This window comes from Mytilus galloprovincialis, chromosome 1, assembly GCF_965363235.1.
Source record: "Mytilus galloprovincialis chromosome 1, xbMytGall1.hap1.1, whole genome shotgun sequence".
NCBI lineage: Eukaryota > Metazoa > Mollusca > Bivalvia > Mytilida > Mytilidae > Mytilus > Mytilus galloprovincialis.
In genome coordinates, this window is record NC_134838.1 from 34,647,833 (window position 1) to 34,771,332 (window position 123,500).

The 123,500-nt window shown below is 31.3% G+C and overlaps 6 protein-coding genes across 15 annotated transcripts; 2 read left to right on the forward strand and 4 right to left on the reverse strand.

Moving 5' to 3' along the window:
- Nucleotides 1–3,855: 3,855 nt before the first annotated feature.
- LOC143072486 (rho GTPase-activating protein 45-like) lies at nt 3,856–64,619 on the reverse strand. 10 transcript variants are annotated; one of them, XM_076247446.1, is made up of 34 exons: nt 64,373–64,619; nt 59,235–59,424; nt 57,121–57,264; nt 48,326–48,413; nt 47,742–47,808; nt 47,019–47,079; nt 46,454–46,594; nt 45,683–45,747; nt 45,071–45,115; nt 42,215–42,280; nt 41,083–41,163; nt 39,634–39,813; nt 38,987–39,001; nt 38,241–38,318; nt 37,588–37,647; nt 37,146–37,202; nt 36,424–36,563; nt 35,527–35,624; nt 34,780–34,938; nt 34,261–34,325; nt 30,551–30,682; nt 29,959–30,096; nt 27,887–27,943; nt 27,293–27,411; nt 22,451–22,531; nt 20,161–20,242; nt 19,561–19,672; nt 18,924–18,975; nt 17,710–17,776; nt 16,202–16,274; nt 14,335–14,430; nt 12,961–13,011; nt 11,454–11,483; nt 8,841–8,917 (listed from the first exon to the last, which is right to left on the reverse strand). In XM_076247446.1, exons 1-32 carry the CDS (start codon nt 64,454–64,456, stop codon nt 12,968–12,970), a joined length of 2,937 nt encoding a protein of 978 aa, XP_076103561.1. In that variant the 5' UTR covers nt 64,457–64,619; the 3' UTR covers nt 8,841–8,917; nt 11,454–11,483; nt 12,961–12,967. The 10 variants fall into 10 exon arrangements, with proteins under 10 accessions (XP_076103540.1, XP_076103547.1, XP_076103555.1 ...); XM_076247462.1 differs by lacking the exon at nt 12,961–13,011 and having other exon boundaries at nt 8,779–8,917; XM_076247455.1 differs by lacking the exon at nt 11,454–11,483 and having other exon boundaries at nt 8,785–8,917.
- Nucleotides 51,105–55,843, reverse strand: LOC143072530 (zinc finger protein 862-like). Its single transcript, XM_076247508.1, has 7 exons — nt 54,963–55,843; nt 54,022–54,569; nt 53,577–53,738; nt 53,068–53,262; nt 52,436–52,867; nt 52,045–52,197; nt 51,105–51,726 (listed from the first exon to the last, which is right to left on the reverse strand). The coding sequence occupies exons 1-7, from the start codon at nt 55,174–55,176 to the stop codon at nt 51,340–51,342; spliced, it is 2,091 nt and encodes a 696-aa protein (XP_076103623.1). The 5' UTR covers nt 55,177–55,843; the 3' UTR covers nt 51,105–51,339.
- A 2,799-nt stretch (nt 64,620–67,418) lies between the features above and the next one.
- Nucleotides 67,419–76,898, forward strand: LOC143072536 (uncharacterized). Its single transcript, XM_076247524.1, has 12 exons — nt 67,419–67,551; nt 68,400–68,590; nt 69,114–69,269; nt 69,704–69,893; nt 70,304–70,372; nt 70,758–70,889; nt 71,342–71,455; nt 71,984–72,120; nt 74,799–74,864; nt 75,388–75,481; nt 75,906–75,956; nt 76,661–76,898. The coding sequence occupies exons 2-12, from the start codon at nt 68,427–68,429 to the stop codon at nt 76,709–76,711; spliced, it is 1,224 nt and encodes a 407-aa protein (XP_076103639.1). The 5' UTR covers nt 67,419–67,551; nt 68,400–68,426; the 3' UTR covers nt 76,712–76,898.
- Nucleotides 76,899–90,823: 13,925 nt separating this feature from the next.
- On the reverse strand, nt 90,824–93,764 carry LOC143072543 (toll-like receptor 2 type-2). Its single transcript, XM_076247533.1, has one exon. It carries the CDS (start codon nt 93,601–93,603, stop codon nt 90,994–90,996), a length of 2,610 nt encoding a protein of 869 aa, XP_076103648.1. The 5' UTR covers nt 93,604–93,764; the 3' UTR covers nt 90,824–90,993.
- A 3,785-nt stretch (nt 93,765–97,549) lies between these two features.
- On the reverse strand, nt 97,550–106,535 carry LOC143072565 (transforming growth factor-beta-induced protein ig-h3-like). The gene is made up of 8 exons (XM_076247566.1): nt 106,400–106,535; nt 105,901–106,113; nt 104,652–104,788; nt 104,170–104,325; nt 103,770–103,880; nt 98,923–99,069; nt 98,512–98,602; nt 97,550–97,917 (listed from the first exon to the last, which is right to left on the reverse strand). Exons 2-8 carry the CDS (start codon nt 105,953–105,955, stop codon nt 97,664–97,666), a joined length of 951 nt encoding a protein of 316 aa, XP_076103681.1. The 5' UTR covers nt 105,956–106,113; nt 106,400–106,535; the 3' UTR covers nt 97,550–97,663.
- Nucleotides 105,954–116,378, forward strand: LOC143044851 (uncharacterized). Its single transcript, XM_076217046.1, has 10 exons — nt 105,954–105,993; nt 106,904–107,022; nt 107,441–107,509; nt 107,908–108,039; nt 109,791–109,904; nt 110,176–110,312; nt 114,436–114,501; nt 114,707–114,800; nt 115,107–115,157; nt 116,328–116,378. Exons 1-10 carry the CDS (start codon nt 105,954–105,956, stop codon nt 116,376–116,378), a joined length of 873 nt encoding a protein of 290 aa, XP_076073161.1.
- The last annotated feature ends 7,122 nt before the right edge of the window (nt 116,379–123,500 follow it).

A 123,500-nucleotide genomic window follows, 5' to 3' on the forward strand; every position in this document is an offset into this window, starting at 1 on the left:
ATGGTCCATAACCAACCAAAGTCTTAAACATGTTTATATCCTATTTGGATGGTCCATAACCAACCAAAGTCTTTAACATGTTTATATCCTATTTGGATGGTCCATAACCAACCAAAGTCTTAAACATGTTTATATCCTATTTGGATGGTCCATAACCAACCAAAGTCTTAAACATGTTTATATCCTATTTGGATGGTCCATAACCAACCAAAGTCTTTAACATGTACATGTGTATACTTGAACTTAAATAAGGACCATTTCTATCTGGCGCAGCTCACACTCTTAGGGTAAATTTGGCTTATATTTTTATATCTTGATGTTTTGAATGTAAGTCTTGCCAGTTTTATATAGATGTCTAGTTTTGTTTTGAATGTTGTAAAACTGATATCTATGCAAAGATGTTCTATTGCTACCTCACAAGTTACAAATATTTTTCTAGTCCCTACTCTGAACATACTTTATATTTGCTTGTTTATTGCAGAATGATTTTTTGATTTGCAATACACAATGTAATATTTGTAGTTGTCTGTTTATATACATGTATTTCAATAAATGCATGCCAAATTCATACGTACTTTTTCATATTGTACTTGCATGATAGTCTGTGAAGTTTTTATGATTTTTCTAATATGTTTTATTATATGGTACGTAAAGAAATTTTGTAAAGTAACAAGAATGATTCAACAGAAATTTCTTATTCGATGGAAATCCATTCAAGTTTTACAGTCCTCAGTTATACAATTTTAAGTCTAGCTAGTGATATTCCTAGGATTCATATATACTTTGTATAACTATATAAATCATAGTTTTATAAATCTCAAGACTAAATATCATGATACTAGTAGACACTTATTTGTATTATACATAATAAAAAAGAACATATATTCTTTTAATGAGCTATAGCTAATTATGTAAAACATGTAATATCAATGCTTTAAGTTAGATGGCCTCATTGGTATTGTATCATTTGATAAGAAGTCTGATTAATACTCAACTATGCAAGATATAGTTTACAAAAATCCTCAACAAATTTCGAAATTAGGGAAAAATGAATAGGTTTCGAATTTTAAACTGTGTTCTATAAATCATTTGAAAACATGTCTGCTTGAAAACTAATAATTTTAAAATTAAATTATATGTTTATCAAATAAATATAGTAATACTGTATTGAAATCCTACAATTGCTAAAATTTTTTTTTTTTACAAGATGTTTAGTCAGAATGTGGTGTATTCATTTTAAATACATGTATTTTATATTTAAATGTATTGTACGATTTTGATAACTACAGCATATGTTTTGTATTTGATTAAAGTGCCATAAAAATTTACAATGTATTTGACATAATTGTAATGATGCTTTACAGTGACTTGACTGATAGTGTTGCTATCCAACAATTGCAATTCATTCAAAATTTTGACCAAATTGCAATTTGTTTTATTAAACCAAATTGTTCAACTGGTCAGAAATTTGAACAAATTGTTCAGTCAAAATGTGAAAGTGCAAGGTGATAAAATAAATCATACTTACAATCCTATAAGACTTTAACTCCACTGTGTTGATGTTATTTTTAAATTAGTTTATCAATCTGTATAGTTATATATAGCTATTACCATACTAAAGGTGAACTGTTTTATTTGTAATTGCTATAAAAATGTCCAAACTAAGCTTTTATATAGTTTTTCTTTCAAAATGTATTCTATATTCATAAGAATCACACAGTATATGAATAAAAACATCATATTCAGTAAAATAATTTGTAAAATTGCAATATATTTGTAGGAAGGGGAGATAATCTTTTTTGGTTTCAAAAAGTCTTTATTCAAAAGAATAGTATTTTAGGTTATTTCCCAAAGGAAACTTATCAATAGCATATTGTTATTTCACATATAGTTTACTGAATATATGATGTATTATTTTAAATGATATATGATTCTTATAAATATAAAATCCTTTTCGAAAGAAAAACTATATAAAAGCTTAGTTTGGACATTTTTATAGCAATTCAAAATAAAATAGTTGACCTTTAGTATAGTAATGGCTATAATATAACATATATGATATAATATAATTATACCAATTGCAACTCATTCAAAATTTTGACCAAATTGCAATTTGTTTTATTAATCCAAATTGTTCAGCTGGTCAAAAATTTGAACAAATTGTTCAGTCAAAATGTGAAAATGCAAGGTGATAAAATAAAATATACTTACAATCCTATAAGCCTTTAACTCCACTGTATTGATATATTATATCATATATGTTATATTATAGCCATTACCATACTAAAGGTCAACTATTTTATTTTGAATTGCTATAAAAATGTCCAAACTAAGCTTTTATATAGTTTTTCTTTCGAAAAGGATTTTATATTTATAAGAATCATATATCATTTAAAATAATACATCATATATTCAGTAAACTATATGTGAAATAACAATATGCTATTGATAAGTTTCCTTGGGAAAATAACCTAAAATACTATTCTTTTGAATAAAGACTTTTTGAAACCAAAAAAGATTATCTCCCCTTCCTACAAATATATTGCAATTTTACAAATTATTTTACTGAATATGATGTTTTTATTCATATACTGTGTGATTCTTATGAATATAGAATACATTTTGAAAGAAAAACTATATAAAAGCTTAGTTTGGACATTTTTATAGCAATTACAAATAAAACAGTTCACCTTTAGTATGGTAATAGCTATATATAACTATACAGATTGATAAACTAATTTAAAAATAACATCAACACAGTGGAGTTAAAGTCTTATAGGATTGTAAGTATGATTTATTTTATCACCTTGCACTTTCACATTTTGACTGAACAATTTGTTCAAATTTCTGACCAGTTGAACAATTTGGTTTAATAAAACAAATTGCAATTTGGTCAAAATTTTGAATGAATTGCAATTGTTGGATAGCAACACTATCAGTCAAGTCACTGTAACTGATTTTGTACAATAAACTGTACACCTTAAAGTTTTCCATTTTTTCTTTAATTTTCTTTTAAGAGAATTTTTCTTTTTTTTATTCATATTACCGGTTACTTGAAAACAGAAATTTCATATCATTTATGAAATCTCTCATAAATAGTTTTTTTTAAAGAAATATAACCTTCAAAATTAACTAGAACTTTCTGTTGAGCTGGTATAATAGATCCTGTCTCCTGGATTGAGGCTATTATGCTAGTGACTGGAAAACAGGAAATCACAGAAGTTCATAATATCAATTTGATGATTGGAATTTTTACCACCCTAAATGGCTATAAAACCCCTTGCATGGTCGGTCTTATAAATTTGAACTTTTTTCTAGTGTTATATTTGATGTTTGTACATCCTCTATACATTAATAATATTTGCATATGAAGATCCAACAAGGTACCAACTTCCATGTTAACATGATAAAGTTTGTTTGGATATTTATTAAGTAACCTATAATTTAGTGGTATTGTTAGTTGCAATCTTCCATTTTTTTACTTCATTATGTGAGTCAGAAAATTACTTTTTCTTGAATTGTTTCACATTTTGTTATTTAATAGCTTTATTTCTGGAATGAGTTTTACTCATTGTTGAAGGATGTTAGTTTTCATGTAATTTGTTAAATCCTCATTCGTTGGTTTCTTGTCGAAAATGGTCGAATTATCAATCATACCAAATTTCTTTATTTTTATTCTCACCCTGACTCGAGTGTGATGATATCAGGTTCAGGTGAAAATTACCAGTTAAAAAGGTGAATAACCTTCATACAAAAATTTTAGTTAAACAGGGAAAAGATATATAAGTATTTGGTTTGTTTATAATGCCAAGGGAAGAATATAATCAAAGTCTTGACTAGATGACAAAAAAAGTATACGATTATTCATTTATTTGGACTGTAAAATCAAAACAAATTCTGACATACAGTTATCTAAACATTGTTATAGTTGTAAATTGTTTTGAGTATATAAAACTACATATATTATGACATTCTGAGAAATAACATACACATCACATTAAACATAGAAGGGATACAATGGTCAACCTACTAGTTTTCTGATTTACAACCTATTAATTCCCAGACAACCTTTAAAGCAAAGCAGTAATACAACCTGGGGAACTATGTTTCAGCGATAAATAAATATTTTAGGATTTTCTACTTAAACCCAGTAAATTATGACTAATACTGTGGTTTCATTAACATTTTCGTAAGTACCAATTTCCCTGGATTAAGGACAACTTACATGCTCGTGGATATTTAATTTTCAGGTTTGCCAAAATCTGCATACGAGCGTATATGAAACTTGTCTTTATTTAAGATTTAATTTCATGCTTCTTATATACCCACAAAATCCACGTAAATTGGTATCTAATGAATTATAATGAATCGAAAGTATTGTTTTTAATAAGTTTTACCAAAAATCCATATATAATTGTTTTAAATCTATCATCCATTACAAAATCAAATATGGCCAATAAGTAATTCTATAAATATTCTATGATATAATTTATGGCACATTATCTAATACTACTTGATGACAAAAGAAATCTTTAATTTAGTCATTACACAGTTTAGAAGATGATTGTCTTTTAGCGAAATCAAAATTTTGTACTATTAATTTATATTAGCAAAATAGAAACCATTATATGTGCAATTTATTTTATAGGAAAAGTAATTATGAACATACTTAATGATGTTTGAATGACTGATTCATATAAGAAGATATTATTGACAGAGTTCTAAAATTACAAAACCCCATGGCACTTGTTATTCAATGTTTTATCTCACTGAAAAATATTTTGAAATATGATGCAAGCAAAGCAATCAAAATAGCTTTTTTGGGAAAAGAATTCTTAACTTTTTAATAGCATATAATTAATTAGTTCTATAAATGTTATACTACTAGAGGATATTTACAACCCTTTCTGAAACCAGAAACACATTAACTTGAAGTATGAAAAAATCATTGTTACATGTAATATGTTGGGGGTGATATCTGATGATCACAAATTTTCTGAAAACTGATAAACTGATCATTATCTGTGTATTTTGAACAAATATATCAACACTTGACAAATTTTAAGAACAAAACAAATTTACAAAACATGACAAGAATGAGTAAATATGTCATTAGAAACTGAGGAATTCTTTAAATGTATCAGATCTTATAACAAAACATAGTAAAAAGTCACTGTAAATAGACAACAGATCTACAAGAACAGAGAAATACATATAACCTGAGGAAGAGTGACTAGATATATAAATAAAATCTACGTAATGTCACTTAAAGCTATCACAATCATATATTATACAGAATTCTAGTCATAAATCTTGTACAGTATATTCATTAATTGCATATTAGGCATCAGAACTTAAACAAAGGACAGTTATATTATTATGATTAGATTGATTACTTAACGCAAGTTTACCAATGTAATTCAGGTATTTACAAGCTTACCCCCTGACCTGAATACCAAAAAAATCATCATCATAGATCATATTTAAACAAAAAGAGAAAGTACAATTTGGGGCCAGATTATATAAAATTTTAAAACATTACCTCAAAAAACCTAAATGTATGAAATCATGTGCAATATCTCAGATATAAAATAAAGATAAACATACACATCATGTGGCAGATCTCTACAGAAAAATATTTCAATAAAAAATGGAAAAACAGAACCTAAATAATTCCAGTGTTCTCCCCAGAAATTTTGGATAGCATCACATTTGGCGTAAAAAAACAAACTGTATTTTTTGATTGTCCTTTGTTGCGTCGCAGCGATGCTATAGTTCCTTTATGTTATATATGTTTATACTGTTCAATTCATAACTGAGAAAACAATTAAACTATAACCATGAAAACAGTTGTTTGATTTATGTTTTCTTTATTCTGAATAATTCATAATAATTTAATTTTGGATGTAACATGTCTTCTGATTGGCTGACATCGTTTTGTTTATCAGCCCATAGACATAATTTTGTCATGTGACCATAACGTTTTTTTCACGATTTACTCTGGTTTGAAATGGAATTTAGAATTAAATTATAAGAAATAACTGTAATACTTTGTCAGTCTATTCGAAATAACATAAAAAATGTGGTGCACACTGTTAATAACCCGCTACATGCATTATTCAGTGTGCACCACATTTTTTATGTTATTTCTTCATAGACAGAAAAAATATTACAGACATTCCTCAAATATTTTTTTTCCTCTTGGGCCAAATAAAAATAGATGTGAGGTTCCAGTTACCCTACCCACCCAACTAAATGAATGGTTTATTATAATGCAACCTGTATATATAAAATACTAAATACATGTATCTAGAAAAAAAATGCTGAAGAATGTGTGTTTAAAAAAAATGCAAACATGAGTTTGTAACATTTATGAAATATTTCAAAAGCTTTTTTTTCATGCCTTTTTCAAGTAATATTGGAATTCTTTAAAAGATAAAAGCTCTGAATACACTTCTCAAATTTTGTAATTAGACAAGTGTTCCTTAAAATGCCTTTATTTATGTGATTTAACATGAGGAGATGGAGTGAACTTGACGTGTGATTTTGAATTTTAAAGTCTAAATGAAATCTTCTTGCACTCATAAAAAAAGGTTTAATTTAAATTTCAAAACATTGTCGAGGGAAATTAAAAAGACACTGCCTCATACTGCAAAATTATGATCGATTTGAGGCTAAATATATCAATACTGATTTTTGTTACTATATTATAATACATGTCAAACCTTTTAATTTGACCTTATCTACTAATTTACTAAAACCTACTATATACATTTATGATACATCCTTATAATAAATATTTCATAATAACTATGTACACTTTCTGTATAAATGTACACTTTCTGTATATAACAACAATGATATTATTGCTGGAAATTAACATATATATTGCACAAATGTCAAGGGCAGGGAAAAACAAACAAACATAAATACGCACCAACAAGTTTTTCTTAAATGCATAATATGACCAAAACACTTTTGTGTCAAATCATGAAACTTAGGTTAAAATAAAATGGACTTGTCAAATGGTTTTATCATATGGTTTGTTCAAAAGAAACCAAAACATTCATTGTCTTCACAACACATTAAATGAAAATTGCCACATAATTTGGTCCTTTAAATCATAATAAACTAACTAAAACAAAATCCATAGAAAAAAAGAGATTATTGCATTTTTTAAATAAGGCTTACCAGTAAGCAACCAACCTTACAGCTAAGGTTTACAAGGTCCTTTATATGAAAAGAAAGTAAAGAATTGCCTTACAAACAAAACAAAATAAAAATCCTTAAACAAAGAAAGGTCTTCTTTCTGTCTTAGACTTCTTACTTGCCTTCTGTCCACTTTTATCAGATGACTCACGAGTACTAGCAGATTTAGATAAAGTAGTTGTATCTGTAGTTTTACGTGGATACGATTCAGTCGATATTTTCCTAACAGGTGCTTGTTTTCCTTTTGCCTGTTGTTTCGTAGGTGGTTCTGAAGCTACAATACTCTGTGAAGCAGCTCTCCGCCTTCCACATGTTGCACAAGAAATATGCCCGGTCCTATTGCTATGTGCTGCACTTGTCCCCATCACACACTGACTATGAGAAAGTTTACGTTCAGGTTTTGTGTCAGATTTAGTAGATGTAACAGGCTGTTTGGGACTAGACGAGACAGAAGGAGAGCTTAATGATCGATGAGCACCACTACTTACTGCCCTCGCAGCTATTGCAGCTTTGCCCATTACTATACCTAATGGGCCTTTCTTTTTACGTTCTTTCACTACAGGCTTTGATTGCTCTGCTTTGTTTTGAGCAGACTTAGTTCTGACAGTAGGTACAGCTGACTGTATGGACATATCAATATGAATATCATCCTCATCTTTAGTAGAAATATCGGATGATAATGACTGTGTATCTAAATCTAAAGAAAAGGTCACATTTTTTTTCATTTCTGTTTTTTTCACATTCATGGTATCAAACATACCTGATCTTACTGTCATATCCAAATCTAGTGTATTCTTTTCGTCTATTTCCATATCAGCGCTTGCAGTTTCATCTGTTTTATCTGATGTATTCGTATGAACAGAGAGAAGAGGAGAAATACTCCCTTCTTTACTATCTAGTGAGGAAGAAGATCTTGTCCATAAACCAGACAAAGAACCTCCCTGTCCTGAGAATCTTCGTGACATCTTTGGAGATAAACTACCCATATGGCCGTCTGCATCTCTCGACTTATTCCCAATGTCAGTCAGGGAAGTTCTAAATAAAGGTGGTGATCGTTTCGAGGATGTATTTCTACGAAGGACAGGAGGCGATATATTCCCAGCCTCTTTCTGAGCTTGCATTAAAGCATGTCGTTGAAGCAGTGGTGATGAAGGACAAGTGATTGTCAATGTGTTCAAGGGAGGTAAGTCTGAAGGTTTTGGCTTTGTGGGAGCATTATTATTTGAGTCTTCATCGTCAGTTTTTTCAACATCAACCTGTGGTAAAATAACCTGCTTTTCCATGGGTAATGTATCTGTATCTGTTTGCCCAGTTAATGAGGGTTGAGATTTGAACTGTTCTTTAGAGAATGTAGCTTTAGTTGCTTTTATCAATGCCTGGATAGTCGGAGTTTCAGAGTTGGATATCATTGGTGAATCATGAGAGGCCATTGGCAATGGATGGCTTTCTGACAAGGCATGAGTAGGATTGGATTGCGTTGTTGTTTGGGCAAGTGTGGCTGCAAAGTTGTGTTGTGGTGGGTACTCTCTGATAGGACTACTTTCTATAACTGTAATTGTTGGAAGATTTATTTTCTTCTTTTCCAATGTTAATGGTTGTATGGTGGCAGGCTGTATCTTGAGTTGTTGAGGTGGGGAACGTTTAACGATTTCAGGCGGTCTAACAAAATGATGTCCATGATTGCTATTCAATACCATACTACTTTCTCCTGAAAATAAGCAAAAAAATACATTTAATTTTCTTATAGAAATCTCTTCTTAATAAAAATGTCTACAATATTTTTTAGTTCTTATGCAACAAAGAAGAAAGGAAGCACAACTTAAAAATTTGAAAGTTAAAATGCAAAACAAGAATAAAGGAAAAATGCAAGTAAGGAAGTTTTGCTTATACTGTAAGATTAACTCGCTTAAGATGATTGTTACATAAGCATGTAACAACATATATACCATACTAATTCATTGGAATCAAAAGCTCAGTACAAACAAAATTAACAGGTTAAATTGGAATATAAAATTTAGTAAAGAAAATAAGTATGCCAGGGTGAAAATTGTTGGGTATGATGAACTGAATAAAGAATAATATCAAGTCATGCAACCATCAAGTTACAACATTAAAAAAACCTGTAAATGGACAAGCTTTGAATAATGTTATAAAATTAAATGTGTAGCTTTAATTATAAAGGTTGCAATGTCAAATGTCACCTATTCAAACAATCAATCTTTGAGCAATCAATCTTTATAGAAACAAATGCTTAAATTATAATCTACAATTAAGTATACTGTATAGAGTTTAAAAAAAATCCTCTAGTATTTTGTTTACTTGTTTGTGTAATTGAGTAGACACATCATCCTACCAAAGTCACATTCAAAATTACAATAAACAAAAAAAATTCAATAAATAATGGTAAAACAAAATTTAATTGCATGTAGAGGTTCATATATATACAACAATTATCTGAAATAGTATTAAAACAGCTGTTGGAAACATTCACTAAACAGAATATTATTACTCATCATCTCCTATAACATCCAGGATATCATTATACATATCAACCGAGGTTAGTAGCTGAGGACCTTGTGAGTGGTTGAGGGTAAATACAGACTTTAAATATATATTATATTATATAATATATATGTATATATCCAACTACCACTTATTTCATCTGAGATCACTCGATATATATTCAAGTGCAGTCAAACCCATTCTAGTGAATAAAGCATGGTTTATGAACAAATTTAAAAGTTGAAATATATGTATTAGGTGACTCAAATATAAGTATTTTTCCAATCAATATTAGACATGTAATGAGTTCTAAATAACTTGCCTTTTTATTAAGGATAATGAAAGACTTCAGTATTTTACTTCTTATTTGCAATATAAGTAGTCATTCAAGCATCCGGGTGTGGGATTTTCTTGCTGTGTTGAAGACCCATTGGTGGTCTTCAGCTGTTTTCTGCTTTTTGTTGATCAGGTTGTTGTCTCTTTGACACATTCCCAATTTTCATTGTTGAAAAAAAAGTTTTGAGATACTTATGAAAACAAACAATTTTCTTCTTTGAGAGACTTAAGTTTGATGCATACTGTCACTTTTAATGAAATAGGTTCGTTCTATATTGGCAAATCAAAATTAATGGCTAATTTACCTTTTAGAACATTTTCTCAAATAAAAACATGTGTATTGTATTGTTTAATCAAATAACATGTTATTATTATAATTAGATCTATATAGACCATGTTATAGGTTATTCCGACTTTGAATGTTTTATGAATGTTTAACCAACAACTGACCAGATAACAACAATTAACACACCATGCATTAGTTTACCTGTCCCATCACCTGGGCAGCTTACCTGTAATTATAACTTACTGTCAGTTATATAACCAGAATATGACAGTCACTCAATCTTTAACAATACTACAGGAACATGTACTAATAGTTTAAAGTGTGGATTCAAGAGTATAACAGATCTATACTTTGTTAATTCACTGTGCTTAAAACATGCAACTAAACTAAATCAGTGTTACTTCTTTCAAACACTGAACTTTGTGTAATAAAAATACCTGGTTGTATGTTAAAGGTTCAGTGACTGCATTTAAAATAAATTTCCATATTTTTATACCTAACCCAAACTATATAACCATTAGAAATACAAATCAGATGATATCTAAAACCCAAAACACTGGAATGTCTAGTTTACAAACAATATAAGCTGGCATTTACTAAAATGTGGTAGCATTAATATATTCATCAATTCAGACTTTGAATACATTTGTATTTGTAAAAAAATTACTAGTACTTCAATTTGGTGATCCATGACTGCCAAAAAGATGTTCTCAACCCAGAAAACTACTTTTAAAGTTAGTTGGCAGATTTTTTTATTATCTGAGGCTAAATTGTTTAATAAATTTAAAGTTATAAATCCTCCCTCCCTAAAAAATTCCAAACCAGAGAGTATATAAGGGTTACACATATCATCAGCTTTCATTTATTTCACTGTACTCCAATACAAAAGCTGTGCTACAAACAAATAGTTCCTTTCCAGGCCAGATTTGAAATCCTCCCACGCCAAAATCAAAAATGTGCAAAAATACTATTGTGTAGTTGATTTTTTTTTTTTTTTTTTTAACTTGTATAATTTGCAAAAGATTTTAATAATAAATTTAGTAAACATATAAGGAACCGAGCTTACATGAAAAGGAACTATAGTGAGGGTGTATATGGAGGAGGGTAGGTTGAAACTTACACTATAAGTACCCATAATACTCTAGTTGAACTGTAAAGAAGACAAGATGCCATATCAGTACTATAATGCTTAGACTAATAAAGAGCAAATCACAAATTATCTACTAGTAAATGAATAATGCTAAACTCAAAAAAGTTCAAGGCAACAAGAAACCACAACTGTTAGTAACCTAAAGTACATGTTAACACAATACTGGTTATTAATTCATAACAATTAATTCAAAACCCAAAATGTCAATTATCATTGTGCAGACATAACACAAACAAAAAGAAAGAAAACATACAACACACAAATAAATATTACTGTAACCAGATATATGCTACATACAAAAACAAGTTTTAATTATAAAGTTGATTTTTTTCTGCTGTACTAAAGCTTGATGTACATTTTTTTAACGAATTTAAAACATACAACATAATGTCTATGTCTCACGAGACTGTGTGTGTGTAACATGTACATGCAATTCAATGAAAAAATATTCACAAACATATTTCTTGCCCTTTAAATCTTTCTCTTCTACAAATTTCCAAAATGAGATAAGAACTTCATGAATTTCAAACATATACTTCGCGTAACTATATTGTATTCAAGGAAAAAGAAAAGTTTTTCACAATGTAATATAACAAGTGAAATACAATCATGCATATTTATAAATATAGCGACAGAATAGAGAGAGAATTTTTACTTATTGGCAAATACTGACCCAAAGGTTAAAATATAGTTTTATCCAGTTAATATATAGGTTACCCAAAGTCAATATATAGGTTTACCGAAAGTTAATATATTAAGGTTTACCGGGTACCCAAAGTTTAATTTATAGGTTTAACTAAAGTTATAAATGTTTTCCCAAAGTTTAATATATAAGCTTATCCAAAGCTAATATCTAGGTTTACCCAAAGTTTAATATATAAGCTTATCCAAAGTTAACATCTAGGTTTATCCTAAGTAAAGGTTTACCCAAAGTCAATATACTGTAAATCCAGAAATCATTCTGAGGTATTTACCAATGCAATTAATGTGATTGGGTGATGATCAAAATAATTACTTGCATTCTGATATCTGATAAACAAATCTGATCACTATCATTAAAACTCCCATTTTTGGCCATTCTTAAAAAATAGCAATAATAAATGCACACAATAATTTTTGAATTTACAGTATAGGTTAATGGGAATCATGTTATAAAGTAAATAATCTGCTAACTTCAACTGAAAATTAATTCTTATCAAATTCTAGTATATCTTTTGACTCTTAAATTGTCAATCTAAACAAATACAGTTGGAAGATAGCAGATTTATACAACTATGTAGTGAATACATTTGAGTGGCCATAGAAAAATGCAGAATAAGTGCAGTGACCAAGTGGCTTCTTTATCACGATGTTATACTCAATGATTTTGGTAATTCAACTGATTTTGTTCTCTACTGAAACTGAATATGCAAAGCGTTGAGAAACTGAACATTAATGATAAAGTAGCCACTAAAATTAGTTGTACTTATTTCTCTACCTGTTAATCACACGTCAGCCATAACGGTGTATATTATATCCGGATCTGATCCTGTTGAAAGTTAGTCATAATTAATTCATTTGCTGTCTGATTTTTATTCATACAATGTAATTTTCTATTTTCAAAGAAATCAGATGTTCAACATAGTGTATTTTTTGTTCAGATAAAAGAAATGACCTAATTTTAAAGTCATAAGAAACCTCAAATTAAAAAAAAAAGATTTTTCACCACTCACTCGTTTCATATGACTTTAAACAGTCATTTATCATGTTAATATGATTGAAATAAGAAGCAAATGAAAAAATATCAAACTGATAAATTATCTTAAAACAATAGCAGCCATGGCAAATTGTCACACAAGTGCATTACATCTAAATCTGATTAACATACAATAACAAAACTACATCGTACTTATAACACAATATTTGTACAAAAGTCATAACATATCACATTAATGTTTCAAGAGACTGTGTGTGCCATTATATGAGCCTCATTATATTCAAAACTAACACAATGTTATCTTTTTTTTTCATTGCATGACAATTATGGATAAAGTAGACACTTTATGCTGTTTATGAAAGCCTCTCATATGAACCTGTGGGATTTCAAAACGTTTTGTGGCCAGGTAAACATATCTTTAATAATTCCTATTCACTGTTTAGTATAGAAGTATCAAAAGCAGGTCTCGCTATGATATCCAAGGATAAGTGACTTTTGGGGACATAATAGATTAATTGGTACTGTTTTATTCTGTCAAAGGACAGGTTTATAAATGAGATTTAACCAATAGGAAACAATGTTGCAAAATAGTCCAGGCCAGTAACCCCACACCTCCAACCTTTTTATGATAACAAATACAAATGACGAGGCAGAAAATATATTTTCAGAATAAACTTATTAAAAAAATATAAATCTATTTTTAGTAACTAAAATTCTTTTTTTTTAAAGGATAAAGAAAATGAACTCCATGCGACATGTAACAGTTCTTGTTTATACCCAGTTAAAAGTTTTATCAAATACATAAAACAGAGTACAATGGATTACCGGGTAAGTCATTTTCATAGGTACCAAATTTCCTGGTCAGAGGAGCTATTGTATATTCGTTGAGACTTGATTTATGAATTTGAGTGCTGCTTGTAGCATAAAGCTTTTAGCAAACTTGTACGTCTGTAACATTTATTAAATTTTCAGTTAACCAACACTCAAAAAAATTGATACTCTACAAATATTAATGAATCCACAGTATGCAACAACAAAAGAAGTGTTGAAATATTTAAATACTCATGCATAAAAGTATCTATTACTTTAAGAAATTGTTAAACAGTGTTACATATTATAATGGAGTTTATCATAACACACAAGATGGCTGCATACCTTTAAATGCATTGGAATGTAAGGCATGCTGTGAGTCATCAGGTAACATTGTATCAGGCAGTTCCCCATCAGAATCTATTTCTCCATTTTCTTCCCCTGTGTCAGTAGTAAAATGCATTCATAACTATATAGCATGACCAGATTTTAGAAATTTACATTATGAATATTCATAAATCCTGCATATGCAGTTTTAAAAATTTACATTATGAATATTTATAAAAAAAGACATGTAAATTATTTGCAAATGTTCTCATGACAAAAAGAGTAAAATTGATTATGAATGTTATTTGAAAAATCTGATCATACCCAGATAGTTTAGACAAGTATTAAAATACTCATGCAAAAAAGAATCTATTACTTTAAGAAATTATTAAAACAGTTTTCAATATTATTTCATTCAAGATGAAAGTAACTGTTACATTGGTATATAAAATTGAAATGTTGTAATACATTATGTTGAAATACCACATACAAAGAGAATCAAGGTGACAGAAAAAGTTTATATATTCTGTATAAATAATGTCTAAGGCACACACATTTACAAACAAAAAAGATGAAAAATGCTACACACAGAATGAAAAGTTCTGTTTATTAAACTTGGTTGATGAAAACAGTGAACTTAAAATATCTGGCGTAATTGTGTACTTTATTTTTTGTTTGTTTTCATTACACTTATAATCAGATGGATACTCTTTCAGAAAAAAAGTCAACTTTTGTCAAACTTAAAAACATCCGATGTGTAGCATCTTCTTTTTAACAGTAACATGCAAATCCAGGATACTACATATGTGAATATTAATTAGGAGTCCAAACACCAAAAATAATTATTTATGCATCAAAAACACTCAGATACAATGTGCACAGTAAACAATATACACAATTACACACAATGAATATTTAGATCATGCATGCATATGTAGGTGCTCTTATAAAGGATTTCTCAAATAAAACCTGATAAGTGTTATGTTTAGGTGATACGTTTAAATAAATCAATATAAGGGGATTGCTTATAACAATTTTATGCAAAGCCAGAAAGTATCCTCCGACTTTCATCTGCTATGACCAGATGTATAGACTATGAAAGAGATACCCTTGTTTAATCCATTTCAAATTTTCAAACTTAGATGTTATCAGAATTTTATAAATTGTAATATTATATTATGATTATTTACATATTTTAAAACATATTTTACTTTATACGGTAAACGATTGTTTATAAACACATCCTATATTCTTGTCTTCCTATACAAATCTCTTATTTGCGTGTATGTACAGTGGATTCACTTTTATTCATTAGATATTATTGATTGTTGATTCTTTGGGAACAGGGGAGCCATGAATTCAAATCTTCCATTAACTACGAATTTTCTATAAGTATGTATGCATACATTGAAAAAATACATAACCAAATATCCATAAAAATGCAAGTTTTCCTCAATATACAAAACATTGGTACCCATAAAAATAACTGAATCCCCAGTATTACAGAATAACAGAATTTCAAAACAAAATCTTCTGTTATACTCTGGGACCAAAATATTGTATTAGTCCGAGGTTGTACAGAAGGCTTTTAAAATGTTCAGTTTTAAAGGAAACAGTGTTTTCAATACATAGATTCATTAAAAGTTAATGTTATTGCCAGTCTGGAATGCACTATTTTAAAATCATCTGGTACCCTATTTCTACTCAAATGCCTAACTACTTAATAATTAAAAATGCGCAAATTAAAAGTGCATTAAATCTCTTATAAAATACCTTCTATATAAAAAGTCAAAAGTGTCACTTGTGCTACAAGACTGTTAGTTGTGGCAGAGAAAAAGGCTAGCCTATTACAAGACAAGATTTATTACACAACACATGATATTACCATCTGATAAAGGCACAATTTCTTTTTTATTACAATGAGCGCTCCCTGGTAATACAAAATCTGCGTCGGATGTCTGAAATCATATATACTTATCGGTAAAAAACTTTTGTTTGCAATTACCAACTACTAAAATAAAATTAAGCACATATTAGTACTTATTAGTACAAACAGGTATGGTAAAACCTTTCAGAAATATGTATTAGTAATTCACATAGATCAAACCAGTAGGTTAAAAGTTTCGTCTTTAAGGTTAAACTGTATTTTTCATAATTCCAAATAATAAAATAAAATGTATAAAACATGTTATTTTAGTTTACACTATAAAAGTAAAATAAAATACAAATCTTAATTGAATACAAAACTCTTATTAGTCAAAATACAACGTTATAAACAAAATTTACAGATTTCACTAACATTCATTTTGTTAAACAAAATTATGGTCAATTTAAGACATTTTTGTAAAAGGCATGCTCAAATATAAATAAAATATCTTGTAAATGAAAAGGATGACGATTTTAGTTAATAATAACAACAAAACTCATTCAATAAGCTTGAACCAAAAACTTGCAAACAGTAAATGCAACATAATTTTTTTATTGATTCAGAGACAATACCATTACCAATACATGGATATATCACATTTAATGTGATATCTCGATTTTCAGAAACACCCAGTGTCAGTTGCCTTTTTAAAATTTTTTGTATAGGTTATGAACACATTTATATTGTAGAAAAGTCACAAGATAGTAAACAAATGATAGTTAGTTATAAGCAAGGAAATTACTAAAAAAAATTCAGAGTGAAAAAATGTCAGGAAATAACAGAATGATGAAAGTCAACAAAAGCAGTGTATTTTGTTATTCCCTTTCATTGTAAATATCTGAAGCAATGATCATGATAACTTCCTTCAAACATCTGGAACATTTTGATCGTAATGTATTCAATGATTGATTTAAATATAGATCAACTGTATCAAAAAGAAACTAAATGCCATCTTTACTAGCTATTTGTGATTGATTGTTGCCTGTTTAATGTCATAATCATATGTGTGTGCATCATCATAATAGAGACTTTAGCATTGGTAGCCCTTAAAAATGCTTCCTAATATCATATTCCTTACAATAACATGTCCAACATGAACACTTTGCTTAAGATTTTTAAATTGATTCATTTTAAAATTGGCATACTTTTTCGAATCGAAATTTACTTAAAAATTAAAGTAATAAAAGCTTTCAAAATAAAAAATAAAACAGAATAAGGCAAGTTTAAACTTATTGCAGGAATATAAAAGCAAATCTTTCCATTTTGAAAATTATAAATCTTGGACTACATTTGATTTTGTTAGATTTATCCCAATATCTTACAGCTTAAGATAAAAGCAAATAAAGTTTTCTTATACAATCAAATTTGAAGTCCTTAACTTCTTGTGTGTCTCTATGATCCAAACAATGATTTAGTAAAGATAGCATTTGGTTTCATCTTCATTTGACCTTGAACTTTATACTGACCTTCGATTGCACAGAATTATCATTGTCTCCCTGCACTAACTGATCTACTGTTTTCTCTGCAGATAAGCTGAAAAGAAAATATTAATTTTAAAAGAAAACTCTAAATAGCAATCATAAATATATTGTTTTTTCAAAAATATGTAACAAGGGGTGAATGACAATTTTAAAGTTCTCCGAACTTCAATTCAAATACTTTTTCAGATATTTGGTTATAACAAATATAGTCTTTAATTGATTGATTGGTGTTTACTGCCACTTAAAACTACTGTGCTATTTTGAGGCCATCATTTTTTATTGTTGGAAGAAGCTGGAGTGCCTAGAGTTAACCATAGCCCTTCGATAGGAAAATTGAAAATTCCTAATCAAATAAGATTGGAGTCAAGTGCACCTGCCCTGTGTAGAATTCGAACTCACAATCTCACTGTTGAATGGCTAATCAAACCTAAATGTCCATGTTTTGTTATGATTTGATTTGATTTTTGTGTTTTAACGCCACTTTTAAGCATTTTGGCTATTTCGTGGCGACAGATTTTATTGGTGGAGGAAGCCTGGCCCCAGAACACAGTTATTTCATAGTGCTTTTCTTTTAGACAATAAATTTAAATTAAAAAAATTGCACCTACTCTTTCTCAAAATGATTTTTACAGTGAAGTGTACTACTAGTGGGACAAATAATATCAAAATTATAGAAACTTCTACTAGCTCTAACTCAAAATGTTGACACTTCTGTGTTATGGGGGTGTAAAAATCAGTTTGACAGCTTCAGATGTAAAATTTAACCTTTTTTTAAACTCAAATCACTACTTAACAAAGATTCAGCACCCAAATTTTTTTAACATGTAATTTCATCCCCCTACTTAATATTTCATGCATTAAATATCAAGAAAGAATTGGGAAAGTGTATCAAATAAAAAATGAAAGTTATACACTGTTCACACTAGGGACTATATTCATAGACAACGAAAACCAAAGAACGATAACTGTGTCCTTGGAACAGAGTACCTGGAGAAAACCAGTGACCTTCAATAGGAAAACTAACAAATTCTATTAAATTAAGATTGGAGTAAAGTGAACCTACACAAGTGGGGTAGAAATCACAACATCAGTATTGAATGGCTAGTGATTACAGAAGTAACTATTTAGACCACTCGGCCACCAAGTCCCCTAATTTTGTTATGGAGTTCCCCCATATAAGGTTCAATGTATGTACTTACATGTTAGGACTGGATGCTGCTTTGGATGATTTGGATGGTGCTTTTACATCATCTATATATACACAATATTCATTTTATTATTTTATTTGAATGAAAAACTACAATGTGTTTTTATAGAATGGTGATAGAAATTCACAAATCTTTACACTTTGCTAAAAAATTTGTTAAAATACTACTACCATCTAAAACTACTTATTCATCATACATGTATCACATACTTGTTAAATCAATGTTATACTTGGTTTAAAATAGTTGTAAGCTATTTATACTTCAAATATCAGACTAGCCCAACTTATGGCTTTTATTGTTTTCTGATAAATGTAAAATTGATAAAAGCATTCAACTACAGTATATATGGTTTTGAGTTTTTAATTATGTTGTTGGAAACGTTTGTATTGTTTAATCTCTTCGTTCACCTCTATTTCATGTCTAATTTAATTCCATTTCCATATTTTTGTAGTATGCAATTAACTACATAAAATATGTTTTCATCTTTCGCTTGTCTTCTTTTTCATTTAAACAATTGAGTTTGTACAGTTTGATTATTCCAATTTCAAAATATTTTTTTGTAATAACTTTGCATCATGTACTTCATCATACAGAATGAATTCCAATCTACTTATCAAATCTACTCTACCTTTAGTAATGACTATTTTAGTGTCAGGTTTTGGTTTTGATTTTTCTGTAATTGGTTCTATTGGTGTTTCACCTGGTATCAACTCATACTCAGTTTCTGGTCCAAATATTAACTGTAACATAAGAGTTGTATCCTTTAAATTCCTCATGTCATTTATCTACTACTTATAATGAGCAATATCTATTGTTCCTTGAAATGCTGTTACTGTATCTTCTTTTACGTCATAATTTTTTCTCAAAAATAGATATTATATTTAAGTTAAATTCTAATTCTTGACTTAAAGACTCTTCTTAAACTTTCTAGATTTTAATCATAATTTACCAATGCTATAGTTCATTTGAATCACTGATCCCAGCAGCCTTGTGATATAAAGCAAGCATCTTTACTTTATCAAAGCAACATCTATTATTCATATTCTAAGTAAAAATTTAAGTAGCTTAATTTTCTAAGAAACCATCTTTCCTTTCAACCTTTAGCAAAAACAGGCAGTAACTTCTTTTTAAAAGCCAACATGACTATGTCCAGTAAACAAGCCCCTTAGAAATCTAACAGTTATGTAAAATAGCAGAGCTCTTTCTTAAATAACTATTTCTGTCTTACTTGTGCATTTGTTATAAGTAATTCTACAGTTCTGGTTTGATGTGGAGTATCTACCAAAGAGGCTAATGATGCTGTACCCTCCCTGAAATTAAAAAAAAATACTTCTGTAAACACATGGTACTTGTTTGTTTCTATCTTTACATATGTGTGACTACAAAGGATGTAAAATATACAGCATGTTAATTACTACAATCAACAAGTTATACTGCACATTGGTTGTGGTGATATAGGTTTAATGCAATATTTACACATTAGGAATACAACATGTATTTTGTTCTACTATAAACCTGTAAAATAAATGTTGTTTATATACAATTGAATGTAGTTATCAAAATAAATGATACAGCTTATCATCTCCTTCAAATTAATGGTATAAAAAAATTGGATCATTTAAAAGTATAATAATTTTCCGTACATAAAATAGAAGATCAAACCTTAAATTCAAAGCCATGTTGGGTGCACTTATTGTTGAGATCGTTGAATCATGGACAAAAACACAACTAATTCTATGAGCCCCTCCATGTTAAAATTTTTTGGATATTTGGATATAAACGGGAAACATCCATTGACCTTTATTATTTATATAACATGTTAAATATTTACAGTATTATAGAGGTCTAAGAAACAAAGTAATTCTATGAGCCCCTTCCATGTTAAAATTGTAATAATGTCCTCTTTAATCAAAGCAGTATATACATGAAACTTGTTTGAATAAACATAAATGTGATACTGTTATATAAATAATATATCAATGGATGTTTCCTGTTTATATCCAAATGAAATGTTGCATAAATTTCCATTATCATTTTGATTTATTAAATAACTGAAACTTGTCAATAAAAGACAGGATGACTTTAAACTTTTGAATAAAGGTATCAAAAATAAATCAAAGCTCTGATTTTGTTAAAAAATAAATCAAAGCTCTGATTTTGTTAACTATTAAAATATGGCTACATTTAAAGTTTATTATTCACCGTAGTGTGCCCTTATAAAAAGTAATGTTTGAATAAAAACATCTACATACAAAATGGATACATTAATGTAGTGTACAACTATATTTTCAATAACCATTTATTAAAAACTCAAACTAGTATCCCAACAATTAATCTTCCATACTGGATAAATAAATTCAATCTTTTATCATAAACTTGCAATACTGCAAGACTATCATTGTGCTAGTGCAGCTCATATTTTATGATTTTTTTAAATTGCAGGACTATTTGGTAGGCAACTCATTTGAAATTACACCAAATCCCTATACAGTATTATAAATAAATGGACAATCAAGTGGTACAAAATGTGTATGAAACCACAAAATGTGTGTATATGTGTCAAATCACTCTCTACTTACACAAATAATAACCTGTTTGATAAATATATACATCTGAACTAAATTCCAAATCTTTCATTCTATACATTCCTTAATTACTTAATTTTCTTTGGTATGAATTTTCATCATTCAAGAAAAACTAGCTTTTTCAACGATATTTCATAATTTCAGCATTTGCTTCTTTTAAAGTATTGCTTCTTTTAAAGTAGCTAAAATTTTCATTTGGTCAATTATTTAAACTAGTGATTCCCCCTACTTGAAAAATTGTTATCCAAAGAATGTTAAGAAATCCACATTATACGTAAATACAATATCAATACAATGTTATGTCTGCGTAATCCCGCAACTACAAGTAATACTCATTGATATAATTCATGAAAATTTCTGCTATATGCTTTAATAACACATTACTCAAGTAAATGGGAAAGGGGGAAGTTAGAACAGCATTACATATTATATAAGTTTTGTACATAAATGTCCAGCTAATATAGTTGTACTTGTGAATCATTGGTGTATGTATCTGAATTAATCATAAGACACAACAAGTAAACCTACCTTACACAAGTGTCAGCTTGTAAATGATATAATAATTACATACAGATATCTACAAGTACTTATTGTAAAAGTCAGGTGTAATAAAAAATTTGAAACTGTAATTACCGTACCCATTTGGAGGACTGAGAATGTTCTGTGCATTTCAATGTGCATTAAATTTTGTTAAAATTTCTTGAAAAATATTACACATTACAAAAAAATTATATATATAATTGAAAAAAACTATGTTTCATATACTTCTGACAGTTAATACACCATGTGGTCCAACCATTTTTATAACATTTTTCATGTTTCAATTTATAATATCAATACACATGTAATTTGTTCTTCATGTGTTGTGTTACTAAAAAAATTCAGGTTGTTGATTCTATGTGTATGTGTATTTACTTCTTACATCATACTTACAATGGTCTGAGCAAGGTTGGTCCAAACACTATACCTAAGTTACTAGAAGTCATCTGGTTAACACTATTAAAAGAGGCAACTCTGAAAAATACATAGCGATAATATAACCTTTTTTGCTGTGTCAGTATGGAAACACCAACAAAAGTTTTAAAACCTGTCACATTATTTTTATGTCTCTCCCACGTCAGGAGCCTGTGGTTCAGTGGTTGTTTGTTTTTGTCTGTTATAATTAATTATTTCATAAATTATTTCCTCATAAATTAAGCTATTAGTTTTCTCATTTGTGTTGTTTCAAATTGTTTTAATCAGGCCATTTTATAACCAACATAAAGTATGAGTTTTTCTTATATGGTGATGCTGTATGCCTATGATGGCCTACACTTAATTATATTCACTTCATTTGAACTCTTCTGAATAGTCATACCTGCCAACTTTTCAAAATGCCCATGGGGGTTTTGCGTGCAAGATGGCTGTCATAGTCCTAAAAAACCTGCAAGGGGGCCTTCAAATACATTTTAATGTTGTTTTTTGGCTTCTTCATACTTTTATAAGTCTAGAGTCATTGTAAAATTAATTGTTTTGTTTTAAATTGTGGACAAAATTGCTCTTTCAAAATTTCAATTTGGGAACCTCCATGGGGGAAATCCCCCGCAAATAGTGACAGTTGGCAGGTATGAATAGTTGTCTCATTGGCAATTATACCACATCTCCTTATTTTTTGTACAATTAAGCACTATATAATTGTAAAATTGTATGAAATGCAGCAGGATTTTAAACATGTTTCTTCCATTTATAAAAGAAAAAATATTTCAAGATGTAGATTTAGAGTTTATATCGCTATTTTTCATTTTCTCAATATACCATATAGAGGGTTACTTTGGCTGGTGTAAAATTTCCAATTTTTACTGAATAAAGTGTACGAAATATTTTGGTGGTTATTACTTTGGCGGATTCAAAACTTTTATCAATACCTTTGCATGTACAATACCATTTGGCGGAATTTATTTTGGCGATTTTGTTTTATCTGGGAAAATAATCGAAACCAGGTGCTCCGCAGGGCGCAGCTTTATACGACCGCAGAGGTCGAACCCTGAACAACTGGGGCAAGTATGGACAAAACATTCAGCTCTGAATTTGGATTGTGATCAAATTTTTGACATTACATGGTTTTTTTTTACACAAAACAAATGTCAAGATTTTACAAATCAATTAAAGATTTCTTCTTCAAACTTTTTAAATCTAAAATTAAATAGTTGACACAGCATAGGTTTCTGACACAGAAGGAAAGTGGTCTAATGAATTTAAAAGTTTTTTTTTGCCTTTGAGCAATTCACTATGCTGTTGAATATTAATCCTCTCAAAAAAATGTTTGAAGAAATTTTCTTTTTATTTATGAAATCTGAAATGAGAAAAATTTAAACCCACCCCCCCCCCCCCTTTTTTTTCACATCCCCGTTTCCCTTTTTCCAAAACTGATATCAATTCAAATTTCTAATGGAGTTTGCAACAATAACTACTCTTTTAAATACATCATAAAATATTAAAATGTAAAATAAAGTGCTTGTTATCACTGAATGGTAAAGATTGGTTGGTAGTAAAAGTGAATATACATTGTTTATTGTATAAAACAATAAAAAAAACTTCATCAGCAACATTTTATATTGGCAAATTTCCAATGAAGTTATTTACATAAAGTTATTGGCAAATAAAAATAGAAAATGACATCATAGTCATGTCTGGCAAATGTCTAACATACATTATCTAAAAACATTTTAGATAAGATAAGGAAAAAAAGCTTCATCAGCAACATTTTATATTGGCAAATTTCCAATGAAGTTATTTACATAAAGTTATTGGCAAATAAAAATAGAAAATGACATCATAGCCATGTCTGGCAAATTTCCAACATATATTATCAACTACTATTCTATACAAAGAAAGATAACTCCAATTGAAAATTAATTGCTATTGCACAATATTGTGCAATTAGATATTTCTTGCTATTGTGCAATACTGTGCAATTGAAAATTTCTTGCTATTGCACAATACTTGATATGGAATCCTGATTTGGACCAACTTGAAAACTGGGCCCATAATCAAAAATCAAAGTACATATTTAGATATTTTAAGCATATCAAATAAGTCCAAGAATTTAATTTTTGTTAAAATCAAACTTAGTTTAATTTTGGACCCTTTGGACCTTAATGTAGACCAATTTGAAAACTGGACCAAAAATTAAGAATCTACATACACAGTTAGATTTGGCATATCAAAGAACCCATTTATTCAATTTTTGATGAAATCAAACAAAGTTTAATTTTGGACCCCCATTTGGACCAACTTGAAAACTAGGCCAATAATTAAAAATCTAAGTACATTTTTAAATTCAGCATATCAAAGAACCCCAAGGATTCAATTTTTGTTAAAATCAAACTAAGTTTAATTTTGGACCCTTTGGACCTTAATGTAGACCAATTTGAAAACGGGACCAAAAATTAAGAATCTACATACATAGTTAGATTCGGCATATCAAAGAACCCCAATTATTCAATTTTTGATGAAATCACACAAAGTTCAATTTTGGACCCTTTGGGCCCCTTATTCCTAAACTGTTAGGACCAAAACTCCCAAAATCAAACCCAACCTTCCTTTTATGGTCATAAACCTTGTGTTTAAATTTCATAGATTTCTATTTACTTATACTAAAGTTATGGTGCAAAAAACAAAAATAATGCTTATTTGGGCCCCTTTTTGGCCCCTAATTCATAAACTGTTGTGACCTTAACTCCAAAAATCAATCCCAACCTTCCTTTTGTGGTCATAAACCTTGTGTTAAAATTTAATTGATTTCTATTTTCTTATACTAAAGTTATTGTGCAAAAACCAAAAATAATGCTTATTTGGGCCCTTTTTTGGCCCTTTATTCCTAAACTGTTGGAACCAAAACTCCCAAAATCAATCCCAACCTTCCTTTTGTGGTCATAAACCCTGTGTCAAAATTTCATAGATTTCTATTCACTTAAACTAAAGTTATAGTGCGAAAACCAAGAAAATGCTTATTTGGGCCCTTTTTGGCCCCTAATTCCTAAAATGTTGGGACCAAAACTCCCAAAATCAATCCCAACCTTCCTTTTGTGGTCATAAACCTTGTGTTAAAATTTCATTGATTTCTATTCACTTTTACTAAAGTTAGAGTGCGAAAACTAAAAGTATTCGGACGACGACGACGACGACGCCGACGCCAACGTGATAGCAATATACGACGAAAAATTTTTCAAATTTTGCGGTCGTATAAAAACTTCATCAGCAACATTTTATATTGGCAAATTTCCAATGAAGTTATTTACATAAAGTTATTGGCAAATAAAAATAGAAAATGACATCATAGTCATGTCTGGCAAATGTCCAACATACATTATCTAAAAACATTTTAGATAAGATAAGGAAAAAAAGCTTCATCAGCAACATTTTATATTGGCAAATTTCCAATGAAGTTATTTACATAAAGTTATTGGCAAATAAAAATAGAAAATGACATCATAGTCATGTCTGGCAAATTTCCAACATATATTATCAACTACTATTCTATACAAAGAAAGATAACTCCAATTGAAAATTAATTGCTATTGCACAATATTGTGCAATTAGATATTTCTTGCTATTGTGCAATACTGTGCAATTGAAAATTTCTTGCTATTGCACAATACTTGATATGGAATCCTGATTTGGACCAACTTGAAAACTGGGCCCATAATCAAAAATCAAAGTACATATTTAGATAAAGCATATCAAATAAGCCCAAGAATTTAATTTTTGTTAAAATCAAACTTAGTTTAATTTTGGACCCTTTGGACCTTAATGTAGACCAATTTGAAAACTGGACCAAAAATTAAGAATCTACATACACAGTTAGATTTGGCATATCAAAGAACCCATTTATTCAATTTTTGATGAAATCAAACAAAGTTTAATTTGAACCCCCATTTGGACCAACTTGAAAACTAGGCCAATAATTAAAAATCTAAGTACATTTTTAAATTCAGCATATCAAAGAACCCCAAGGATTCAATTTTTGTTAAAATCAACTAAGTTTAATTTTGGACCCTTTGGACCTTAATGTAGACCAATTTGAAAACGGGACCAAAAATTAAGAATCTACATACATAGTTAGATTCGGCATATCAAAGAACCCCAATTATTCAATTTTTGATGAAATCACACAAAGTTCAATTTTGGACCCTTTGGGCCCCTTATTCCTAAACTGTTAGGACCAAAACTCCCAAAATCAAACCCAACCTTCCTTTTGTGGTCATAAACCTTGTGTTAAAATTTCATTGATTTCTATTTACTTATACTAAAGTTATTGTGCGAAAACCAAGAATAATGCTTATTTGGGCCCTTTTTTGGCCCTTAATTCCTAAACTGTTGGAACCAAAACTCCCAAAATCAATCCCAACCTTCCTTTTGTGGTCATAAACCTTGTGTCAAAATTTCATAGATTTCTATTCACTTAAACTAAAGTTATAGTGCGAAAACCAAGAAAATGCTTATTTGGGCCCTTTTTGGCCCCTTATTCCTAAAATGTTGGGACCAAAACTCCCAAAATCAATCCCAACCTTCCTTTTGTGGTCGTAAACCTTGTGTTAAAATTTCATTGATTTCTATTCCCCTTTTCTAAAGTTAGAGTGCGAAAACTAAAAGTATTCAGACGACGACGACGACGACGCCAACGTGATAGCAATATACGACCAAAAAATTAAAATTTTTGCGGTCGTATAAAAATTACACCCCGCGAAAATAACCCGCTATACCGTATAGCCTTACATTATAATTATCTATTACCTTTGTAAATGATACATAAGTACTCCACACGTTTTGAAATTGGAATAAGGAAGTTTTGATATCAAAACACCAAGTTTATCTATTGTTTCATCTAATGTCAATACACCTGTGCTACTTTCCTGAAATGAAATATTTGTTTTTAAATTTCATCAATATTGTTGAAATTTAAATTAAATTTTATTAATAAAAAATAAACATTGTTAATTTGTCATTTATTTAAAATGATAGGTCTTTTATAGTTTGTGTTTAACTTATTCTCAACTTTTTTTTAAGGACTGAACAAATTGTAATGACACACGACTATTAATTGTTGAAGACTGTGTTGCCCACTAAAAGTTTTTGGTTATTTGTGTCATTAAGTGAATCTCTGGATAGGGTTGTCTTATTGATGTATACCCATCTAGTTTATTCATATTGGGAGAAAAACAAATGTGTCAAGTATGGAATGATATTTCTTTAAAAGAAACATTAATATAGAAAATCAAACTTTAAAAGATTAGGTTGCTGTTAATCTAAATATATGTTAAAAGAGTATATAAAAGTTGAGAAGTAAAATAGTTTTTTAAAGAGATTCATACGATAAATGTCACTTACTTTTGCTAAATGGATAAATTCTGAATACATTTTAAATGTCAATAATGGTTCTGGAAGCTGAAATATAAAACATAACAATAATAGTTGAAACCTTTATCAACAATGAAAACTGTAACAAACTTCTATCAGGTTCATGTATATTCTTCAAACCTGAATTGGTTGATTAATTGTTCACTCATGTTCTGAAGCATAAACACTTTAATCTTATTTTGTGCTGTTGCACAATTGTTTTAGGTTAAGGGAGGGTTGATTGTTCACAAATATGTCAAACCCAGCCAGTTTCAATATGTGCCTGTCCAAATTTAGGAGCCTGTAACCCAGTGGTTGTCATTGGTAGCTTTCTGTGATATTTTTTAATTAGTCTATTCTTGTTTCATAAATCAGGCTGTTGGTTGGTTTTTTTTTATATAGATACAGGGCTTTCCATTGAAATTGAAGTAGAAGGCTGAATTAAAATTATAGGCGGCTGTAACATGCGTTCGGCGAAGCCGGACGCCCACCAAGCTGTAAGCTTGGTGCCTTACGGCAGGGGGTCTGGTATAAATAGAGCAAAATCCTGCATTCTCGCAATCTCCTGGCACCTAATTTCATCTTTCAAATGATCATTTTTTATGTATGAAATTAAAGAAAGAAAAAAAAAATCTCAAAGAAATTTCATTTTTTTTTTTTTTATGTTATTTTTTTTAATTTTCATTACCTTATGCTTAAAATTCATTTAAGGAATGACTAATATTTTTTCTGTCTATGAAGAAATAACATAAAAAATGTGGTGCACACTGAATAACGCGCGTAGCGGGTTATGTAACAGTGTGCACCACATTTTTTATGTTATTTCGAATAGACAGAAAAAATATTACAGTCATTTCTTATAATTTAATTCTAAATTCCATTTTAAACCGTAGAAAACCATGAAAAAACGTTGATGACGTCACGATCACATGACTAAATTATGTCTATGGGCTCATAACAAAATAATGTCAGCCAATCAGAAGACGCGTTACATCCAAAATTAAATTATTTACTTTTAAAGGAGATTTATTCATATAATAATCCGGTTTGTTAAAAAAATCTTGATCGATTTATTTTGCATAACTACGTGCATTTGTAAACAAATGACCCCCCTTTTCTCTCTAAAGACTGTAATACGCGTATTTAAACCATACAATTATTTCTCAAGCATTGACAGAAAATTGATATATCCCCTGATTTTCTCTTTTTTTTTGTAAACTATTCAATAAGTCGGATACATAAATCATTTGGAAATGTTATTTATTTGAGGTCGAGTCGACAATATTCTACTTTCGTTTTTGACCTTGATTCTCTGAACACCACGTGGGCTTTGAAAAATGAACTTCAAAAGAGACTGTTTTCCAGATTCTGAACAATATGATCTACTACACTTTCTTTAATTTGACTGATATTATTCCATAACATAAGATTGTCATCCTAATCTGATTGTCTTCACGTTTTAAAAGCCAAAAAAAGCCAACGAGTTAATGACCATCGGAACGTCTCTATTGTTATCCTTCAATGGCCACCGGAATGTCTCTCTTGTTATCTTTGAAAAGAAACGATGCATTCTGACTTTAAATAGACAACCAATCAGTGACCCGAATTCATGTGAACTATATTTAGCCCAAGGTATAATAAACACTGACTTTTCATCCTTGTTTATCGTGACCGCGACTTTGCGACAATACGTCTCTCGGCTGCCTGTAAACATTTGAAAAAGATATTTTTTTCTTTTTGAATTTATATTTTTGTCAGTGAAGTAGCCGGCACTTGAAGCCACCGTAAACGGCGGATTTCCGCCGGCTACCGGCTTCAATGGAAAGCCCTGTAGATATATGTCATATCAGGGACTTTTATAGCCAACTAAACAGTGCAAACTTTGCTCATTGTTGAAGACAGTACATTGACCTAAAATGGCTTAAATTCACTTCATTTGCACTCTGTTGGTTAGTTATCTCATTGACAATCATACCATATAAACCTTTTTTTATAAATATCAAGGATGAAAACATCTGAATAAGATATTACAAGAAATAGTATAACAATATAAAGTTACTTACCTGCCTTAGATAAAGCTTTAATACATTAGATATAACATTAGGGTGTTCCTCCGATAATTCTATTGAGTCAGGATCCTTCTCAAATCTCTGACAAAGACCCTCTACTTTACTTTTCACACCTGACACTCTGTATATACCCTGAAAGTAAAAAAAATCTAGTCAGTATTTAAAGGAGGACAGATAAAAACATACTTCTACCAATGTCTTACTTGATTTGGATGCAACTGCAAGTTGAAATTTAATTATTGAAAGGTTTGCAAGTTTGCTAGTGACCACAAATATTCAATTCAGTCTACAATCTTACCAAATAGGAAATAGTAAATTGGAGCAATACACATAATATGTAAATATCTTAGTGAAAAAAGAAAAAAGTAAAAGTTAGGGAATACAATGTACTAAAACATATGTGTTTTTATATCACTGATTTAGCTTTTATAATTATTTCAACATACAATATTAACATTGAAATTAATCTTAAAACTGCTATGAATTTTCTATTAATGAAAGAAACCATAGGTTCATGATGATATCTTTAAAAATTCTATTTTATTTAAAACTTATTCTGAATACCCTAGAAGACTTTCATATTTACCCTCAGAGTAATTCCCCTTTGTTCTACTTCCTTTAAACATCTTTTAACAATAGGAGGAACAGCTGATTTCCATTGCTCCACCTGCTCTTGGAAGTCTACACCAAAAGTTGTATTCCTTCGTTTACCACCTCCCTAAAACATTTCAATACAAATATTGCAGTTTAATCCACCTTTGAAATGATATATAGTAAGAAAGTTAACAAGATACTGAGTCTATAAAATACTGAATTCTTCTGTGAAATACAATGTAGCATTCACATTTACGTTTTATATATATATATAATAGTATAAATGTAACATTATCATGAATTAGCATTCAAATTCAGTCTCGGGGTTATTGTAATTGTAATCATTAACCCTTTCATGCCGAATGTATCCTTTTGGCACACCCGTGCGCATGCCGAATGTATCCTTTTGGCACCCCCGTGTAGATGCCGAATGTATCCTTAAGGATACATAGATTTCTATTTTTAGACGGTCACAGTGCAAACAGTAAAAATAACGTTTAAACATGTTTCTTGGCCCCGTTGCTCCATGGATGTTATGATAAACACCAAATGCATTCGATATTTTTGTATCGGGCGTAAAAACACTGTTAAAATATGTTTTTTCAAAGATTGTTGAGAAAAAAAAACCTCGTGAAAAACAAAATGGCGGAATCATAAACAATCGTGGTCAGGAGTTTAATTTTCGAGTTGAAACATTGAGAAAACTTAACCTGCGGTCATAAAATTCGTTTAACTTGAACAAAAGTAGTGATTGTACGTATATTTTGGAGTTGTGAGAAGGATATTTGTAAAACAACCTGAAATCGAGACTTTGATTGTCGCCATCAGGTGCACGACTGTAAATAATTATTTCTCGTTGCCGTTTGACAGTCAACCTTTCATTACCGATTGAGTCAGAGTCTTTTATCATCGTTTTAGACACTCTCAGGAGTCTGTAGTGCTACGGGTTTTATTTCTTTTCATTGAAAGCCTGTACTGCAGTATGTAGGTCGACAAAACGAAAGTCCACTTTCATTTGCCTTCATTTAAAATAGAACCGGATATTGACAAAATTGACAGCTGAGTCTATAAATAGTGCGGTTCATAAAAACACGTGTTGTTACATCTCATAGATTTATTATTTTACATAAAAGTGGTTTCGAAAGATGAGACAATATTCTGCAATCTTATTCGTATTTTAATCAAGTGTAAATTATTTTCCATGATGTATCTCGTCTTGTGACAGAGGTTTTTAATAGTCTTGTTCAGCATACAAAAATTTTAAAAGTTGTTTTGAAAAACAAATAATGTTGACAGAGAGTAAAAAAATCCTGAAAGATGCCAAGATGATTATTTTTATGTAACAAATTGTTTTCTCTCATTTAAAAAAAAAAACATTGTCAAAGAACGGAAGTGAAAACAATTATATTTGTTTTAGAAGGGAAGGGAAAATTATTTTTTTCAGAATTGGAAAGGGGAAAAATGTTTTTGCTGAAGGGAAGTGATTTTTTCCCCCAAAGTGAAATAACATAAGGTGTTGTCTGCTGCTTCTGATTAATCTTGAGATGGCATCATTTATTATTGTAAAATAATACTGTTCCTGTATGTTTCTGAAAACAATATCGGGGTTAAATTTTTTGTTTTGGAAATTATGAGGAAGAATTCCCCCCTCATGTTGCACACTAACACAAAAGATGAATGACCAGTGCGGCAGTGCCTAAAGTTTATTACAATTTGTAATGCCAATATAAGCAACCATTTTTAACACTTAAGGAAACATCTTTTTTGTGTTCAAAAAGGAACTTCAAATGGTATATAAATTGCTTCTTCTCTCAGATGCCAAGTCATATACATGTAGTAGTAAGGAGTAAGAGAAAAAAACTGATCAAATTGAAAATGGGATAATGGGATCACATTAGGGTCTTGTAGCTGTCACCTTGTAAGTCAGCTTCTTAAATTAACACTGTTTATGGGACTAGTACACATAAGCATGCAGGTATCTTCATACCACATTAATATATAGGCTTATATGTAAGTAACACTTGCTGCTGGATGTTAAAGATTAATTAATAGACTGGTAACAATGGTTATAGTAACTCAAGTAATTTTTATTCACTTTTTGACAAACCATTCCATTAAATAACCCAACAATATAAACAGAAAATAAAAAAAAATAGGTGCCATTGTCCTCACTCAATTTTAAAATCAAAATTTATGATATGAATCCTCCTATTCAATGAGTATGCAGCATTATAAACTAAAACAAATTTCATAGCTTCCAAATGTTATTACAAACTATATCATGCAGCTCCCTGGTGTAGCTTTCCATCAATGAATTTTAAAACTGCATTTTGCAGTAAAACATGTACATGATGTATTTTAATCCCTTTTTGGCAATAGTTTTCAATGACTTGCATCTGTGTGTACATATCATGAGTTTAAATAAAACAGTACCCAGTAGTTTTCTGCATATATTATCTTCTTTACCTCTACTGCATGTGATTAATAAATTTAACTATGATGAAAATAAATTTATAAAATATTAATTGCCAGCTTTTGGTATTTATTTGTGCTGCTTTAACAAAAATCAATTGATGTATTTGTCAATTTTATGTTATCTTATACATCCTAAATTTTGACTACATAGTTCAAATTTTTCAAAAAAAAAAAAAATCACTAGGCTCTTTATCTTGAGATACAGCTGAATATTTGCTTATTTGTAGTACATTTATTAATGCTTAAATATTTTTTTATATCATACAACCCCCATGACCCAAATCAAATTTATTGGAAATTTCATGGATTTAGAACTTTAAAAAAAATCACTTTTTGGGTTCATTTACTTTTATTTATTGGAAAGCTTTATCTCATTCACATGTGGAAGAATTAAGGCATTACTGAAGTTGTCATAAAGTAATGAAGTCCCATCGATTATTATTGCAGTTAACAATTATTTTTAATTAGTTCAGTAATCGCACATCAACGCTGGGGGTATTATACAACTCGTCTCGAAGAGTTATTGTCCGTTATCGAGCCCGAGTTATCTTTCTTCTTTCGAAACCGTAAACAAATGGCAGCCAAAATCTACGTGAACGACAGTCTCGATTTACAAGTATTATTGCCAAGAAAACGAAAACGGAAACGGGTTTTGAAAGAAAATAATTCAGTAGCTCATAGAAATAGAATTTTGAAACACACGTGTGCTTAAGAAATGTTGCCGAATGGAAGTGAAAGTGATATACGGTAGGCAATGACAAAAATTATCTTCCGACTCGATCAATCTACGTTTTCGACACGCGTTTTTAAGGTAAACTGCTTCTCACTCTATGAAAAGGTTACGGACGCTCAACCTATGATATTTATCTACATTTTATCAAAATTTGACCGCACAACTCGCTACGGATCCCGAGTTTTCAATGACCAAAACTACGAGGTCGTTTTTGCTGAAGCACATGTGAAATTAATCCCGGTCAGGCAAACGGCTCGTGCAATTAAATTTCGGCCAGGGAATCCCGCGAAAAAAATAAATTCAGTAGTGAAAGTGTTAATCAGCTGTAATCAAGTACAATTTTTTCAAGTAATCAGCCAAAAATTGGAATAAATGTAATTTAATCTAATTAATTATTTTTTTGGATACCTCATAATCTTGATTACATTTCAATTCAAATTCATAGATTTAACTGTACAAACTTTGAACTGTTAGAGTGACTTTAAATTCTTTACCTTATTCGTACCCTGTATGGATACATCTACACCTTTCAGTATACATGGTGGTATCTGTAGGAAACCTGAATATGTAAAACAAGATTCAACCATTTTATACAAGATATCTTTTGAAAGCATTTAAATCATACCATAGACAATATAGAGAGAATACATGCATGTGATAATGCTGGGGAAGCCTGGGACCTATATATATTTCAGACGTATTTCTATATAAATACAGAAACAACAAAGTACAACCGATTTTAATATACTGTGGATTCATTATTATTCGTTGGATACAATTTTCGTGGGTTTAGTGGGTACAAGTGAACCATGTTATTAAATGTTCAACGACATGAAATACCCACGGACATGCAATTTTTCATTAATCTACAAAAATTTGTACACAAAAAAATAAATGAATCCACAGTATTATATTGGTATTTAAGTTTGTCCTAAAATTTTTGTATTCACAATCAAAAGTTGCAATATTTCAACAACAAAAAACAAAAGAGCACATGAATTTGACAGGCTAACCTCCTCCGTGTTCTGCTTCAGTGAGTTCATCTAATGATTTAGCTGTTTTGAGTGTACGCCTGCCGGTTTGGTGTGGACTATTACTTGGTGAGGATTTACTGCTACCACTATCTGTATCACTACCAACAGGCCACGCCTTCACCGCTACCCTGTATTTATCTACAAATAGTCAAAAAGTTGTATATTACAGCAAAAACTCGCATAATATTCTAATAGGTTTTTAAATTGAAAAGACATTACTATAAGTTTTATGAAGTTTATTTCAGAAAAAAAATAATTTTATAAGTTCAATAGAATACAACACTGTCAAAATGACAGCAAATCAGGTTTTTAGATCATTCATGTAATTGATAAAGCAATGAACTCCAGAACTGAAAAAGTTAATTCATCATTTTCTTAATTTGCTTAATTTTGTCATCAGTAACATCATACAATTTGAACAATCAATCAAAGTCCATACCTTTCTGAGCAGGAAATTCAAAAGTGTCAATCTCAAACTTGACCTCAATTTTGTCATTAGTAACAAATAATCAAAATAGTAACTGATACTGTGGATTCATTATTATTCGTTGGATACCTATATTTGTGGATTGCATGGTTACCTGGAAGCAATGAATTTCAATGTACAACAAATTACAAATTTTCAATAAGAATGAATGTTGACTTTGACAGAACCACGAAATCAAATATCCACGAAAATTGATACCAACGAAAATAAATGATGTGTACTAAATGATTTATAAATACCTTTTCTGTCCACTGAAAATGAGGGGGATTCATCTTGTGAATGATGATCAGAAGATCCTGACCCTGTAGACTGAGTACTGGTTTTCCTCCCAGCATCTCTGGAAAGCATAGAAATAAAACACTTCATAATGTGAAATTTTTTATAATTGTTTGATAGCATGTTATGCTTTAGTTTTTATCATGCATGTGCAGTATCTAATTGTTTTGTTTGTGTGTTTTGTCCTTATGTTATACATGTGTATTGATTTGTCTTCAGAGCTTGTGTTATTTATAACTTATGCACAATAAAACCTTTGACTTTGAAAAAAATAAATAAAAACACATGAATTTAAAAGAACCTGACAATATAATTTAACTTGACTTCTCGTTAATATTAGAGGTAGAAATATAGATTCCTCCACTGCAACAAGTGTGTTATGATATTTCTCCACTCAAAACAGTTAAATTTTATTATTTAAAGCGTGAGGCTGCTGAGCTTTTAAAATAATTAAAATTTAATGTTGAGAGTGGAGAAATATCGTAATACACAAGTTATAGTGTCGGAATCTGTTTCTCTAATGGTTTTTTTCCTTCTTTGGCAAAGATTTTCAGAAAGTTGTCTTTATATGCAACGTCATCATACATGGTCGCCTTTTTTCATGAGGTCACAATAGGAAAATTCAGAAGAAACCAAGATATTTTGATGACATAATCAAATTTCTGACAAATCATTTGCAGAGAACAAATATTTCACTAGTGAGGAGAAATATTTTTCTCACACCACTCAAAAAATGTGAAAATAGCACAAAAGTTAGAAAAGAGTACTTTAAGCGCACCATAGCAATTTTTATTAGTTCTTCACTTTTTTACAATTTTAACAATGAATAAAAGCAAAACGTGACATTTGTCAAGGCTTACCTAGCACCGTTGATATAAGGTTCAAATGTAAATGGTTCAGCTACCATACTATTTTTATCAGTTACAGGCAATCGCTTAACAAATTCTCCATATTGGAAGCCCACTTCATACTGTTTACTGGTCTCTGATATTGTGTGGTACTATAAATAAATACTATTTCTGTTAAGTGTCAATAAAATCAACAAATAACTTTGATATCACAATTTCTGTACTGAGATGTTAGGTACATTGTAAGCATGCAATATAGGGATATTTATGCTGTTTCTTTTTTTTTTTATATATACATTTAATTTAAACTAGGTGATATAGTTAAATTGGGAATATTTAATACAATTACTTGTAAAGAGGTTGGATGGAGGGTACCTTTTAATAATAAAATAAAAGTAGTGGTAAGGAGCTATCAGAAATAAATGGGAAATGTGTCTATGGGACACAGATGATGCACCTGCTTATAAAGGGACATAACTCAAAAACAGTAAAAAATGATGTTCCCTAAATCCTTACAAGATCTAAGTTTCTAGTAATAATCATTGTGTATGATTTACATAACATTTAGTTGAGGCAAATTAAGGTTACAGAATTCTGCAATTTTTCACTTGGTAAAGAGGCATAACTCTAGAAATGGTTGGCATCCAAATTCAACTTGATCTGTGTTTTGTGGCAATCCACCAAAATTGGAACCTCATAAAAAGAAATGAATGAAAGGTACAACAAAAACTTACCTGTACAGGTATAGGAGCTGTTACAGTTTGCAGTAAATGGAAGTATTCTATCGTAACCTAAAATGAAGAATTCATACTATAAAACTTTATAAAGATATCTAATAATTCTGTGTGCATTTCAACAGGTCAAGATTAGTTTAATAAATTTTGATAAACCATGTTGATTAAATTTCCCTTCTTTAATTTCTCACATAATCATTAAGAACAGTATACTAAGCATTTTCAATCATACCGTTAGATAAACAGATACCATGTCATCCCAATGACTAAATATTCACCCACTTTGGATAGTACAATTGCAGAATCTATATTTACCTTGCCAATTAGTTATAAGAGACAATAAAATTTGAACCCTGAAATATCGTAAGTATATTTATGAAGTCATGTGACAACTAAACTACTGACCAGTGAAAGCAAAACATAAATATATGATTATACTTACTGATTTTATGACTTGATCACACAGAAATATTTGCTCCCTTATCTTTGCTAATAAATCAGTCTGTAAAAGTAATGCAAGGCTAGTTAATTCTTTAAGAATATTAGATGAAATCAGCATATTTCAAAAATTAAAACTGCACTATATAATCAGTATAAAAAGGTCTATTACTATGTGTTTATTCTACATTGGATAGAGGTATAAGGGAGATCTCACAAAATATGTTTAACATCACCATATTGTAGTGCCTGTTCCAAGCAAGAAGCCTCTAGCTTTAGTTAGTCTTGTTTCTTTTTTTAAATATTAGTTCATTTTTATGTGTCCGAGTTATGTATGACGTCCATTTTCAATAAACACATACACATTTTTTTTTAGGGTCATCTGAAGCCCACTTTGGGTACAAGATTTTCTTGTTGCTTTGAAGATCAATTGCCCTTAGGCTGTTTTCTACTCTTTGTTTTAGTTGTTTCCTCTTTGACACATTCCCTATCTCCTTTCTCAATTTTTTATGATAAGAGTAAATGTCTGGCCTCTTTAATCTTATTAAATTTCGTTTAAACTGTGATGCATAGTACAAATAGTTTAATCTTTTATAGTAAACACACTATATGTTTTTTTCTGCATTATTCACAGACAATTAAATTGATGCCATTTACCTTGGTATTCTCTAAATCTGTCTTTCTTGTGTTAGCCTCTACAACACATGCTTTATATGTCGTCTCTGCTTCGGCTGCCTAAAAATTAAAAAGGTATTCATAACTTAGGTGAAAATAAGTTGAGAAACAAATGACATACACTTGCTGTCCACTAGCTACCTCATAGCCATTTATGCTTGTCTGCCATTTATATATAAATTAAACTGAAGAAACTAACAATTTGGCAAAAGATAGTGTCCATCTCAATGGAAACTGACATACCTTAATTTACTTGGTTCACAGGTTTTAATAACAAAGGTATCATATAACAGTGAAGACAACTATCTGTAGAAATTAAGTAAACAATAACAATGATATGGAACAAATCTTACTATAAGAACTGTATTCTTTACCAGGCAATTCACAAAAAGAAATGCGAGTAAAATATGGACACAATTCCATAAAAACAAAGTTAACAAAACTTGTATCAAAACAGAAGGAAAGAACAGTCTGAAAATAAGTTGTAAAAATGTTAAAATAATTATGTACAGTCTTATTAAACCTCCATCAAAGAAATAATTAATCAAATCTACCACCTTAATCTAATTTGAGCATCTACTCCAAAGATTAATCGCAACCACCATTATGGCAATGTTAATTTCGTAATTTATGTTAATAATTTTATAAATTAATATATATATATTAGCTTTAATGGTACACTCATATTAATTTGTTGTTAATAAGGAATCAATGGATCAAGAATATACCTTATGAAAAACTTTCTGAAAATAGCAAAGTTATTACAGTTGACAAAGCATCAGGTATGACATTGTCTTTACAGGTAACACAATTATATACAAATGTATGATATATATTCTTTTACAAAAAAAAACATGCTTGATATGCTACAAATTAAAATGTTACAACAATATATTTAAAAACAAATTATAAAAATGTCGATGAGTAACAGTTTACAAAGAAATATACAGAAGCCAGGAATTTGCATCATGCATTAAAAAGCTGTGTAAAAAACAATCAAAATTTAACAAACAATAATACACATAATTCTTAAACTAATATCACTGTAACAAATGATTGGGAACATGCTGTGGCACTAAGAATTTCTATTTAAGCATTTAAGGCAAAAGTTTAACATTTGTACAAGAATATTAATAATTTAATGATAAATCAAAATGAAAACCTATCAATTTTATACAGCTGTGTCATCCCAAATGAAATTTGTTAAGAATTGAAAGTTGCAACATTTGGTCAAAATACTGAAATTCATTCAACAGACATTAAAAATAAAAAAATAAAATATGTCAGTTTCTCAACAAATACAATACATTGTGTACATATAAAAGCAAACAATAAAATAGCCAAACATTTTAATGAATCATCAAGTTTTCCTTACTCTGTGCATGGCATCATCTTCTAACTTTCTGCGTTTGTCCATCTTGGTCAAAGCACTAGAGCTACTCTGACTCAACATATCACTCTCCAGCTTACTGGCTTGTTCCTTCGCCTTCTCATATTCTTGTTGTCGTTGGAAATACATGGCCTGTGCTTTTCTGAGACTTTGTACAGCTTCATGCTACAAAACAGTATGTAGTAAATCTTTTTTTCTTACTGTTAATTAATTTTTCATAGGATATATTTTTTTTAATTTCATGGGTAAAGTTAAACGAACTTAAAAAATTTACATTTTTTATCAGCAAAAACACAAAATCAAATATTAAACTAGATTTGTAATTGCTAGCAATAACGGATGGTACCCTTCTCCCCATTGCCAGGATAATGGCAGCCATTGTTAACATTTCAAAGTAGAAAGTCGCATCAAGACATGCCAGTTATCATTACAGTAAATTTTAAGTTAGTTTAGAGTATTTTAAAATTTTTGGCATTTTGACTATTTCCATGGTAACAGCGGCCATTTGAAATCTCTTATAAGAACTAGTTCCATTGTGATTATCAAAAAAAAAAGTTTCTTCTCATACCAACAGCCTTTTTTATGCAAATATTTTCCGGTATTTTCCTCGGACTTTCACTGCGCCGGCTTTTACTTCCATGTACAAATATATTTATACAACAAGTTCATTGTTATACCTTTCATCAATAAATAATCTTGACAAACTTAAAGTTAGGATCTATCGATGTCAGTCAATATTGATTCACATTTGAAAGGCGAAATGATATTAATCATAAATGCTGTTTCATGTCATCCATTTTGAACAAGGTCTGGGAATCCCTGTGGTTCTCGCTTTAAAAGTCTTCTGTTTGCAGTTTTGATAGAATGTTTCTATTTCCATCTATTATATCTTCTGTTCTTGTCCAAATCCTTTTAATCAGCCGCCGCTGTTAAATCGTTATCATTGAAATACTTCTGAACGTGTTGGCCATTTCTCCAAATAATATCTGCCATTTTGTCACTTTTTTCATCAAAAATTTTCACTTTCGGTTTTATCACTTATACCTGATTTAAAGTCTAGAGACACTCGAAAGAACGCAGATTTTTAACCAATCAGAATCCATACAAGTCAAAACTGCAGCAATCTCATGAATATTGACTCTGCCCATTCCATGGTAACTGTGTAAACAAACAAGTAACGGAAAACGACTATAGTCACGCGTAGCAGTCTAAGGGTTAAACTGGTAATATAAATTTGCTTTCTCCAAATGAATTGATGCAGTTTTCTTTTATTAAGAGTATACAATGATGTTTTCAATTAATTCTTTCCAAACATCATTCATTTGAAAAACAGCATAGCACAAATGTCATTTAAATATGATGCACATGACCATTTTCTGCTTTATAATACAAAACAAGAGTATAATTTTGCTGAAATGAATAATAAATTCATACCATTTTCTTGACTTCTTTCATCCAAGAATCTTTCACAGATTTTCTCATTTTGTCATGTTCCAACCTTCTGGCTGTCAATGGCTGTAATAAAAAATATATATTAATAAGTATTCTGCCTGATTTTCAGAGGATTGAGGCTCTTCTTGAGTTTCGATAATAGAAAGGTTATCAATCATTAACATTTAAAGAGAAGACAACCTTTATTACTTACATAATATTTTCTTTCAATTCTAATTATGAGCAATAGATACATGACTTTTTCTTAAATCCCAAAATTATCTCCCCCTTTAATCATATCTTTGGAAATACATGTACAAGATTGCAACAGAGTAGACAATATTTAAGAAATAATTGACACAAGCTATACTTTATTGTAGTTTTAACATGGGTAGGCATTATATTCGTGATTATTCTTTCCTGAATGAAAGCAAGCGCTAAAATACCATGAATATAATGCCTTCTCATGTTTAAACTACAATTAAGTATAACTTGCATCAATTATATCAATTCTGATTAGGACAACAAAGCTAATTTCTATGTCCGATGTGTATAAGTGTAGAGCATTTGTGAATGTTTTCCATGGTACTCCCATTTTTTCTTGTGTCAAAGCTAACAACTAGTAACATGTTTTTTAAGAGGACAGGGTTTTGAACATTGAGGTATCTAGGTCAAATATGTCAATTACTAATTGTAACACATGGTAATAATAATACATGTATAAGTAACAACATGTGCATCATTTAAGTGTTTGAAAGTGTTTTAAGTTACTGAAATATATTATATGCATGCCAACTTGATAAAATTCATTTTTCTGCAGTAGTCAATATATGCATGTGCAAACAAATTTTATTGGATTTCGAGCATGGGTTTATTTGCAAAGGGAAAGAAGCACGTCATATTAGAACCCTGATTAAATTTTCCACATCATTTACAATGCAAAAGTATTTACTCCTATAATAACTTTAAAACTTCTGTGCAAGGAGAAATATACAGAAACATGCACTGAGCAAGCCTCCATATGAAAGCTAAAAAAATAAAGCCAATGTATAGTCATCATTTCATTTACTCTTTTTCTGTACTGAAGTGCAAAGCTCACAAGATATTTGCATAAAATATAATTGTTGAAACTCACCTCAACAAATTTGGAAGTCTGTAACAAAATTTGTGTGGCCTGGCATGTACTAGCATACTCTATGTCCTAAAAAAATTAGCAATAGCGTCTGTAAATAGTTTATTTTCATATTACTGACTTTTGACCCCGGAACTACTATTTTTTTCGACAGGTTTCCTTCTCTGTAATAGAACATCCTGGTACTTGGTCATGCAAGTGCAACATAAATAAGTAAATTTAAGATTTTAATTGGTACAATTTTGAGGAAAAGTTAACTGTTTATATGCTTTCTTTTAAAGACTAAATCATTGGAAAATAGTCCATTTCCCCAATATTGTGATCATATACTTGATTTTACTTTTTTTGGTTGCATGTAATTGACCAAGTACCAGGATGTCCTACCACAGAGTAGGAAAGCTGTAGAATAATTGTAGAACTAGGAGTAAAAAGTTGGTAATATGAAAATGGTCTTTATGTATTTGAAAAATAATCTTGCTGCTTTCAAGTAAAATTGAAAACAGTAATAATTTAATAAACTTCCATATTCCCAAATGAACATGGCAATATTTTTACATATTTTTTATGAAATTGTATGATCAGCTTTGAATAATAGAAACTGCAGAATTCCTTATCATATAATATGTGTTTGTGAAAGTATTTTCTATCAGCCTCTTATTGTTGGGTTTTTTAACTAAGGCTCTAAAGAGCCTGTGTCACTCACCTTGGTCTATGTGCATGTTAAACAAAGGACACAGATGGATTCATGACAAAATTGTGTTTTGATGATGGTGATGTGTTTGTAGATCTTACTTTACTGAATATTCTTGCTACTTACAATTTGTCTATCTATATAGACTTGGCCCTTTAGATACAAAGGAAAATGTTTTGTAAAAATTTACAAAAATTTACCAAATTAATGAAAAATGTTAAAAATTGACTATAAAGGGCAATAACTCCTTAAGGGGTCAACTGACCATTGTGGTCACTTGACTTATTATTGGATCTTACTTTGCTGAACATTATTGCTGTTTACACTTTATCTCTATCTATAATAGTATTCAAGATAATAACCAAAAACAGCAAACTTTCTTTAAAAATTACCCATTGGTGAGCAGCAACCCAACAACCAGGTGTCCAATTTATCTAAAAATTTCAGGGCAAATAGATATCGACTTGATAAACAATTTAATCCCTTGTCAGATTTGCTCTAAATGCTTTAGATTCAGAGTTATAAGCCAAAATCTACATTTTACCCCTATGTTCTATTTTTAGCCATGGCGGCCATCTTGGTTGGTTGGCTGGGTCATCAGACACATTTTTTAAACTAGATACCCTAATAATGATTGTGGCCAAGTTTGGTTTGATTTGACGCAGTAGTTTCAGAGGAGAAGATTGGTAAAAATGACTACAAAGGGCAAGAACTCTTTATCTACCACTGACGGATATATACACGGTAATTAACACCGTTTAGTTCGTAGTGACTGATAAATCCACTTGCCAGATCACCTGTGTATTCGCAGTGACTGATCTATCCGCTGTAAACAATGCATGCGCAGTCGTGTTGACGGATATTCCCGTAAAATATACCACTGTTAAAACTCTTTAGATTGGACAATACCTAGGGGGAATCCCAAAATGAACCAATCAAATTCGGTTTTACAAATGAATAAACTTTCAACTCGTATATTCCTTTCCATTGAAAGGTAATATGTTTACATTAAAATACATTGTTTTTAACACGTGTTTTTGTTTGCGAAATGCGATTGAAACAATGGCCGTTAAATGGGCTTCATTCTTCCAATCGGAGGAAGATGAAGAGTTTGAGGGTTTTAAGCAGTCTAGTATAGACGAAAGTTAAGTTAGAAGGCTACTTCTAAATCGGCAGTGATATCAGTTAATCGGAAATAGTAAGCGAGGAACCGGAGTTAGATAACGACATTTGGACAAATAATTTTGTTTTTCAACATATTTATTGACTTAATTAGTGTACATAATTGGATCAAAATCAGAAATATAAAAATTCAAACAATTGTGAATTAAATGCATTTTTTATTTTTAATTTCTAAACAGTAATTGCTTAATAATTTCATATTTAATTGCACCGCCGTAAGAATTATCACACTGCAAAATATCTCTGGTAGTTAACCTACAAATCAGCTGCAGTAGCTAACTAATAAGCTGTATGTAGTAGTGAACTGTATGATCGCCTGTGGTAGATAAGAAGTTAAGGGGTCAACTGACCATTTTGGTCATGTTGACTTTTTTGTAGATCTTACTTTGCTGACCATTTTGGTCATGTTGACTTTTTTGTAGATCTTACTTTGCTGAACATTATTGCTGTTTACAGTTTATCTCTATCTATAATAATATTCAAGATAATAACCAAAAATGGCAAAATTTCCTTAAATTACCAATTCAGGGCAGCAACCCAACAACGGGTTGTCTGATTCATCTGAAAATTTCAGGGTAGATAGATCTTGACCTTATGAACAATTTTACCCATGTCAGATTTGCACTTAATGCTTTTGTTTTAGAGATATAAGCCAAATCTACGTTTTACCCCTATGTTCTATTTTTAGCCATGGCAGCCATCTTGACAAATTTTTAAAACTAGATACCCCAATGATGATTGTGGCCAAGTTTGGTTAAATTTGGACCAGTAGTTTCAAAGGAGAAGATTTATATAAAAGTTAACGACAACAGACGCAGGACAACGACGGATGCCAAGTGATGAGAAAAGCTCACTTGGCCCTTTGGGCCAGGTGAGCTAAAAATGGTATATCAGAAATATATTATTGAAAGTTTTATGTAGAATGATAATATAGGACAGGCAGAAATAAAGGTTTATGGTAATAAACTTTAATAAATTAAAGTTACCTGTGATAATATTGTACAATACACAGATTGTAAAGGTAAAAATCCCTGAAAGATAAAAATTGTGTGTGATAAAACTGTATAATACACAGATGGTAAAGGTAAAAATCCCTGAAAAAATTGAAACATGTTAAAAGTTGCTTTAAAACGGATATTTTGTTTGAAATTGAAAAAAATGTGTGTGAAGAAAGATTAAATCATCTCATTGATTTATCACTATCTGAACAATTCTAAATGTCTCATACATCTAGTGTTCTGGTTAAATGCATTCCAACAAATCAAATAACTTATTACATGGCTTATTTCAGGTTATGTTTTTTTAATTTTTGGATTCAGTTGTATGAAATAAGAAAATTATTGTGTGAAAAAAGCAATTATTATACAGTTTAAAAAAGAGTATTGGAATCTTCTACTTGTAAGCTTCCTCTGTTGGCCTCATTATGCTGCATTCCACTTGACACTAGACATGCTTTAACTATATATCTTTTTATTTTCAAAACAAACTCTATCAAGAAACTAATTCCTATCAATATTATGTTAAATTTGTTCCAGGAGAAATTACAATTTTTTTCACATTTAATTATGAATATATAAATCATGCATTAAAATGTTTACCTCTTCTGTTAAAACAGGTCGCATTGTCTGTGCAAGTCTTGCCAAGTTTTTAGAATACTCTGTTTCTATACAAAAGACAAACACATAAATCAAATAAATACCAAAACTATGAAAAAATATTTTTTTAGAGAAACAAAGTCAATCAATCAGTAAGTACAACAATATTAATTTTTGGGAGTGACTCTATTTTTTTCATGTCAAATTTAGAACTTGTCTATATTAGATGTTATATATGAATATGTCATCAAAACATGTAATTAGATATTTATTAGTTAAAATCAATTTTCATTAAAAAAAAGAGTGAACCAAAAATAATTTAGGCAGACACTTCATGTATTTTCCAAACTTTTAACAAGTCCTCAAGTTCACAAAACAAATCCTGCGAAAATTGTAGGGAAAGGTTGACGAAAATAAACTGCTTCGCTGAGTGCAGCTGGATACGCCCACAGAGGTTCGACCCTGAGTAGTTGTGGCAAAAATGAACACAATTTTAAAGCTTGATACAGGTCTGAATTTGGATTGTAGTTAAATATTTGACATATTACAGGTTTCATAATAAATGTAGGCAAAGAACTTGAAATTGGTTAAATGAATTGAATTTATATTCAATTAAAGATTTCTTGCTGGTGTGCAATACACTGTGCTGTTGTAAAGGGGCATATAAAAATGAAGAAAAAAAACCAACTTTATAAATTTCATAGACATAACAGAAAAGCAAAGTTATTACTTCAAAGAGAAGATATAATCACTTTTGTGACAATGATATATTACCTAAATGAGCCTTGCGTTCAATATAAGAGGTGATATCTTTCATGTACTTGGACCAAGCCTTGGCTCTCTGTAATGCAACGTCCACTCCTGCTTCTAACTGAGACAGCACTCTGTCAATTTCTTCTGTTGATAATTGTTTTACTGGAAATGTACAATAATAAATCTTAGGCAACTTCAAGGAATTCATTAAACATGTTTCCTACAATGAGCGAAGACTTTTTGTACAAATTTTTTTAATCTGACATTTATTCCCTCAGTTTAATTACATTTGGCTATGAAGTTTCAGAGAATTTTTTTTTAAATATGGCCTATAAGAGTAAAATGATGTTCCCTGAAAGCCAGTGAATCCAAAACAAATGACATATTTTTGTAAAAGATCTTCCATACAGTATTCCTGTAGAGTCTGGATAAAAATTTGCTAAAAGGTTTCAAAGTAAAGACAAAAATGTTAAAAGTTACAGACCACTGCAGATGATGCCAGAGAAAAAGTGATTTAATTTGTCATTTGCTTTTTAGGTATAATATTTCATAATTAAAATATTGGCAACATATTTGTTTTAAATACCTTCGTTTTGATGATCTGCTCCTTTTTCTTCATCCTTGGTAGAAAGTAAATCTTCACATGACTAGAAAAGTAAAGGAAACAAGATATGAATAAATTTGTCAGTTATAACATCTCTTAAACAAACTCAGCTCAGATTGATGACAGGGAATGCAATATTTCATCCATTATGCCATGTAAAATAAATCATTCTGCGGTATAGATAGCAAGTTTTTTTGTGTTCTTTTTTTTAAAATAATTTTTTTATCGACTTTGAATATCAGTGTTTCTTTATTCAAAAATGTTTTCAAAATATTTAGAGTATATACCGATTACTATTTGTTTAATGTCTAGTGGCAAATAATTAAGGTATACACATGATGAGAACAAATTACACAAATGAAGTACCAAGTGGTAGACTGTGCAAAAAAGAATGTACCAGATTTAGTGTCCACTTTCTGATTGTACATGGCTGCATATTCACACATAGGTCTTAACACTTGACAGAAGAAGTAAAGGAGGTCATATTAGTATAATCCAGTTAACTGTTGGGGTCAATTCCTCTCTCAATTATCGACCCAATATACATAATTTGTTTTATGTACAAAAATGTATTATAATTGTAAAGACTGTTAGCTTGTTAAGGCAATACTTACCTCTTTTAAAGTAATTTAGGTTTTTTGTTGTTACAACTGTATCTTTTTATATTCTACATAATAAATATTTGTGAAGACAGAGTTATCTTACCTTTGTGCCTTTGCTTTCTTTTTCCAAAAATGCACTGCCCATATCACCCATAAGATAGTCAGATACCCTAAAATTAAAAGTTAAGAAGTATGAATATCAATCATACTCCCCTATACAAACTAATATTTTCCATCATTCAACTAAAATATTTCAATTCTCCTTTGAATATGACCCAAATACAAGTATGTCATCAGTAAATTAGACAAAATTTAATGTTTATTATGTGTTTAATCCATATTTTGCAAAGAAATATGCATCTCCTTAGAAAACTACTGTTCAAAACAGATATTGCAATTAAAATTTAAACAGCAAATAATTGAACATGTATAAAATTCCTTTAACAAGTTTTCCCACAATGGCAGTTAGGAGTTCAATCACATATTTTTATAACAATCCAATCCATGGAAATTTCTGAGGTGGCTTAAATTTACATCCAATAATCCATCCAAATAAAAGCTGGTTTTTTTTCCTCTGGTTTCTTCTAACCAGTATGTATACCAACTTACAAAAGTAGTGACAAAATCAAAATTACTTTGACCGTAGAATGAGTCTGTCAAAGTTTACAGATGAGCATAATTACATACCCACTACTGAATGCCAGTGCTAGCTGATCAATAGCTTCAAACAAACTAGGATCTTTGACATCAGGATTAGAACTGCCTTGGTTATATGCTGAAACAAAAATATGTGGTTTAATATAATGCACTTAAAAGTTATAACTTGTACAATTGTGAGCAATCTGCAATTTCAAAAGTAGTTACATGTATCTCATGTTTAAAAAGATATGGTTGAGACCTCGTTTAACAATGTGAAACCCCAGATTCAGATATAGTATTAAAATACATGTACCAATAGCAGTATGTATGAATGTTTCTTAATAATTTACCTACACTGTAAAATTCTTGTTTACTCCTACATGTATGTGACATCTAGATGTTCATTTTATTGTTACATTGTTATCATGGTTACTGAATACTATATATGTAGGCAAGGTTGGGCGGTAAATACCACCCCCAGTATTTACCAGTGGTATTTACCGGTATTTACCGCCATGGACAATACTCCCCAAGTGGTCAATACTGGCAAATACTGGTCAAATGAAATTTTCATGGTTGTTTCTACTATTAATGGAAGTGAAATCTTGATAAAAAGTCAAATATAATGTGCCAGCTTATAAAATTAATGAATTTGATAAGTTTTATTCATTTATAACACTTATTCTTACTGATTTAAAATTTAGTTTTTATGGATTATGATATTGCATACTTAAGATATATATATATATATTTATATTTTTATTCAAAATGTATGATTTTACACATGTGTTACAGGTAATTAAAATTAAAGGTAAATAAGACTACAGGTAAATGAAGTTACATGGGTCTTTTTACCTATCACCTGGCATTGCTAGGTGTGAACATTTAATTACTAAAACAACAGCCTCCAATAAAAGTTGACAGTACATGGGTTGAAAGTAATAAAGTTGATATATGAAGACTCCCTTAAACCAGGGCTCACGCTACCAGGCGACTTGGGCGAAGAAGTCGCCTTCCCGACCGTCACTTCGCTTTCCCCGACCCCCAAAAGCGAAAACAAGTCGCCCTGTCCATGACGATACTCGCTTTCAGTCGCTTCCGTCATCGGACATTTTCAATTTTTACCAAGTTGATGAAACATCAGTTTTTTATTGATAATTAAAGAAATTCAGACATAAACGATTCATTATCTTTAGAAAAGAGGTTGAAGCATTGTCTTCGCAGTGTGTAGCAGGTTATTTGATAAAAATACAACTTTTTATCACTTCGTGCATTTCTGCAAGTTCCGGTGCTTGTTACTCGAAAACGTACATCAACCAAAATTTCGGCGGCAAAATAAGTTTATTACTTCATTTAAACGTTATAGAAGTTGCCTCCAGTAAATTTTAAATCCATTTATTGCATTAAAAACGTCATGTTCCTTTCCAAATAACTTGTCAAATATCGTTTATTTTTGTAAATTTTCTTGCATTCGTCCGCCATTGACCGATTTCTAAACTACGGATCTGAACCGGAGCAGCTATGACCGAAATCCGTACTTTTACAATAATTACTAGGACGCACAGATGGAACAGCTGACAGAAGAATATTGATCCCAAAGGGAAAAATTACGCATTCCACATGCATAAAGAGACTTTTGGTTACATCTACATGATCTAATTGATTGGTGTATATAATTCACTATATTTTTTATGGATTGTTTCAAACTATTGATTAAAGTTGCTTAACTCTGAGACTATCATACTAATATCAATATATTATGGCCCAGCTTAATAACTTTTATATTTTTTTTATTAGAAACACTGAATTTCATACACAAGATAATTTTAAATTAAATTGTAATTGATATAAAATAATTTCTTTACATTTTTAAATTATTTTTTTTTTTAGTGCTAGATATTTAGTTGGTAGTTTTTCACAAGAACTTTAGTAAAACTTAAACAACTTTTAATTTCTGTTGTAACTTTAATTGTAATTTTTTTACTTAGATATGAATTGAACAATATAAAATGAACATTATTTACATATTGCCCTTTATACTATTGTAAAATCCAAACATTGCAGCGCACCGCGCGAATGAGCACTTCTCTTTCAAATCTCACCACTTCTCCCTATCAGTTTCAAAAAGAGAAGTCACTTCTCCCTATAATTCTGAAGTAGTGTGAGCCCTGCCTTAAACAATAAATTATTTCCTGTCTATAGCTATTTAACTGTGAGATAAAAACCTTCTTCATGCTGGAAATGGAAATTTTGAAGCAGGGACAAAAAGTTTTTATCTTTTACTATAATATTATGTACACATTAATCAATGTAGATCCCTGTTTGAATTTACAATAGAAGTAGAAATGAAAGCATTAAAAATGATTTGAACACTTTCTATATAAATTAATTATTAATTGTAATTATAATTGACCAAGTAGATAGTGGTTTTTATAGTAATGACCACTCAAAATTTCAATCGACCAGTATTTTCCGGTATTTCCCGGTAAATACCGGTATTTACCACTGGCATGGTCAATACCAGTATTGACCGATTTTTTGCCAACCTTGTATATAATGTAGGACTCACAGTGTTCTCCCCAGGATTTTTGGATAGCGCTGTGGTAAGCGCGTGATTTTCGACAATTCTCAGTAACTTTGTCGCGGCGCGCGGTTGGTTTGTAATTGATATGTTGTGGTTTTTTTTATCATGCTATTGATGTTTTTTCTTGTAATGATGTTCTCATGGCAGTTACCCCTTTGTTTGTCAATGTTGTTGTTTTGATATATATGAAGAGTCTTTTTTTTTTATGTCTCTGTTGTAAAATTCTTATAATCAAACACAAAATACAAAAATAAATTTTATTCATTGTCATGATTAAACTGTAGCATACATCACATAACAAAACATAATATTTAAACAATAACAAAGATCATTCAATAATTTAAAGGCTATTTAAGCATAAACTCCAACAGCTACTATTTTGTTCTTTACTTAAGCACTAAATTAAACACATTGATAAAATAAATTAGCTGAACTAAATGTCTATATATATCTATAAAAGTCATTAAAGCACACAAAGTTAATCAGTAGTTAGCTTTCTTTTTCTGATCTGACCAAAAGCAGACACACATGATGGAAAGTTAAAGTCACTTGATGATGGGCCTTCAATAGAAATACACATTAGTTGGTTCAGTACTCTTTGGCTGAGGCGGTTCCTGAGAACAGACTTAATCCTAGCCATGGTGGAGAAGGACCTCTCACAATCAGCTGTTGATACTGGCAAGACTAGAGCAATCATGCAGTACTTGGCAAGAGCAGGATACATGTCACCCATCTGTATAACTTTAAGCATGGCATCTCTCAGTGAATGATCTTTCATGTTGACTGCAATAAGTTGTCTAAGAGAGTGGAATTCTGTCTTTACCATCTCAAAGGTTCCAACTGAAGTGAAGTGATCTGACAGGGTCTAAAATTATAAAATAAAAATGAATTATATTAAACAGTCTAACAATTAATAACAACTCAGAATTGGCAGTATCTTCTTGACTTGAACTATTGTGGATAAGTGTCTCATTGTCAATCATACCACATCTCCTTATTTTTGTACCGACTCAAATTCAAAACCAGCAGTGAAACAAGAAATATATACCAACATCAATGTAATGTTTTTCTTTGTATTTATTTGCTCCAGTAACACTAACAGTTATTTTTTTGTGTGTTTTAGTTCTTAAAAATAAAGTATTTCAATTTCAAAGGATACTGATTATTGAGTAACATTATTTACCTTCAGCTTTTGATGTTGTAGCCACTCATGGAGTGAGGGGTCTTCTTTATCAATAAGTTCTGGATCAAACACTGACAAGGCATCAAGAATGTTGGTGTCTGGAAACCTCTGGTGAAGATTCTCAACAACATTGTTGATGTACTGGTGGTAAATCTGGAATAGAAATTTCAAATTAAAAATATGACAAAATTTGTTACAAACAAGTCAAACTGTACATATCATTTGGTTGAAAGTTGTCTCATTGGTAATCATATCACATCTATCTTTTTTGGTTTATCTGATGAGTGTCTATTATTTCACTTTAAAAAAATGCTGAATTGGTTTATGAAACAATGTGCAATATACCAGCTAAAACTTTGGTGTAGTTCTAATGATTTATTTAAATATTTACCCTTTCTTTGAATGATGTGATGTCAGTCTCTGACCCTTTTACACCGTACTCTTCAAGTTGCTCGAATCTGGTTGGTAGGTTGGTCATGTGGTCAGCAGGGTACTCAAGTAGACGTAGAAGTGTCATCTGTGTTGAGGAAACCAAGGGATCCACTAAGGTGAAGTCAACTGATGTCTTCTGGAAGAGCTTGGATAATCTGTTTAGATGAGGTAGAACATCACCAAGCATGGCAAGGGTACAAACAAAGGAAGGACTCTTGACGAAAGTAGCTAGACCTGCTGCAGTGGCGTCATGACGTTCTGATGCTTCACGCTCAAGGCTGGCTATAAGCGAGGGTAGGCACTGGCTAACAGCACGGACTGCAGTTTCATGTGACAACCAGCGAGTATCACCAACCTCTTTCAGTTTGATGGCAGGGTCACCAAGAATGTGCTGCAAAAAAGAAATATATATAAGATTTCAATTTTCAAATAAAGTCAATATACACATACAAAATATAATTTTAGTATTTTATAATTATGATAGTTTTCTCATTGGCAATTACATCACATTTTCTTATAGTTGATATTTTCATTAAGTAAAACAGATTAATGTCACCTGAAAATTGCTTAAATTACTAAATGTTAATATACCTCTAACTGCTTTAAACCACTCATTCGTACTGCTGAGTTCTGGTAATAGTAGAAGAGCTGCTTCAGTATAGACTTGAATTTCTGGAGATAGGGTATGTTGTTTGAAGCTTGAGCTGCTGCCAAGGCTAACCTGTGTGCAATGCAGTGTATGTTGATCAGTTCACTATTTAGGTCTGCTTTCAACTGTGTAGCAACCTGAAAAAGTCATAATATATTAACCAATGCAATATATAATATATAAATATAATAGAAGTAATAATAACATTAACCGGAACCAATTTTTCTGCACAACAGCATAAAAGCCTTTTATTTTAATTTTTCATTTCATTTCGAGTTCTCTCAACAGTTGTATCATTGGCATTCATACCACATCTTATGAAATTTTTTCTCTCAACAGTTGTATCATTGGCATTCATACCACATCTTATGAAATTTTTTACTACTATAGCTTAATCTAGTCATTGGCAATCATACCACATGCTTATAAATACAAATTCAATAAATCTTACCCCTGTCTTCTTGCCAACCATTACTGCAGCACCATCTGAACCCAGACCAATAAACGAGTGTGCAGGCAACTGGTTTTCTGTCATGAACTGCTTGAGTGCTGCGACTAAGGTGTCTGCTTTACCATCCGGAACGTCGATGAGTGTCAGAAATGATGTCTTCAACTGTAAAAGAAAGAAAATAATATAATATGGGAGTTAGTTTTTAAATATATCAACAATAATATGCTGTTCCAGTATATTGTTTAACATTGTTTTACATTGTCTTATTAGGGCTTATTACAGCTGACTATGCGGTATGGGCTTTGCTCATTGTTGAAGGCCGTACGGTGACTTATAGTTGTTAATGTCTGTGCCATTTTGGTCTTTTGTGGATAGTTGTCTCATTGGCAATCATACCACATCTTCTTTTTTATATGTACAGTTTGTAAAAAAAGGGAAATATTACCTCTAAGTCCTGGTTGAAGTATCTGGCCATAACTGTCAACTGTTTTAGCACGGACACATCTGTTGTCTCGTCAACTAGTAATGAGTAGTAGGTGCTCTGCTGAATGGCGTCTATAACGGGTGTAGAAATCTGTAGACTAATGCTGTGTAACATCTCCTGCATAATACGCTGGCTGGTGTAGTTGACACTTTCACCTTTCTGCAGTAAGTTGAGATAGTCACATCCAAGGTTCTTGGCTAAGTCTAGAAGTGAAGCGAAATGAGTTGTGTGTGGAATCTCTTCTTTGGCTAACCAGTACATTATCTTGAAGGCACCAATCAGGGCTGTCTTTTCTAAGGAGGTGTGATGTTCTACAGCTGACTGAATACTCTGGCCTTTGCCTGCAAGAATGGAGTTGGCCTCAAGGTCGGTAGCTTCTATGTGCATCTTTGTCTTGGCATGTCGTAGTAAGCTATCTCTAACTAAGTAGGTACACGGAACAGACACCCATACACCAGACCCATTCTTTGACTTCATGTTGAACTTTGTGCAGAAACTGCAAAGCATACCTATAACATAAGAAAAATGATTAAGTTCATTCAACCTAAATTTATAAACATTTATTTCATAACAGTTTACTATGATATCTTTTCAATATTTACAAGTAAAATTATGAATATCATGGCACAATACAAATTTCTATTTTATTTTATTTATTTCTGTAGAATTCTTGTCAAAATATAATAAATTATTAAATAGAAAAGAAAATATAAAAAAGATTATTTTACTTAATTTTAACATAAACAAAATAGATTTAAAATTTAAGAATCAATCCCACATTTAAAAAAGTTAAATTTTAACCCATGGTATTCTAATAGTTTTTATTTTATTATGCAAAATATTTATTTTTTTCTTTTGACCAATTTTCAAAATCAACTGAAAATCACATGAAATTTATTTACCATTCTCATTATCTGTGAATAAAACCCAAGGAAAAGTCTTTTTCCATGATGGGTCTACACCAGACTGCCTGTGTGAAGATTTCTTAGCACTAACTGGTGATGTTGCAGAACATGTAGGACCAACAATCAAGTCATTGTCAGCTTCTGTGTTGGGTTTTGTAACCCACTGTAGCAGTGTACTGTTAACCTTACGACGTTTAACAGGAGTTGACATTTTTTAGCATAATGATTTCCCATTTTTCTGATTAACGTTTTATAATATTCGTATGGCTTCACCCAAGCTGGACATCGAGAAAGTGAATTTCTCAAGTCTAGTATCAGCTTGGGGTTTGTTTTTCTAATCATATCCTCTTAATTGTTTTCAAAGGGTAAACTTCATTACTGTAGAATTGCTGATTAAACAGTTATTAGTTCGATTGGGTGATAATTAATACTTCAAAGACTAGCTCATTGAAGCCAATTTGATCGTTGTTAAAATCAGTGTTTGTTCAAAGTTCGTTAAACAAGTTTGTGAATGTCGTTGGGAAATGCGGTCAATTTATTTCATCTCATTTCATTCATATATGCCTCTATATATTCTTTAAATTCAAAAAATAGATGTCAATGTTGAAATCTTTGTTTATTTTGATCGTTCAAAGACGCCATTTTTTATTAGACTGGTCCCGCGGAGTTACTTTAATACAACGGAAATGATTCTTTCAAAAATCGTAAACCAGTCAATCACGTGATCCGAAAAGAAAAATAAGCGGGAAATTTGAAAAAATACGAAAAAAAATATAGCGACGCGGTTGAACGGGATAGCGACGCGGTCAGTGCAATAGGACAGCGGGAAATTGAAATAGCGCTGAAAATCGCGGCGCTAAAACGGCCTGGGGAGAACACTGACTCAAATCTATGGCGGGTTCCAAATCTATGGCAGATTCCTAATCTATTGCAGATTCCTAATCTATGGCAAATATGACGTTACAAACATTAAACAAATCAAATCTATGGCGGGTGCCAAATCTATGGCGGGTTCCAAATCTATGGCAGATTCCTAATCTATGGCAAATATGACGTTACAAACATTAAACAAATCAAATCTATGGCAGATGATTGTTTTCTCCAAATCTATGGCAGATCTTTTTCTTAATGTCACAATTAAGTAACGCCACATTACATTGTCGTCGCCGCTTACGATGACGGAACCCATGGATTTGAATGAAGGTATTTCCCCCGACAACAATTTGCAGGTGGTTTAAAGGAAGATATGACCTATAAAATGTGCTGTACCAGTTGAAGCCAGCGATGATTAAGGACACTGCTATTTTCAGTACCGGATATTTTAAAAAAGGAGTTATAATAAATATTTACGGCTGGGAAAGATTAAAAAGTGAAATATCAAATAACCAGATACCAATTTGATTTAAATTGCAATCAAAAAAAAAAAAAAAAGCATTGCCAATTTGATTTAAATCGTCATCAGAGAAAAGTATAAATGATGAAATAACATTATCTAAAAATTCAATCTATTCATTTTTTTTATATTAAAACCTGCCTTCTTGTTTGTTAAGGGACTTACTAGTTGGTTTAATGAATGGTTTATTAGGTACCATGAACAGATTTAAAAAAAAATATTTTTACGGAGCGGAGTGCATCATTTCAATCTTTTAGTGTCTGTATTAAGTTATATGAATTCATTATTTACGAAAGGTTTTAGTTGCCATAACGATTTGGTTACTTACCGTCATGTAATGTTTATTTCACAAATGTTTATAGACATGCTAGCTCCTATTGTCGTGTACATTTCCACTTGTTTAAACAAGTCGTTGGTCGTATAGGTACTGCATTGTTTTCCATTTGCACAAAATTTACAATAGATTTGGAAACGACAAAATTCCGCCATAGATTGGGAAATTACAAAACTCGCCATAGATTAGGATTGTAAAAATTCTGCCATAGATTTGGGTAGCATGACGTCACATTTGATTAGGAATCTGCCATAGATTTGGAACCCACCATAGATTTGAGTCCAACATATATATGCATGTGCCAACCCAAAATCTCTTTTTTTCTAAATTCATCATTCAGGTACCAGAAGTAAACACTTATAATTGAAAATCTTGAAAATAAACAAAATATTTTCATGATGATTTTTTTTACAATACTTTGTACGTACATTTGACTTTGGTTATCAGACTTCCCGATGCTGCAAACAGTTCTGTAGATTGTAAAGCTGGGTATCGATGTAGTAAATTCTTTAAGATGGATAGAACTTCTCCAAGTCTCTCATGAATAGTTACTCTTACTTCTTCTGTAGAATCTGGAATTGAAATATTTTCAAACTTTATACAATGCATATAATTATGTCCATGTGACACAAAAATATACCTGTCAGATTCCTATTGTACTATATGCACATTGTATGGCCAAATGGCAGTCAATTATTTCTGTTCCTATTTTACTGCGATGTGCATTGGTGAAAAACACATACATGTACATCCATTCTACAACAAACTTTGTTTAAATTTCAAAATGTATTTCTTTTAATCAGATCAATCTTTGCTGATTCAGATTTTCATGAATCTAATTTACATATCTTAGTTGTAAAGTGCATACAGTGTGATCATATATTTCTTTCAACTTTTTATCCTTATTTTATTCTGTAGCACTCTAGATAAAATGTCACCATAAACTATTATACCACCTGCAAAAGTTAATTAAATTTCTCACATAAAACAACCATTAATGGCCTTGGTTATTTCTAAATCAAGTTAAGATCTGGGTCCATTACATTAAAATTTACAACATAAATCACCCAAGTATGAAATTACCATTATCAAGATAATCAGTATAAATAAGGATTTAATTTCAAGAAATGATGCATACTAAAGAGTTTAATTCATTTTTAATTTTTAATAAATAGTTCATTTTAACACCAGCTAAGACAATGGCTACTCAAAATAAGAAATTTGACAAATTATTCTTTTTTATCGCTATTTCGTGCATTTTTCCTTTAATCATTTTTTGTGATAACTTTTCATATCATGCTACTCGCTTGAGATGGAAAATTATCGCTAGAAACTAAGGAGGCACATGGCGTTGGTAGCGAAATTGACATGAAATTGACAACGTCGTCATAGGTAAAATACATGTAGCAATAAACACTTAAACAGATTATCATTGGTCATCTCAACTTGATTGTGTTTTTCTCCCTTTCGCCTTCCCGGCTCAAGCAAAAAAATCGATCTCGTTGAAATGATCAACGATAATCTATAAATATAATATCTATTTTTTTTATACAAAAGATGTTCCTTTAATAATATTAATTCTAATATGACGTACTTCTTTTGTTTTGTGAATTAACAAACCCATGCTCTAAATCCAATAAAATTTGTTTGCACATGCGTATACTTCTTCATAATAATGAATTTTATCAAATTATCATGCACTTAATATATTTCCTTAACTAAAACAATTTCAAACTCTTAAATGATGCACATGATGTTACTAATCCATTTATTATGACTGTAATGTGTTGCATTCAGAAATTGACATATTTGACCTAAATGTAGATATGACAAACGTTCATGCTGCTTTTCAAACTCCTCCCTCTAAAAAATCACAGCGCCAACTGTTTGCTTCTTTACAAACAAAAAAGGGAGACTCATGGAAGAGCCTATACAAAAGCTTTTACACTTATACTTATCGGACATAGAAATTACCTAAATTGTCCTATTCAGAATAGAAATTATTGATGCAAGCTTTACTTTATTGTAGTTTTAACATGGGTAGGCATTATATTTGTATATTGTGAGGGCTTAAATAACACGAATATAATGCCTACCCATGTTAAAACTACAATAAAGTATAGCTTGCATCAATTATTTCTTAAATAAAGAAGAAATTGGCATCAAGGTTTAGTCATGTAGGTATTTTAAATAGACTGTATGTCATTTGTATGTACTATTATGGTAAATAACTAATTATATATAAATATAAATAATCAACAAATTAAATTTTAACTATATGTAAAACAAATAGGTATGTCTCAATTATAATGTACATGTATGGTTTACCCATTTTTTTCATTTGATTCCCTTTAGGTCAAAGCAAATATTTTAAAGTTTAAAGTTACTGCTTTTCTCTAAGTACATGTATATGCAATTTCTATATGAGTAAGAGAAAAGTTGAATCAGAATGGACAAGAAAAGATCTGTTCTAACAATGAAGTTAAAAACACATGATATATATACATTGTACTACCAGGAAATATTTATATTGTATAAGTACCATGATCTTCAAAGACTGTTTTAAGACGATTGAGCCCATCAGAGAAACATTTAACATCCTGTGTGAGTGTAATGATATCACTCTGATCAACGATGAGTTTTTCTGGTTCACTGGTAGGTATACTGGTTAAAGAGGAACTTTTTGTCATTTTGTTTGTGGCGTCTACCTGATCACCTTCATCTGTAGAATTCTGAAATGTACCATGTATGTGTTAATAGTCTGAAGGTCAAACATACATAGTCTGAAGGTCAAACATACATAGTCTGAAGGTCAAACATACATAGTCTGAAGGTCAAGCATACATAGTCTGAAGGTCAAACATACATAGTCTGAAGGTCAAGCATACATAGTCTGAAGGTCAAACATACATAGTCTGAAGGTCAAACATACATAGTCTGAAGGTCAAGCATACATAGTCTGAAGGTCAAACATACATAGTCTGAAGGTCAAACATACATAGTCTGAAGGTCAAACATACATAGTCTGAAGGTCAAACATACATAGTCTGAAGGTCAAGCTCATAATATTTAGCATTTTCACATTCCTTGTATTATTAGTATGTAATCATGGTTTTAAAAGCATGATACAAAGGATTATATGATTTTAATTTTATGTTTTTATTTATCACATTTGTTTGAAAGGCGGTAATTTTCCCTCTTTTTCTTAATGCACATAAAATTGTTTTTAATTCGATACCATTCATTAGAAAACATAATTTTGCTCTATTTCTCACTGACATCAACTGAAAGTTGCATAAATTATCTTTAATTTCCAAGCCATGTTTTCATTATCTTAGATATAGAATTATTATTATAGATATTTTTACTTATAAATTTGCTGTATTTTACACCTAGTCATAACACTATTACCCTTTCTTTTAATATAATGACAAATTCTCTCTGAGCAAATTAAATAGACATACATTTTGTACCTCATGCCCATAAACATCAAAATTTTTCACTCCTTCAACGTTAAATTTTATTGCTATTTAAAATATTTAGGTTTGAAACCTTCAAAACCATATATATACAAAATTAAACCAGATGCTCTACAGGGCACAGCTTTATACCACCGCAGATGTCGAACCCTGAACATTTGGGGAAAGTAAAGACACAACATTCAAGCTGGATACAGCTCTTAATTTGGATTGTGATTAAATAGTTGACACAGCATAGGTTTCTGACACAGAATGAATGTGGTCTAATGAACTTAAATCTTTTTTTTTTTTTTTGCTTTTGAGCAATTTACTATGCTGTTGAATATTAATCCTCTCAAAGAAAAAATATTTGAAGAAATTTTCTTTTTAAATTCTGAAATCTGAAATGAGAAAAAAAAATTGACCCCCCACCCCAATTTTTTTTCACTTCCCCCTTTCTCTTATTCCAAAAATGATCTCAATTCAAATTTCTAATGGAGTTAGCAACAATAACTACTCATTTAAATACATCATAAAATATTAAAATATAAAATGTCATACAGTCATGGTTAAAATTAATATTAATTAATAGTAATTTCTAAAAAAATAAATGGGGAATGTGTCCAAAAGGACACAGATGATGCATATAACCTTATAAAGGGACATAACTCAAGAACTGTAAAGTGAAGCTGCCAAAAATTGAACTTAAACTGAGTTTAGAGGTTATAAGCATTATATACACATTTCATTAAATTTAGTTGAGACAAACTTATGTCTAAGAGAACAGAAACTAAAAAATTCTTCAATTTTTCCACTTGTAAAGGGGCATAACCCTAGAATGGTAATCAAAGTGCTTGTAATCACTGAATGGTAAAGATTTCTTTAATTTATCAGTTGGTAGTAAAGTGAATCTTGCATTGTATATTGTATATTTATATTTATCAAAGTTCTACATATATTGATGCTAGTTTGTTACGTTTGGTAAGGAACATGTGTATATGCAGTGGTCTCGTTAGCCCAAAATAGAAGGGCGCCGCGCCCTGGGTGCCCTAAGCCACGCCCTGTGTGCCCTCAGCTGCGCCCTTCTGCCCTGACGCCGTTTTCTGAAAAACCCTCGTGACGTTTTGGTAAAATTGCCTTTTGTTTCATCGATTTCTTATCAGAAGTTAAATTACATATATGACACCTGGTGATTGCCCCCAGGTAACGAGGTTAATCATGTCTTTACAATCAATTATGGTGGATAAGACTTCAAAGGTGTTAATTACTAGGTAATTTAATTAAGACAATGTACCTTTTTGTCATAAATATGATGAATGTGTCATTTTCTTTTTGATCTCTAAGTCACAATGGAAGAGTGTATGAATGAAGACTTTCATGAATTTAGAATTGAATTGAAGTAATCAACTTTGCATTCACAGAAACATCGTCCATCTCAACTTGTGAGCCCATCTCAACTTGTGAGCGACAAGCAGACGTAAACATGTTGGAAATTAATTTTGGAGTTACTTCCCCTGAAAAAGCTTATTACAAAATTGTGCTCCTAAAATATTATCTAGCACTAAAAATAGGAAAAAATAACCAGGGGCGTAGCTACCCGGAGGCACGACAGCACGTGCATCCACGTCATTTTCACATAAAAAAAAAAGCAGAAGAGAGAGAGATTAGTTGGTCAATCGGAATCGGAGACTGTTGGTGTCTTTGAGGTATAAGTTACAAGTGTTGATGAAGCTGTTCATTCAGAAAAAGATCGTAGCTCCGAAGTTGCATGCACATTGATTCGGCATGCATAAAAAGAAATGGCAAAATAAAAATTTATAAATTGAATGTTAAAGGAAACACCTATGTTGTCACTTTTTTTAATTGATGAAATATCATTAAATAACGACATTTGGTTTCAAAATAATTTTTTTTGGAGATTATGACAAAATCGGAAGGTTACATGTATCTTTTACAAGATTTTTACTTTTGAATTTGTAATACTCAGTCTTAGATATGTAGTTTTGGAGCACATTTTACAGTGTACAGTTCATCAGTTTGGAATGAGATGTACCAATCGGCATTAGAATTATCAGATCCCTTCGATATCGTTGAAAATATGCCGAGGCGATGTGGTTGACAGACTACCGGAGCCAATCACCCTGCAACCATGCCAAAACAGTATTGGAAAGTCTCATTATTTTTTGCGTTCATAGACCATATGATAAGGCAACTGGAGAGTGGAGTCGCGTCAAGTTATCAGAAAATCGCTTAAATTCTTTGTGCTGTATCTGCTTCATCGTGTTGTAGGAAATATCACAAACGAACAAATCTCAATATTGTCTGAAACATACGAAACTGACCTAGCATGTAATTTTGACGAATTCAATTGGGAGGTCGCTCGATACCGAACACGTACGCTGGTTTATAACATCTCGCGAGTGCTACCATGCCATGATGGCCCTGAGAACTATCATGCAGTCACGGTACTACGTATGTAATTGAAAACAAATGTACGATCAACAATGAACAACGAAAGTTACATAGCATTACTGCATATTCATCGGGATTTCAGTGTGAATGTTGACAAAGTAATAGAGAAGTTTGTTTCTGCCCAGACCCGAAGAGCAGATTTTGGACAATTTTGAGTAAATTCTGTATCACAAATATGTGTTGTTTATGTATTACTATTTTCAGAAGATTTATTAATAGTTTTACATTCATAAATTTTTATCTACATATAGCTCCTCTTTTAACCGTCCTATGACCGAAAACCGAAAAAAAAAATAATTTCTGCATAGGGTCCCAAAATTTTTCTTGGTAGTTGCTTCCACATCGTTTCTTTCTAGCTACGCCTCTGATAACCAATTGAATACAAAATTATATAAGAATGTTACCTTAAGGATACTAACTGTCTTTGAACATACAAAAAAAATATATTGCAATTTATTTTTGATAATCATACTTTTGGCAATCCATGTTTTATACATTCTCAATTAAGAAATATATATAAGTTAATTGTTTGCATGGTGTCAAGCTATAAACTTACAAAAATGGAAGTGTGTAGATAAACTCTCATCACAAATCAACATGATGAAGCTACACTAAATAATATATTCCTAAACACAAACAATAAAAAAAGTTCTGAGGGCCAAGCTCTAGATGAAAATTTTGAAATACAACTACTCTGTCATGTACATGTATGGTAAACTATAAGATGCTTAGTTTATGTTCTTTCTTTTTGGAAGGAGAGGGGGTGGGGGAGATAGTAAGTTTATTTTGCCTCTTTTGGTTAATAGTATGAATGTGTATTGCCATGTTATATGAACATGTAGTATGAATGACTTTTCTTATGCAAATTTTATAGAATAAATAATCATAACAACAACTTATGCATCTTTATTGACAATATATACAGTAAAAAAATATGTGAACTCGTGATACACGCAGGGACGTAGACAAAAGAAATGAGCAGTCCCTTCTCCTACCATAAAAAAGTGCCCTGCCCTCAAATGGCACCCTGCCCCTTTTGAATTCTAGCTGGAGCACTGATATGCTATTTATAGAAAGGTCTGTTTGATTGGATATATAGAGTATGTTTTTTAGTATGTTTCTCTTAGTAGAATAAACGAAAACATTATTGAAAATGTATGAACATGATGAAGGCATTTGACATGATCCTGGTTAATAGTGTACACATTGAGGCACATTTATTTTAAGTAGGAGGGCGAAGGGTGCAGACTGAAAAGGGATGCAACCTACATAATTTTTTGGCTAGGGAGCACACTTGCATAGACAAATTTATCAGAATATATGGTTGCTTCAGTAAAAAGTTTACAATGCTGTAAAGGAAGTATTAAGTATTCACCTCATCTTTATGAACAGTTTCTTCATTCATTCATGTACATTTGCACTACACCTATATTGGCAATAAATACATGTATATGCCATACATCATTGTACTTTGTACATAGATATGTGTGTAACATGTGATTGATCATTTTATTTAACCATGTATTTAATCCAAATACATGCATCATCAGTGATTTATATTGTTGTCTTGCTTGGTTCCAGCCTCCCAAGATGTCGTAATTCTTTAAATACTTTTGCATAGTTTTTCTTCTCGAAAGATTTTAATTGAAACTATTAAGATGTATAATGTTATAGTACAGAGGAAGATGATTAATTTTTTTAGATTATGCAATTGAAAATAAAAGTAAAATCATTGTTGTTTCGTCTTTACCTGATCTCGATTATCTGTATCATTTGACTTCTTCTTTGATTTTGATCCGATGTGTATTCCTAATATTCGTCCCTTTGTCGACATTACACGCCCACTTTAAAAGTGCATAGTATGCATACGTGTGAAATGAGTTAAGTCCTTTTATTTATACCATGATTTGCATTAAAATGTGTATAATCAAACTATTAGAAACTTTTTGACATAATTTATGAAGTTTGCAAACTTTTCCAAAATGACAGACCGGATATTGACATTGTCACGTGACATTATGTACATTCTTTATAGTCTATTTCATTATCTGTCAATCACGCCCAGGTGTCTTCAACGACGTCCGATTTCAATATCGCGGACGTCGCAGGCGTCACTAGTCCTCATTATGGCATAATGCAACACTGATCCAATAAAAAAACTTTTGAAATTGATTTTTTTTTTCATTGCTAAAATTCATTATTTAAACTTGAAAAAATCAGAAGTCATCCATGTACTTAAAAACGATGTTTTAGCATGATAAATAAAGGCAACAGTAGTATACCGCTGTTCAAAACTCATAAATCTATGGACAAAAAACAAAATCGGGGTAACAAACTAAAACTGAGGGAACCGCATTAAATATTAGAGGAGAACAACGACACGACATTAAAATGTAACACACACAGCAACGGACTAAGCATTAGACAACATCCGATGATAAAAATCATGTTTGAACCCTTTGATTGATTTCAAGCTATTATGACACTAATTACTTTACCCTCTTTAGTTCATGTTCTTTTTATTTAATACAGTTTATTAAGACTGCGATTTATTTTGTTTTTTTTTTCAATGGACAACGCTAGTAATTTATCTAAATGTTCCTATGTATCCGAATAGAGTATGGAACTTGACGGGGAATGTGTCAAAGAAACAAAGACTCTACCAGAGAGCAGAAAACCCCACAAGGCCACCAAAGTATCTGCAACGCAGTATTATAATCCCGCACCGGGACGAGAGGCCGGGATTCAGTTGCAGTTCCAAAAGGGGTGTTCGGGGTTGGAACCCCTTTTTTGACGATCAATACTTTTGAATGGGGACATATGATTAGAACCCCTTTTTAAACATGATTGGATCCACCCCACGGGCTTAGCTTGTCCCTAAACAATAATGTGTACTAGTCAATCAGTGAAATGGATGACACACTGACGATCACTGACTTAACCCGAAACATACGGTTGAAATGAGCAAAAAGAACACATATCGCGCTAATTGCAAATAAAGCTATCATTTTTAACTTTCACTCTTCAATTTTTTTTTCAGTCATAACTGGCATCACCAGCGTTTTATCCTCTGCCGGTATATACGCAAACAAAAAAAAAATAAGTTAATTAATCGACGGCAATAAGTCAATTCTAAAAATCGGTGGTCTTGTGTGTAATCGGAATTAAAATAACATTACTCTCCTCTGACTATTGAGGAGTGTACCGTAAGTCTGACAGAATAGTTTGAATTAACATTAAATCTATTTAGAAAATTGAAATACTAAAGAGGAGTCTGAACGTGCCGCATTAAGGCATTTTTTTTTTAAAGAAATAGCTTATATTGAAATGCATTAACTCTTTACGGGTTTTAAAAGCATGACTAGTTTATCATGCACTTATATAGATATTTGACTTAGTCTACTAGTATATGAATAAAGTATCGTACTTCATATTATGAAAGGAATATAACAAAGCAGTCAAAAATTGTGCCGATAAATAATAAGTAGGTAACGGAGATTGTGAAATATCATCGGATAGTCAGGCATATAAGAACAAAATATGTTTACAAATGGTTATTTTTTTTTCGTATGTGCATTGAAAGTCTGTCAAATGTCTAGCGTTACTGGCACCCTAGCCAAAATCCACCTAAGTCACAACAGTACGTATATTCTGTCGAGCAACTAGTGTGCCATGATGTCATACAGCTATAGGCTATCAAATGTCTAAATACTTATTATATCATATTGGTTTGATCATCCGAGATATATAAAAACAGGTAAATGTGTGATGGCTAATACAATCTCATAGGTCACCGTAGGGCCTTCAACACAATCCATATCGTATAGTCAGTCACTTTATAAAGACCCCGGCATGACAAAATTCTAAAAACCCAGATGTAAAAATCACAATGTAAAGATTTAGGTTTAGAGAAGATGTCGGACCATCAGTGTTCATGGTTATATGATTTGATTTATTAAAAGAAAAGATATTATATAAGTTTCGACAAAACTATATATGAGATGATTTTTTATTTCATATTGTCATGATTTTCCATTTTTAGATGGGGACTTTTCATTGTCACCATCTTATGGTGTTTATTAATCTCAACTTGTCCAATCGCTTGTTCAGTATGTAACATATTATTTGATGTTAACAAAAGAAATCTCTATATTACTGAAAAAAAATATTACACCAGGGTTTTCGAATTCACAAACTTGTCAAAATATTTACTAAATTTTATTCTTGTTGAAATAACTTCTAAAACCAGTCATAGTCAGCTTCGTCTGATGGTTCACGGTTCATGTATGCATAGGAAAGCAGTTAACTGTTAGATGCAGAACTGTAGTGCTACGATTCAGCAGCTAGTTAACTGTATGTTGTAAAAACATTATAAAGTTTAAGATCTAATTACATATTGACTTAATAAAACATCATACAATCTAACAAAAACAATCACATAGCTTCAAAATGAAAATAAAATGTTTAAATTAGATTTCCTTTTAATATTACAATCCAATTCTTTGAATTTCATATCAATAAACAAATTGTTTAAATTAAGATTGATTGTTGTTTGTTTTACGCCGCATAAAGCACAAAAAGGCTCAATGATATCGCAGCGAATTTAAAATAAGAATAAATATCGATAATAGGTTAATTAAAATGGAATCACTTTAGAGTCTTCACTAGTTTTTCGAATAAGTTGCTCTTTTAATTTTGTGACATTCGTTTATGTTGAAAACAGATTTTAAACGAAATTTGATAGATTACCTGTAGAAAATTTGCTATGGGGCGAAAACAAAACCCGTCCTCTAGGGCCGAGAGTGTACGATTAAATTTGGTTATCGCACTTGCAATTTGACTTCCGCTTAGAAACTATGTAAACTTTCGCTTTGTTGAAAAGTTATATGTCTTATTAAAGCAGGAAGGAGTCCTGTCTGAGTTAAACAGGTATTAGGTTTAATGTTCAAAAACATAATATCGTAGCGCCTGTCATCCTGCGATTTTCATAAAATCAAAATCCATGTAGCTTAGGTTTTGGTCTCTTCTGAAGTTCTGGTTCTCACTGAACAGCTGAATCTTAGCTGCTGAAACAAATTATTCCCAAGTATGAAGGCCTCACTCTATCATATAAACTGTTTTGTAAAAATCTCTAATATGTGAAGTTGTTACCTCTCAAATGAACAAAATGAGAGTATTATTCCTCCTTAGTTTCCTTGAGAAATTTTGATATTCAAGCATCCAACTTGTTACAGCAATTTTACAATTAAAGTAGGAATTGACTTTCAAATATTTCTTTTTGGCTTGTTGATAAATGTCTCTGGTTTTGGAAGGGTTGATTGCCTGCAAACATGTTTATTAACCAAGGTACATTTAAGCAGATGGTTGTGTGTTTGCAAACATGTTCTGTATGTGCTTGTACCAAGTCTGTGGTTTCTTTGGTTACAGTCTATCATATTGGTTTTTCATTTGTTTTTAAATAAGGCTGAAGGTTTTACATTTTGTCATGCATTCATGTCATGGCTAAAAAAAGCTGATTCTACGGTATGCTTGGGTTTTGCTCTATATTGAAGACTGTATATATTCCATAGCCATGTATATATTCCATAGCCAATTATAGATATGTCAGATCTCTAACTCCTAGCAAACCATTGGAATTTTCATACATTTAAAAAAAACCATATACTTACAATTTCTTGCTTTCATATTTTGTTTCTTTAAAAAAAAGTCTAACATCAAAATGGGAAGCTTAAACATGTTAAAGTAAAATCTATTTGTATTTCTTTTCTCTTTTCTAGAATTAAGTAATATGACATAGCCAAAAAATGGCAAGAGGATTAAGCCCAGAATTTGTAGAGAATAGAATCCACACATTGACTCATGTTCCAGTGGAATGGAGTGTGGACTTACGAGATAAGTACTATGAACTGGACTTGAAGATGAGTCAGATGAAAATGCTAGTCTTTAATTTCAAATGGGGAGATGAAAGGTAATGAGAAGATTTATTGCTATTTTCATTGTTCATTGATTTTTAAAGTTCAGTATGGTAAATGACAGTCAGCGATTTTAAAATGTATTGGATTTTTTTATGATTAATTGGATGGTTGCTAAATGTCCAGTGGCAAATATTTCAGGCTTACTCAGAATAAGAGATGTATGTCATTCCAGTGTTTTTAATAATTTTGTATAATAACTTTTGATTTGAATGATAACCCCATTGTCATTGACATCCCGTTTCAAGAAGATAATCATAGATTGTTTAACCAAAACAACATAAAATTTCAGCAGCATCATTTAATGAACCCCACACTAAACAACAGGGATTATTTGAAATTGCCCTCATATACAAATGATGTACAGGTATTATTTTTGTTTTTAAAGATTATCAAAATAGGTTTAATTTTCAAAAGAATATGCTCTGATAATTAATTAAGTGGTTTTATCAGCCAAATGTATAATGACAAAGTAATATGCTGGTTTATAATATACATACAATGTAAATCTCCATGCAGTGGACCATTGCCAAGACTAGCAAACATCACAGATACACCATCAAGAATTCTCAAGTTAGATCTATCTTTAAATGAACTTATTGCTCTAGAGCATGAAGGATTGTTGCCGTTTAAACAAGTTAGAGAATTGAATGCATCCCTCAACAGAATTAACAAGTAAGTTCGGTGTACTTTCTTTCATGTTGTCTATTTGTTTGTCTTGTACAAACGGAATAAAAATACAGAAAAATTTTTGTTAATTTGGTTGAAATATAAATAAATTTCTAATTGATTCATGGTATGAGTTATATGGAAACCAAAAATGGTAGATGATTGAAATTCATATTTATTATTTATAAATAATGAAGTAGTATTACCAGGTATCTTTATATGAAAACAAAAAAAACACTTAGAGAATTTTGAGTTTTAAATTCATGGTTAGATTTATATTTAAGATTAAATGTTGACCTTGAGATGTCTTTTGAGTTTTGATGTAGTATATAAATAGGCTGCTAATTCATTGACTTGGCTATACACAACATCACAATAATTCAAGCAATACAATTATCTCCCTTTTCTGTGTATATAATGTGCTATGTATTTATTTTCAGATTTATTGGCATAGAAGTGCTTAAGAATTTATATTCTTTGGATTTATCTCATAACTCAATAAACAAGATAGAGAATTTAGTTGGACTTTCCTCATTAGTTATTTTGAATTTGAGTATGAATGATTTGGAAGATATTTCATATATGCCAAGCATGGTCAGTCTGAAAGTACTGAATCTCAATAATAACCATGTAAGTTTCACACTTCTTTATTCATACACTCAAGTTATATAATAAATTCTATAGAAGTTACTGCTTTTGTTGCATAAGGATAAGTAAACTATTGATGGTAAATATAAGATTAATCATCGAAAGTACAAAAAGACCCAGAGAGATGGTTTCAAATTCTTTTTCATCATTTCATTATTTCTGAATTTTATTTTTTTAAATTGAATCTTTATATCAACATAATAACATTCAATGGTATAAATATTACTCCACCAGATGCAGGTTTTGACAATTATTGTCTCTTTAGTGATGGTAGATGCCAATTATTTTTAAAACCTAAAACCAAATGCAAATGTTGAAGATTTGATAAAACCAAATTGTTTTCCAATAGATAAAGTTTATGAATTTAAATGACATACTTTCTTACATTTCAGTTGAAATCCTTAGATGGTGTCCAGGCATTACCTAAACTAACAGAATTATCCGTACAGAGAAATAATATCGTAAGTGTTATAAACTGTCATTGAGTGTGAGGTATTTTGTGATATGTTTTGATCTAATAATCCAAGGTCAATAATGCTTTTGACCTATCCTACATCAGTTCGTCATGGTGATAAGTGAGTCACATGCCAAATAAGAAGAAGCTCTTGATGCTTCTTTGGTTTATTTGTCAGTGTATAATAATATAGATAAACAAATTCAAAAGCTGAAAATAAGTCTTTTATACAGTCAGATGTATCTCTAAACCTTTTTCAACGCTCAACAAAACAGAATGATTATACTATTGAGAAAACTTAGAATAAAACAATTGATATGTAACTTTTTTTTTATATGATTGAATAATTTGCTTTATTACATAACTTAATTGGAGATATTTATATTTTTCAGACAAACATACTTCCTTTAACCAGTTGTTTTCACTTACAAATACTAAATGCAGCATCAAACAAAGTGAACTCTCTCCATACAACAGTTGGTGTACTGACAGAACTCAAAAGATTAGAGGTCATAGCTTTTCATGTAGGTATACAGTGGTGGATCCAGAACTTTTCCTAAGGGGGGCCCTCTGACTGACCTAAGGGGGGGGGCCTCTCCAGTCATGCTTCAGTGATTCCCTATATAAGCAACCAAATTTTTCCCACGAAAGGAGGGGCCTGGGCCTTAGGGAACTTAGTTAAGAAACTGTATCCAGGGATTTGATTATTCATCATTCATGGCTACTGTTGCTAGAATAAAACATTAGGACAATTGCATGATGGGCTGATAGTTAAGAATGTCACTTAAAAAGAGTATGCAATACTATAGGAGTACAGAAGTTTAGGCTTGTAATAGCCCACCTACAGAACCCTCAGTTTTTTCCAGTATACATGAAATTGTTTCTAAAGTACATACGTATCCTTTCTTTTCCAATCATCAAAATCAATCAGTGTTGTTTATATTATTCAACGAATTTTATTTTCTGTTTTAAACAGGGAAATCCAATTGAAAGAGAGAAAAACTACCAAACAGATATTTTACGCAGTTCTAATGTAATGACATTAGATAATATATCAGTCAGACCTTTACCTAAAGAAAATTTACCAAGTGTATGTATAATATAAAGATATGTTTCAAACATTTGTGTTTCAATATTGAGGGAAAATATTGTACATGCTGCATATGGTAGGCATAACTAATTCATATAATTTTTATTGTTACATTGACCAGACCTATACATAATTACCGGTACAGGAAATTTATACATTGATATATTACTGTAATATTGCAGTAATATTCAAATTTCTATTTTCCTTTGAAAAATTGGATGTTCCATCTTGAATTTCCTGGTACAATATTATCTTGAATAAGAATTTTAATGTGAAGGTAACATATATATGTGTATCATAACTAATATGCTATACTGCAAACCAACTTATTTTACAAAACCTTTTTTTTTGCCTCAAGCTTTTTCATGCTGCCTCTGTGGCCATTTATTTTTTAGTACTTTTTACCTTTCTTGATAGACTTACATAAGGGAAGATCAAAGTTTTACAAATTTGTGTTGATTTAGAGTGCATTATTTTACATTTTCTAAAAAAAAGTTGGTTAACATGAATTGTGATTGTTGTTTACAGTATGATGCTGGTAGTGGCAGACATATACAGAACATAGAAACATTAAAAGATGCTGCAAAACAGGCTTTCCAAGAAAGAATGAAAGAATCAAAAGGGAGGATGGAAGAAAATGTTAATTTTCTACAGAGACGAATAATGTAGGTTACAGATCTCTAATGATGCATTATGGGTAGTTAAGATATAAATACAACTATTAGAAATGTTATGCTCTTTGTTTGACTGTGGAATTTTGTTTTAAGCAGTTTAAAATAAGAAATTATTGTAACTACATTTGAGATTAGATTTTATGGTGTAAATGTTTTAAACACTTAAAAAGAAAATTATTAAAATTATAGGTTTCATTAGGATATCAAGCGATATCTAATTCTCACAAGTTGTTAAACCTATTTGGTTTATGGTGAACACTCTTTTTGTGTTAATTTGATTTTCTGTGAATAGTTGATCTAGTCTTTTGCAAATACCATGAGTGACGTCATATGTCCTTTTCCGTTGTCAAACTTAAACATCAGACACTTTAGAAAATTTTGTAGTGTGTCACACTTCAGAATGAAATAGCATTTGAAAAAAAGAAAATTTCCAGGAGAAAATTGTTAATGTTTTTTATATTATGGAAGACATATTGATGCTGGATAAGCCAATCAAATCAGTTTTTACATCACATTCCATGCAGTGTGATATGAAATATATATGCAAGACATAGATAACAGGCCACAACCTTAAGAGAATCAACATTATTTTGAAAAGAGTGATGATATTTAGTTTGAATGATTATAATTTCATTTGTACTTTGTACTCCAGGGCAGTATGGCTATCATTGGAGTCTGTTTGTTGCTGGTTTATTGTCTCCTAGAAAAATACCCAACAAATCTTTTTTAGCTCACCTGGCCCGAAGGGCCAAGTGAGCTTTTCCCATCACTTTGCGTCCGTCGTCCGTCGTCCGTCGTCGTCCTGCGTCCGTCGTCGTCCTGCGTCCGTCGTCGTTAACTTTTACAAAAATCTTCTCCTCTGAAACTACTTGGCCAAATTTAACCAAACTTGGCCACAATCATCATTGGGGTATCTAGTTTAAAAAATGTGTCCGGTGACCCGGCCAACCAACCAAGATGGCCGCCATGGCTAAAAATAGAACATAGGGGTAAAATGCAGTTTTTGGCTTATAACTCAAAAACCAAAGCATTTAGAGCAAATCTGACAGAGGATAATATTGTTCATCAGGTTAAGATCTATCTGCCCTGAAATTTTCAGATGAATCGTACATTCCGTTGTTGGGTTGCTGCCCCTGAAATGGTAATTTTAAGGAAATTTTGCTGTTTTTGGTTATTATCTTGAATATTATTATAGATAGAGATAAACTGTAAACAGCAATAATGTTCAGCAAAGTAAGATCTACAAATAAGTCAACATGACCAAAATGGTCAGTTGACCACTTTAGGAGTTATTGCCCTTTATAGTCAAGTTTTAACCATTTTTCGTAAATCTTAGTAATCTTTTAGAAAAATCTTCTCCTCTGAAACTACTGAGCCAAATTTAACCAAACTTGGCCATAATCATCATTGGGGTATCTAGTTTAAAAAATGTGTCCAGTGCCCCGCCAAACCAACCAAGATGGCCGCCATGGCTAAAAATAGAACATAGGGATAAAATGCAGTTTTTGGCTTATAACTCAAAAACCAAAGCATTTAGAGCAAATCTGACACGAGTAAAATTGTTCATCAGGTCAAGATCTATTTGCCCTGAAATTTTAGATTAATCGGACATTCTGTTGTTGGGTTGCTGCCCCTGAAATGGTAATTTTAAGGAAATTTTGCTGTTTTTGGTTATTATCTTGAATATTATTATAGATAGAGATAAACTGTAAACAGCAATATTGTTCAGCAAAGTAAGATCTACAAATAAGTCAAACATGACCAAAATGGTCAGTTGACCACTTTTGGAGTTATTGCCCTTTATAGTCAAGTTTTAACCATTTTTCGTAAATCTTGGTAATCTTTTAGAAAAATCTTCTCCTCTGAAACTACTGGGCCAATTTAACCAAACTTGGCCATAATCATCATTGGGGTATCTAGTTAAAAAAATTTGTCCGGTTACTCGGCCAACAAACCAAGATGGCCTCCATGGCTAAAAATAGAACATGGGGGTAAAATGCAGTTTTTGGCTTATAACTCAAAAACCAAAGCATTAAGAGCAAATCTGACAGGATGTAAAATTGTTGATCAGGTCAGGATCTATCTGCCCTGGAATTTTCAGATGAATTGGATAATCGGTTGTTAGGTTGCTGCCCCTGAATTGGTAATTTTGAGGAAATTTTGCTGTTTTTTTGTTATTATCTTGAATATTATTATAGATAGAGATAAACTGTAAACAGCAATAATGTACAGCAAAGTAAGAACTAAAAATAAGTCAGTATGACCAAAATAGTCAATTGACCCCCTAAGGAGTTATTGCCCTTCATAGTCAATTTTTAACAATTTTCTTAAAATTTGAAGATTTTCAATAACAATTACCACAGAAAGTACTGTTAGAGATAGAGATAATTGTAAGCAGCAAGAATGTTTAGTAAAGTAAGATCTACAAACACATCACCATCACCAAAACACAATTTTGTCATGAATCCATCTGTGTCCATTGTTTAATATTCACATATACCAAGGTGAGCGACACAGGCTCTTTAGAGCCTCTAGTTTATATTTTTGTCTAATTCAGCACTACCCTAAAGAAGTAAAATACCAGCTTAAGAGCAGTTCAAACATTTCTTTTATTGACTGTAGTCCTTTCAAAATTTGAAACCATTAAAAAAGAACATTTTCTATTTCAGAGATTTACAGAATGAGTATGTTGATTATGAAAATAAACTGAAAACAGATTTAGATGCTTGTGTAAGGTAAGATGACAATTATTTTGTAATAGGCTCTGATATAGAAATAGATTCAGCTTCAAATTCTTTATTAAGATAACTACTAGCACACGAGTGTTCTCCATTAAAAATAAAATGATAAAACAAAACACGGTTTTACATGAGGTATAATGCTATTTTAAGAATTGTTTCTTATTTCTTATGCATCTACGATTTTGTATTATGACTAAACAAATTCAATAATATTTTGTGGATTTAAAATTTTGGAAACTGAAAAATAATTGTGATGTGAATCTTTCAAATCTAAACAATAAGATTAGGGCAAAATTGTTCCTTATATCTTTATACTTTTGACAAACAAGATATCAAAATCAAAAAAATGTTTATCTGTTTCTTCTTCAGTAAATTGACTTAAGTGTAGGAAAAGTTAAGTTATTTTGTCCTGATCTGTTAAAAAACAAGATTATATTTATTGTCATACTAGATTTAGTTGAGCCATTTGTTAACTTAGTTATTTACCTTTTAAAATTTTTGATTAATTGAATTTCAGATATTTGGATTCTCTGACAGCATCAGAAGTAGGTGGAGTGGACCATGATCAACTTAGAGGAGCAATAGGAACACCTAATTCTAAACCTTGGCATGTTAGTATATTTTTAGTTCATCTGGACCAAAGGTGTATTTTGTACTGACATCACTTGGGGTCTGTCATTGTCATCAATATCATAAAAAAACAAACTTTTCCACTGAACACATCTGGCCCATCTAAATCAAACTTGACCACAATCATTCTTACTCTTTAAAACAAGTTAAAACAATATATGGGTAAAATGCAGGAATTCAGCTTTTATCTTAAACACCTGTTGAAGATAGAAAAATGTGACAGGTCAAAATTGCTTAAAAGATCTGCATACCATTTGATATTTAAAATTAGAATTTCATACGCACATTTTGTAATAAAGGAATTATTACCCTCTGCTAAGAAAACATATGGTAAATGATCATTAAAAAATAACAAAACTTAAAATCTATTCAACATATATATAAACATTAATCTTCCTATTTCAGAGGAGAAAGGAAGGAAAGCCAGATTATGGAGGAATCAAAGACACAGATGAGGTAATAAAGTCTAAATATTTCAGATTTCAGTTGTCTATAGCAGATAGAATATGTTGACAGCAGGAATTAAAAATAATTCAGCTTATCCATCAGTATTAATTGGTCATTCAATCTAGTCATCTTTTTGATAGCATGAATTCCAATCTACTCATAAACTACTTAAAAAGATTTCAAGGGGACAAAATAGGCAGGTTCTTCTTTAAAATAAGGAAAACTTTACCTCTGAACTAAGTAAATTGATCCAAGTGAAACTTGCGTCTTTTCTCTGCAATCAAATTTAGTTGTGATCTTATAGTTGATGTCTGTTTTTCAGGTGTAAAGGTTAATTTTAACTAGGAGAAAGCATTTAATCCTATCTCCTTTCAAACTACTGAAAAAACTTGAACAAAGCTAATATAAATTCTCACAGTTTATTATGTTGTTAAAAACCATATGTTTTGTTTTTGAATTCATGATTTGTGATATGATATTATTTGTTAATTATGTGCATTTAGGGTCCACAATAGGAGTGAGATTACAGTTAAAAAATATGCATTCTTAAATACAGACCCACATGAACCTATGGCTTATTATGCAAATGGCACTCACTATTTCTGACACAGACTTTTATTTCTTTGCGCATTGAAACTACACTTACAAATTACATCAGAAAGAAATTTAAATCAGCATGGAATTGTAATCTTTTTTTATTTTTATAATTTCAGTTACTTAAAGCTACACAGAAGGAACTTTTAAGGCAGACTCCTGGCGTGTAAAGAATGTGATCTTGTATGCTGCATGTATAGACTGTGATACATTCCTGTTATACATATTTGCTGATAAATTTCTGCAATACTTGTACCCTGTATCTATTGAACTGTGTTCATTATATTTTTCTAAAGGAGATTAACGTTGTTCTGATTCTATTTGCATGAATGTTTTAAAGGACATGAGAAAAACGTATATTTTATCGGCTTATACTTGTCATTAGTTGTTACTATGGATTACATGTTTTCCAATAAGACATGTGTTACACTTACAGTCAAGTCACAGTAATTAATCAAATTATTTATGTCGTGTAAATTTCCTTTAAAAAAATCTCCAAATTTTTACTGATTAACATTTGCCCGTCCTTCTTTCTGCACTCCTGTCAGTCTGTTCTGTGAACTTTTTGTTGCATTTTTCTCAGGATCTGCAAATTCAAGCTTCCTAAAATTTTGTAGCAAGTTTTATTTTTATGCCGCACCTACGATAGTAGAGGGGCATTATGTTTTCTGGTCTGTGCCTCCTTCCGTCCGTCCGTGCCTCCGTTCGCTTCAGGTTAAAGTTTTTGGTCAAGGTAGATTTTGATGAAGTTGAAGTCCAATCAACTTGAAACTTAGTACACATGTTCCCCACGATATGATCTTTATAATTTTAATGCCAAATTATAGTTTTGACCCCAATTTCATGGTCCACTTAACATAGAAAATGATAGTGCGAAGTTCAGGTTAAAGTTTTTGGTCAAGGTAGTTTTTGATGAAGTTAAAGTTACATGAACTTGAAACTTAGTACACATGTTCCCTATGATATGATCTTTCTAATTTTAATTCCAAATTAAAGTTTTGACCCCAATTTCACGGTCCACTAAACATAGAAAATGACAGTGCGAGTGGGGCATCCATGTACTATAGACACATTCTTGTTCAGTTGTATTTTCAAATTGATCCCTTATCAGCTTCCTGTTGAGCAAACTCTCACCTATGCATATTCTTTCACGTGTACAGGCCATATATTACATGTTCATCAAATTTTTCTCAGGAACTACAAATTTTCTGAAATTTGGAATCTAGCTTCATGTGAGCATCCTGTACTATGTGATGCTTTTCTCATCAGTTGCTTGATACCGAACACTTGTATCAGGGCAGACATGGGGTCAATTACATTTGAAAGTAATTAATTACATTCAACTACAATTACAAAATCTTCAATTAAATTACACATTACATTTGACTTTTTTTACCAATGTAATTAATTACATTCCAATTACTTGGCAAATGTAATTAATTACTTCAATTACATTTGAAAGGAAATTTTCGAAGATAAATGCTTTCTGCTAGGCACTTGATACTTAGTGTCAGCTTTTTCCATCAAGTTTTTAAATTCTTCACTTTCGACAATAGAGAGTGGTAAAAGATCCCCAGCTATGAACATTATAAGAGCATTTGTCATTTCTAACTGTTTTGGATCAGACGGTGAATATTTTACACTTTTTTTTATGCATTGTGTCAATGTTGGTTGAATTTCTTTATTCTCAGAATGCATAATGTACAAATCTCTGTGTTTTCTCTGAAAATTACAAAAGGCCTTATTTAATATCTTGAAAATATTAAATTGTTTTAATTTACCTATTGAAATTTTACATTTATTTAAATTTATTTGATTGTAAATGATACAAAAAAAGAGCACTATTTTTTATTTTTTGAAATGATTTTCATTTTTATCCCAGCTTATTCAAATTATTTATCTTAAATAAGTGATTTAGAAATCTGACTTCTTAAAACAAAAATAAACTTTAGTTTTAATCACAACTAATTAATTTAATAAACAAAATATTTTCCAAATTTAAATGTAAGCTATTAGAGGATATAAGATAAATGAAATCTGATTAGAAATGAAAAAGAAGCATTATGAATTTATTAATTTTTAAAATTCTTATATAGTATTACCTTCATATGTGTAACAAAGTTGGATGTAACTTTATAACTTCCACTAATGAGGGTGCCACAATGCATACACTTTCCTTTGAAAGTATTTCCATTTTGGAAGTCATCAGGAACAGTAAAATGTTCCAGTACACTCTTGGAGCTCATTTTTAAATCTGATAAAATGTTTTCTTTCAACATTCATATATATAGTGAACAAATTTTGCAAGTGAGATTTTGTCATATGCATTATAGGATTACTATTAGATTTTAGCGAGAGAAATTTATGTATTACTGAAAAATTATTACACCAGGGTTTTCGATATCACAAACTGGTCAAAACATTTACTAAATTTTATCACCGGTATAAGGAAATAATTCGTAAATATAACTCAACATGCAGACATCTTATACGTTCAGGTATTTCACATCCAAAATTTTATGGAAATATTCTTTATAAAGCACAAAAATGTCAGTATTCTCCTCAGAAACTAACAAAACCTTTAAATAGACTTATTAAAAGGGGATATAGTTACGATACTGTTGTCAGGTCATTAAAGATTGCATATTTTGGCTTTAACATTGATTCACTGATAGGGTCTTTGCATCGGAACTAAACACATTTATTTCTAAAAAAAAACAGTTGTTGGCATGACACGGGTTATGTTCTTCTCATATATTTTATGATAGTATGATACTAAACCCCTAACGGGAGGGATTGTACCTGATATTCATATGATGAAGACATAATCTTTCAATCAGTTTAATTGAGGTCTGGAGCTGGCATGTCAGTTAACTGCTAGTAGTCTGTTGTTATTTATGTATTATTGTCATTTTATTTATTTTCTTTTGTTACATCTTTTGACATCAGACTCGGACTTCTCTTGAACTGAATTTTAATGTGCGTATTGTTATTCTTTTACTTTTCTACATTGGCTAGAGGTATAGGGGGAGGGTTGAGATCTCATAAACATGTTTAACCCCGCCGCAATTTTGCGCCTGTCCCAAGTCAGGAGCCTCTGGCCTTTGTCAGTCTTGTATGATTTTAAATTTTAGTTTCTTGTGTATAATTCGGAGTTTAGTATGACGTCCATTATCACTGTACTATTATGCATATTTTAGGGGCCAGCTGAAGGACACCTACGGGTGCGGGAATTCTCGCTACATTGAAGACCCATTGGTTGCCTTCGGCTGTTGTTTGCTCTATGGTCGGGTGGTTGTCGCTTTGACATATTCACCATTTCCTTTCTCAATTTTATTATCCCTTCAAGAATTTAAACATGTACCTATAGGCCCTAGGGGTATATTTATCTCTCTCTAATTAGCCTTATATCTGTTTAACATAACTGTTATAAAAACAGTCATTATATAGTTTGTAATAAAACAAATAGCCAGAGGTTATATTTATTGGTTATTTAAGTCCTTGAATAAAGTTAATTATGTTAAATCAATGTCTTAAAATATCTATCTAAATCTACTAATTAAGGTCAAGACAGTGACTTCCTAGTGGTTTCTTTTAAAATTATGGCATGTGTCTACATTTTTTTTATCATTCAATACAAAATGAAGAATCTACCATGGTTGTGTTAAGGTGTCAGACCACCAATTAAAAATCCCTATCTGTTCAACCAAATTTTGCAATTTTCACAGCTTTCTAAATATTTTACCTTAAGTTTAACTTCAAGGAAACCAGGTATATCCTGAATTGTACATGTATCACCTTCCTACATGCCAATTTTCAACCAATGTTTAAAGTCTTGTAACAAATTTCTGATTTTGAAAAGACAGGTACTACCAAAATAACTCCCGGTTTTCTGGAAATCTTAAATTAGTGTACTATGTAGCGCATTAATCCTGAATTTTTAATGCAAACTCATAGACAAGTGAATTTTGGCTCAAAATGGTCTAAATATATTTCCCTTTCACCAAAAGTTTCATTTCTGCAAATTTGTTGGTTAGTTTAAGTAAACAATGACATCAAAAGCACTATTTTGTGTCAAAGTAGGACTACTTTTACATACGTTCTAAATTGGAGGGAGTAATTGGTGGTCTGACACCTAAAGAGCCAAAAAAGTTGCTCAGAAATCTTTGCTTTGCTTTATTCTTAATCCTTAGTCAATTTGAAGTCAGAAACATCCTATCTGAGCATAATGTGACTTATATTACAAATTTCACAGCTCAATTTAAACTGACTGTAATGTATGACTTTGATAGAAAATACTTGAAAATTTTGGACTACAGGAACATAAACTTTCAATATCAAGATCAGTTTTGTTGATTTTTTTCTTGTTTGTTCTACTTCTTAAAAGACTTTCCACAATTTTTACAATGGGTTAAGTAAAAAATTCAAGGTATTGAAGAGTCAAGGAATATTGACCCCCCTTTTTTACACCTGGTGTAAGTAATGGAACTATTAAATGATCAAAAGTGCAGTCATGGTCATTTAAATGTTTTTATTTTCTATCAGTTAATACAACTTAAGGCATAAAACTTTCATTTGAGATAATAAATGGGATTTTTGTGAGTTTTTGCAATGTTTACATCAGGCTATGTTATCTGCCAAATACATGCTATGACGCAATGATATAAGGGATAAAAATCAAATAATTTCATTAAATCTTGATGACAAGAACTTTTTTTGGTGGTAAAATAACCATGTTTTAATGTTAATACCACAGAAACATCTTGCTGTGCATTTATAACAATTTGGGACATTTTTTTATGTGAAAGCATATTGTCAGGGTGGGAAAAGCTAAAAATAGCACAAATTCGGGTCTAAGGCTCTAAATTTGCAATATGTGACTTTTTGCCCCCAAAAAGATTGAAATGTGACAACTATCACTTTATATGATCAGTTAAGTAAAAAAAATCAATTGTTTTCTAAATTTGGGGTTTCACCGCATTTCCCTTAAAGGTGTCAGACCACCAATTAAAAATCCCTATCTGTTCAACCAAATTTTGCAATTTTCACAGCTTTCTAAATATTTTACCTTAAGTTTAACTTCAAGGAAACCAGGTATATCCTGAATTGTACATGTATCACCTTCCTACATGCCAATTTTCAACCAATGTTTAAAGTCTTGTAACAAATTTCTGATTTTGAAAAGACAGGTACTACCAAAATAACTCCCGGTTTTCTGGAAATCTTAAATTAGTGTACTATGTAGCGCATTAATCCTGAATTTTTAATGCAAACTCATAGACAAGTGAATTTTGGCTCAAAATGGTCTAAATATATTTCCCTTTCACCAAAAGTTTCATTTCTGCAAATTTGTTGGTTAGTTTAAGTAAACAATGACATCAAAAGCACTATTTTGTGTCAAAGTAGGACTACTTTTACATACGTTCTAAATTGGAGGGAGTAATTGGTGGTCTGACACCTTAATACAGAAAGTATACTGTGAAGGCTTTTCTTTGTCAGCTTACAACATTTGTTAAGATTATTGCTTTTAATAATTTTTTGAGAAAACACAAGATTTAATCTTTTGATCCAAAATTTCAAATGTAATTGACTTGTAATTGAAAAGTAATTGTCAATTACAGGCAATTTTGGCTATGTAATTAATTACATTCAATTACATGTAATTGAAAAAATGCTCAATTACACATTACATTCAATTACATGATAAATTGTAATTAATTACAGTCAATTACAATTACATATTTCAATTACCCCATGTCTGTATCAGGGGTATTATCAGTGACTTATAATGAGCATATTTTGGGAATCAACACAGCATAAAAAGGAAGTAAGATCGGTTGGATTAAAGACATATATAAAATCTACGAAGAAGCTTATCACCATAAAATCCTCAAAATATCTTAGAATGAAAAGACAAGATGATTTGTTTATAAAGTACTTCTTAAATTCTATTAATTTCCCCTGGTAGTGAAAAGTTAAGTTTTCCAAAGACCAAAAAAAGGTACCAATTAGAAAAATATCATTCAAAATTTGAAATTATTTCGCTTTTATTTTTTATAACATCAGTCAGATGGTTGACTGTTTTAGCAACAATGTATTTATAATGTAAAAAAATACTTGACAACCTAAACCATTATCTGTACTTCTCTGAATGTAATGCTTCATTTAAACTTGTGAACTTAACAAAAAATGGAAAGAATTCATGAAATCTATGTAACAAATGATCAAATTATTTGGAAGAATGACAATCTCAGTTTTACCATACTTTCCAATATTTTGCTGTTTTCTGTTTTATTATAATGTTGTTATTACAGTATATCTAGATATATTTTTTTAATTTTTGTAGTTGTTAAAAGGAAGTCTTCCATTTACTCTCAAGATCAGTAGGTGTAATGTTAACAGATTAATACTACTAAATAGTAGATGACTATGTTTTATAAGAGGCCCAATTTTAATGGAGTAAAATTTGCATAAAAATTGTTATATTACTGGTTATAAGTTTGTTTTCTTTATTATTTATGTACTGCCTTCATACACTTTGGCAAAGCTTTGTTATATAATTAAAACTAAGGACAGATCTGTGTAAGAAGCGACTTTTATTGGTTGAATTAGATAATTTTTAATTATTATAATATTTATTTTTTATTGAACAGTCAGATATCCTGTCTGTTTTCTGGCTTTGTATTCTTATGTAGATGTTTATAGATATTTTGAAATTAGATATTTTGAAACAAAAGAATAGCAGGAAGAAGTCTGTTTGAAAAAACGTTTATTTGTAATATCTTATATGAATATAAATGTAATATTAAAACCATATCACTTATAATTAAAATTTACCTCATCTTTTACTTAGCTTCAGTTTGATATATATTTTTTCTGGCTGTGTTGGAGACACATTGGTGGTCCTTGGCTATATTCTGCTCTTTGATCGGTGTTGTTTCTATGACACATTCCCCATTTCCATTGTCAATTTTACAGTACGATATTTTGATTTTTTTTCTGAAAAATTCTGTATACTAATTATTATATTACCTGACCTAACCCAAAAGACCATTATGAGTAGTGACAACAATTTAGCGCTATGTCTGTTGTATGATAAGAATGACACTTAATAATATAGTTGCTTTTCTGAATTAACCTTCATCAGGAATTCTAAAATCCTAAAATTGTATAAATATTCTTATGTCTGAAAAGGACAAAAAAAGAAAAGCCAAATCCCTCATGATGTAACATCTACATTAAGTTTAGGGACTGTTTGCAGTAACTTTGCACCAAAGTTAAACAGAATTATCTGTACGATGGAGTTTCTTGTCTCAACTGTCTATTCCTTCATCCTCAAATATATCAAGGGAGACTCACAATAGTAATTAGCTGTTCAAAGTATGGATTTCTCTTGAAAAATCTGGCTAATTTTCACCTTTTCTGTTTATTTACTCTAATAATGTGTCCAAGTAAAAATGTAACACACTATTTTATTATCAACGAAAATTGACAAAATATTTGCAAGTGTAGAATATTTGTGTTCAGATTGATCACATATCTCAGTTGAATTTGTTTCCATCATAGAAGTAGTTTGTAACCCCTGCAAGCGCAAAAATTTGTCAAGAACAAGATATTTATGAATACAGGAAATCGTCACATCGAGATGTGTAGAATGGTGAACAAAAGAACAGATATCATACTGCTCTAGTTTCGGTAAATTTTGATTGATACAATGTTTAAGCTTCGATTTTTATTAGGGATTTAGGCAGAGTAAGAAAAATTTGAATCCCATCTAAACACCTACATCAAGAAAGAGATTTTAGAAAATCACAAATTTATTCTTTTCTCCTTTGGTATTAATTATAAAAGAGAGTGGTAGAATACCTTCTGTATACTGGATACACAAAATTCCTTACACGGAACGATTGAAATACCAATTCAACTTGCAATAATATCGTTGATTTTCTGTAACTCAAAAACCAATATTTAATGAGTTCTCACTGTTAACTTGACATCTATGATATCAAAGCTAGGAGTTCTGTGTTTGGATCTTTTTCTTGATATTGACATTGATGGACGACTTCAAGCTAGAATTCTACGACACATGACTTTTTGTGTCATTTTCGGCTATCCAATTGTCAACTTTCATTTTACATCAGTTTAATAACCATTGTCTCTTCATATGGGATTTCTACAGGTCAATTGATTCGAGCATCACTGATGAGTTTTTTTGTCTCGCCTTGATGGAGTCATAGGTATTCTGTTTCCGGCGTCGGCAACGGCGGTGACGGCGTCAACGGCGTCAACAATGTATAAGTTTGTGATTAGGTCTAGTTAATGGTGAACCACAAGTGGTAGGTTAATCATATTTGGTATGCAGTTGTATAAGCATTGGCACATCTCAATTTGGCCCTGCCCCTCAGTCATGGTCTATTGACTTCGAAAATTTTGCTTATTTCACATGCATTAGTTTGTGATTAGGTCAGTTTATGGGGAACCACAAGTGGTAGGTCAATCATATTTGGTATGCAGTTGTATAAGCATTGCATGGTATATCTCATTTCCATGGAGATAATTTGGCTCAGCCCCCTTTGTCATGGTCTATTGACTTTGACATTTTTTCATGTATTAGATTGTGATTAGGTCAGTTCAAAAGAAACCATTAGTGGTAGGCCAATGTTAATTGGTATTCAGTTGTATAAGCATTGACACATCTCATTTCCATGGGGAATATTTGGCCTCGCCCCTTAGTCACAGTCTAATCGGACTTTGAAACTTATCTTAGTTTACATGTATTAGTTTATGATTAGAGCAGTTTAAGATGAACTGCTAATGTTTAGTCAATGATATTTGGTATGCAAATTTATTGGCATTTGCAAGTATTGTTTCCATGGAGATTATATAGCCCCACTCCCTCTTCATGGTTCATTGACTTTAAAACTTTTACATAGTTTACAAGTTAATGTTTGTATTTAGGTTGGGGAACGACTTATAATAAGTCAAAGGTATTTGGTATGCAGTTGTATTATCATTCGCACATCTTATTTACATGGAAATTGTTTAGCCATTTAACTCAGTCATGGTTCATTGACTGAATATTTGCATAACTTGTGTAAGATGTTAACGTATTGCTATTTTGATTTCAACATTTGCATAATCAAAATTACAAAAAAAGGCGAGACATATCTCTGTGATAACAGTTTATGTAGACGAAACGCGTGTATGTCGCAATACTAAATTTAATCCTGGTATCTTTGAGGATTTTATAAACAACCAGTGGATCCAGGCTATGAGGTTAATTATCACTTTCCCAGTTGTCAGCACTTCTGTGTTGACATGAATGATCATTGATATGTTCATTATCATTAATTAACTATTTACAAAACTTTGAATATTTGAAAAAACTAAGGCTTTTCTACTACAGCAATATATTACCTTAGCTGTATTTGGCAAAACTTTTAGAAATTTTTGGTCCTATGCTCTTCAACTTCGTACTTTATTTGGCCTTTTTTATTTTTTGTTTCATTCGAACGTCACTGGTGAGTCTTTTGTAGTCTGGCGTAAATACTAAATTTCAATCCTAGCATAAGTTTATTTTATATGTAATGCGAGTGCATGTACACATTAGACGTAATTTATAAGCAGGGGTGTTTTAAGGCAAGAAAACAGACTGCTCTAGCACTATTACGAAGATATCGACTGAAATGGACACCTCAATAGTTAGACTGATACCATTGGTTGACTGATAATTTGTTCTTGAGCCACACAGAATTTCAATCAATTTAAGTCCATGCTCGTGAGTTGGAGTGGTAAAGCATGTTCTGTGTTTGCTGTAGATAATGAACATTCTTTTATTTATACAAGTATATACTTAAAATCATATCTATAAACATTTCATTTGCTCGCTTGTAAATTGCCTTATTTTATTCTACTTCTGGAGTATTGCTTATTTTCAGTGATATTTTGTTTCGTTTAGTTAAATGCCTTCTTGACTTAATGTTATTCTATCGGCATGTATGCTTTGTACCTCCTGTTTATGTAATAACTGAGTTTGTTTAAACTGTTGTATGTCTTGTGTCGTTCTTTTGTGTATGTACGTACTGTATTAACTATGCATGTCTATAATTAATTATGTATCATGTATTACTAGATCATTTATACTTCACTGTATATATGCCAGTGCCTATTGTGACATTTTGTGTGGATGGGAATTTTCATGGTAAGTGATACTTGCCGTCGATGTAAATTGTCTCGGTCCGTTTTGAACTAAACTTTTTAGTTACCTACCGACGAATTCGAAGCGACTTTAAGTTTGAACTCGGTCTGTCTGTAGATGTCTGTCCATCCGTCAGTCTAGTAAATCAGTTATCCACACTTTTTTCTTCTTGCTTGAAGATATTGATTTGATATTTGGTATATATTTTCACCATGAGAAGCTACAGATCAAGTTATAAATTTGTTCCGTTCTGATGACTTCGTCCAGATTTATGGTCCTTGGTCATCCAAATAATTAGTTTTCCACCCTTTTTTATCATGCTTTTTACAAATTGTGACTTGGATGGAAAGTTGTTATGTTTGCACTCATACCAAATATTCTTATATCTATTGATTTGATAATTGGCAAGCAGTTTTATGTTAACTAATTACAGAACAAGTACGAATTTTGTTCCGGTTTAATGTATTTGTGCACAGTTATGGTCCTCGGAATTGGAAAATTCGCGCAAACGAAAAGAGTTTTCCAAACCGTTTCATCATGCTTGAAGATATTAACTTGATATTTGTTATATATTTAGTTTTCACCATTACATATTATGGATCGCGTATAGCATTTTGGTGGTTGACCGTTATGGAATAACTGTTTCACAGAGTGCATGTCGTTACTACAATACTCTTCCCTTTTCACGAATGTGACATGTAATAACATGTAATAACATAAGCAACACGACGGGTGCCACCTATGGATCAGTATTTGCTTACCCTTCCGGAGCACATGAGATCACCCCCAGTTTTTGGTGGGGTTCGTGTTGCTTAGTCTTTAGTTTTCTATGTACAACTTGAGTCTTCTGTACTATTATTTGTCTGTCTGTCTTTTTTATTTTTAGCCATGGCGTTGTCAATTTATTTTCAACCAATGAGTTTGACTATCCCTCTGGTATCTTTCGTCCCTGTTTTGTTCCAGTATAACGAATTTTTAAAGGGCAGTGGACTATGTTTCGCCATGCACTACTCTCAGGATGCTTCTTTTATCATGATTTGAACATATTAAACATCGGTAAACTAATGTTACGTCCTTATTCCTTCAAAAAGTTATTTGTTGTTTAAAGACTGAACCATTTTTATGTGTACTAACTTATATAGTTTACAATAACATGTAAACTTTAACAAAATGAAAACACCAGAGAGAGAAATATTAGAAAAAAACAGATGTTTTCAGAAATTCTTGTTTGGTTCGAATTGATGGGTTTGCCATAAATTAAACAGAAATACTCCAATTTCTCAGCATAATACCCTACTATTCTATATGATATGAATAAAAACAATCATGGTTATTTTCTACTAATTATTATTTTTTTTTTTAAATTAGTTCATTATTTCATCTGTTGTTATAGTAAACGATCTTTTTTTGGTTACAAAAGATGTAATGCCAAATTTTCATGAACATGCGAAAACATGGTTGAGGCTTTATATGTCACAAGATTCAAAACAAACGGAATGTCTATCTTTACCTTCTGTGCATTTTACTTTCTTTAAATAAAAGCAACAGTAGTATACAGCTGTTCAAAATTCATAAATCGATAGAGAAAAAACAAATCCGGGTTACAATCTAAAACTGAGGGAAACGTATCAAGTATAAGAGAACTACGACACAACAGAGACACAACACCGAAATGTAACATACACAGAAACGAACAATGATGTAACAATGACCATTTTCCTGACTTGGTACAGGGCATTTTATGAAAAAAATGGTGGGTTGAACCTGGTTTTGTGGCATGTCAAACCTCCCGCTTTAATGGCAGTGTTGATTATAACATTAAAATGACAACATTACACGACAGGGTTACAATAAATAAACAGATAATTAGGAGAAAATATAGGACAGAGAAACAAACGAATAATAGCCATCAAAAGGTAACAGGTTAAAACATATTTTTATACGCCAGACGCGCGCTACGTCCACACAAAACTATGTTCAGATGTAAAAAGTTTGAAAACCATAACAACTACAAAGTTCAAGATTGCCGAGGACCAAAAGTTCCAAAAAGTTGTGAGGCCAGGGTTATCCGCCTGGGACAAAAACATCATTATTATCAAGAATAATACATAGTTTTGCAAACAGTAAATTTTATAAAATGACTATATATATTTAACACAGGTGTAACATTGAATTTTCTCTTCAATATTTGTTTGTTTGTTCATTTGTAACTATCTAAACACATCTACAATTGTTATAACTACAATCGTTTAACGATTTGCATGTACGACGGATGCCACATGTAGAGCAGGATCTGCTTACCCTTCTGGTTTTTGGTGGGGTGTGTTGCTCAGTCTTAAGTTTTTTATGTTGTGTTGTGTGTACTGTAAGCCCAAGAGGGTATAACCAGCCAAGTAGCTCAGTACTTTGCTACTGGCATGAAAATACGGGAATTGTTTTATTCCAATTGGTTGTTGATGAAACTAAAGGGATCGATAGAAAATAAGGAATTGAGGGCTTTATTCCCCTCACGCTTAGCTCTGATTCCTTGTCTGGGTTTAGCGGTAATTTAGGATCCTTTTGACGTATCTGACAGTTTTACAAATAGTGTGACCACGAGCATCACAGAAAAGACATTAATTGTTGAAATGCGCATTTAGAGTAATAGTAGTGTAATTGGTTAACTTGTCTGTGATTGACCTCTGAATGATTTTGATTTCATTCTCTTCTTTGTTGATGTCCTGTCTATGTATGTCAACATCTGCTCTTACGTTTATTTTGTTATTTGATGTTATATCTAATTACTTTTTTTCTTTACAATTTGATATTAATTATTATTGTAATTTTCATTGTTGTTAATAAATGTTATATCAGCCTTACAAATCTAATTTTGAATTCTATCCTAATTCTATCCTATTTTGGGGAAATCTTTTTAGAAATTCAAATGAGACGTCACTTTGTTTGTTGATAGCTTTGGCTAACTCGGCTGTGCAATTTTATGTGCTGGTTTATGTTGTTTTATGTAATGTATCCGTTTTTATTCTGTAGTCAGTCATCATATCGGTTTATCATGTATATCTATTATATAGTCATTTTATAAAATTTACTGTTTGCAAAAGTATGAATTATTTTTAATAATAAGGATGTTCGTATCCCAGGCAGAAAACCCTAGCCGTATTGGTCACAACTTTTTTGAACTTTTGGTCCTCAGTGCTTTTCAACTTTGTATTTGTTTTGGCTTTCGAACTTTTTGAATCTGAGCGTCACTGGTTTGTGTGGACGAAATGCACGTCTGGCGTATTTTTTTTTATGTAATGTTGTCATTTTAATGTTATATTTATCATTGCCATAAAAGTGGGAGGTTTGGTATGCCACAAAACCAGATTCAACCCACCATTTTTTTTCTTAAAATGTCCTGTACCAAGTCAGGAAAATTGCCATTGTTATATTATAGTTCGTTTCTCTGTGTGTTGTGTCGTAGTTCTCCTCTTATGTTTGATGCGTTTACTTCAGTTTTAGTGAACAAAGTCTGTGAACTTTGGAGCCATTATTTAATTATACAGGAAATAATGGATGCGTTTTTCTATTGACTGCAATTAACTTATGTAATTGAACCATATTTATGTTTGCAGCGGCCACAAGACAATCATATTTGATGGTTTTGATCGTACCCGTATGCATCTCTTGGTTTAAATACTTTCAAATTGTTTCATATGTTATATCCGTTTAATTTGAATTTCTGAAGATCATATTGAAAACATGATTTGAGAATTTTCACAACTTTTTTGATACACAATAAACACTTGTTCTCTGTCTATTCAACATATTATTGTAGCTTCGTGTATTTTAATGTAAGTCTTGGGGTTTAAACGTATTGCTTTGTTAATATATGCATAAATGCGCAATGCTGTTAAAATGTAGAAACTTTATTCGTTTGTTGTGCATAGGACTAAAGTGTCTTTTACAATCTTGTTTCTATGACTTTCCTGAAATATATAAATGGATGGTTAGATTTTCATTGTGAGATATCGTGTCATGTGCGAAAAAGATTATTCCTTCTGCAGATTTTGCTTAGAGACTTTGGACAAGAAAATAAACACAAAGAGTGGTCAAAGCACGTGATTTAATGTACAAATGATAAGCTTTCTCTGAGTCAGGCTTTTACGCGAAGGAAAAGACAAAACGTAATGAAAAGCATATCCGTTTCTGTCAAAATATAATGCACACTGAGTGTATTACAAAACTATCATTTGGAACAACGGTGTAACAAAAAACTCACAGCACCTTTTGGAAAAGGGCAATTCTCAGCCTGTCCCATCCAACGCTATCGTCATTGTCCCACCATTCTATGAATATAACATCATCCCAAATCTGTCGAAGTTCTGAAGGAAAGTCTTGCACTGTAATATTGTGCTTTTTTATTATAATAATGTGCTGCAGATTTCCGGCATATTTTTCGTATTTTGCTCTTTGTATTTCAAACTTCCCCCATATACGGTCTTGAAATGAATCATCTATAACAAAAATTACATTCCTGCTATTACTTATGGATTCTGCAATAGCATCAGAACAAATTTCGCCACCAAGAATGTCCCGGTCGTCTAAGCATGTGATCATCTTCCACGAATTTTCAAGTTTATGTATTAAAGTATTTATTGTCCAGTGTAAGCTTTGGTCCCCATATGATATGTATATGTCATATTTAGATTTTAACTTCATTCTCTCCTCGATAACTAATCTAAACCTTCTATAAATCCAATAAGCAAGTTGCCATCTGAAATTTACCACAAGAGCAACGGGTATTGTTAACACAACAAAAGAAACAAGTAGAGCGATTCCTATCCGAAGCCAGTGCCCACTGTTGCAGTCTATAAAGAGATCATGATATTTCTGCATCACTTCTGAAATAGTCATAACTGTTCCATCTTTTAACGTGCACAGGTAATCTCCTTTTGGTTCATCCAAACTTACATTAGTTTTAGTGATCCATTTGACAAACTCAAGAGTATCACACATGCATCTCAAACGGTTTCCTTTAAGAAAAAGTTTAAATGTATTCCTACTCTTTAGGTTTTGTTGTTCAAGCCATTTGCGCACGGTTTCATTAATAGATTGAATGAAATTGTTACGAATATCAAGCAACTGTAATTTCGGTAGAGATAAAACAGCCTTTGGTATGTCATAAAGCAAATTATATGATATGCTGAGGTTTTGTATTTCACTGTTGTTCACAAAGACATTTTCCGGTAGAAACCAAATATTATTATTTGAAATGTCCAATACCTCAACTGACGGGATAAAGTTTAAGGCGTTTGGATTTTTTTGAAACAAGCGACCTAGTTTAGCATTTTCCATTTTAACATTTGTTGTATTTACCAGTGTTGGAATCGATTTTGGTAATAAAAAAGATGATGATTTTGTGCCAGAAAAGTTAATAAACCGCAGCTTATTTGGCCCATCAAATTCTATCATTGGAAACCAATCAGCATTAAAGTAGCTAATGTCAAGATACTGTAAATTTGGAGCCTTCAGAATTAAAAATGTCCCTTGAAAATCTTCTTTTCTTAGGAAATGTGACAGTCTTAATGTGTGCAAGTTTTCGGGTAATGTTAAACGAAATTGTGCACCCTGCATGTTGTCAATATATTCTTGAGTTGCAGTGTTATATCTTCGATCGATATATTTGGTTGATGTATGCTCACTTTTTTCTAATGCGTTTTTGTCGCCATTGTACAATGAAACTTGGTCACAGAAGTTGAACCCACTGTTTATGTCTATAAAAGGTTGATCATTGTGAATATACTGGATTTCTCCATCATAGGACAAAGGATTATACGAATAATCAAATAAAGTTAAATTTACCAATCTGTAAGTGAGTGGTAGGACTTCTTGGTATTTATTCAACATTGGAAATCTGTTTCCAGACAACACAACTTTTTTGAGACATTCTGGTCTATTAAAGTATAATAGAGATTTAGGTTTAAAGTCTACAATTCCACACTCAGCTAAAATCAGATTGGACACACATATCTTTTGTAAGTATCTCATCATTTCAGAAGTTATTACAACAGCCTTCGGAGAAGCAAATAGTTTTGGCTGACGATAACCAGAATTCACACGTATGAACTCAATTGTTTCCATTTCCTTATTTTCAAAGGGATGTAGAATCTTTAATGCATCTGAAAGCGACATCGTAGATTTGTGAATACGTAGTGTCTTGAGCTTTTTCAATGGCATAAAAACTCCTGCCTCTGCGCTTATGATATGGTGGCAGTTTCTAAAATGGATTTCTTTAATATTTCTAGACAAATATGTAAACGTTATATTTTCCAAAAAATTTACAAAGCAATGGTCGAATACTAGTTTTTCTAGATTAATCAAATTTGGCATGCCTGCTTTTTGGAAATCAGAATTACGAACAAGATCCATAGCAAGAAATTGCAAGTTAATAAGTCTACCTAAAAGCGGATAATACTTATTTAAACTTCCGAAAGTTTGGCTAATGTCAAGGTTATGTAATGATTTCAAATTATTAAATACGTCACCGATACGTTCTGAAATATCTAACTGGTTATTGCTTAAATCGAGTGTTGTAAGTCTTGTTAATCCATTGAATGAACTGCATTGTATCGTTGTGAGCTGGTTTCCATGTAAACTTATATACTGAAGTAATTGGTAACGTGCGAAAGCATTAGGTTCTATTTCGATAATGTTGTTTTTGCGCAAGTTCAGTCTTTCAATTGTTCTTGGCAATCCTTTCGGAACATGTGTTATATTCTTCCCTTCACAGTTTGCCGAGCATTTGTTTATTTCACACTTCGATTTACATACACTAATCTCCCAAAGCAATAACAGGTAAAACAAAAGTAAAACAAACATAGACATGGTTCAAATATTAGGTACTTCCAGGTGCAACTTGATGTGATAATAAAATACAAATGTTGTTCCTCATTCACTGGAATTTCCATCTCAGGTTTTTGTGAATATATTATTAAATGCGATGTTTATATGAATATGAATTTGATGTTTGTATTGAAAAATACCTACTTCCTGTTCAGGCACTGAGAAATTAGAAAACTAAAAAATACCCTATTTAAAAAAAATTAAATAAGGAAATAATTATATTTGATGTGAATACACTACGTTTATCTTCGAATCAATACACACGTCGTTTTGACATTGTATTCTATATCGAGCTTTCTAAAAGTAATTATTGAAGATTAGTTTTTTTTAATTTTGTGTAGAAAAAAAATCATCTTAATAAATGTGTACGAGTTTTCTTTATAATTCGTAACTTATTTGTATTCAAAGAGTAGTTGTTCTATTGATTGATTTCATTTAAAAGTACATCGTCATACTACAAGTCATGTAAGCTTAAAATAAGTATAACCGAACTTCAAAGGAAATTCAAACAGGAGGAGTCCATATCATTGACAAAAGCAAATATTATTTACCAACGGTACGACTAAAAACCATCTGTCTTATTCCTGTAATCAGAGTACTTATTACAGTCCATTGTACGAGACAATCTTAACCTAAAACATCATTTCATGTGGAGATATCCAATTCAAAATTATATCGTTAAAACGTCTAGGTTTCAAAAGCACAATAGTTTTTTTTCACTCAAAGGTCAGGGAAAAAGTATGTCTTTGAATGTTGCAACAATTGAATCACAGATTTGTTTTTCATATATCTCAGTACGCCACATTTAAGCAGCAAACTTTGAGTTAATTAACAGATCATAATAGTTATCAAAGGTACCAGGATTATAGTTTAATACGGATGATTTTTGTATTACGACTATCATTTCACTTTCTGTTCAGAAGTATATTATACCAAAATTTTACCATTTTCATCTAAGTCTCCGTTAAGAAATATGGTTTAGTGTTCTGTCTGTCAAGATTAAATCTCCCAGCTTGGAGGGAACATATGTTTATTAAAGATGATTCATTTTATTAACAAATTCAATTTACTTAAACGCATTTTTTTTTGTCATTTCTGTGTCCCTCTTTAGCTGTATGGAATTACATAAAACAACATAAGTGTTTCGAATCCAACAGGCAGAGAAAGATATGGAAATTGCTAAAAATATGCATTTCTATAAAATTCATGAATTTTTTAACGGAACTGAAGCTGTATTTCAAATGTTATTCTATCAAGTTTCTGTTTTCCAAAGAAAGAAATGATTTTTACACCAAAAAAATATTCTCTGTGATTATGGGCGCAAGCAAAAATATTTCAAAATTAAAATATCGATTTTATTTAAATGGAGCAATAATTTTATCAAAGGTACCAGAATTATAATTTAGTACGCCAGACGCGCGTGTCGTCTACATAAGACTCATCAGTGACGCTCATATCAAAATATTTATAAAGCCAAACAAGTTCAAAGTACTTAATTCAAAGAGTGTTAAGGGAAAAGTCGAACAAATTCGAAGAAGAATTATGAATCAAATAAGAGTGGCATAAGAGAACATTTTGATAACGATTTAATCTGTCACTCTGTGCACGCAATATAATAATACCAACAATAGAGGAGAAGAAGCAAATTCTTATTAAGAAATCCTTTATTTTGGAGTTTACCAGCATCTAATAACGGCATAATACCAGACTCCGTTGGATATATGCAGAAGAGAGAGGACAGATACCAAAGAGACATTCAAACTTACTAGTCGAAAATAAACTGATTACGACATTGCTAAAAAGAAGGAAAAAAAAAACGTACAGACAAACAATAGTAACTAAACACAACATAGAAAACTAAAGACTGAGCAACACGACTTCACTAAAACGAGAGGTAATTTCAGTGCCCCGGACGATAAGCAGATACTGCTTCCCATGTGGCAGTTAACCGTCAGTTTATATGTCGCTTCGACATTTGAATTATTTGAAGTGTTTGTACCCAATTCATAACTTTTCGTAATCAAAACACAAAAAACAAATGCAGCAAAAAAGTGTTACAATAATTTAATCCGGTTAACTGTTACCACCATTTTTTCTTACAAAGTCAGGAATATAGCAGCTGTTAGCAAATTGTTCGTTTGATGTATGTTGGCATTTGTTTTTGTAGCCATGTTCAAGAATATTGGACATTTCCAAGCGAGATAACCCAAGTTGTTTAATTTTTATAAAAACTGATAGTTTTAAATTTCTCACCGAGATATAATTTTATTATGACACATGATAATGCTATGGAAAAATTAATAGTGACGAAAAGTGGATTTTTTATGATTTTTTTTAAAGAATCAACCCATAGTCAAAGGTACAATAACCACAACACATAGGGGGGAAAGAAAAAAATATGAATGTTATTTTCAAAAGGCAATTGAAAACGGTAAACGCTGCCTTAAATTTTTTTTTGAAGAATCATATTTTGAAATCCTATTGTTTAAAGTTCACTTGCTATGGAATTTTTTTATCACATTTAAGGTAAAAAAGATTTATCAAAAATTATAACAGGGTATAAATGTTTCCCGTTAACATCAATGATAACTATTTATAAGATTTATCAATGACATAGCACCTGTACTGATTAATGTAAAATGAGTTCAGTGTTTCTAATAATAAAATGTTATCCTCTTATAGTTGATGTGTTTCCCGCGGATTGGTTTGTGATCCAGATTTGTTTTCGCTTTATCAATTTACACGTATGACTATTGAACAGCTGTATACTACTGTTTCCTTTATTGTACCAAAATTTCAATTTCATTACAGTGTTTACGATTTTTGCAACAAGAAATAAAACTTACTTACAGCTTGAGACTGTAACTGCAGCAGTCATCTATTCATCGAATGTGACCTACCGAATTAGACTCATCACCTGATTTGTGCTTACATGAGCAACATTGCGGTTGTGATTGCTGTTAGTGGAGAAGGATCTGTACATCTTCCGCAGCACATGGAATCACATGCGGTTTTCGGTGGTGTTCGTGATGCTCAGTCATTAGTTTTTTATGATGCGTTTTGTGTACTTTTTGTCTGTATGTCGTTTTGCCGTGGCATTGTCAAATCGCTTTCTATTTTCAGTTTGAAAATCTTTGGTATCTCTTACGGGCACCAAAAGTGCAAGCTTATTTACTTACATTAGACAACAATTCCCTAGGTATAACCGAGTTTGTAAAATATGTATGGACGCATTCATCTCCTGTTCTGAAATTACCAGTATTGTTATCTGCTATATTCAGCATAGTCTCTGATAACAGATGTCATTTCTTTACATAAAACCTTACCAAAGATACCAGGAATAATGACATTGTTATCAAGTGCGCAGCCATTACTGTATTACTTGGTGCCATAACCGTAACACTAAGGGTGTGTTTGGATATACGCCTGAGGCGGCCTATGGTTACCCATAGGTACCTATGGTTTGATATTTTGTGTATAAAATATCAAACCATAGGTGGCTATGGGTAACCATAAGCCACCTCAGGCGTATATCCAAACACCCCCTAAGATAAAAGATAACGCAAGTAACAACTATAGCAATCCTCTGTTTACATTTCGTTTCCACTTTTTTCTTTTCCTTCTTGAAGGATCGTGAAAATAACATAAAAGATAAGGCTGAGTGTGTAGTCGTGTGTATTCAATTTCTGTTTACCATGTTTAATGATATAGGGGGTGTTTGGATATACGCCTGAGGCGGCCTATGGTTACCCATAGGTACCTATGGTTTGATATTTTATACACAAAATACACAAAATATCAAACCATAGGTACCTATGGGTAACCAGAGGCCACCTCAGGCGTAAATCCAAACACACCCATAGTGAAATTCTAGGAACCTCAAAGTTACAAAAACAAAAACATCGCTTTGAGAACACATTTAATGAAAATATGAAATATTTTTTTTCTTTTTAAATTAATCATCAAACATAATAATAAACATAATTTTAAAACTCTGAACTTTCTCACATAAAACAAACTAATAGTATTTATCGTACTGCAATCAGATCCCAAACCAATCCCAGAAATCATCATCACCCATGAACTTTCTTTTCTGTTTGAGGATTACTTCGTCTAACACGTGTATCACGCCATTGGTTGAGCTCATGTCACATTCAGTAATTTTTGATCCTCCGTTTTCAGTTTTGTTTCCCATATCATCAACTGTAAATCGTTCTTCAGACATTGATTTTAGTTGCCTCGCTCCATATCCTACGGTTGCAGCAACTATGCTTAAACCTGAGCAACAAATCTGATCTGAAATTAAAACAAAGATCTTTTATTTTTATGTTCCTCCTTAATTTGGTTAAATAATATGGTCATTTAAATAGTTATTTTGCGACAAAATTCTGGTTTGTAATGGTTATAAAAGTTTTAAAATACTTAAATATAGAAAAACAGAAACTTCCAAAATATATTGTACACTGAGCACATCAGATCACACGAGCACAGAAACAAACTTGTTTGAGCTTAATCCCATTTTTTCATGCTCACAAAATTTCCCTGATTCTAAATAAAGAAAACAAATTGCACAAAAATAAAGACACAAAAAGGCTCTTGAATAAAGAGCCTCTTAAGCAATTCCATTTCAATTAGATCAACTTTTATTCTTAGCTGTAAGACCAGATATGTATGAGCTGCTGTAATAGCTTCAAAGTTAACATTACGATTGCAATTATATAGCAATACAAACATGAATTATAAAATTATGTTTGATGAGTTTTCCCTATAAAAAAAACCCTTCATGCTACAGGTTAATTATCTTTTCAAATAATTTTTTCTTCAAATATTAGTTCGAAAATGATTTTTTTATCATTTGTACTGAATAGTTCAAGAGGCAAACTACTGTACCTTTAAAAATGTGATTGTATAGTACATGTCTTAACTTTTCTTTATCGTTCACAATGTTCTGTAATTCTTCATCATCAATTCGTTTGAAAGCCTAAAATAAAAAAAATCTTGATACTTAGAAAACAACAATAATCTTCATTCCTTACTTTAAACACATTGCGATGTCCAATATCTGCGGATAATTAACTAGAATCAACCATCACGAGCTGGTAAATCTTTATGTGACGAGATAGTGCCTCAATTTTTTTTTACAATGGCATTAGTTATGCATTTACACTCGGGTGTTTGCATATCAAATATTAGTTTTGCTGTTAATTTTCTTATGAACTTTTGCTGCAAAAAACTGATATTTCAAAATTGTCCTTTTTAAAGGTGCAATTCATTTCTAGAAACGACAGAACTTGTACTTACATCGTCTGTAGGTGCAAATAGAGTAAATGGACCATCTCCCTCCAACATATCACCAATGTCTGCTATTTTAATCAGTTGTACCAATTCCGTAAATCTGTTGTCCAGAGCAAGAACATCCAGTAATGATCCAGCTGGAGGCATGATAACCTTTTGAAAATGATGACCATTAAAATCAAAGTGATGGAAATCATTCATGGAAAGATTAGAAGAGTAGTTTGAATAATTTTATATTAAGGTATGGTGGGGGAAAATGAACATTTATAAAGCACTATTGCTGAAAATTGCATTAACAGCAGGTATTTAGAAGGAAAAGTATGAGAGAAAAATGAGCTCAATTAAATAATATGGGTCTCTTAATTTGCGCAATTTTATTTAAACTGCAGTATATATCTTATCCGAATAATGTTGCCTGTTCTGAACATGTTGCAAAAAAATCAAAAAATTGTAAATCAAAAATTCTTCTACTAAGTAAATAATACCAACTATCCTTGTAAAACATAACATCTAGACCAACAGCTAAGAACGTTAAAGTGTCAACAAAAATAATCTAAAAATGTTGTTTTGAGGCATTTTGTAAGTTGAAACATAGGTAATATAACACTGAAGATTAATTGATCAATTTTTAAAGTATTTTTCAACACAAGGCATTGAAAATGTACTTTTTCAACGTAAACAAATTAAAAAACTTATTTTATTGAAATGTGGATTCTTTCTTGGTTGCAAAAATATATCTTCACTTCTAATAAAAATTCAAATGACTAAAATAGCATTTTAATTGATTGGGAATAAACTAATAAACAATTGTTTGTTATAATTGAAAGTTTTAAAATTTTAAAACGGTTTCAAGCAAAACCCGACAAAAAGAAAGGTGAAATAATCTAAATTGTTGATAAATTACAGATGATTATTGGAAATTTATTAAGTAAATTATAGGCCTTACTTGAATACCTTTTATATATTCATCATTATATTCATATTTCATATTTTTTTAAAGATCTTGTTAATCCATTAATCATTTATCTTTCAGACATAATTTACAGAATCACTTTATGTAATGTAGATCAAAAGAAATAGGCAATAAATAAATCTATCATCCTTATATATATCAAACATCTAATATATACATTTGTATTCAATTATGAGGTCAAATATTTGTATATTGAATTGTATATTTAAGGATCTATATAATTATGTAAGATAGAGGTTGAAAGGTAATTTGGTCAATTTGATTGACAGTTTATGAGGTGGGGCATTGTAATTAAAGGTCAACCTTGTCTCTGATTGTTTGTTGATAATGACAGTTATCAATCATACTGTATCATATTGTATCAATACTCAATTACCTAATCAAAATGTTTAAAAAAAAAAAAAAAGCCTTCACATCAACGACTGCTCCAAAAATATACCCATTTTTTTCAGTTTATATGTGTATTATGTGCACATACATGACAACTATAGGGAACTATATTTCAGTGTGAATACATTTAGTAATAGTAGCTAACCTGCCGTGTTAGGGAGGCCAGTGCCTAAATAAATATTTAGAATAAGTACTAATCTTTCCAAAAACATGTGTAAAATAAAAAAATTCGTTATAAGTAGCGTATGTTCGTTTTATATGATGAGTCTTATGTAGACGAAACGCGCGTCTGGCGTATTAAATTATAATCCTGGTACCTTTGATAACTATTTACACCACTGGGTCGATGCCACTGCTGGTGGACGTTCCATCCACAAGGATTTCAACAGCCCAGTAGTCAGCACTTCAGTGTTGACATGAATATCAATTATATGGTCATTTTTATAAATTTCCTGTTACAAAACTTTGATTTTTTCGAAAACTAAGGATTTTTCTATCCCAGAAATAGATCACCGTAGCCGTATTTGGCACAACTTTTTGGAATTTTGGGTCGTCAATGCACTTCAACTTTGTACTTGTTTGGCTTTAAAACTATGAGCGTCACTGATGAGTGTTATGTAGGCGAAACGCGCGTCTGGCGTATAAAATTATAATCCTGGTACCTTTGATAACTATTATATGGTCCCCTAGACATAGATTGCGTCAGGCGAATTTGGCACAAACTTTCGGCATTTCAGCTTGTCAAAGCTGGTCAACTTCGTAAACGTTCGACCTATAGACTGTTTTGATTCGAGTGCAACCGATAAGTCGTGTTCAGACGAAACGCTGTTATGTATTCAAGTAAAAGCCTTGTATCTTTGAAAGTGTAACCATAGAATACACTGTCGACGCACCGAACTCGCGCACTTTAGAGTTCATGCAATTTCCTCAGTATAAAATAAGATGGGATATGATTGCTAAAGAAACAACTCCCCAACAGAAACAAATAGATGTAAAAGTTAGCAACTATAGGTCATTGTATTACCTTCAACAATGAGCAAAATCCATACCGCATAACAAGTAATTAATCCGGTTTGTTTTTTTTAGCTTGGTTTGTATTGTAAATGTATTTACCAGATTTGAACATCGACAATCTACCAATTACCTTAATTTACCACTGATTTGATGACTTAATATTTTTGTTTTCGATTTAATGATTTTCTGAATAACCACTGGGTCGATGCCACTGCTGGTGGAGATTTATTTCCCCGAGGGTATCACAAGCCCAGTAGTCAGCACTTTTTGTGCTGACATGTATTGTCATTGATATGGTTATATTTATAAATTTACTGTTTACAAATTTTTGAATTTTGTGAAATACTAAGGCTTTTCTACCTCAGGCATAGATCACCTTAGGTGTTTTTGGCAAAACTTTTAGGAATTTTGGTTCTCAATGCTCTTCAACTTCGTATTTCATTTGGCCTTTTTAACTTTTTTGGATTGGAGCGTCACTGACGAGTCCTTTGTAGACGAAACGTGGTCTGGCGTACAATGTATATACTAAATTTAGTCCTGGTATCCATGATGAGTTTATTTATGCAATACAAAAACTAGAGGCTCTAAAGAGCCTGTGTCGCTCACCTTGGTCTATGTGCATATTAAACAAAGGACACAGATGGATTCATGAAAAAATTGTGTTTTGCTGATAGTGATGTGCTTGTAGATCTTACTTTACTGAACATTCTTGGTACTTAGAATTTTCTCTATCTATAATAAACTTGGACCTTTAGATACAGTGAAAAATATTTTGTAAAAATTTACAAAAATTTACCAAATTAGTGAAAATTGTTAAAAATTGAATAAAATGGGCAACAACTCCTTAAGGGGTCAACTGACGATTTTGGTCATGTTGACTTATTTCTAGATCTTATTTAGCTGAACATTATTGCTGTTTACAAGTTATCTCTATCTATAACAATATTCAAGATAATAACCAAAAACAGCAAAATTTCCTTAAAATTACTAATTCAGGGGCAGCAACCCAACAACAGGTTATCCGATTTATCTGAAAATTTCAAGGCAGATAGATCTTGACCTGTTACACAATTTTACCCCTTGTCAGATTTGCTCTAAATGCTTTGGTTTTTGAGTTATAAGCCCAAAACTGCATTTTACCCCTATGTTCTATTTTTAGCCATGGCGGCCATCTTGGATGGTTGGCCGGGTCACCGGACACATTTTTTAAACAAGATACCCCAATGATGATTTTGGCCAAGTAGTTTCAGAAGAGAAGATGTAAAAGATTACTAAGATTTACGAAAAATGGTTAAAAATTGACTATTAAGGGCAATAACTCCTAAAGGGGTCAACTGACCATTTTAGTCATGTTGACTTATTTGTAAATCTTTTTTTGCTGAACATTATTGCTGTTTACAGTTTATCTCTATCTATAATAATATTCAAGATAATAACCAAAAACAGCAAAATTTCATTAAAATTACTTATTCTGGGGCAGCAACCCAAAACCGGGTTGTCCAATTCATCTGAAAATTTCAGGGCAGGTAGATCTTGACCTGATAAACAAATTTACCTCGTCAGATTTACTCTAAATGCTTTGGTTTTTGAGTTATAAGCCAAAAACTGCATTTTACCCAAGGTTCTATTTTTAGCCATGGCGGCCATCTTGATTAGATGGCTGGGTCACTGGACACATTTTTCAAGTTACATGCCCCAAAGATGGTTGTGGCCAAGTTTGGATTGATTTGGCCAAGTAGTTTCAGAGGAGATGATTTTTGTAAAAGATTACTAAGATTTACGAAAAATGGTTAAAAATTGACTATAAAGGGCAATAACTCCTAAAGGGGTCAACTGACCATTTCGGTCATGTTGACTTATTTGTAAATATTACTTTGCTGAACATTATTGCTATTTACAGTTTATCTCTATCTATAATAATATTCAAGATAATAACCAAAAACAGCAAAATTTCCTTAAAATTACTAATTCAGGGGCAGCAACCCAACAACAGGTTATCCGATTTATCTGAAAATTTCAGGGCTGATAGATCTTGACCTGTTACACAAGTATACCCCTTGTCAGATTTGCTCTAAATGCTTTGGTTTTTGAGTTATAAGCCAAAAACTGCATTTTACCCCTATGTTCTATTTTTAGCCATGGCGGCCATCTTGGATGGTTGGCCGGGTCACCGGACACATTTTTTAAACTAGATACCCCAATGATGATTTTGGCCAAGTTTGGTGTAATTTGGCCCAGTAGTTTCAGAGGAGAAGATTTTTGTAAAAGTTAACGACGCCGGAGGACGACGGACGACAGACGACGGACGACGGACGACGGACGCCAAGTGATGGGAAAAGCTCACTTGGCCCTTTGGGCCAGGTGAGCTAAAAATGTGTCTGTGTCTGTTAATTGTACATTATGCTTCACATGATGATGTCACCAATCTTTCGACTTAAGTTTGTGTAAAGTTAAGTACCATAAAATGTTACCATACCTTATCAACAATATGAATTATTCCATTACATGCTCTGATGTTTGATTTCTCAATGGTAGCACATTGTGCAGTCTGTACCCATTTCCAATCAAATCTCGCAAAAGGAAATGGCTGAAAATGTAAATACTTTTAATTACACTAAATTCGAATTTCCCTGGTAGATTGGAAAGAGGAAAGCATAAAAAACAAAATTGATAATAAAACATTAGCAGTTCCCTTATTTAGAGCTTTCAGAAAACATAATCATAATATTTGTGTGTGGAAAAAGTAGCATTTGTAATAATTCATGTTTACATCTTTTCTTTTTTTCATTGATTTTTTCAATCATTAGAATTTCGAAAAGACATTATCAATAAATACAGTGACGATATACAACTTTTCGTTGTTTGATTATACTAACCATTGTATATTCGTTGAATCTGATTTGCTTTCCGTTGTTTAGTGTATCTAGTTGTTGGTCATTGTACAATCTACAAGTATGTTCTTCAGATGGAACCACGTGGTATGATAACAATTGCATTAGTTCTGTGGGATCTGTTGGAATCTTCTCTAAATTCTATAGACATATTAAAACAGACTTCATTTTGTTTGATGGTGATTTTTTATTAGTACCTGAACATTTAAACGTTAAATATTCAATTTATTCCACAATTATGACGTGTCAAATTTTGAAAATACTATATGAATGTTACATATTCCAACTGTACACTGTAAAATAATTAGAACTCACTACATGAACACATTTCATTATCCTTCACAATACAAGGGACATGTGAATTTCTATTTATGATGCATCTATTTGCAGAATGTTGCTGAAAACTTAATGTGCTTTTTTAAACTACAGTATAGCCTACTCCAAAATATATGTTTGACACTACTTACACCAATGGCTGCATCGCTTGGAGCAAACAGGGTTAGATTTTGTGTCGTCTGCAAAGTTTTCGCCAATCCTGTGTCCTCAATCAACTTAACAATAGCTGATGCTCCAGATCTTCGTGTAATTTCTAACACATCCAATGCTGAATATAAACATACATGAATAAAAGTACGAATCATTGATTTATAAGAACTCTTCAAATGCAGCCTTTTTCGTGATTGAAAAATCCCAAATTATTGCAAACTCAGATGGTTGGGTGACTCAGGTAGAGGTAGTATATGAGTACACGTACGCCCCTTAATTTCGACTAAAAAGCCTTTATGTATATATCGTGATTAATAAATCGAAAATAACAGCTGATTGTTACTTCCATTTTCTGAGCAGGCTGACAATTTATTTTCAGGTTGTTTTTTTTTAATTGTAAATTTATCAAATATTCATAACATTCAGATAGGTATCTTATCAAAGATGAGGCGATAGTAGTTTACCGATGTTGAAATCTCACGATTCATAAGGGAAGAAACAAATCAATGTAGGAATTAATGAAACAAATATATACAAGGCGAAGCTTGATACGACCGACGAGGTCGAAACATGAACAGTTGGGGCAAGTATGGACATAGAATAGGTTTCTGACATAATATGTATGTGATCTAAGAACTTATAAAATTTAAATTGGACATTTAACGTTTAGCCCTTATTTTCTATACAGTTTCAGCATAACCCCAAAAATTAACTTAACCATCCTTCAGCAGTATGTAGCTTTTGGTACAATTTCATCTAGATCCATACACTTATACATAAGGTATTGTCTTGAAACAAGAAACTTTGTCCCTATTTCCTTAACATTTAGGACAATAGCACAAACCAAAACAATTTCAACCTTCCTTTTTTGTATAAAACCTTGTGGTAAGATTTCATAAAAATCCATACACCTTTACAAAAGTTCTTGTCTGAAAACCAAATGTCTCCCGAGACGACAACTACGGGACGCCAACAACGTCATACCATTATACGACCGCAAACATTTTGATTTAAATAGTCTAATAGAGCAGTATTGTCATTTCCCCCATCATGGGTCCTTAATTGGAATACTGAATTTTCTTCATATGTATTTCTCTTTCTCTGACTTTTAGAAAAAAAATAATGCAGTTTGACAAAAAACCTTACTATTAAAATTACTCTTAAATCATGAATATTTCCAAATCACGGAATAAATGTTACTCTCCATAAACTTAAAGACATTCTAGTTACCTTCATCAGGGACCAAAATATCATCTATCACATATAATACATCATTTGTAGCCATGACATCGATTTCAACAGATTACGCGCCATTGACGAATAGTTTGTCGTCTGCAGCTCTTGTCAGATTAAGCATGTGGCCTAACAAGTTCCTAGACTTTGATCTGCCTTGTATTGCTTGAGAACAAATCACATTAGGAAGAACGTGATTTTTTAACAACTCTGGAAAGAAAGAAAAAATCGTTTTCGTAGGTCAAATACTATCCCACAAGAAACGGCTTTATTACAAAATTTCCAACGCCAATTATATTTCCACAAACACTTCGTTTTAAAAGTATCATGCAGAAAAAAATATGTGCAGGAAAAAAAAGTTGACCAGAACACAAATATCATTGCACCAATGGTAATTCTTTTTACGTTTAATCCATATCTTTCCAAGTAACTAATGTTAAAATTGATTATGACACTTATTGCGAAATGTAGTGTATTTCTAAAAAACAATACTTACTTATCAGACACTCGGTATCACCATCCAAAATTCTTGAAAGGAGAATTGGGTCCAATTTCCTAAATGCACTATCGCTTGGTGCAAATAACGTCAACTGGCCTTTATCACGGAACATCTTTCCAAGTCCACTCTTGCCTATTGCTGTAATCAAATGTTTAAGTATATTTTCATGTTATAAAACCTCAATTTGATTACTTGTAAGGTTTTAAAATATGTTATGCAAATTTACTAATTACAAATCATAGACAAACAATTATCTGCTATTCACTTTGTTCGAAGTTCGTGCGATTTCATATGTGTGGCATTAGATAAGGACCTACTTCGGTATATATAACTGTAACTGAAAGGTTAACTTCGTTTGATGTGTATGAGCCTTTGATTTTGCCATCCATTTGATAAGGGAATTTCCTTTTTTGAATTTTCTTCGGAGTGCTGTTATTTGTCATTTTACTTTTCCAAAGGAAATAATAACGAACAAATTTAACCAAAATTTACACTGGATAGAGAATTTAGTTGGACTTTCCTCATTAGTTATTTTGAATTTGAGTATGAATGAATTGGAAGATATTTCATATATGCCAAGCATGGTCAGTCTGAAAGTACTGAAACTCAATAATAACCATGTAAGTTTCACACTTCTTTATTCATACACTCAAGTTATATAATAAATTCTATAGAAGTTACTGCTTTTATTGCATAAGGATAAGTAAGCTATTGATGGTAAATATAAGATTAATCATCAAAAGTACAAAAAGACCCAGAGAGATAGTTTCAAATTCTTTTTCATCATTTCATTATTTCTGAATTTTATTTTTTTAAATTGTGAATTTTTATATCAACATAATAACATTCAATGGTATAAAAATTACTCCACCAGATGCACGTTTTGACAATTATTGTCTCTTTAGTGATGATAGAGGCCAATTATTTTTAAAACCTAAAACTAAATGCAAATGTTGAAGATTTGATAAAACCAAATTGTTTTCCAATAGATAAAATTAAAGTTTATGAATTTAAATGACATACTTTCTTACATTTCAGTTGAAATCCTTAGATGGTGTCCAGGCATTACCTAAACTAACAGAATTTTCTGTACAGAGAAATAATATCGTAAGTGCTATAAACTGTCATTGAATCAAATAATCATGTGTGAGGTATTTTGTGATATGTTTTGATCTAATAATCCAAGGTCAATAAGGCTTTTGACCTATCCTACATCAGTTCGTCACTGTGATAAGTGAGTCACATGCCAAATAAGAAGAAGCTCTTGATGCTTCTTTGGTTTATTTGTCAGTGTATAGTAATATAGATAAACAAATTCAAAAGCTGAAAATAAGTCTTTTATACAGTCATTTGTATCTCTAAACCTTTTTCAACGCTCAACAAAACAGAATGATTATACTATCGAGAAAACTTAGAATAAAACAATTGATATGCGACTTTTTTTTTATATGATTGAATAATTTGCTTTATTACATAATTTGATTGAAGATATTTTTATTTTTCAGACAAATATACTTCCTTTAACCAGTTGTTTTCACTTACAAATACTTAATGCAGCATCAAACAAAGTGAACTCTCTCCATACAACAGTTGGTGTGCTGACAGAACTGAAAAGATTAGAGGTCATAGCTTTTCATGTAGGTATATGTCTGTTTTGGTCATCTGACCGACCTGTCATCAATCTATATATGTTGTGATTATCTTTGAAAAAAAACACCAATGTTTTAAACTTCTGGGCCTAATGGTACCAAAATTTTATTTGAATCTGCCAAAGGGAATTTAGTTAAGAAACTGTATCCAGGGATTTGATTATTCATCATTTATGGCTACTGTTGCTAGAATAAAACATTAGGGCAATTGCATGATGTGCTGATAGTTAAGAATGTCACTTAAAAAGAGTATGCGATATTATAGGAGTACAGAGATTTAGGCTTGTAATAGGCCACCTACAGAACCCTCAGTTTTTTCCAGTATACATGAAATTGTTTCTAAAGTACATACATATCCTTTCTTTTCCAATCATCAAAATCAATCTGTGTTGTTAGCTCACCTGGCCCAAAGGGCCAAGTGAGCTTTTCCCATCACTTGGCGTCCGTCGTCCGTCGTCGTCGTCGTCGTCGTCGTCGTCCGTCGTCGTTAACTTTTACAAAAATCTTCTCCTCTGAAACTACTGGGCCAAATTAAACCAAACTTGGCCACAATCATCACTGGGGTATCTAGTTTTAAAAATGTGTGGCGTGACCCGGCCAACCAACCAAGCTGGCTGCCATGGCTAAAAATAGAACATAGGGGTAAAATGCAGTTTTTGGCTTATAACTCAAAACCAAAGCATTTAGAGCAAATCTGACATGATTTAAAGTGTTTATCAGGTCAACATCTATTTGCCCTGAAATTATCAGACAAATCGGACAACCCGTTGTTGAGTTGCTGCCTCTGAATTAGTAATTTTAAGGAAATTTTTTGGTTATTATCTTGAATATTATTATAGATAGAGATAAACTGTAAACTGCAATAATGTTCAGCAAAGTAAGATCTACAAATAAGTCAACATGACCAAAATTGTCAGTTGACCCATTAAGGAGTTGTTGCCCTTTATAGTAAATTTTTAACCATTTTTCTAAAATTTTAGTATTTTTATAAAAAAATCTTCTCCTCTGAAACTACTGGGCCAAATATAACCAAACTTGGCCACAATCGTCATTTGGGTATCTAGTTTTAAAAATGTGTAGCGTGACGCGGACAACCAACCAAGATGGCCGCCATGGCTAAAAATAGTACATAGGGACGAAATGTAGATTTTGGCTTATATCTCTGAAACCAAAGCATTTAGAGCAAATCTGACAGGGAATACTTTGTTTATCAGGTCAAGATCTATCTGCCCTGAAATTTTCAGACAAAACAGACAACCTGTTGTTGGGTTGCTGCCCCAGAATTAGTAATTTTAAGGAAATTTTGCAGTTTTTGGTTATTATCTTGAATATTATAATAGATAAAGATAAACTGTAAACAGCAATAATGTTCAGCAAAGTAAGATCTACAAATAAGTCAACATGACCAAATTTTTTAGTTTACCCCTTAAGGAGTTATTGCCCTTTATAGTCATTATTTAACAATTTTCATAAATTTTTGTAAATTTTTGTAAATTTTTAGAAAATATTTTCCACTGTAATTACTGGGACAAGTTCATTATAGATAGAGATAATTGTAGCAAGAAGAATGTCCAGTAAAGTAAGATTTACAAACACATCATGATCACCAAAACACAATTTTGTCATGAATTTATCTGTGTCCATTGTATAATATGCACATAGACCAAGGTGAGCGACACAGGCTCTTTAGAGCCTCTAGTTTATATTATTCAACACATTTTATTTTCTGTTTTAAACAGGGAAATCCAACTGAAAGAGAGAAAAACTACCAAACAGATATTTTACGCAGTTCTAATGTAATGACATTAGATAATATATCTGTCAGACCTTTACCTAAAGAAAATTTACCAAGTGTATGTATAATTAAAAAATATGTTTCAAACATTTGTGTTTCAAGATTGAGGGAAAATATTGTACACACTGCATACAGTAGGCATAACTAATTTCATATAAATTTTATTGTTACCGGTACATACACAATTTCAGGAGCTTTATACATTGAAATATTACTGTAATTGCAGATATATTAAAATTTCTATTTTATTTGAAAAATCGGTTGTTCCACTTGTGAAAACTAGTTGTTTACATATTTGTCTTATAATAAAATGAGGATGATGTTTTCAGTATGATGCTGGTAGAGGCAGACATGTACAGAATATTGAAACATTAAAAGATGCAGCCAAACAGGCTTTCCAAGAAAGAATGAAAGAATCAAAAGGGAGGATGGAAGAAAATGTGAATTTTCTACAAAGACGAATAATGTAAGTTTACAGTTATTCTTAAATGATAAATTATTGATTTTTAAAGATTGTGTGTTTAGAAATTATTTTTCAGAAACAGTTTAAACCAACAAATAAGTGTGGTTTAATTTTTTAATTCAGATTGCTTGGTGAAAAGATATTAATTATCCATCTTTTAAAAACTGTTCCTTTTAAATTATTAAAGTCAACATTTTTGTTAAAAGAGTGATTAAATTTAATGAGGTTCTACTGATTATAATATCATTTGTAATTTGTATTCCAGTCCATGTATTGTGTATAAAAGTTATAAATTATTAAAACATTTACTTTCATACTTGCTGAAATAAGAGAGTTGGATGATTTCCTGAGACACATCTCATCTCTTACAAAGGATTCAAATGCGATTAATTACTTATCTGGCTGTAAGAATGATCACATTGTGCTGGTTGTAGTGATGCCAGGTAACACAGTTGCCAATAAAGGCAACAGTAGTATACCGCTGTTCAAAACTCATAAATCCATGGACAAAAAACAAAATCGGGGTAACAAACTAAAACCGAGGGAAACGCATTAAATATAAGAGGAGAACAACGACACAACACCGAAACGTAACACACACAGAAACGGACCAAGCAACAGACAAAACACCACAAGAATAACAAATATAACATCAAAACCAAATACAAGAATTTGGGATAGATAAGTACCGTGCCACGTCTTATCTAAAAAATAAGAGAAAACACAAACGACTCAACGTTAAAATGCAACACACACAGAAACGAACAATATTATAACAATGGCCATCTTCCTGACTTGGTACAGGACACTTTTAAAGGGGAATAAAAGTGGTGGGTTGAACCTGGTTTTATGGCATGCCAAACCTCGCACTTTAATGGCAAAGTCAAATACAACACTGAAACGACAACACAACACCACAGGACTACAATACAAACAAAAAATGAGACCATATTAGACAAAGAAAAGCACGATCAACAGACAACAAAAGCATCAAGTTTAAAATTCAACACGCCAAAAACGCGTCTTGTCCACACAAGACCCAACAGTGACGCCCAGATATAAAAGATCGAAAGTGAAAAAAGTACAAAGTTGTACAGCACTGAAGATCAAAAGCCGAAAAGGCCTCGCCAAATACGGCACTGTTTGTATGCCCAGGATAAGAACATTCGTACTATATAGAACAATTCATGCCATTGCAAACAGCAAATTTTATCAAATGAATATGAAAGAGATATACATAATCATGATAATGAAACTGAAGTATTAACTAACCACAGAAAACCAAACCCGAATACACAACGCCCAGATATAAAAGATCGAAAGTGAAAAAAGTACAAAGTTGTACAGCACTGAAGATCAAAAGTTGAAAAGGTCTTGCCAAACACGGCACTGCCCCCACGCCCGGGACAAGAACACCCTTATATAGAACGATTCATGCTACCGCAAACAGTAAACTTCAACAAATGAATGTGAAAGATATATCCATAATGAAACTGAAGTATTAACTCATCACAGAAAACCAAACCCGAATACATGATGCAGCATAGACACACCCGAATCAATCCAGGCGTCAACGCAATCAAAAAAATGACGTCACATACGATGGCGAAAAGGCAAACGTTATGCCACATTTGAATTTATGAAATTTAGAAACAGCATGACGTCACACATGAAAAACTATAATTCAAAAGTGAGATAGAATTAGGATTGCTTTAAGATTATATTAGAACTAAATACTGATAATTTATTAAAACAAAATGCATATTGCAATACTTATTAATAGCAATAAACTGTAATATATATATGTCAAGTTTGTTATGAATCCAACTTCAAACGTAATTAATCGTACGAAATTAAATATAATAAATAAAGGCGGTGATTAATTTTTCCATCCGTAACACCTAAATATAATAAAAAGACGTCAACACATTTTGACAAAATGAGAATTACAAATATAACATTAAACATGTAAACTAAATACATGAATTTGGGATAAACAAGTACAGAAACACGTCTTATAGTAATACGAATTCACATTCAGCAAAAAAGTCACAATCGGGAATAAGTCACGTTTGGTAATTAAAAGATTAGACGACATAATGACAAACCACAATCTACCATGTGGTAAAAATGTCCTTAGCTAGTTTGGTTAAAGAGACATCATATGGATCCACCAATTCGTGATGGTGTCCATAAAATTTACGGAGTGTCAATTTTAATCTGTCCTCCTCATAACTTTGTTGGAGCAGTTTCTGCGTAAGGAGCACACTCCTGTATATGAAGTCCGTATAGTGTGAACAAGCACGTGAATAACGTATCAATTGTGATATGTAAACACCATACGAAGGGGCAGAGGGTATGTTACTGCTAAGAAATGGGAAATTGATAATTGGGAAGTTGAAATCGTCCCGTTTATCATAGATTTTCGTGTGAAGTCGTCCATCTACGTCAATATTGAGGAAAAGATCAAGGTATGAAGCAGTCCTTCTAGTATCAGTAGTATCCTTAATTTCAAGTTCACTAGGATATATGAGATGTAAGTATTGGCTGAAGTATGGGTTGTTCAATGATAAAACATCATCAATATATCGGAAAGTAAAATTAAAGAATTTCGCAAGGTGCTTTTTCTTTTTGTCTTTTAGAAGGTTCTGAATAAATTCTGCTTCATACGAATACAAAAACAAATCAGCCAGCAGGGGTGCACAATTAGTACCCATTGGAATACCGACTGTCTGTTGAAATATAAATCCTCCAAACTCAACAAATATATTGTCGATCAAAAAGTCCAGCATTTTAATAATATCATCTTCAGTATATTTTCTGGAAGATTCAGTGTGATTCTTTACAAAATATGAATTATTGTATCCCAAAACAAGAAATTTGTATCTACGATTCCCATTTTTATAGAAAAAGCTCTGTTTTATGAGATGGTGAAGTCGATCTTTCAACTGAGCATGGGGAATAGTAGTATATAGCGTAGAAAAATCAAAAGTTTTTATGTTGCTGCAAAATTGCAAAGATTGTGATCGAAGGTTAAGCAGTAGATCTTTCGAATTTTTGAGAATCCACATCTGGTTAACACCACTGGTAGAATATATCTCCTCACAATATTTTTGCAGCCCATCTTTAACTGTAGAAAGAATAGTAGTCAATACTTTAGAAAGGTGTTTAGTCGAACATTTTGAAGACCCAGCTATGTATCGTTCTTTATATGGAGTTTTGTGTAATTTAGGTATCCAGTATAATGAGGGCAAGTTTTCTTCGTTTTCTTTGATGCTGATACCAAAAGAAAGAAGGACAGATTTATGATTTTGTAAAATTTCATCCCTGGTAAATGATGTTAAAGAATATGTAGGATTACCAGTAGTTTTATCAATTCCAAGCTCTGTAGTGAGACATTGCAAATAATGTTTTTTACATATGAAGACGATATTATTGGAGGCTTTATCTGCCGGAACAACGACATATTTGTCATGCAAAGAGGATAAAGCATCCACAACCTCCGGATTCTTGAAAGGGTTAGAAACTCTAGTACTCATATTACATCGTAGTTTTTGTATGCGCCTCTGAATGCATGATCGAATAGCTTTGATCCATTCAGACAAAGTGTCCAGTTCGGGTTACCTTTTATAGCTTGTACATTTTCATCAAGAATACCTAAGTTTGTTTCAAAATTGTTCATGTTGAGATCTTTTTCACCTTATGTTGACCTCATTTTTATGCTCCAGTCATTGGAATTAAGTGTCCATGATTATATTTTTTTCATACATAACAGATCTAGGAGTAAGATTCTGTCAGGAATCATGTCAGTCCATGATGCTGTCACTTCCTGGTTTTATTATGAGTTTGGTGTTGGTGTCAGAAATCTAATAATCTCTGAAACTAGACTGAATAGGCTTGTTAATTTTCAGAAAGCAGTATGTTGTTTAGTTTGGTTAACTTGTATGTAGGGTTATTGTCTCACAAACAAATACCCTACAAATCCTTTTTCAAATTTCTGTTTTATTAGATACTACTTCAAAGTAACAAACTTACAGCTTTTAAAATGTTAAAAGACTTCTTTTATTCACTGTAGACCTCTTTATGATTTGAAGTTAAAAAAAACAGATATTTTTTTTTATTTCAGAGAAATACAGAATGAGTATGTTGATTATGAAAATAAACTGAAAACAGATTTAGATGCTTGCGTAAGGTAAGATGACCATTATTTTGTATTCATCTTGGATTTTTTTCCCAAATAAACCAGCCTACTGGGGTTAATTATTGGAAAAGCTTAAGTCATTTTTCTCCTGATCTGTTAAAAAACAAGATTATATTTATTGTCATACTAGATTTAGTTGAGCCATTTGTTAACTTAGTTATTTACCTTTTAAAATTTTTGATTAATTGAATTTCAGATATTTGGATTCTCTGACAGCATCAGAAGTAGGTGGAGTGGACCATGATCAACTTAGAGGAGCAATAGGAACACCTAATTCTAAACCTTGGCATGTTAGTATAGTTTTAATTGGTGTGTTGCCATCACTTGACCACAATCATTCTTACCCTCTAAAAAGTTTAAAGAACATATGGATAAAATACAAGAAATCAGTTTATATCTTGAAAAACTGTTGGAGGTAGAAAACATTTGACGACTTAAAATTGTTTAAGATGGCAAGATCTGCACAATGTGTCAGAAAGAAATTATTGATCTCTACAAACTCTGCTCTACAAATAAAACAAATGATCATTTAAAAATAACAATCCAACTTTACATCTAATTAATTACATATAAAAACATTATTCTTCCTATTTCAGAGGAGAAACGAAGGAAAGCCAGATTATGGAGGAATCAAAGACACAGACGAGGTAATAAAGTCTAAATATAAAGCTTTCAGTTGTTTATAGCATGTATATAGAAAGAATATGGTGATAGCAGGAAGTAAAAATAATTCAGCTTGTCCATCAGTATTAGCTGGTCATTCATTCTAGTCATCTTTTTGATAGCATGAATTCCAATCAATTCATTAACTACTTCGAAAGATTTCTAGGGGACAAAATAGGCAGGTTTTTCTTTAAAAATAATGAAAACTTTACCTCTGAACTAAGTAAATTGATCCAGGTGAAACTTACATCTTTTCTCTGCAATCAAATTTAGTTCTGCATCTTATAGAGGGTTACTGCTCACAATGAAGCTATTAAACCAAAAGTTCCAAATGGTGAAGTTGAAATCATCCCTTCGTAAATTTTACGGACGCCATCACGAGTTGGTTGACCGTTATGGAATAACCGTTTCACAAATGATATCGGATATGTTCATTACGTCGTAACTACAATCCCCTTCCCTTTCATGAATGTGACCTACCGAATTAGACTATTTACCAGATTTGTAATCACATAAGCAACACGATGGGTGCCACATGTGGAGCAGGATCTGCTTACCCTTCCGGAGCACCCGAGATCACCCCTAGTTTTTGGTGGGGTTCGTGTTGTTTATTCTTTAGTTTTCTATGTTGTGTCATGTGTACTATTGTTTTTCTGTTTGTCTTTTTCATTTTTAGGCATGGCGTTGTCAGTTTGTTTTAGATTTATGAGTTTGACTGTCCTTTTGGTATCTTTCGTCCCTCTTTTATACTTGATGTCTGTTTTTCAGGTGTAAAGGTTAATTTTAACTAGAAGTAAGCATTTAATTCTATCTCCTTTCAAACTACTGAAAAAAGTTGAACAAAGCTAATATAAATTCCTAACAGTTTATTATGTTGTTAAAAACCATGTTTGGTTTCTGAATTTATGATTTGTGATATGATATTATTAGTTATGTGCATTTAGGTTCCACAATAGGAGTGAAATTACAGTTGAAACATATGCATTCTTAAATACAGAGCCACATGAACCTATGGCTTATTCTGCAAATGGCACTCACTATTTCTGACACAGACTTTTATTTCTTTGCGCATTGAAACTTCACTTACAAATTACATCAGAAAGAAATTTAAATCAGCATGGAATTGTAATCTTTTTTTATTTTTATAATTTCAGTTACTTAAAGCTACACAGAAGGAACTTTTAAGGCAGACTCCTGGCGTGTAAAGAATGTGATCTTGTATGCTGCATGTATATACTGTGATACATTCCTGTTATACCTATTTGATGCATGTATAGACTGATAAATTTCTGCAATACTTGTACGCTGTATCTATTGAACTGTGTTCATTATATTTTTCTAAAGGAGATTTACGTTGTTCAGATTCTATTTGCTTGAATGTTTTAAAAGCCATGAGAAAAACTTATATTTCATCAGCTTATACTTGTCAAAGCTTTTTGCTATGCATTATACAGTTTCCAATAAGACATGTGTAACACTTACAGTCAAGTCAAAGTAATTAATCATATTATTTATGTTGTGTAAATTTCACAATTCATTCTAAAACACAAATAGAAATGTTATCATTTCCTTCAAAAATCTCAAAAGTTGTACTGATTTACATTTGTCAGTCCTTCTTTCTGCGCTCCAGTCCATCCAATGGCCATTTTGTTGCATTTTCTCAGGATCTGCAAATCTAAGCTTCCTGAAATTTAGAAGCAAGCTTTATGCTGTTCTGTGAATTGAGTTGTATTTTCAAACTGATCTCTTGTCAACTTCCTGTTAAGCAAACTCTCACCTGTACATATTTTTACACATACATGCAGGCCAAGTATCAAATGTTTGTGATATTTTTCGCAAAGAACTACAGGACTTTCTGAAATTTGGACTCAAGCTTCATGTGAACATTCTGTACTATGTGATACTTTTCCATATCAAACTCATGATACTGAACACCTGTATCAGGGGTATCGTTAGTGTCTTAATATAATGAGAAATAATACATAGTTCGACTATATATTTTTTGAGAATCAACACAGCACAAAGGGGAAGACTGCTTATATCACCATAAAAAAACTTAAAATATCTTATGTATGAAAAGGAAAAGTTATTTGTCTATAAAGAACTAGTTAAATTCTATTAATTTCTCCTGGTAGTGAAAGGTTAAGCTCTTAAAGACAAAAATGTTACCAAATGCAAAATATCAGAAATATCAGAAAATTCCTTCAAAAATCTCAAAAGTTGTACTGATTTACATTTGTCAGTCCTTCTTTCTGCGCTCCAGTCCATCCAATGGCCATTTTGTTGCATTTTCTCAGGATCTGCAAATCTAAAAAGAACTATAAAGAACTAGTTAAATTCTATTAATTTCTCCTGGTAGTGAAAGGTTAAGCTCTTAAAGACAAAAATGTTACCAAATGCAAAATATCAGAAATATCAGAACAAATTTGAAATTATTTTTCATATTTTTTGACAAAAATCATTCAGATAATTGACAGTTTAAGTAACAATGTATTTATAATGTTAAAAAATACTTTACAACATAAATCATTATCTGCATTCTCTTTGAATGTAATGGTTCATTTAAACTTGTGAAATTACAAAAAAAATGGAAAGTATTCATGAAATCTATGTAACAAATCCACTTTGAACAAATAATTTGGAAGGATGAGGATCTCTGTTTTACCATACATTCCAATATTTTTTAATTTTTTTAGTTTTTATTATAATGTTGTGATAAACATATACCTTGATATATATTTTTGTGTTTTTCTAGTTGTTTAAAAAAAAGTCTTCCATTGATTGTTCAAATCAATAGGTGTAATGTTAAATAGTAGATGACTGTCTTATAAGGGTCCCAATTTTAATTGAGTCAAATTTGCATAAAAACTGTTATATTATTAGTTGTTAGTTTTTTTCTTAATTATTTATATACTACCATCATATACTTTGGCAAAGCCTAGTTTTATATTTAAGACGAAAGAAAGATCTGTGTAAGTGGTGATTTGTATTTGTTGAATTATAATGTTTTAGTTATTATAATTTATTTTTTATTGACCAGTCAGATATCCTTTCTGTGTTCTTGCTTTGTATTATTATATTATGAAATTCAATATTTTGAAACAAAAGAATAGGAAGAAGAAATCTGTTGAAAACAACGTGTATTTGTAACACCTAATATGATTATAAGTGTAATATTGAAACCATATCACTAATAATTAAAATTTACCTCATCTTTTATTAAGCTTCAGTTTGATATATATTTTTTCTTGCTGTGTTGAAGACACATTGGTGGTCCTTGGCTATATTCTGCTCTTTGACAGACTGTTGTTTCTTTGATACATTCCCCATTCCCATAATTTGTCAATTTAACAGTACGATCTTTTGATTTTGTTCTGACAAATTCTGTATAAAAGTTACTATATTACCTGACCTAGCCCAAAGGACTAGTATGAGTCATGACACTTAAGTGCAGTGTCTGGTTTTAAAAAAGAATGACACTTTATATAATTTGTGCTTTTCTGAATTTACCATAATCAAAAATGCTCAAACCCAAAAATAATTTAAAAAAATGAGGTTCCTTTTTTCGGACATAAAACATCAAAAGAAAAGCCAAATTCGTCATGTCACAAAATCTGAATTAAGTTTAGGGATGGTTGCACCAAAGTTTAACAATTATTTGTACGATTGATTGTTTTGTTTCAACACTATTCTTTAAGCCTCCAAAATATCAAGCTAGTGAGACTCACACTAGTCATTAGCTGTTCAAAGTATGACAAAGGAACGTTTTAGTTGTTAATTCCATGTTCATCATGGTTTGGCTACCCACAAAACCAGGTCCAACCCACAATTTTTTCTTAAAATGTCCTGTACCAATTCAAGAACATGGCAGTTGTTAACTTATAGTTCGTTTCTGTGTATGTTGCATTGTCGTTTGTTTTTTATTGTTCTTCAGTGTTTCAGTTGATTTGTTGTTTTTCCTCTTATAGTTGATGTGTTTCCCTCGGTTTTAGTTTGTAACCCCGATTTTTTTCTCTCAATCGATTTATGATTTTCGAACAGCAGCATACTACTCCTGCCTCTATGAAAAATACGACTTATTCTCACAAACACGGTTTACTAGTATTTAATCCAAAAATTTGTCCAAGCAAAAATGCAACAAACTATTCTGTTACCAACGAACATTGACCTAAAATTTGAAACTGAAGAATAGTATGTTCAGGTTGATAATCTAACTCAGTTGAATTTGTTTTCATATTGGTCAAGAACCCTCAAATAAATATTTATAATTTTCACATAGAGATTGGCAGGATGGTGAAACAAAAAAAAAGAAGTGGTATTAACCTGCTTCAATTCTAGTATTATTTAATTGATCAAATGTTTAAAAGAGGGACGAAAGATACCAGAGGGACAGCCAAACTCATAAATCAAAAATAAACTGACAACGCCATGGCTTCGATTTTGATGAGGGATTTAGGTAGGGTAAGTAAAATTTAAATCCCATCTGTACACCCACATCAAAATAGAGATGTTAGAAAAAACAAATTCCTTCCTCTCCCCTTTGATATTTACTTAAAGAGAGAATGATAAAAATATTCCTTCTGGATACCGGATACATAAAACCCCTCACAAAGGAACAATTTAGTTGTTAATTCCACTTTCAGACATATCTATGAAATTCTGTTAATCAAAACCCTTATTCGGTGAGTGCTCGCAGTTAACTTGACATTTATGATTTTGAAACTAGGAGGGCTGTGTTTTTTTTCTTGGTATTGACATAATTTGATGGACTTCAAGCTAGGAGCCCATAATAAATGTGATATATTTTGCTATCCAATTGTCAACTTTCATTTCCACAGCTCAATCGATAAGTTACGAATCCATGTACACATTAAATACTTTATTAACAGCTAGGGGTGAGTTATTTTTATCGCAATAAATTTAAAAACAGACAGCTCCAGCATAATTACTATGATATCGACTGAAATGGACACTGCAATAGTTAAAAGGTAAAATCACAAAAATACTGAAGTCCCTAATCAAAATCAAAAGCTCAAACACATCAAACGAATGGATAACAACTGTCATATTCCTGACTTGATACAGGCATTTTCTTGTGTAGAAAATGGTAGATTAAAACCTGGTTTTATAGCGCCAAACCTTTCACTTGTACGGACTGTTACAATCACGAAAAGGTTGACTGATAATTTGTTCTTGAGCTACACCATAACATGCATAATTTCAATCAATGTAAGTCTACGATCACGTGTCGGAGTGGTAACGAATGTATTTGTGTTGGCTGCAGATAATGACCATACTTTCATTTTCAAATGTGTACTACAGCAGAACATCTTTAAATATTTCATTTGTTCGTTTTTTTATTGTTTAAGTTAATTTTACTAATTTTAAATTGAGTATGGTTTATTTTAAGTGCTTATAGTTTTAGTTGCTTCTATGTGCTTGCTTAACTTAATGAGATTTTTTAGGCATTAATCATGTTAATGATTGACTACTTTTTATGGGATAACTGTAAGTGTAAATTGTCGTACGTCTTGTGCCGTTCCATTGTGTCTGTACGCACTGCATATACTATGCAAGTCTTAATTAATTAATTATTTGTGTATATTATATAACTCACTGTACATCCTATTACTTATTTTGACATTTTGTCTGAATTGGAATTCGCATGGCAAGTGATGTTTGGGCTCGATGTACCCTATGTATATTGCTCCTTTTTTAGTTCATGCGAACCTAGTGTTTTTATTTTATCTTGATTTATGATTGAATATTTTAACGCAAACACATTTTACCTCCCGATTCATTCAAAAAATTATCTATTTTTCAAAGACAACCATTTTGTGTACTAACATTGAGTAGTTCACAATACATGTTATTATATAATTAGAGAGAGAAATAGTTAAAACAATTGTTTTCACAAATTCTTGTAAAGATTGAATTAATGGGTTTGCCAAAAAAAAAATAAAAACAACACGTTATAAATTTAATGCGTTTGAAGTGTTTTTTCTGGATTTACCTTCATCAGGAACACCAAAAGCCTCATATTTAAAAACGTTGACGAGCTATAAACCAAAAAGGATCTTGAAAAATATCCAAAATTCATCTAATGCCATCATACATTTATAGACAGAAAAATGTCTCTTTTTTTATTATCATACACTACCTTAAAATATGATTTAAAACAATCATGGTAATTTTCCGATCACTGAGTGTGTTTTTTTTTAACAAATTAGTTCTTGAATTCATCTGATACAGTAAACGGAACAAATATGTAATGTCAATTATTTCTGAACATGCACAGACATAAAATACACCTTAGTTGTTTTGCTTTACACATTTTCACAAAATTAAATATCTTTACCTTTTGTACATTTCACGTTCCATAATAATGATGTTCCATTGACCTTTCTATTGAACATGTTGAATGCTTATTATTCTATGTACTACATAAACACATCTACAATTGTTGTAACTACAATCCCATCCTCTTTTCCCTGAAATTGACCTACAATAGAAGACTCATGACCTGGTTTGTTCTTAAATGAGAAGCTCGTACGACGGATGCCACATGTTAAGCTGACCTTTCTCGTATTTTGGTGGGTTGTGTTTGATATACTAAGGTTTTTCTTACTCAGAAATAGATTACCTAAGATGTATATGGCAAAACTATTAGGATTTTTCGGTCCCCAATGCTCTTCAACTTCGTACTTCATTTGGCTTTTTCAACATTTTTTATTCGAGCGTTACTGATGAGTCTTTTGGCCTCTGGCGTAAATATAAAATTTCAATCCTGGTATCCATGATGAGTTTACTTGCTCAGTCCTTAGTTTTCAATGTTGTGGTTTTTTGTTAGCCTGAGAGTTTATAACCAGCCCAGTATCTCACTTATTTTCTAGTGGCATGAAAATATGGTTATGGTTTTTCTTAAAATTGAAATTAAGGAATTTTTCTCACATTCGGTGTTCGGGATTGGTGGTAAATTAAGTTTCTCAAAAAGTTAACCCCCAGCATAACTGCATGAAGAAACATTTATTCTCTACTTGCTCATTTGAAGCAGTAGAATAGGTGCATAAACAGGGCTGTGCTCCATACTCAGAAACTGCTCAATTAGAGTTATGAAGAGGAAAGATTAGAAATGATACTCCAAAAATTGTATGGGCACCATCACGAATTGGTTGATTTATACGATGCAGCTGTGTCTAAGCTAACTAATTTCAATTTGCTACGCCGTAGATTGTGGTTTAATAACATTTATGTCGTCTGCCTGCTAAGTCCCGAATATGACTGTTCTATTGCGTGTGAATTTGCATTGCTATACGACGTGTATCTGTATTTTATATATCCAACATTCATGACTTTGATTAGGTCTTTCCACTTTTCAATGGAAAGACCTATTGGTTTTCTTCGGATTATTATTAGATCTTTCCATTTTTACCTTTTCGTGGAAAGACCTATTGATTTTCTTCTGATTATTAAGTCTTTCCACTTTTCCGTGGAAAGACCCATTGGTTTTCTTCTGATATTTTTTTTTCTACCGCCTAATTTTTTTCCTTCGCTGTATCGATGTTCCTCAAGATGTCACTTAGATATTTGGAATATGATATCGTACAGTTTGTACACTTTTGTATCTACTTCTGCGTAACCGAATACTTTTATATGTAAGAGTTATCTCCCCGAACACTGTTTTTCTTGTTATTTCTACAACTTCGCAACATTATAAGAAACCGACAAATTTATTTTTCCAATTTGCTCGTTATATCCTCAGGATGTTTAGTTTAATTTTGACCGAAGCCGTATAAAGATTCCATATGAGAGTTATTTCCCATTTTGTATTTGATATAAGTGAAATGTATTTGTAACTGGAAAACTATAAGTGATAATGGCCTAGGGTCATTTGATTTGCGTTCCTTGGTCCCAAAAAAATGAAAAAAAGGTCAAGGTCAAAGGTCAAGGTCATGTTCAAGATTTAGATTTTGGCTTGCTTTCACTTATTTTCAGAAATCTTATAAGATATCAAAATATTTTCACACAATTGTTAGTTGCGACATGTCATAACACGTAAGTTTTAGTTGAAAATGTACGTAGACATTTAATGAAAGTTTGAAGTTTTCCCCCTTTTATATCTAATATTAGTCATATGGTAATATTACTCATTAACAATATAAAGTAGTGGCCTAGAGTCTTTTGATTTGAAGTCCTTGGTTTATGACCTTGAAATTGAGCTCAAGGTCATAGGTAAATTTAACGTTCTAGATTTTGACCTCTGCTTTTACCTCATATGTATTCATGATAAAGACATGGGACTTTTTGCATTATTCTGCAAGCCATGT

What these genes read in the sequence shown, in the direction of transcription:
- LOC143072565 (XM_076247566.1), bottom strand. Translation starts at nt 105,955, where the DNA reads ATGGCTACAAATGATGTATTATATGTGATAGATGATATTTTGGTCCCT. An exon ending in TATTTTGGTCCCTGATGAAG is followed by an intron (nt 104,789 to 105,900) that starts GTAACTAGAATG and finishes GTTTATATTCAG; the next exon opens with CATTGGATGTGTTAGAAATT. An exon ending in ATACAATCACATTTTTAAAG is followed by an intron (nt 97,918 to 98,511) that starts GTACAGTAGTTT and finishes TTTTAATTTCAG; the next exon opens with ATCAGATTTGTTGCTCAGGT.
- LOC143072543 (XM_076247533.1), bottom strand. Translation starts at nt 93,603, where the DNA reads ATGTCTATGTTTGTTTTACTTTTGTTTTACCTGTTATTGCTTTGGGAG.
- LOC143072530 (XM_076247508.1), bottom strand. Translation starts at nt 55,176, where the DNA reads ATGTCAACTCCTGTTAAACGTCGTAAGGTTAACAGTACACTGCTACAG. An exon ending in ATTCACAGATAATGAGAATG is followed by an intron (nt 54,570 to 54,962) that starts GTAAATAAATTT and finishes CTTATGTTATAG; the next exon opens with GTATGCTTTGCAGTTTCTGC. An exon ending in GTGGTTTAAAGCAGTTAGAG is followed by an intron (nt 52,868 to 53,067) that starts GTATATTAACAT and finishes TCTTTTTTGCAG; the next exon opens with CACATTCTTGGTGACCCTGC.
- LOC143072486 (XM_076247425.1), bottom strand. Translation starts at nt 64,456, where the DNA reads ATGTCGACAAAGGGACGAATATTAGGAATACACATCGGATCAAAATCA. An exon ending in CAGATTTAGAGAATACCAAG is followed by an intron (nt 37,648 to 38,240) that starts GTAAATGGCATC and finishes TTACTTTTACAG; the next exon opens with ACTGATTTATTAGCAAAGAT. An exon ending in CAGCTCCTATACCTGTACAG is followed by an intron (nt 36,564 to 37,145) that starts GTAAGTTTTTGT and finishes ATTTATTTATAG; the next exon opens with TACCACACAATATCAGAGAC.
- LOC143044851 (XM_076217046.1), top strand. Translation starts at nt 105,954, where the DNA reads ATGACATCGATTTCAACAGATTACGCGCCATTGACGAATA. An exon ending in TTTCTACAAAGACGAATAAT is followed by an intron (nt 110,313 to 114,435) that starts GTAAGTTTACAG and finishes TTTTTATTTCAG; the next exon opens with AGAAATACAGAATGAGTATG. An exon ending in GATTTAGATGCTTGCGTAAG is followed by an intron (nt 114,502 to 114,706) that starts GTAAGATGACCA and finishes ATTGAATTTCAG; the next exon opens with ATATTTGGATTCTCTGACAG.
- LOC143072536 (XM_076247524.1), top strand. Translation starts at nt 68,427, where the DNA reads ATGGCAAGAGGATTAAGCCCAGAATTTGTAGAGAATAGAATCCACACA. An exon ending in TTTCTACAGAGACGAATAAT is followed by an intron (nt 72,121 to 74,798) that starts GTAGGTTACAGA and finishes TTTCTATTTCAG; the next exon opens with AGATTTACAGAATGAGTATG. An exon ending in GAATCAAAGACACAGATGAG is followed by an intron (nt 75,957 to 76,660) that starts GTAATAAAGTCT and finishes TTATAATTTCAG; the next exon opens with TTACTTAAAGCTACACAGAA.